The sequence below is a fragment of the Arvicola amphibius genome, chromosome 6 (genome assembly GCF_903992535.2).
Source record: "Arvicola amphibius chromosome 6, mArvAmp1.2, whole genome shotgun sequence".
NCBI lineage: Eukaryota > Metazoa > Chordata > Mammalia > Rodentia > Cricetidae > Arvicola > Arvicola amphibius.
This window is the reverse complement of record NC_052052.2, coordinates 41847851-41992029: the sequence shown is the minus strand read 5'-3', so window position 1 is coordinate 41992029 and position 144179 is coordinate 41847851. Positions and strand designations below refer to the sequence as shown.

Genomic DNA, 144179 nt, shown 5'->3' with positions numbered 1-144179 from the left:
AACCTCTGCTAAGCTAAAAATGAAAGCTAAGGGAGCCTCTTCTGCAATCTCTCTGGGCAAGGACAGGTACCCTGACTATGAATGCAATATAATCAATTGTCCCTTGTCCCTGACACCAGGACTTCTTTGCTGTGATGGGCAGTGATGGCACCCTTGAACTGTGTGAGCCAGAATAATCTTCCCCTTTCTCATCAAGCTGCCTTTGCCAGGCATTTTGTCACAGCCAGAAAAAAAACTAACACAACAACCAAGTCAACCAGCCAGGACAGGAACTATGAAGCCATGGTCCAAGAAACAGCTCCCTCTTTTAAGTTGCCTGCCCTGGGCATTTCATCATAGCAAAGGAAATCTAACACGAAGGCTTTCCCACAATTTAGTCATGGTGTCCTAAGAAGAAAATGAGAGAGACAGAGAGAGAGAGAGAGAGAGAGAGAGAGAGAGAGAGAGAGAGAGAGAGAGAGAGAGAGAGAGAGAGAGAGAGAGAGATTGGGAGAAATAAAGACAAAATGAATTGCGGGCGGTGGGGTGGGGGGGTTCTCTGAACCAGTCCAGAGCCAGATGCCAAAAGTGAGGCGTTGGGGTTGGAGGAACATAGCAAGCAGCAGCCACCTTGGGACTTCACTGCGGCCAAAACAGCGCCCAGAAAAATGCTTGCCTTGGGCCAGTCTGACTCAGCAACTCAAACCAATAACATAAAACAATGAAGAAACCAGTAGAGGTAGCAAAGATGACGTTTTCTGTTGTTTTCCTGGCTGCTTGGTATGCACCATAATATGGTATTCTGGCAGGCCTTTTTAGTGCATGTGCTATGTAGGAAAGTTGTAGATCCTGCATCTTACAGACCCTTCCTACCAGGCCCCAGAATCCCAGCAGGAGCGGCAGCTGCCTTTGTCACTGCTGCCGGAGAGGTCTCAAAAGAGTGGAAGGGCCTGTCACCCTGGAGTCAGACTGCCGTGGGTCAGTCAAATGCTGCCTCAGTTCTGCACCAATGGAGTGGCTTTGGGGACAGCCACGTGCCTTCTCTGTGCCTCATTTTTTTAATGGGCAAAATGGAAATGATGGTGGTACCTCATGACATCACTGGGAGACATAAAAAATTGCTACTTTTCAAAGGACTCGGTCACTGATGCTTCCCAACATCAGTATGGCATTGGCGACTACGGCTTCCATGTGTCTTCTGCAATGCCGTGCAGGACAGGCAGCATCTGACTGTTAAGTCTCAAACCCAGGACAAATGGCCAACTGAGGTAGTCATTAACATATCAAAGCAGACGCTGGCCCCTTCATCTCTCAGGGAACCTGTTACAGGGTACAGCTGGCATATCCCACCCCTACCCTAAACTTCTCTGGCCTAGGGGCTGGGCTTCCCATACCCTATTCCTCCGGCCCCTAGTTATATAAGGCGTATAGGGGCCTTTCTGCCTATGCCAGTCTCTTGGCCCAGCTACCCCCCTTGGTTAGCACCTCTTCTCTTTCCCCTTCCTCCCCACACTCCTCATGTGGCCCAGTTCAGTCTGGTCATGTTCACTCTGGACTTTCCCAGATGTCCCTGTCTCTGGTTGTGTTCTCCCTTTTATCCACAGCAAATCCTCTCCTCTGCCATACCTAGAACAGCTGTATTCTTCCTATTTATAATTTATTTTATTCATTTACTGACTAGTTATCGAAACTCCAAACGGTGAATGCCTGGAAAACCTTTTTCTTTGAGGCATTAGTTGAAAGATAGTCCATGAGCTTCCAAAGGCTGAATCCGTCCTGTAATAGACACCAGGAGTCGGCTAGGGTAGGAAGATTATTATGAAAGTGCATTTCGTCTTCAGCACAACCCCAGGACGTCACTGTGATGTCGACCACCCTTTCTGGATAAAGAAACTGAAAGCAGCGGGCAGTAGAGCCAGGCTCACACCTCTGTTGACCTTGGACCCACAATGCCCAGCATAGGACTGGTTGTGGCAAAGGTTCAGTGATCAAGCTGATGAATGGAATATGATTTTGGGAAGAGTCTTGTGGTGTGATACGGTCTCTCTAGAACATATGGTTTGCGGGCCAGAAGGATCCTTTCCCACCGCTCCATACTTCCGTAGTAAACGGCTCTATAAGATTTTGGCTTCCTGGAATTTTGCCTACACTTTCCTTATAATTGCAGTCCCCTTGTTTCCTATTTGTTTGACACCTCATAATCCCCTTCCTTCTTTCTTGACTAATAATTACAGGCTGTTACCCCTGATCCCTGTTGTCAGATGAGTCGGGCCCAGATCTGCTTCCTCTGAGCAGACAGGACCCAGGACCAATACCTGCAGTTTGGGACAGGATACGCTTGGCCCCAGGCTGTGGGTTCTGTCTTACATTTGCTCAAGGATCCTATTTCTCAACTTTCCAAAACCATTGTTTCTCTGTCTGCAAACTAAAAACATTCACACCTTCTGTAGGATGCCGCGGATTCAGTGAGTGATAAGTGAGGGACTGGAATACAGCAGGTGCTCAATAAAGGCGCTAGCCTTTCCTTCCCCCCGCAGGTAAGATCTATTGATCTTCGCTCCTGTGATATAACAATAAATGCATTGTTCATAGACGTACATGGGAAACCTCACTGTGCACAGCTACAGAAAGCAAAGTATCTGGAAGCTGCTCAAGGACTGTTGGATGCATCCCCTTGCAGTCTTTCCCCTATCACATCTTTAAGCAGAAACCCACAATGCAGCTCATATTTCCCTCAGACCACCCTGCACTGCACCTCCTCCTGTTACACAGAAGCACACAGTATCAGCAAGCGCTATGGGAACGAGTGTGGAGAAAGAGGGAAGGGCGTTCTAGAGGAAGCAGCGAGGAAGGCCCCGGGGGCTGACACTAGCAGGGAGAAACTGGTGGGGAACAGGCAGCATTGCAGGGTAAGAGAGGAGGCAAGTGGAGACTCAAAACCCAGCCCTGTCTAGAGAGAGTAAATCTATGACAATAGAGAGAGAACTTGGAGGTCAGAAAACCAAGGGTCTGGCCTGGCAGAGCTGCTGTCTAGCTGATCCACCTTGGGTGAATTTCTGAGCCTTTTTCTCATCTGGATAATGGGTTGGAAAATTCGGGTCATCCAGCAGCAGAACTCTGCCTATGGGCATAAAATTGACAGCACAACATGGCATGCCGTGGGAAGGGACTTTTATACTCATAAACTTGCAAGTTCGTTTCAGTCTCCAAATGTCGGGCTTCTCTGTCAAACCACTTTGCCAAGGGTCCCTTGAGATGTCATCTTAAATGCTTTGCCCAACTCCACAATTCCAGAAGGCTTTGAAAAGATTGGCAAAATTTGCTCATGCTCACCAGGAGAATTTAATCCTTAGCCACCTTGGCTATTCCTTCCGAAGGGCTGTGCATGCATGGTCAAAAGGAGAAAGCAATAAAATAATTAATGTGCTTCCTAATTAACATTCATTATCATGAATTCTCACCACTTCAAGCTAAACTATTGTCAAAGTACTATTGCCGCATCCAGAGGGCTGATAACGTGTTTTCCTCATGTGGATGCGGCTCCGGACAGGTGGGGTCAAGAGCAAACAAAATTGCTCTGGAACATGCACACATGTTGCATGCAGAACCTTGGATCGGTGCCCAGGCGAGTCTTTCATGTGCTGCCATCTGAGAGGAGGCCTCATTTGAACACTCACCACTGATACTCCTTCACTGTCCAAACGTAAACAGAGCTGGGATCCGAGAATTCACCAATGCACACATCTCTGGTGGGCATTAACTGGTGCTGAATAATTCATGAGTGGTGGTCGTAGTGCTAGAAACACTCCTTCTCCTGTCCCCAGACCCTCACAGGAAGAGCAGACTTGTGATAAATGAAATCAACAGCGATAGTATACACTTTGCCAATGTGTTCCCTACTCTCACAGCGCCACAGAATAGGTGTCTTCCCTGCTTTACCGTCTAGCCTGGCTACGGGAAACTTGAAATCTTTCCTAAGTATCTACCATGTGAAAGCCACACTTCCTTAAGATTCTTCAATCTCTTAACTTCATAGAAGGATGAGAAAGATAGGTTCAGTCATTACCCTGTGGAGCTCACAGCTTAGAGAGAATAGAGTCATCAGAATTACAGTCACTGTGTCCACAATGTGAGACAAAGGACGTCTGTGAGGCAGCACAGGGTTGGAGGATTTGATCTGGTTTGGGGAGGGTGAGGGGAGGAGTGGTAAGCAATGGATGTTCTCAAAGGAATCTGTGAATGGCCTGAACCTTCAGAGAAAAGACTAGACAGTTTGGGGCCAGTCAGAGAAAAAGAGTCTTCAGGCAAGAGAAGCAGAAAGACCACATTGGCAGCAAGGGAGGCAGTACCAGAAGCAGGTGGGGGCAGGTCTTGGTGAAGCAGAGGCAGGCCAAAATGCACAGGGGCTTAGACACCACCCTGAGGCTAAGATGGGCCTCCCTGAGGTCTGACATGGAAAAGGATGCCAGGTTTGTATGCCCCTGCTTGCTTCCTGCCTCCACCCATTCTGTCTGCTGCAGCCCCAACAGACACATGGTGGGTGATTCGTGACAAAGAGGCTCATGGTCCAGGAGAAGGATGCTGGTGGCAGGGATGCTGGTGACTGGGACACAGGGTGTGATAATAGAGATGGGGAAGTGTTAACGCCTGAGGAGGCCTCAGGACTCTGGAGCCAGGTAAATCCCAGCTGGCTACAGTAGGGGTATCATGAAAATAAAGAATGCAAAGAAAGGGGCCAGGGGCTTCCCCAGAGAAGGTGTGAGACCCTATTGTTTGCTAGTGAGTTCCTTTTCTGTTTCTTTTCCAATCGTATGCATGAAGATATAAACTGAGGCATTCTCTTTTAAAAGCTTATATGGGATCATAACCCTGTTTTATATACGGGAAAAGGCTGGCTCCCCGTGGGTTTTCTGTATTTTCATATTGCCATAATTTAAACAACGTGATGAATCTACTTGCTGTAAATTCTGAAGCTGGACTCAGAGAAGCTGAGTTTTATGGGGACTTTATTGAACTGTGCCCCCAGGGCTGGATGGCAGTTTGTGGAGGAAAATGGTATTTGGGGGCGGAGCAGAAGAAGGAGCGAAGATTTATGGGGTACTCGCTGTGTACCAGGCCATTCACCCCTTGGGAAATTAAAGTGAGTGGTGTTTGGTGCTTGACGGGAGCTTAGAGGTTAAGTGAGTCGCCCACAGCAGTTAAGTGGCAGCCAAGCTAACTGCTATCTTCTGCTAACAGCATCCCCATCCCTTTCAGGTAAAAGACACATCTCAGCAGGACAGGCTACGAGGGAAGAGGCTTCCTGGTTATTCCTGTCTGTTCGGCTTTTCCAGATTACACTATGTGACTTGAACAGGGAGCAAACAGGCATTTTCGTGTTCCGTCTCAAACTCCCCAAGGTGGCAAAGACTGCGCATGCCTTTCGGCCTCAAGCCCAGGCCCAGTACTCAATCTCCTACCTCCACTCTCTGGTGAAAATCCCACAGACGAATAAAAGCATTGTAGTTTTGTTCACAGCTCAGCAGGAGAGAGCATCCTTGAATCAGATTCGCAGAGGCAGCTAGTCAAGGCATTTGATCGTCCTTCTCTGGAGCAGGCCAGATCCACTTTACATACAATGAAACTGAGCTAAATTAGCAAATTTGAGCAAACTATCCAGGGTATTTTGTGGCAGTCAGATTTGAACCCCAATTTCAAGTGCTCATGCCTAGTGTGATCTTCAGCAATGGTGGGCTCAAATATGCTTGTTTCTTGCTGGCTCCCAACCTCTCAGCATGGCCTAGCCCCTTGATCTGAAAAGTGGATACCCACTGTACTCCCCTGGGCATCGACACGCACATAACTAAGGTGTGACCCTTCAAGGAATTAGCAGGACCGTGTGCAGTACAGAACCAGTAGCCTCCGCAAGGAGTCCAAAGACTTTTCAAAGAACTACATGGGAGTGATCCCTCAATAGGAAAGGGATGGAGGGCGTGGGGTATATAAAAAACATCTTGGGGAAGGAAGGGGAGCTCAGAAAAAGTCACAGACTCATAGAGGGTGTGAGGCCCATCTGGGTCTTCTGACATGCTGGGACCATACAAGAGTTTCCCACCTCCTGGGGATGGTCTGCCCACTCGTGACTCTGGGGATCTGAAATCTTCTAAAAACAAAATGACAGTGTTGGGATGGGCAAGGAGGACAAGGAGCATGGCTTCCCTCAGCTCCTCTCCCAACAGTCTTCTCTCTGCTGAGCACTGCGACTGGACCCTCTTGTGTCCTCGCTGTCCACGTCCACGCAATAGGAATGTGAAAATCAACTAGAAAATTTGGAAGCCATATTTTTAGGCTCAAAGTTCCATCCCCTCCTCTATGAAGTCCTCCCTGTCCCCCCTCTCTCGCATCCACTCACCCTTGGTCATGGCATCCATACCTTTGTGTTTTTGCGGCATGTGACTTATCCAAAAGATGGCATTGTGACATTGTCAAGATCGTAGCCATACTAGTGCAAGTGGGACAAAGCTTCTGTGCAAGGTTCTCTCTCTCTCTCTCTCTCTCTCTCTCTCTCTCTCTCTCTCTCTCTCTCTCTCTCTCTCTCCCTCTCCCTCTCTCCCTCTCTCTCTCCCTCTCCCTCTCTCTCTCCCTCCCTCCCTCCCCCCCCCTCTCTGCAATTCTGTCCCTCTTTCTCTGTCTTTCTGTGTGTCTCTCTCTTTGTCTCTCTCTGTGTACGTGTGTGTGTGTGTGTCTGTCTGTCTGTCTGTCTGTCTTCTCTTCCTCCTTTTCTCTCCTCTATCTTGATGGTTATTTTTAAATTTTTACAAATTATGTCATTTCTATTTTATCACTACGCCAAAAGTTCAGTACTTTAAAAATGAGAAAGGGGGATAGAGAACTGGTTCAGTGGGTGAAGGCAGGCAACTTACTGTCAAGTCCAACTACCTAAGTTCAGTCCTGGACCCATATAGTGAAAGGGGAAAACTGATTGTCTCAAGTTGTTCTCTGACCCACATAGGAACGCTGATTTACTCCTGCATGCACACACACACACACTCACACACACACACACACACACACACACACACACACATAGAGTGTAAAAATAAATAATTTTTTATGAAGCAATTGAGGCTTCAAGAGGAAGGGAGCTCTTACTGCTATGTAAGTCCTGGGTCCCTCATAGTCCCCAGCAATGGAAGATATTGAATGCAATAGTAAGCACTGCCATTCACACTGACTGAAGAGGTGAAGAAGGCTCACGTGCCAGGAAAAGCTTAAAATGATAGCTTCATTTTGCTGCAACTATCTCAGACAATCCCTGCACAAGTACATAAGCAGACCCTAAGGATTCTGAGAGTTAATCACAGGGGCATAAAGACCCAGAAGAAGTATGGATTTGGCCTTTGGTGCCCACATGGGTACATTTCCCTGAGCCTGGTAGGTATCCCTCCCTATATCCCTACTGATTCTGGTGACTAGCCCATTTTCTACCCTGCCACAGATGCCTCTCTGTGCCTGTCCTCAGAGACAGACAAGCACCAAACCTCCGCGTTTCTGTTGCTTTCTCCCAATTAAGCAAAGAAGCCAACCGCAGCCTCCTTGAGTCAAACTAATTGCATCCTGGAAGGCTGCTGCCTGCCAGCTTTCGCCTAGAGTACGGTTTTATAGGCACTGAGCCCCACGCCCAGGTTTATGGTGGAAACACTGACAAAGCTTCGCTGATAAGGCGACAAAGAGCCCCGGAGATCAGAAACCTAGTTGTTTTCCAGATTCCAAACCCAGGCAGGATCCTGAGATGTAAGCCAGCAAGGCTCTGGCCAGGACCGTTTGTTTCCCTTCCAACATGCTCTGGAAATGCGCCATGATACCTTGCCGGCTGGGGTTTCAACCACAAGTTTCTCCATCAGCATCCCCTGGTACCCACTTAGCTTGACCATTCTTTGCACTGTCCAAAATTCTTTCATTTGTCCAATCAGTCATTGAATTGTGAGCTCCTGTGTGATTCTGCTGAATGCTGAGGAGAAAGACTAACGTATTCCATTACTGCTAGCTCAGTTCTTCCACCAGGAGAAAGACTAACCTATTTGATTACTGCTAGCTCAGTTCATCCACCAGAAGAAAGACTAACCTATTCGATAACTGCTAGCTCAGCTCATCCACCAGGAGAAAGACTAACCTATTCGATTACTGCTAACTCAGTTCATCCACCAGGAGAAAGACTAACCTATTTGATTACTGCTAGCTCAGTTCATCCACCAGGTAGGTATTCACTGAGTGACCTGGTCCCATTGAGCAAGTCTCACATTGTCCACAACTCTGGGGGGCCGTTCACATAGACTGCAATCATATCAAGGGCCCACTTGTAGTGGAACAGGGAGGGATAAAAATCAAAGAGAAGAGCTGGGGAGATGGTTGGGCAGTTCAGAACACTTGCTGCTCTTCCAGAACCTGTGTCGGGTGATTGAGAACCGCCTGTAACTCCAGCTCCAGGAGATCCGCAGCTTCTTCTGATGTCCCCAGTGCCCACATACATATGGCATACATTCACACAGATGCACTCAACCTCTTGGGAAAGCATCTCTCTCCAAAGACATTTACATGATAATTCATAACGGCAGCAAAATTTCAGTTACGAAGGAGCGACAGAAATAATTTTATGGTTGGGGGTGCACCACAACATGAGGAACTGCTATGTTAAAGGGTCACAGCGTTAGGAAGGTTGAAAACCAGTGTTCTAAACTAAATCACAATACTGATTTCCACCCTATCGCTCCCAACTCCTTTACTTCACCCCTTCACCCATACACCTTCTCTGCAGACATCACCTCAGCCCCACCTCCCATCTCGCCTCAAGTTTCACTTGGAGATCTTGACTGACTCACCTCAACACAAGCAATCGAGGCAGCACCTTCAAATGAAAGCTTACTACAGAAGCCTGCTGCTGTGTTTGCCCTACAGACTATCCAATCCTCAATCCTATCTGAGAGGACTCTACCCCATAATAAACTGGAAAGACGCTCTCTCAGCACATGTCCTGGAAGCCAAAGGTAGACATGTAACCTATGGTCTAGAGAGTATAATTCTGCAGTAGAGTGCCTACTTGGCATTCTCTAGGCCATGAGTTCAATCCCCAGCATGACCAATAAAATATAAAACATGTAATCTAACCTCCAGTCAGGTACACAAGCAAGGAATACAAAGTTTAAGGAGTGGTCGGCACCGACACAAACAGGAAGAAACGTTAGCCGCTTAAGTTTGTTCCTTAATGGAGTAAATCACGAATGTCTGCCTTAATAATGCAGTGACTGACTTTTCCATAATAATATCAGCAGATACCAGAAGACCTTTGCTTTCATCTGGAAGAAGTAACAATATGTGTACTGTCTCAGGAAAACATCAGAACTCCTAGTCTGTGTCACACTTTAAGCTGCAGAAGCCTTGAGCATTTCCCCATCTCTGGCTCCTTCCTCATTCTCTGATAGCAGAATGTTGGTCCACACATTAACTGTACTGTAATAACAGAACCAAACACAGGCAGCAACAAGTCCTATAGATGCTGGGGTGTGGGATTCCCCTCTGTATGCTGTGAATACCATTGTTAATAAAGAAACTATCTTGTGCCTGCACAGGGAATAGAGGTAGGTGGGGAAAACTAAATTGAATGCTGGGAGAAGGAAGGTGGAGTCAGAGAGAAGCAATGTAGCCCTGCTGGAGACAGATACCAGAACTTTACACGGTAAGTCACTGCCACGTGGCGATACACAGATTAATAGAAATGAGTTAAATTAATATGTAAGAGTTAGCCAATAAGAAGCTAGAGCTAATGGGCCAAGCAGTGTTTTAAATAATATAGTTTCTGTGTGATTATTTTGGGGCTGAGCAGCTGGGAACTAACTAGCCTCCTTACAACACTGGGGTAAGGCATGTGGAAGCCAGTTGCAGGAGAAGAGCCCTACAGATGTGGACTGGATTTCTGGGAATCTCATGAGGACCAGTACTTCACTGCATATTTTGACAGTTTCTCAAAAGCTGAATAGCATAGAGCTAGGAATGCAGTCCCATGATAGAGTCCTTGCCTTGCATGCATGAGGCCCTGAGTTCAACCCTTGGCGCCACTGAAAACTAGACATGCAAATAACTTGTTGCACTTTGTGCTTCTTACCACTTAGAAAGGACGATTGGCAGGCCTCAGCACTTTGGAGGCAGCATACACTACACTTTAACATACCACATTAGCTCATTTTGGCTCAAACAACCATCTCTGAGTAGAAGACATGGGGGTAGTCTAAGTCTAAAGTGTAAGTTCAAAATGTCCCCCCAAAAGCCCATATTCTGTAGGTGTAACCTCTGGTCTATGGTGCTGTTGGTTGCCGAAACCTTTGGGAGGTGGAGCCTAATGGAAGGAAGTTAGCTCACTGTGGTCCATCTGAGAAGGGACACTGGGATTCCTGGCATCCTCCTCAGCTGCCGTGATGGAAACATCTTGATCCAGAACACACTCCTCTTCATGAATTTTGGCCTGCCTCAGGCCCAGAGGAAAGAGAGCAAGGGACTTTGAACTGAAACTTGTAACGCCATGGACCAAAGTAAGCTCTTCCCCTTTAAAGATTACTTTTCCTCTCTCTGGTATTTAGTACAACAATTAGAAGACGATCACCTCAGACAATGGAGTGCGGACTCTGTCAATCAAACCATGCTGTAGTCACTTCTACGGCTTGGCTTCTCCGTGATGACCCAGTGGAGCCAGGAATATTTATGGTGCCTAAGCCAGACTGGAACAATGGGCGGCACACTAGCAAACCTCTACATGAAAATCACAGTAATAAAATCTTGAAGTCTAGGGGCAAATCTGGGCCCTATGGGTCAAGTCATTACATTCTCCTAAAAGGCACCTACTGGGCCCTGTTGGAGACCGAATGACTGAAAATCAGACTCCAACATAAGCTCTGCCCCAAGCTGAGCCTCCCAGACTGTTAGCATAATCCAGCCCATAAAGCTTGCCATGCCCAACAAAGTTCAGTCACCCAGCAAAAGTAAGCTCATGGGGATTGAACGCATAGTATGAGTGGCTGGGCTAAGAAGCCTGCACCCCTCAATTGCCATTCCCACAATCCAGCACCTATAACTTTCATGCCAACAGGATGAACCCTCACAAGATGGTATACTCTCCTGAACACAGGGATAAACATTTTGAATAGGGAGGTAATTTGTCCTGGCCAGAACAAGATGTCCAGAGCCCAGCTGTAAAGGACTGTGTGTCTCATGCCGCACCTGAGTTCCCTCCCCATCCACACAGCTCTGAGTTCTGCTGGTTTGGGGATTGGGACAGGGTGACGTTTGGGGGAGGATGGCTCCAATGAGCTGGCAAAGTGGTTGTCACAGTGAACTGGGATTTCATAAGCCATCTGCACATTCAGACTGCTTGCGCTATTGGAAACTCAGACCAAGAAAGAGGCAGTCTCCGAACCGACCAGGTTGTCATAGAAAAACAGGACCTCTATTTTTGGGAGAAGATGGAATATAAGGATTCCTCAGGAGGCTCCTTCTTAGTATCTCACAGTAAAAGTCAGTAGGAATTTTCTACAAGTTTCTATCAAGGGCTCATATCCCTCAAACCTAAACATGTGGGCCACCCACTACGGGACAGCAAAGGGGTGATCGAGGATGAAGAGCAGCAAAAGCAGAACGAAATCATCAAAAAGAATCTACAAGCAGCAGCCATCCGAATCGAGGCCCTGCCTCCCATCTGCGCTGCTCTCTCTGGCTCCGAGGCATTGGTGTGTTTCACTGAGACAGCCATGGCTTCCCTCTACGTCACTCTGCTAAGCCGTTTGGTGAGAGGAACTGAAGTTTCAGTCAGCCCGTTGGTTTCCAAAATTACTGGAGGGGTGGTCTAGATGCAGCAAAGAATTAGGCTTTGGTTTTATTCTTTTTAGGAAAAGCCATTCTCAGTCATAAAGGGGTGTGTGTGTGTGTGTGTGTGTGTGTGTGTGTGTGTGTATTTTGAATAGAGAAAGGCAGACAGAGACAGGTACAAGGAACATTTGTTAGTTCCCAATAGCCACCAGCAAGGTCTCACCTTATTCAGAGGGAAGCCACAGTGAAGAGCAGCCCACCTCTACTAGAAGCCTCTCTGAGCAGAGGGGAACCCACATTTTGTCGCCTGGGTAAATGAGGATGAGGGTCATTTCTAGTGATCCAGCATCCATAGTAAGGCACTCATGATGGTCTAACTTGGCATCTTCCAAAAGGCAAAGGTTTTCTTTTTGGTGTACGTCTCTCTGACACTCAGGGTTCCCCTGACTCTATGTGTTTTTAAAGTCTGGGCCCCTGTCTCCGTTTAGTCTGGGGCATCTAATGCCTTTTGTCTAATTCTGTGGAGAAGCAAGTTCCACAGCTGATCTTCATTGCTTGGTGTCAAGAGTGGAGCTGATGGGATTGCTCTGAGTAGCTGAGGTCCTTTAACATCCCTTCAGTCAAGAAGTGATAAGAACTTTCAGGAAATAACATCATATTCCCACCTCTGTGAGGAGGGCTCATCTCTTTGTATAGATGTAACACCTCATTTTACTCTCTCCACGACTCTTTGAGGTCAATACTAATCTGTGGCCATTTTAAAGATGAGAAAGCTTGCCTGGGGGTATGCAGTTCGGTGATGGAGCGTTGGGGCATCAAGGAGACCATGAAGGGCTCTAGACTGCCATCCTAGTGTCTCATCTGACCTGCGCTCTCTTTCCCTTCCTCTTAAGCATGCTTGCTCCCAGCAGCAGTTTCCATGGGAACATGAGTGTAAGGACAAGTGATAGGACTCAGCCCAACAGCCCTAGGGGCTGGAATGTGAGTTCTTTCATGTTCACAGGTGTCAGGCACTCACCATGGCTGAACACCTGACCTGACTGCGAGTTCAGAGCATTCCCCATGAAATGGAACCCACCATCTCCATATGGACTCTCCAGCCCCTAAAACCCCCACCACCTTCTCCCCAGCAGACCAATGGGGTAGCCTCCTTCAGTATCCTCATGACTAGAGGAAGTTAATTACCCTCTCTGAGTCATGGCGGTCTCGCCTTTATCACTTACTTTCTACTTATTTGCAATCCTAGGAATTGAAGCCAGGCCCTACAGGAGAGAAGAAAGGCCATGTATGCAGCTCCATTGAGTGACTGGGCAAGGACATATGTGGGTCTTTAAGTCTACCTCTGGGGTGGCAGTCCTCTGTCCCTATGTGTCAGGAAGCCTGCCCAGGGTTTTACAGCCCAGAACTGAGGCTGAGCCTCGAGGCTTCCCTAACTCTTCACCATGAATAGAGGCCAAGAACTTCAAAGCAGCTTTCTTGTCGCTAATCTAACAGACTGGAAACATTTGGAACACCCATGCTGAGCCACCAGATCTGCGATACATCTGGAACTTTCCAGCACTTCACAGCTTTCCTGGATGTTTCCTCTCCACAAGTTCGCCCAAGGACTTGCTAAGTCAAGAGAACAGGCTCTGTCTGCATGCTCCTTACCCTTCGGCACCCTCCCCTGAGCCATCAGGTCTCCAGGAAGCCTCCCTTATACAATTTGAATAGGTGTTTCCCAAAGGCCTACATGGCACTATTGGGAGGAGGTGGAGCATCTTTAAGGAAGTTAAGGTCATTAGAATGTACCTTTAAAGATGACATTGGGATGAGGCCCCTCTTGTCTCTCCTTATTCCTGTCTACCATGAGGAAGGCAGTTTTGTTCCAATACTATGATGTACTGTTTCTCCACAAGCCCAAAAAGAACAGGCCAGCCTCTCCTGGACTGTGAGCCTCCAAGCCAGAGTAAACATTGTATATGTACAAGGCATTTATTTCAAGTATTTTGTTACAGTGGCAGAAAGCTACCATCTCCCACTTTGTTCTCACCTCTAACAGAGCACAGGAAACTCAAGGATCTACCCTGAGTACCCGAAGTCTTCCAAGTCAGTGGTTCTCATCAGGGGAAGCATGCAATCCTCTTCCCCCTGATGTGGGATTCCCCTCTGTATACTATGAATATGTTCTGTATCTGGAGGAAGGCTCCAAAGCACCTGGGGCGCAAAGGTTCTAGGCAGCTGTAAGACTTAAAACTGTAGCCAGAAGATAGAGTTTCACGTTGTGTCTTGGCAGTACTGGGGACAATCACAGAGGCCTCCATTGTACAATGTCAAGGCCACAGTTCCGAAAGTACAGAAAATGGAGTCATAGCTCTTACGTTATTTAAAAACCTCTTAGGACATCTGAGAAGGATTTTTTGGGAGGCCCTTTTAAGCTGGTGGGGATGGAGACCCTGTAATTCCAGATGGAAGGGAAATCCAGTAAAATACAAATTAGCTATTAATATCACACCTAGTTTTTCATGCCCTCCTGTGTAAAAGCCAGGTAGCATGACTTTAATACATGAATGCTGTGTGTCTAGGAATGGATGTAAACATCCACCAAAATTGTGCTTACCAAAAAAAAAAAATGACTGGGAGAAACCTCTCAAAGTTCTAACATTGTCTCTTATCTGTGATGTCAAGTATGCTTGAAAGCAGGGTAATGTTTTTAATTTTTCAAAGGTCATTTCCTGTATGCTCTCAATTTTTCTATTCGAAATATATTATATATACGATTACAAATAAGTACATTTTTAAAAGGGAAGCACACATCTCATCTTTTTTTTTTGGTTTTCGAGACAGGGTTTCTCTGCGGCTTTGGAGCCTGTCCTGGAACTAGCTCTTGTAGACCAGGCTGGTCTCGAACTCACAGAGATCCGCCTGCCTCTGCCTCCCGAGTGCTGGGATTAAAGGCGTGCGCCACCACCGCCCGGCTACACATCTCATCTTTAAGAACAGTATTTAGTCAATGAGATCACAGGAAAAGGAGACCCTCACTGGCTAAGCTGATAGTCTAGCACACCTCCCAGGACTTCACCTTCAGAGGCACCCAGGGGAGTCATGAGCTTACCGGTTTGGGAGTCACAGGGTAAGGATGTCCAGAGGGGACTCCAGGAGAATACCTACTGTGCCTGCCACCCCCAGGTCTCCTTCCACAATCCCTCAGAAGTTGTTTTGTTTCCATGCCTTGCCTACTATCTTTCATTCCAGTACCTGTCTCAAACTCCGTGCCCGGGAGGCTACACAGGAAGTTAGGTTCGGTCCTACCCTCGCTGTAGACAGCATCCCGACTGCCCTCCAATCTGAGAGTGTTTCTTTTATCCATGACTCTCTCTGCATCTCCACTCAGTTCTGATGACTTCCCCACACCTGGGAAGTCAGCACCTGCGTCTTTGCTGCCTACCATTGAAACCCCTCTCCCATCTCCCTCCCCAGATAACCCAGCCCCGGTTCCTCAAATGACCTTCAATGAGCCCCTGCCCCCTGAGCCGGTTTAAGCACCCCTTCCTCAGGACATTGTTCTCACTACATCCTCATGGTCTCATTTGTTACCAATCAGTGCGAAAGCCTTATTGATCCATCCCACGCTCCTGGCCCCAGAGCTATGTGCTCACTTGCTTCCATCTCTCTGCAATCCCTGCTTCTTGCTTAGATTCAGATGAGAAGGGAGTGTGTGTGTTTATGGAGCTGTGAGCTGCTGAGCAAGATCACAAATTACCAAGAAAACTACAATGAGCCACAGACTGGGAAGTGGCTGTTGGAGAACAGCCTCCAAGAACCCCGCTCCCCGACACACACACCTCCCAGGAAGTTTCTAGAGAGACAGGAGTTTGCAAGGGGTGTTTGTATACAATGTCTCCAATGGTATCTGATAGCCTCAACTGGGGCTCCAAAAGTAAGGAGAGTAGGGGAGTGGACAGCAATCAAAACAGATTAGGACTGACTGCCCTGGGGACCTATGCCTGTCCCTCTACTCACAGGAGGATGGAGCTGTCCCTGGAACACTTCTGTGGGCTCCAGAAAGACCTTACATTGCCCACATGGGAGAGGTATAGGGAAGGAGGTTCTGGTTCTAAAGCACCTGGACCGACTCCTTTGATTTTGTTTGCTATCATGCCTCCTGCAGACTGAACTATGCCTCTCCCAAGTTCATGTGTGAGACCACAGACCTCATGGTTACATCTAGAAACTGGGCTTTGAAAAGATACTGCAAGTTAAATAAGGCCACAAAGGGACCCTAACTCAATGGGACTGCTATTGTGTAAGAGGAAGAGGCGCCAGGTAGCTCTTAGCTAACCCTAACACTCCCTTCCCTCCATACACATCACACACACACACACACACACACGCACACGCACATGCACATGCATGCACACACATTCACATGCATGCACACACACACACACACACACACACATGCACACGCACACACATACTGGGGCACGGGCATGACACCACTTTGTAAGGACAACAGAAAGAAAGAAGGAAGCCATCTATTCAGTCCTGGGCCTTTTCCTTGGCGGACACATTAAGATGAGGGAGAAGAGAGAGGCCTAGGGCATCTCTGTTGAGTACACCTACCTTCCTGCACCAGGCTGTGGGCACTTAACACATTCCAGACATTCCATTTTACCATTCTTGCATCTCCAGGGCCACCTGTGAGAAATAAACACCACCATGCTTCCCTAGGAGACAGGCTGAGGAATGTTTGAGGGTTTAGACTCTATCAGACCAACCTGGGATTAGATCTTGAGCCTGCTACTCCTTGTCTTTTTACTTACATCCGCAGAGGGGAGCCTGGATGTAGAGCCCATTTCCTTGGGTGCTGTCAAAATCAAATGAAGTGATTCACAGAAAGACAAGAGCAAATTCCTGCTTGATAACACTGCCATTATATGATCCTATTTATTAGCAATCATCGTGATGCAAATAGCAGTTCTCAGAGAAGGAAGCAGGGGTTAGTTATCTCTAAAGAGTCCGTGGGCTAGAGTCTAAGTTAGAAAGATGAGTAGGTCCTCCAGGGAGGAGGGCAGCATGGGCAGACAGGGAAGCAGGAAGGAGCCTGACTATTAGGTAACTGGTCCATACTTCACTGTGGTTGGTATACAAATAGGATGAAACCCTGAGAGAGAGGAGCTAGCTAGCATAGGATGGGGCCAGAGAAATAACCAAAGGCCTTTCAACAAACCCACCCTGTCTTTTAAAACTCCAGGTAACAACATCTCACGGTACCATCCCCACACTCTCTGAATCTCAATGACGCCTCTAAACCCTACACCCTTCTAGCTATTTTTAATAGTGTGTTAATCTCAGGATTATTTCTTCGGTGTTTCTCTGTCAAAGCTCTTTTTGTCTCTATGTTAATACGTAGCTTTTTGGCTTTGATGCATTACTTTGGCAGATACTGTCCACTCTCTGTGTGGCATAATGAATTACCCTACAGCTGTGGCGAATGATAATCTAGCTTTCAAAGTGGCCCTTGTAGCTCCAGGCTCCCAGTGACCAAGCTTGAGTCTTAGCCAGACTGACTCTGCCGCTGCCTGTACCCTTCACTGCCCGTGTCTTCACAGAGACACAGGGGCTGGGTGTGTAGTTTAGCGGTGGTGTAGTGAGTCCTCCTCATTCTGCACCAGCCCTTAGGTTCAATCCCCAGCATCTGATTTAAAGACAGAGGAAAAAAAAGAAAAAGTAGGACTCCTCATTAGACTGACACACCATAACAATAACCAATAATATTTCGTTTTTAAAAAATGTTTCTACATATATGTGTCTATGTGAGTATATTCTTCATGTGTGCAGGTGCCTATGGAAGCCAGAAGAGGGCGCTGGATACCCTAGAGTCACAAGCAGTTGTGAGCCTTCCGAAATGGGTGCTGGAAACCAAATTCAGCTTCTCTGGAAGAGCAACAAGTGCTCTTAAACACTGTGCCAGCTCTCTAGCTCCAATATTTTAATTTTTACTAACAACTGCTTCACTTTTGGTCCTCAAGCTTCAATCAGTTCCCCCAACAGCATCTCCTGACCTCATCTCTGTGGTCACTTTTCAATATCTTTTCACTAAGGTGAAAAGGTATTGGAGCTGTAGATCCCTTTCCTTCTAACGAGGAAAAAGCAAAAGCTCGAGGCTGTGGAGATGGCTCATTTTGTAAACTGCCTACCTTGCAAGCATGAGGACCTGAGTTCAGATCCCCGGCTCCCACCTAGAAATCTGGTGCAATAGCTAGCAGCTGTAACTGGTGAGAAAGACGGTGGCGACATGAAGATCCTTGGGCTCGTCAGTTGGCTGGTCAGGCTAGCCAATGGTGAGCTCTAGTTCAGTGAAGATGCAGTCTCGAAAACCTAGGGCGGGGAGTGATTAAAGAAGATGCTTAGTGTTGACCACCAGCCTCCACCTGAAGCCTGACCATCACTGTAGTCCAGTCCACACCAGCTTCAGGTCAGTGAGTGAGCACCAGGGAGAGGAGCTAGCTCTTTAACTGAAAATAGCTCCTGCCACCCAAAGGCCAGTTGTCTTGCCTTAAATACTTGTTACAGTCAGAAGCTATGGGTCTCCCCTCCCCCCCCCCGGAGAAAGTGCGGGTGCTGGGAAAGAACAAGTTGGAATTAGAACATCTGCAACCTAATGTCACCATTCACAAAAGCCCACAGCCCAGGTCAACTGCCTACTGAAGGTTGGGAAACAAGAGTTCCAAGATGGATGGTAGTGAATATTCTTCACGGGATGTAAGAAAGTATCTACTCAGCTATTCACTCATTCATCAATTCATATAATGTGTAGGAGATTCTGACAGGAATGTTCTGGGTTTCTCACTCATAAAACCAAAGTCCAGATTGTAGTCACGTACTCTCTGACTAACCAGAGGGCTCAGAGGTCTGGCCAGTAGCCCTCTCTGGGACACCAGCTTCCTCTCTCCAAGATCCAATCTTAGTCTTTTTGGCATTTGGTGTGACAACACCTGCCTCGCCTGTTACCCCCGGTCAGGCAGCAAGCTCTAGAAATACTAAAGTTTTTGTGGCTCACTGTGGACCTGCATGGTATGATGCACATATTAGTTAAGTAATAAACATTTGTCAAATGATCAGATGAAAGAGCTGTACAGTGCAGACTCGTCCATGCCTTGCTTCATTCAGCCTCTTGAAACACCGGGAAGAGACCACTATCTGGAATTTTTATGAGGAAACTAGAATTAATCAGCAGAGAGTTTCTGATTTCATGCATGAGGAATGAGGATAGGATTTGGCATTGCCAAGTCGACTTGAAGAACCCGGTAAATCCTTATGTGTGAGAGATGACGTCTAGAAGAATGGTCACGGGAATGGACAGACTACAAAGACATAACAGAACGATTTCCTGCCTCAGACTGGTAGAATTATCTCATCCTGCTGTGTGTGTGTGTGTGTGTGTGTGTGTGTGTGTGTGTGTGTGTGTGTAGGTCAGAGGATATCATATGTACCTCCTCAGATACCATCCCTCCACCTTTTTGTTGTTATTTGAGGTAGGTTCTCTCACTGGCCTGAAACTCATGATATAGGTGGGGCTGGCTGGTCAGTGAGCCCCAAGGAAACCTTATGTCTCCATCAATCAGTGCTGGAATTAGTTATTTTTGTCTTGTTTTTCGGTGTAAGTCTCTTGATCAAACTCAGGTCTTTGCACTTGCAGGGTCAGTGCCAGCTGAGCTGCCCCTCTGCTCTGGTTTTGATTCTCCATTGTCTTAGGGCAGAACCACCTCTTCTGGTGAGGTCTCCTCCAGCCAGTGCATCTGTCTTCACTCACTAAGCTGTCTGCATTCAGATCCGCTCTCCATCTCATGTCTTCAGCCTTTCCCCTCTTTGTTCACTGCAATCCCATTAACCTTGGCCCACACTCCCGGATGCTATTTGGCTTGATTCCGCCTTCCCAGAGAGGTGCACGTTAAATCTCCCTTTCCTTCATACCCAAGATTCCTATGAAATCACCTTCACTTGCCGCATTCACTTCAATTATTTATTTAAAAAAAAAAAACATTAAAATGGAGCTTCTATGTCCAGAGACTCAGAGAAATAGGTCTCGACAATGCATCTTACTAAAACTTATAGATACACCTGAGTCCTTGTTTTCCATAAACTCCACAGCTTCTTCTACCTCTGCTGAGCAAAACTCTGTAAGGCTCTCCCCTAGGATCCAATGAGGGCCTTGGGATTTTTCTCCCTCTCTTTTGAATTCCTCTTCTCAGGTCTTTTCCTTAAACTGCTGAGGTTCCTTTCAAGTCCCAGATTCTCTCTCTCTCTCTTCAGTCTTTAGTTTGGTTCATTTAATTGACGTCTGTGATAATCATCACGACACTTGTTTAAAAAACAAACAAACAAAAAAAAAACTCTACCTGAAAGCTTAGTGTGGCTATGTGTATGTTTCAAAGCCTGGTGGGGCACTGTGTTAGGATTCAGGCATTATGCTGGCCTGCCCTTGTCATCTGGTAGGATGTACCCAGGCAGGAACAAAGGTTCCTTTGAGACAAGCTCCTACCACTCCCAGTCTCTCTCTCTCTCTCTCTCTCTCTCTCTCTCTCTCTCTCTCTCTCTCTCTCTCTCTCTCTCTCTCTCTCTCTCCTTGCTCATCTCTGTGTCAATGTAAAATGTGTACATGTTACTATGTGTGCACATGTATGTGGGTGTGCTTGTGGTGGTTAGAATTTGTCACCAGATATCTTGCTGGTTTGCTCTCTGATTTATTTTCAGAGACAAGGTTTCTCACTGAATCTGGAACTCATCAATTCAGTTAGTCCAGGGAACTCCCAGGCATCCACCTGTCTCCATCCTCAAAGCACTAAGGTAAGCCACATGCATGTCACTTGGCCTGGCTTTCTGTGTAAGCACTAGAGACTCAAACTTGGGTCTTGGTTCTTGTGTGGCGTGCATCATACCAACTGATCTATCTCCCCAGTACCACCCAGTATGTGCTTCTAAGTCTTTTGTACAGGAACTATCATAAGCTAGATGTACTTTTAGGTTCCTAATATGGTAACTCAACTCATACAGCTGCTATGTGAGGCAATTCTATGTTACCTTCAGCCTACATGTGGGAAAAACTGAAGCACAAGGAGGTCAAGTAGACCTCCCAGGGACACAAGAATAGTAAGTGACGCAGATTTTGTGAAGGTTCAGAAGCACAACAAGGCCTCTTTGGAAAAGCAAAATCAACCAAGAGCAAGGAGAGCAGAGGCAGTGTGAAGGAAGAGTGGGGCAGGCCAAACAGCCTGGCTGCCACTGAGTCCTTCAGAAGCAACCTCAGGCATCCATGTCTGGCTCTGGAATGGGAGTGGCCACCAGGGTTCAGTCCACAGACTCAGTGCTCAGAGTGTGGTAGAGGAATCAGGCAAACGTGTATACGTCATGGAAAGAACCAGAAGGGACAAGTCTATGGCACTATCAACCTGAATAGTAGCAGAGAGCTAAAATCAGGTTCAGGAAGTGTCCTTTGTGCCGGAACAAAAGGATGCATTAGCTAAAAGAAAGGATAAGAGAAAAGAGTCCAAGATGAGGCACTGCAGTATGGGCAAATCTTGGGATGGGATGGAGTTGGGCCAGTGTGGAGGAAGACTCTAAAGTCCTGCTGGCAAGATAGTCATAAGCCGAATCGCCTAGACTTTGAAGCAATGCCTGTGGGGAGGAAAATGATAGGAGGGGGAAATAGGTCTGATGAAGATCTTTAACGAAGCATTTCAACTTCTTTGCTCTATCTTTGCAATTCAGCGGAGTCAAGGCAGGGCCTTGTGAGTATCACTTCAGAGACGCAAAATAAAAGCAACCGAAACTGTACGTGTTGGATGGTGGGAGGTTAGGAAGACAGGGTGAAATGTTCAGAAGGAGAACAACAGCAGCCAAATGGGCTCAGCCAAGAAGCAGTTAACCCCTTCCTATCCTTGATATGTTCATCAGCCCAGACACTTGCAAAATAATAAGGCGTCGTTTATCGGCCTTCTGCAAGGTAGCACTTACAACTGAACTTGGGCAATAAATCAGGCACATATAATTTGAGCCCTGAAGTATAGTAATTCTTCTTTTAATGCAACATCTGGTATAGATAATGGAGTTTGCAGAGGAGAGGGAGCAGGGAACGCTGTGCCCAACTCTTGTGACCATGCATGCTGAGTTTGAAGCCCCATTTCCCTCCCACCTTCTCGGCAACCCCGCAGACTTGAAAAGGAATGTTGGTTCTATTACTCCCTCAGCTGGCCAAGAGAGGGGTGAGTTAATTATAGACTTGTTTTTTGGTTATTAATTACACTCAGCTAAACATGAAATCTCAGGGGGTAGGGGGGTGGAGAGGGGAGTGCCATTTCCCTGCTCCCTGCCTTCAGCCTCAGGGAGCCCCAGAGTTGCCCCTCCTGTCTCTGCTGCCCACCAGGTCCATCCCGCTTCCTGCTTCCTCTGCAAATTTCCTCAGGAGGGTCCCAGAGCCTTTGCTCTGTGGGCAAACAAAATCTTCTGTTTATCTGGGGAGGAGCACTTGGTTGAACACTCTGGGCAGCAGGAAACAATGGGAGGAAACTTGCAGACACCAACTGCTCAGAAACAGCAGGGCTGGCAGGGTACTACCCCCTCCTATTCCTGGGCTCCCAAGTCCTCAGTAGGATGTCCCCGCTTCTCTTCACACTTCCTAATGTTTCTAAATAATAGTTTCTTTGTCCTCAGTCTTCCACAACTGCAAAGACAGACTTCACGAGCATATCTTTCAATTGGACATCCCATTCTAGGGCGCCTGGAACTTTGGTGCATCTCAGAATGTTTTATAGATGCAGTTTTTTACAGTTTTAAAAGGAGAAACCAGAGACCACCGAGGAAGATTGGGTGGGCAATGAAATGAGCAGTGAATTCATAAATGTCAGTGGCTGAATTCTCTGGAAATTCTCAGTGTGGCTCCAGAAGGGATTATGGGAGATAGTAAAGTACCTGATCAAGGGGCTGAAGAGATAGTTCTGAGGTTAAGAGCACTGGCCGCTCTTGCAGAGGACCCGGGTTCTATTCTCAGCACCCACATGATGGTTCACAGCTGTCTATAACTCTATTCCCAGGAGTCTGATGCCCTCTTTGGACCTCCATGGACACTACATGAACATGGCATACAGACACATGTGCAGGCAAAATACCGACTACGCACAAGAAGGAAGAAAGGAAGGAGAGAGACAGAGAGCAAGAGCGCATCCCATATGAAGGTCATACAGGCATACCAGATTTCTTGGCAAAATCTAGCTAGACTCAATTTAGCCTCCTCTAAAGTTTCCAGTGTACAGGTTCTGTCTTAGTTGAGAAAGAGCAGTGGTCACTCCTGTCTGATTAGCATTAACCAGACCGGGACTTGAACAAGAAGAACCAGTGGCAGAATTCTGATGAGTGATTCCCTTCAAAAAGCCATGAGGATTTTTCGGCAGTGCTAGTTGCATGGAGGAAATAGGAATTCAGACAAGGAAATGTAAATACAACTTGAGAGAATCATGCATGTACCTAGCTTACGACTCCCAAGCGTGATATTCTTTCACACATCCTTGTACCGAAAATTAAATACTTGAGACGGTGTGAAGATGTCTCAGTTGGCCATTAGAGCAGGCCTGTTAAAGCCTAAACCTTGCAACTCAACTTTGTAACGATTGATTCCATTCAGCTGGTCTCCCTTCTTATTGTTTTTGATATATTGTTTCCACTTCCACTCATCTCCCAGCCACTCTCGGATTGAGTGGGAGCTATCCCACTAAAATCCCTGTGACACAGAGATACTCTCCTGAGGAAGAGCTGACCCACACCCACAGGGGAGACAGCCGCTGAACATAGAATGACACAAATACTTTATTGCAATTTCACTGAGCACTGGATCCTAAAAAGAATCTACAGCCAAGGAGCCCTCATGTCTTGGTCTCCTCCAATTCTGCTCCAGAGTAATTAAACTGTTGCACCCATTTTGAAAGGGAAGGGGACTAAACAACAAACCCCAAAATGCAGACAGTATAGAAGAGAAGAAAAAAAGAGGAGGAAGGGAACGAAGACATGCAGGGTGTAAAGTGCTAGATCCAAACGCTACGGCAAGTTTCATTGTTGTAGCCTGGGGTACCAAGCTTCATCCCGCTTTGAGGATCAGCAGACTGTGATGCTAGTGTTTCCTTCTTGTTTGCCTTTGTCTTGCCTTCTGTAAGACGGGAAGTGGGAAGGAGTGAGAGGTAGGTGTCTGTGTCCTTTTGCTGGCCAAGAAAAAGTCTTCATACACCAACAAGTAACTTGAAAACATTAACCATTCTAGTTTGCAGTGTGGAAATAAGAACAGTGAAAAATGCATTAAATGAAAGAACCCTGCATTTACATGTATGCATATGCATGCAGGTATGCATACACACACACCATACCAAGTGCTTGGTAAATAGCAAGTTCCCCCGCTTCTTTCTCCTCCCTTTCCTTTTCCTTGCAGTCCCTTGTTTTCCCTCCCTTCTTTTCCCTCCCTCTAGAGAGCTCTTCATTTCATAAGAAGATGAATCAGCATTCTAGTATCCTTGGCAGGAGGTTGCTGTCAGGGGCGTACCCTGTCCTGTCAGTCTGTGGCTTTAGCTTTGGCTCTAGGGACTTAAATCTTTTTTTAAGGCAAAATAACTAGCATACCCCCCCACTCCTAATTTTCCACTTGTTGTTCATGCTTTACCCATTGTATGCAGAGTGGAGTGCATCTAAGCAAGAGGAAGTGGAGGAGTGGGGGGAAAGACGAGCATGGGAGGGAGTCATGGTTTTTATTTGCAGTGCTGAGAGCTTTTAACTTGTTTAATAAGAACATACCTTCTCCCCATTCTCTGGGAGTTGAGCAGCAGGGCCTTTGCAGTCCTCCTTCAACACAGAGAAGTGTGGGGCAAGCGTCCAAAGTGGGACTTGACTGTGGCATGCCAACATTCTAAAGATCCAAAGTCTACAGAACCGCTTGCATCTCCAGGGACCTCCTCATGCAGAACAGCTTGTGAGATTTACTCTAGAAGCTTTGTTTCCCTCTGAAGACCTGGGATGCTTCCTCCTGTTGATGAGAAAACCATGGCCAATCCCTACCCTGGACTCAGGTTTATGTTACACGCCTTGAGACTGAGGACAGAGCAAATAAGGCAGAGGCAAGATTGTCCATGTGGCTCAGAGAAGACCCTCTGAAGACTAGGTCTGCAGGCCAAACTGTAGAAAATCTATAGAGCGAGAAGCAAACCCACTCACTGGGAGGCAGTTACGTGTCCTGAGAGGCAAGGTTCACAGTAATGCATCTCCCCTTTCATTGTGTATCTCGTCTTTCCAATGATGGTAGGGGACTGGACTTTCCAGACAATCAGTGGCAGCTCACTTGGACTCACACTACACAGAAGACACTGGAGCCCAGTGGCCATAAGAGTAGAACTAGAATATATGCACGTAGCTCTGACATCAGGGTCCATTCCTGGCTATCTATCATACAATACCCAAAAAGCATGAAGAAATGAGGGGGTGAATATAATTATTAAAGAAGGCAGAAGAACTCAAAACCCAAAGCACAGATGGGGAAAGTCATTATTGGTGCAAATAGCGCCTTATTTTTCTTAATTTATAGCCTGGTGAATTAATGGTTCCTGTGTCCTCAAGGAAAGGTTAGAGAACGAGCGGCCTCCCCCACTGCAATAGGCAAGGAGCATGTAATTAGTTTTAGAAGGCCTTCCATCCAAAATGATTAAATCAAGTTTTGGCACATGAAAGGGTAAGCTTCAGTTATTGGAAAATGTACTTAGGTGACACAGCTCATTTCCTGATGAAGCCAGATTAATGGGACATTACCGAACCTAATTCCTCTAGAAGTAAATGACTCACCTCTTCTCCTGCTGGGCTGCCTGGAGCTTGCCATGTGTTTGGCTTCCTTTCATGAAAACCCAAGAGCTGGGATGGGAAATTCAGCTGTGGGGAGAAGTAAACAAATCAATCCCTCCTTGGATTCATGATTCTCTACTAATTAGGCCTTAAACTTGATGCATTTGAAGAGCCAGGCTAGCAACCTACCCACCAGGTTCCAGAGAGAGAGAGAGAGAGAGAGAGAGAGAGAGAGAGAGAGAGAGCTGCTTAGTGAGGTCTAGCGTGATCTCAATGGCCATATGAGCAGGGCTTCGGAAAGAACAAGACTGAAGGACAAACTCTATGGAAGAGACGTGGTTGAGGACCTTTCAGAAAGGTAGATGTAGAACACAAAGCTATTTGTGTTTGTGCAGAAGTTCACAAACAAATTACCTACTACAACATGACACCAGAGGATCAGCGCATCCTACTTCCTCTTCCTCCCTCAGCCACCATCATGCTTGCTCAACAGGGCCATGAACGGAGTGGTCACAGGTAGGTATACAGACATAGGTTAACAGTGTTGCAGCAGATAAGCTTGGGTGAGATTGAACACATATCTGAGTGTTGCCCAACTCACACCAACAAAGACCGGAGCTGACCCCACAGGACACACCACTTAAAGGAAGCATAATCAGTCACTGGTCTAATCAGAACCATGAATCCTTTAGGGGCAAATAATCACTACCCCACCCACTGGATCGATTTCATCACGTATTTTGGGTTGACTTCTTTGCCTCCAATGTTTCTGACAATTCCACTGCCTTAGTTTGCTTCCTGTTGTTGAAATAAAGGCCATGACCAAAAGAAACTTGGGGAAGAAAGGGTTTAGTTGCCTTGTCCATCCCTATGACAGACCATCACTGGGGGAAGCCAAGGCAGGAACTGAAAGAGGAGAAGAACCTGGAAGCAGGAACTGAAGCAGAGATTGTGGAGGAGTGCTTCTTGTTGACTTGCTCTCCATGGCTCCCACAGCTGGCCCAGAATTACCTGCCTGCCTGAGGGGTGGCATCACACATAATTATTAAGGAAGAAAATGTCACACTGGTTTGTCTACGGGCTAATCTGTTGGAGACATTTTTTTCAATTGATGCTGCCTCTCCCTCAATGACTCTAGGTTGTATCAAGTTGATGTAAAACTAGTCAGCACACACACCAGCTATAGATAAAACAATACCACATTCCCCATGGTTCCTTCACACTCTGCCTTTGATAAAGGAACCCATTTGACAAGAAAGGAATAGGACAATGAGCTCATGACCAAGCATGATGTCTCATCATTCAGAAGCAGTCTACTAGAGTCACGGGTGGGACGAGCTAATGAATACATGGGCTTGCAAGATGGCAGTACTTGCTAGGTTGGGGTCCTATGCTACACAATGCAAGTAGGCATTCTGAATTATCAGTTCACATTTGATGCTGAGATGTGAGACCAACATATGAGAGGACCCTCATCCATCATACCCTGTAGCAAACGGTTCACAAAAATTTTACTCCTACCCTGAAAAATGTAGCTGTAATGATTGACAGGTCCTTGCTTCCAAGAACACACACACATACACACACACATACAACTGTCATTTGACTTCTGGATGCCCATTTGAACCAACATAGCCAGGTGTAAAAATTTATGGAAGACCGTAGGGACCCAACACATTCAGACCTCCTATGAGTCAGGTGCTGTGTGAGTAGAGATCAGAGTCACACAACCAGGCAAAGAACTAAGACCAGTGGAGGGCCCTGAGTGAGATCAGAGAACAACCAAATGTCACCAGGAATAGTGAAGGCCTTAGTCCGACTGTGCCTTTGCAGTCAGTTGTTGAAACGAGCAAGGCTGTAGCTATGTAAGCCGCCATCTTCAGCTGCCCCAACTCCTGCTAGCTTCCGAATAAAGCACGCACGCTCTCTCCTAGAGATTTTCTTTCTAGCTTTTCTGGTGGGAGACAACTCTGCTTTCCACTAAGATTTATGAGCTATGCTGTAAGGGAGTTAAGGCTCTGAGTATCTAGGAAAAATAGTAACTGTGTCCTACAAAGAAGTACATGAGCTCCAGGTACTCTCGTTACTGCCCAGCCCACAGCCCTTCGCATTATACTAAATGAGCCTATTTTCTTCAAACACTGGTCTGAAGGGGAATACATTTGCCACCCGCCAATCCCCTTCTTGCCCAAAGGTGAGCAGCTAACCACAGTAAATCAAACAAAGAAATAAATACATTGGACACTGCCCATAAAACAGATGGCATCTGATGTGAGATCTAAAGTTTGGATGAGGAGATATGCAGTTGATAGGAGGAAAATGTCATATTCCACAGAGTACCCGTGCCATGGCTCACAATCATCTTGAGAGGACCAGTCCTTCCCTGAAATTGAGATGGGTGTTCAGAACAAATATTTGTCCATGGAAAAGTTAAGTAGCTTGTTGAACGTCAAGTTAGTTGGAAGGGCTACAAAAGATGTGTCCCTCTGGGGGCCACCTGTGAGGATCTCTGCAACCACCAAGGCTGACAGAGTAATGATCCATATGCGATAAGAAGGTAGTCCCATTCAACAGGACTCAGTAGCCGGTGTTGGTTCAAACTTCGAGAGTCTGACACCAAGGAGTTTATTGTAGGCATGTTTAAGCCCAACACAACTTGGTGAAAAAAGTTTCTGATGATAATGAATAGTGTACACACAATTTCATGTGTACAATAAAGCTTAAGACTCTTTGTAAAGTACTCTTTGTGAAGTACATGTGACATCTTCCAGAAAGATGGGTTCTATAGATTGGTGACATGTTACATCTTGAGGGTCTGGGAGAGGACTTAGCGTGGTCGCCATCCCACAAATAGCACAAAAGTCATCAGGCTATTAACTACCTCTGCTCCCAGTCTTCTGGGAAGAAAACAGGCTATACATCTCCCTTTGAAGAGACAACCCTGTGGGTCTAACATTCCTGTTTTCCCCAGAGCTTATCTCTGAGTACAGGGTCTGTGCTTCTCTGTGCCTCCTACAGCTATACTCAAGGTTACCACCAGCCACCTCCCCTTCCTCCTTGCCAAAGGACCCTGAAACACTCAACCAGCGAGCAAAAGCTGAACTTCCTAGGCCCACACCACTGTCAATCACAGTCATCTGTGCTCATCAGTCCAGACTCAATGCCATGGCTTTTCATGAGATGGCAGAGTAGAGCCTACCGAATCCCCACTTGCTCACCAGGCGGGGAGACTCAGTCTACTTGGCAGCCCGCCTTGATGGTTCTTCAGTCCCACTTATAGATGAGCCCCTGCCACATCCCTATTCTAAGCCCCAACCCAAACTTTAATTTCCTTTGTGGGAATCAGGAATGGTCCACATAAGAATCAAACTGCTACTGACCACAGGGAAGGGGAAGAAAATAATCCGGGGAGAAAAGTCCACAGCTGCCTCCCCGGGAAGTGCTAGTAATGAAGACAATGGCTGAATTGTTCTCCCTGCACAAAGAAACCTTGCAGTCCCCAACCTGGAAGCCACTCACCATCTTTTTCTATTTCTTTCCTTGAAACACGATTTATTGGACGCTCCGCCAGATCTCTTGGGAAAGGGGAGGGGACAACAGGCTGGCAGTAAAATGAAACACCTCATTAATGGAAAAGGTTATTCTTCCTGGTGGCCAGAGAGCTTTCTGCACGACCCAGGGAGCCAGGGAAGGAGCCTCCAGGAGCTTGGAGCACCTGCAGCTGTCACACTTGGGAAGGCTGTGGCCAAGGCTGGATGTGGTAGCTAACCCAGCTGCCTGGCGAAGAATGCATGGAGTCGCGTAAGCCTCAGCTATGGGCATATGCCAGTCAGGGCACTGTGATTCACTTCTACCCATGTCTTCCTCGCCACGACTCTAGGTTAGGGATCACCACACCCCGTCTGCAGATGGAAACACTAGGACACCAGCCACCAGCCCACATCTACGTAGTTGAGCACAGTGGGACAAGGACTAAGATGCACACAGGTCTGATATTTTAAACCCGAGATGGAAGGGCGCTCTCATAATGATGTCTACTTGCAACTGTTAACAGTCCAGAACCAAAGGAAGGTATTCCAAAGGCACATGTGCTCCTTCCTTTGGTTATCAGACTATTGAAGCCATAGTGTATTAGACCATTGACGCTAGTCCAGGAAGTTGGAATTTACCCAGGATTCTCATGCTGGGAGAAGGCAAAAGCTGGAAGCCTGTTTCCAGCCAGAGCTCATTGCTCAGAAAGAAATCAGTACTGAACCCTTGATAATCACCTTGTAGAAAGGGCTAAAACCAAGACAATAATGGTGGGCGGGACCATACCCTGACAGCAGCTACCTAGTTTTACATACCTTTTGCCCTCTATTTAAACCCAGCTTCACATCAGGCTCCCAGATGTGGACTTGGGGTAGTGGGGGTCACTGGTCCTCCTTGTTCCTCTTCCTCCCTCTGCTTCCCACTGTTACTTGTCTTTTTATTTTGTCTGGGTCTTTTTTTTTTTTTGGTTGATTGTTTGTTTGTTTGTTTGGTTGGTTTTTTTTTTTTTTTTTTTTTTTTTTTGGTTTTTCGAGACAGCGTTTCTCTGCAGCTTTTTTTTTTTTAGAGCCTGTCCTGGAACTAGCTCTTGTAGACCAGGCTGGCCTCGAACTCACAGAGATCCGCCTGCCTCTGCCTCCCGAGTGCTGGGATTAAAGGCGTGCGCCACCACCGCCCGGCTTGTTTGTTTTTCTTAAGTGGCCTATTGAGGACAGATAGATGGACTTAGCTTATTAGGGTTTCTGGCCCCATTCTCTGATGCTTATAGCCTCAGATTCTCCATCATCTTCCATGGTTTCCCCAAGGGTCCATGGTCTTCTGCCTCTGTGCTAGCCAACAGATAGAGGTCGGTGAGGGGAAAGGATGGGTCAGTGTCGCAGGACAAGAAAACCTTTGCATAGACCTTAGGATCACTGTATCAATCAAGAGATAAGGGGGAGAGAGCTAGGAAGAGAGAGATACAGGCAGAAAAGGGTGCCAGAGAAAGAAAGCCCCTGCTTGCGGTTTATCTGTTTGTTTAGACATTTGTTCCACCCTTCCAGAGGACTCAGGAAGATAACCGTGCATCCTGTTTGAAGCCACAAGTTTCCAAGGAGTCTTCCTTAAGCCTCACCCCTGTGACTTTTTCAACTTCAATTTGTCTTTTATTTTGGAAGAGTGTGAGTCCTTGGCAACCAGCCTAGTCCTTCCTCCAGCACCTGGCCCTTAAGAAAGCCGTGGGGGAAAGCATCCAGCAAAGAGTTTCGTGCATAGTAGGGTGGTCAGAATTGTAAGACTGCTGCCAGCATGCCACCTCAGCCGGTTCCTGGAGGGTTTATTAAACTTCCAGAAATAGCTGCCAGTCAGAGGTCTGAGAAACACACTATACCGCCCCCTTCCCTTCCTTGATTTCCTTGGTGACTGGGAAACCCATTCCTACCCAGGAGCTAACAGTGCTGGCACAAGGAAGATGGTCTGAAGGGGCACTTCCTTTGGCGCTCAGGCTGTTGAAACCACAGTCCCCAAGGCACCAGAGAGCTTGTGTCATTTGCATGCGTTTGAGAGCCTTTGTGTGACTTCCCCAGGGGAGGCCAGCACGTGAATTCTCGCCACTCCACTCGCGCGGGTCAGCCCCAAATTGAAACAAGCTGGCTGCAATTGTGAGCGAGCCCAGCTTGGAGTTGGGCTCTGCTCTCTGCTTCAGAGAACACTGCCTCGCGTTCAGATGCAAATGACTGTTTCCTCTCCAGAGCTCAGCCTGTACTGTGTTCTGAGCTGAACGGGGATGGGTGGGGGGGGCCCTCAGGGCTCTGTAGAAACATTGAGCCCTGCTGTCAGGATGAATTATGCAGCCCTAAAGCCTTCCCTGGAAGCAGAGGCTGGCCAGCGCTCAATGAGAAGGGGATGTTCCCCAAACCCCAAGCAGCTGTTCTGTGCTCTGTCCCCCCTGGCAATTCCCAAGGACCATCATCCATGATCTGATCCTATGAGATTGTCACAGCCTCTTGTCTCCAGAGGTGACATCTCTAATCCATCCTAGATGCCTGCCGTTAGGGATGGGACTGTCATTTGATAGTGGGATCATTATCCTGCCCTGTGCCCAATCCTCTTTGGGGCCTGGGAGTAGAGCAGGATGCACCAGGATACAGAATGCCTGTCCTCCAGAGGTTTCCAACCTAATGATCTCATTCTGCCGCTCCGCTGCTGTCACACGGAAGTCCTCAGGTTCCCTATGGTCAGCTGAATACAACAGGCCAGGCTCTCCAGGCTCAGAGCCACATCTGCTCGTCCAGCCTTAAGGTTTATTCTTCACTTCTTATGATCCAGTCATAAGACCATTAAAAACCGACTTTTCCTGCAAAGCCCATCTCCCTGCCTCCTCTTTGGAGCTGCCCAGGCCTCCTTCCTCCCTTATGTCCTCATGGTGAGGGAAAGTGGCAAAAGTTACCAAAATTCCTAACTCATCTGTTTTCACTCCTCCTGTACCCAACACTGTGCCATGACACACGTGGTGACAATGATGAGTCAGGTCATTCATGGGATGTAACTTAACCAGTTGAAGACCTAAAACGTCCTAAGTGCTGCCGTCTGTGCTTGTAGACACTAAATCTCACATTCACAGATAAGGAAAGCAAACTCAGAAAGGGGAAGTAACTTACCCAAAGTAACACAGCTCGGAGGTAAGGGCCTCCCAACTCAAAGCCGACCTAACAGCTAGTTGGACTCCTTCCGCACCTGAGACGTGAACCCTCAAGTCCGCAGTCGTAGCTCGAAGGCGCTGGCATGAAGTTGAAAGGTAATCGCTGGAGCATCTACCTGGGGCGTCGTTTTCTCTCACTGGTAAGCCAGTTAAATACGAGGTGATGTCAAGAGTATCCACATTCAAACGACCCAGATGTTGCACAGTATGAAGCAGAATTTCAAAATTGCATACATTTTAAAGATGAATGCAGGTCATCCAGCAGCTCCTTGTGTGCCAGGGGGAGGGCTGTTTTGGGCAACATGCCAAACTTCCCAGCTGGTACCCATTCAGTCTCCAGTGCCATACAGTCCTCTCATATGGAAAGGGCTTCTTAATATTCCAACCTCTATTGAACTGTCTGTGCATCCCCCTAAGGGCTGGGCCCTGGATTGGCAGGTGACTGATTGATGCTGATGAACCATGTGCCAAGGATGAGCTGAACCCTTTTCTCTGGTAGCATCCTTCCTTCCATGGGACCTCAGCCGCCCTACCCTCCTACCCTAAAGAAGACTCAAGGGTAGAATGTCAACCACCGTGTCAGGTATGAAGAGGGTTTTGTATTGTAGAGTACTCAAGGCGGAAAGACTCCAGGTCCATCAAATAACTGTCACCCGCATAATGCGGACCTGATTCTAGCTAGTACTGATCGATTCTAGCTAGGCGCAAACGGGCTCTGGAGAGCATGTGGTTTTGTTTGTGTTTGTTCGTTTTGTTTTCAGTATCTGGCAGGAATCACTCGAATATAATATGTAGCACATGAACCACTACCCCCACTCTCTGCCTCCCATGTTCCGGGCAAATTTGATTAATTAGTCACAAATCTCAGATTCCAGCCGAATGGCCCTGAGGCAGCAGCTACCCATAAGTTCAAGTGGGCACGAAAGAACTCTAGTTGCCGTCCCTGAGCCAGCCAGGGACGAGGGGGCGATTGCAGATCTTTCCGAGGTGGGGGCAAGGAAGAGAGCCATTGATTGCCCAGAGCACAGCGTGAAGAGAAGTCAGAGCACGCGACTTCTATAAAACCTTTCAGTGGCTTCAAATCCCTACAGAATAATGTCACATGATTTCACAGTCTCCAGGACTCTGCCGTCTCTGCCACAGCCAGATGTCTAGGCTGCTCTTACAGCCCACAGATACTGTGAGCCTGCATACCAGTCAGACACTGAGGTCTATCTGGCCATCTTCCTCCCTGTCCTTCCCATTGTCCCTGCATCCTTTGGGAACTGCCCCCTCCCCCAGGTCAGTGGTACTCAAACTTAAGGAAACATGAAAGGACTTGCTAAAACTAGATTTCTGGGCCCCATACCCGCAGCTGGAGCAGATCTGGGTGGGACCCCAAGAATTTGTACTTCTTGGAAATTCCTTGTGTTGCTGGTGTTGTTGGTCCGGAGGCCATGCTCTGAGAACTACGCCTCTGCAAGGACTCCACATGTCAAATTCAACTCAGGCATCACTTCCTCCAGGAAGCCCACTCGTGTGACTAGGTGCTTCCTCTGGGTGCCCCCTTCTTTCGTACACACACACACACACACACACACACAAATTCCTTCAGGTCTTCTTGGGGACTGTGGACCACCAGATCCTGAATCTCTTGTAAACAACTTGTTTTCCTCTGCTCTGAGCAGCCTGCTCCCACTCAGCTGGACCTTATCACTTCTCTTCCCAGAGCGTCCTGAGGGTCTTCAGCACAATACAGCTTGCCCCATGTCACTCTGTGAACGTGAAACCTCTCATAAGCACAGGGGCAGTGGTTCTCAAGCTGTGGGTCACGACCATTTGGCAAACCTCCATCTCCAGAAATATTTTCATTATGGCTGATAACAGTAGCAAAATTAGTTATGATACAGCAATGAAAATAATGTTGTGGTTGGGGAAGGGGGGTCATAAAAGACTGACATAGGTAGGCCTTGTTATGAAGATACCATGCTGAGATGAGCGGTCCGTGGTAGGAAGTGATGCGTGTGTCCTGATCAGGTTTTTGTTAACTTGACACAAACTAGAGCCATCTGGGAAGAGGAAACCTCAAGGGAGAAAATGCCTCCATCAGTCCCTACTGTTTTAAAGGTGGCAGCATTAGGAAGGATGAGAAGCACTGCTTTATGGGAGGTCGTGGTGTAACTGGAGGAGCACATCCTTCACTCCCCCTCCTCCCTTGCTCCAGCACCACTGCAGCTCCTCCCCTGTCTCCAAAGGCTGAGCAGCTCCTTTTACTGACTGCTATACTCTCACATTCATACCCTCCCTCAGACCTCTTCCATAACTCATGTGGCCAATAGGAAAACAGTCAAGCTCCCAGTAGAATACTCAAGTGCCCAGGTTGCCACCCCAACATAACTCCCTGGCCACATTTCCATTGTGCTGCATGTTCTTGATCATCCCAAGCCAGGGTAAAAAGAAACTCAGAAGGTCTTTGCACCGCCCCCTCCACCACGACGCACACACAGTTTGCACACAGATGCACAGTCTAGAAGAGAGTAGGAAAGCTGGGGAGACTGACACAGCAATAGAGAGTCCAGCAAAAGAAACAGAGAGGAAACAAAAGCAAAAGACAGAACCATGAGTGAACAGAGAAAGAGAGTAAATTCAATAAGGGGTAAGGTAAGGTAGAAATAGAGAGAGAACATGATATCAAAGAAGGAGGAGGCAGGAGAGGGGAGGGAGAGGAAATAAGACAGGACAGACCATGAGAAATTAGAAAGAAGGACAATAGAGACTAACATAGGTAGGTCTTGTTGCTAGGATACTATCCTGGGATGAGTGGTCCATGGTAGGAAGAAATGCATGTGTCCTGATTAGGTTTTTGTCCACTTGACCCAAGCTAGTGTCATCTGGGAAAAGGAAACCTCAATTAAGAAATTGAGAAATCTGATACCTCCATCAGATTTCTGTAGTTTGTAGGGCATTTTCTTTACTAAAGACTGAGGTAGGAGGACCAGCACATTGTGGGTGGTGCCACCCCAGGAAGGTGGTCCTGGGTGCTATAAGAAAGCAGGCTGAATGCATCGTGAGAAGTGAGTCTGTTGGTAGTGTTATAGTCCATGGCTTCTGCTTTGGTTCCTGCCTCCAGGTTCCTGCCTTGAATTACTGCCCTGATTTTAATTCACGATGAAAGCTGTAAGGGAGAACAAATCCTTTTCTCCCCAGGCTGCCTTTGATCGTGGTATTCACCACGGCAACAGAAAGCAAACCAAGACAGCATGTCTTTGAGTGAATATAGAAGGAAGATGGCAGGGAGGAGATAACACAGTGGACAGGAGAGAGCTCACTTGGTGCCTACTATTATACCTTACCAAGTAATAAACAAGGGGAAAGTGTCTGGTCAGTCACAAGCCAGGACAACTCAAGGAGGAGGCTGGATGGATCACTGAACTCTGCTCTTGGATCAGTACAGAAAGAGCCTGTGTATGGTGTTACTATGGCCTCCACAGGCAAGAAAAGCACAATGCATGGCACGGGGGTCTGAGTGTTGGCTTTCTTTTTTTTTTTTTTTTTTTTTTGAATGTATAAGACTATTTTTATTATGGTGCATTTATACAAAGAACATAAAACCATATTAAAGGATAAATAAGAATAAACATAACAGAAATTAATTTGAAAAACAAAATATTCTACTAACAAAGAAATACTGATTGTGATAATTTTGGGTTCCATCTCAGCCATCACTGAGGCCACAAATACATGGTGGCAGGGTGTCAGAATCTGCATAGGTGCTACACTCCTCATAGTACTGCAGGTTACAAGAATTATCAAAAATCTGTTTGACCTCGATGATCTCTTCTTGAGTAAATTTTCTTGGTTCAACACACTTTTCAACATCTTGACAATTTGCGAATTTGACTTCCTTGGCTGCTTTACAGGTAAGATAATAAACATAAATTAACAGCATATACATAATAAACAGTAGACCGCCAGCAACGCCAAGAAGAATCTTCATTTTCATGTCTAACATCTTTCACACCTGGAAGAGAAGATCGGGCAGAGGAGTTGTCTTCACTCCCAAATTCAGCAGCCACTTGGCCATTGCTGCCCCATGTCCCATTCCCCAGTGAAGAAGAAAGGTCCCAAGCATGGATCTTCATGTGTGTAAGTAGAAGGAACTCTGGCCAGGGAGGTCCACGCTGACCTCAGGTGGGTAAGAGAGTTTATTTGTGGTTGAAAAGGGATTTGATCCAGGCATTAGTGGCCCAAGACTTTAATCCCAGCATCTGGGAGGCAGAAACTGGTGGATCTCTGAGTTTAAGGCCAGCCTGCACTACAGAGCTAGTTTCCGGGACAGTCTTCAAAGCTACACAGAGAAACCCTTCTTGAAAAACAAAAAAACAATCAACAAAATATCAAAAAAAAAAAAACAACAAAAAGAGACTTGATAGTAAAATCCAGATACCAGGAAAGGAGGATGACAGTAGAAAGTGATTAGTGTTCAGAGGCAGTGAAGGACCCTGAGCGAATGAAAAGTCTGCACTGGAGCTTCCCACACCTTCCCAACTGTGCTCCCTGAGTCAACTTCCTCCAGCAAGTACACTGGGGAGAGCTGTTTCAGGACTGAGGGAATGACACTTCAAAATGTTACTGCCCTACAACGCTGAGAAAAAATTATGTTAAAAGCAGGATTTTTGAGGGTTGGGAGACCCCCACAATTAAACAAAGTAGGACATGTTATCTCAGGGTTAAAAAGATTCTGAAGGTGTCCAGCCAACCCCTCGCTGAGGCTGAAACAGGATTGCTGAGACCATGAGCCAGCTTTCTCAGAAGTTTCTTGTGCCTCATTCTGTCTTCTAGCAGGCTATGTGTCTCCCTGCTAAACACTTAACCCTCCCACCAAGTCCTCCTTTCCTGGACTTAGTCTACTATCAGGAACTGGGGAGCAGCACGCCCAGAGACTACAGAAAACAATATGCCTACAAAGCATACTTACCAAAGTTAAGATGTCTAGCACTGAATTAACGACAATTACTTAAAGCACGCGCGTGCACGTGTGTGCACACACGTGTGCGCACACACCTCCAAATAGGAGGAAAGGGTTTCTGATATAGGCTGCTTCAGAAACCGGCAGTTTCTCAAACCTGTGATTTGAGAAAAGGATCTAAACAACTCTCTTTGAGCAGTTCAGAGATAGACCAATGTACTCCACCGAGGGAGGGATAAGGTCTGCCAGGGATGCTAGAGATTACCACCAGCTCTAAGCCAACCTCTGTGACATCAGCTTCAAGCCCCCTTCCTCACAATGCCGAATTCTGTCCCACCTCTAGGCATATTTTGGCTTCAAGAACTAGAGACTATTTTATATCATTTAAAGTCTAACAGTTGAGAGTCTGCCAATCAGAACCTGGTCAACTGTTTCAATTGTTTAAACACAATCATGGATTGAGGTTTTAAACACCCTCAACATCATAAGCTACATGTGTTTGGCTGTGTTCACTTGTACAGTGAAGTGAGGTGAAGCTGTTCACTAGGATTCAAGCGCACACTCAGCGACACTGGCAGGGTCTCACACCTCATGCTTGAATAGCTGCAAAACAAGAAAGTTAAAGAGAATCCCTATTTTAGTCAGGTTAATTGTGTGATTTTTTTCTTGTCAGTTTCTTTTCAGGCTCCATCTTTTTATAGTTTAAAATGTAGGGTCAGGTGGTGGTGGTGCATGCCTTTAATCCCAGCACTCGGGAGGCAGAGGCAGATGGATCTCTGAGTTCGAGGCCAGCCTGGTCTACAAGAGCTAGTTCCAGGACAGGCTCTAGAAACTACAGGGAACCCTGTCTCGAAAAAAACAAAAAAAAGCCAATAAAATGTAAGATAATCTAAGAGTAAGTTCCATCCCTCCTACTGAGATTACTCTTGTTTGAGGTTTTGTTCAGAACCCAGATTTCTTACCAGGAACATAAGTAATTCTCTGATGAGCAAGTTTAGTGTTTATCTGAATCAAGTTAACTGAGTCCCTTCCTTTTGGGCCTAATGTTACATCTGTCACCTAGAATCACAGATATCCAAGTATGCCTCTCGACTGGAAGTAAAAATTATGTACAGTTTAAGAAATATATATATAATATATAATTTAAAAATTATATTAAAAATTCTAATACTATGTCTGAGACTCAAGGGTATGTTTTATTTTTTTTAATTATATTTGTCAGCTATTTTTTTTCTTTTTCTCATTTTTTATTCAAGATTTCCATCTCCTCCCTTCCTCCTCCCTCTTCCCTCCCCTCCCTTCCACCCATACTCCCACTCCACCCCTCTCCAAAGATAAAGAGCCATCAGGGTTCCCTTCACTATGTTAAGTCCAAGGTCCTCCCAGCTCCCCCTAAGTCCAGGAAGGTGAGCAACCAAACTGACAAGGCTCACAGTGAGCCCGTCCATGCTGTAGAGTTCATGTTCATTGCCATTGTCCTTGGTTTCTCAGTCCTCCTCCACCGTCAGCCACATTCAGAGAGTCCGGTTTGGTCCCCTGTTCCATCAGTCCCATTCCGACTGGACTTGGTGGTCTCCCGTTAGATCTGTCCCACCGTCTCAAGGGGTAAAAGCACTTCTCGCGGTCCTGGCTTCCTTGCTCATGATCTCCCTCCTTTTGCTCCTCATCAGGACCTTGAGAGCTCAGTCTGGTGCTCCTATGTGGGGCTCTGTCATTTTCTCCATCCAATGCCAGGTGAAGGTTCTATGGTGATATGCAAGATATTCATGAGTATGACAATAGGATCTGGACATTTCTGGCACCCTCTCCTCAGCTGCCCAAGGAACTAGTTGGGGGCGTCTTCCTGGACACCTGGGAACCCCTCTAGAGTCAAGTCTCTGCCAACCCTAGAATGGCTCCCTTAACTAAGATATATAATTCCTTGTTCCCATATCCACCCTTCCTATATCCCAACCATCCTATTCCCCCAAGCTCTTCCCATCCTCCACTTCACACTTTTCTCTCCCCATCCCCCATCCCCCCATCCCACCCCACCCCCATGTTCCCAATTTTTTGTCCGGCAATCTTGTCTACTTCCAATATCCATGAGATTAACTATATGTTTTTCTTTGGGTTCACCTTCTTATATAGCTTCTCTAGGATTTTTTACGAATTATAGGCTCAATGTCCTTTATTTATGACTAGAAACCAATTATGAGTGAGTACATCCCATGATCATCTTTTTGGGCCTGGGTTACCTCGCTCAGGATGGTGTTTTCTATTTCCATCCATTTGCATGCAAAATTCAAAATGTCATTGTTTTTTACCGCCGAGTAGTACTCTAATATGTATATATTCCACACTTTCTTCATCCATTCTTCCACTGAAGGGCATCTAGGTTGTTTCCAGGTTCTGGCTATTACAAATAATGCTGCTATAAACATAGTTGAACAAATGCTTTTGTAATATGATTGGGCATCTCTTGGGTAAATTCCCAATAGTGGGATTGCTGGGTCCTGGGGTAGGTTGATCCCAAATTTCCTGAGAAACCTCCACACTGCTTTCCAAAGCGGTTGCACAAGTTTGCATTCCCACCAGCAATGGATGAGTGTACCCCTTACTCCACATCCTCTCCAGCAAAGGCTATCATTGGTGTTTTTGATTTTAGCCATTCTGACAGGTGTAAGATGGTATCTCAGCGTTGTTTTGATTTGCATTTCCCTGATTGCTAAGGAGGTTGAGCATGCCCTTAAGTGTCTTTTGGCCATTCGAACTTCTTCTGTTGAGAATTCTCTGTTCAGTTCAGTGCCCCATTTTTTAATTGGGTTAATTAGCATTTTAAAGTCTAGTCTCTTGAGTTCCTTATATATTTTGGAGATCAGGCCTTTGTCTGTTGCCGGGTTGGTGAATATCTTTTCCCAGTCAGTAGGCTGCCTTTTTGTCTTAGTGACAGTGTCCTTTGCTTTACAGAAGCTGCTCAGCTTTAGGAGGTCCCATTTATTCAATGTTGCCCTTAATGTCTGTGCTGCTGGGGCTATACGTAGGAAGCAGTCTCCTGTGCCCAAATGTTGTAGAGTACTTCCCACTTTCTCCTCTAACAGGTTCAGTGTGTTCAGATTGATATTGAGGTCTTTAATCCATTTGGACTTGAGTTTTGTGCATGGTGATAGACACGGATCTACTTTCATTCTTCTACAGGTTGACATCCAATTATGCCAGCACCATTTGTTGAAGATGCTTTCTTTCTTCCATTATGTGCTTTTAGCTCCTTTATCAAAAATCAGGTGTTCATAGATTTGTGGGTTAAGATCTGGATCTTCTATTCGATTCCATTGGTCGACTTCTCTATTTTTATGCCAATACCAAGCTGTTTTCAATACTGTAGCTCTGTAATAGAGTTTGAAGTCAGGGATGGTAATGCCTCCAGAAGTTCCTTTATTGTATAAGGTTGTTTTGGCTATCCTGGGTTTCTTGTTCTTCCATATAAAGTTGATTATTGTCCTCTCAAGATCTGTGAAGAATTTTGATGGGATATTTAAGGGGATTGCATTAAATCTATAGATTGCCTTTGGTAGTATTGCCATTTTTACTATGTTGATCCTCCCAATCCAAGAGCAAGGGAGATCCTTCCATTTTCTGGTGTCCTCTTCAATTTCTTTCTTCAAAGACTTAAAGTTCTTGTCAAATAGGTCTTTCACTTCCTTGGTTAGAGTTACCCCAAGATATTTTATGCTATTTGTGGCTATCGTGAAAGGTGACGCTTCTCTGATTTCTTTCTCTGCTTCCTTATCCTTTGTATATAGGAGGGCAACTGATTTTTTGGAGTTGATCTTGTAACCTGCCACGATACTAAAGGAGTTTATCAGCTGTAGGAGTTCTTTGGTGGAGTTTTTCGGGTCGCTTATGTACACTATCATATCATCAGCAAATAATGAAAGTTTAACTTCTTCCTTTCCAATTCGAATCCCCTTGATCCCCTTGTTTTGTCTTATTGCTATTGCTAGAACTTCAAGTACTATATTGAAGAGATAAGGAGAGAGTGGACAGCCTTGTCGCATTCCTGAATTTAGTGGGATGGCCTTGAGTTTCTCTCCATTTAATTTGATGTTAGCTGTCGGCTTGCTGTAAATAGCCTTTATTATATTTAGGAATGACCCCTGTATCTCTAATCTCTCCAAGACCTTTATCATAAAGGGGTGCTGAATTTTGTCAAATGCTTTTTCTGCATCTAATGAGATGATCATATGGTTTTTATCCTTCAGTTTATTTATATGATGGATTACATTGATAGATTTTCGTATGTTGAACCAGCCCTGCATCTCTGGGATGAAGCCTACTTGATCATAGTGGATAATTTTTCTAATGTGTTCTTGGATTCTGTTTGCCAGTATTTTATTGAGAATTTTTGCATCGATGTTCATAAGTGAGATTGGCCTGTAATTCTCTTTCTTGGTTGAGTCTTTGTGTGGTTTAGGTATCAGGGTAATTGAAGCTTCATAAAAGGAATTTGGCAATGACTGTTCTGTTTCTATATTATGAAATACCTTAAGGAGTATAGGTATTAGGTCTTCTTGGAAGTTCTGGTAGAATTCTGCATTGAACCCATCAGGTCCTGGGCTCTTTTTGGTAGGGAGGTTTCTGATAACAGTTTCTAATTCTTCGCGACTAACAGGACTATTTAGAGCATTCACCTGGTCCTGGTTTAACTTTGGTATATGGTACTTATCTAAAAAAGTGTCCATTTCTTTTGCATTTTCCAATTTTGTGGCATACAGGCTTTTGTAGTAAGATCTAATGATTCTCTGAATTTCCTCTGTGTCTGTGGTTATGTCCCCTTTTTCATTTCTGATCTTATTAATTTGTGTGTTCTCTCTCTGCCGTTTGATTAGTTTGGCTAGGGGTTTGTCAATCTTGTTGATTTTCTCCAAGAACCAGCTTCTTGTTTCATTGATTCTTTGGATTGTTTTCTGTGTTTCTATTTTGTTGATTTCTGCCCTCAGTTTGATAATTTCCAGCCTTCTACTCCTCCTAGGTGAGTCTGCTTCTTTCTTTTCTAAAGCTTTCAGGTGTGCTGTTAAGTCTCCAATGTGTGCTTTCTCCGTTTTTTTTTTTAAGTGGGCACTTAGTGCTATGAATTTTCCTCTTAGCACTGCTTTCATAGTGTCCCATAAGTTTGAGTATGTTGTGTCTTTATTTTCATTAAATTCAAGAAAGACTTTAATTTCTTTCTTTATTTCTTCCTTGACCCAGGTGTGGTTCAGTAGTTGACTGTTCAGTTTCCATGAGTTTGTAGGCTTTCTGGGGGTAGCATTGTTGTTGAATTCTAATTTTAATCCATGGTGATCCGATAAGATGCAGGTGGTTACTAATATGTTTTTGTAACTGTGGAAGTTTGCTTTGTTACCGAGTATGTGGTCAATTTTCGAAAAGGTTCCATGAGCCGCAGAGAAGAAGGTATATTCTTTCCTGTTTGGGTGGAATGTTCTATAGATGTCTGTTAAGTCCATTTGGTTCATTACCTCTATTAAGTCTCTTAATTCTCTGTTAGGTTTCTGTCGAATTGACCTGTCCATTGGTGAGAGAGAAGTGTTGAAGTCTCCCACTATCAGTGTGTTTGGTTTGATGGCTGCCTTGAGTTCTAGTAATGTTTCTTTTATGTAAGTGGGTGCTTTTGTATTAGGGGCATAGATATTCAGGATTGAGACTTCATTCTGATAGATTTTTCCTGTAATGAGTATAAAGTGTCCCTTTCCATCTCTTCTGATTGATTTTAGTTTGAAGTCAACTTTGTTAGAAATTAGTATGGCCACACCCGCTTGTTTCTTAGGTTCATTTGCTTGATAGACCTTTTCCCAACCCTTTACTCTGAGTAGATGTCTGTCTTTGTGGTTGAGGTGTGTTTCTTGTAAACAGCAGAATGTTGGATCCTGTTTTTGTATCCAATCTCTTAGCCTGTGCCTTTTTATAGGTGAATTGAGTCCATTGATATTAAGTGATATTAATGACCAGTGGATGTTAACTCCGGTTGTCATTTTTTATTTGGTAGTAGAGATTGTGTGTTTCCTTTCTTTGAGATGTGCTGGTGAAGGGTCACTAGATGTCTGAGTTATTTTGGGCAATGCTGGACTCCTTTGTTTGTGAATTTCCTTCTATTACTTTCTGTAAGGCTGGATTTGTGGCTATGTGTTGTTTAAATTTGTTTTTATCCTGGAATATTTTGTTTTCTCCATTTATAGTGAATGAAAGCTTGGCTGGGTATAGTAATCTGGGCTTGCATCCATGGTCTCTTAGTTTTTGCAAAACATCTATCCAGGACCTTCTGGCTTTCATGGTTTCCATAGAGAAGTCAGGTGTTAGTCTGATAGGTTTTCCTTTATATGTTAGTTGACCTTTTTCCTTTGCAGCTCTTAATATTCTTTCTTTATTCTGTATGTTTTGTGTTTTGATTATAATATGGCGGGGGGATGTTTTTTTGTTTTTTGTTTTTTGTTTTTGATCCAGTCTATTTGGTGTTCTGTAAGCTTCTTGAACCTTAATAGGAATATCTTTCTTTAGGTTTGGTAAGTTTTCTTCTATAATTTTATTAAATATATTTTCTGGGCCATTGAGCTGTAATTCTTCTCCTTCTTCTATGCCTATTATTCTTAGGTTTGGTCTTTTTATTGTGTCCCAGATTTTCTGAATGTTTTGTGATGAGAATTTGTTGGATTTGCTGTTTTCTTTGATCAGTGCGTTTATTTTCTCTATGGTATCTTCAGAATCTGAGATTCTTTCTTCTATCTCTTGTATTCTGTTGGTTATGCTTCTTTCTGTAGTCTCTGTTCGTTTACATAGATTTTCCATATCCAGCTGGCCCTCGGGTTGTATTTTCTTCCTTGCCTCCATTTCAGTTTTCAAGTCTTGCACTGTTTCCATTATCTGTTTGATTGTTTTTTCTTGGTTTCCTAGGATATCATTCACGGATTTACTCAATTCTTCAAACTTTTTGTTATTCTTCTCGTCCATTTCCTTAAGGGAGTTTTTCACCTCCTGTTTAAGGGACTCTATTACTTTCATAAAGTCAATTTTTCTACTTCTTCTTGATTAGTGTGTTCAAGTCCTCCTGTTATAACTTCGTTGGGTTCTGGTGCTTTCATGTTGTTATTCAAATTGTTGGAGGAACTCTTGCATTGGCGCCTGCCCATTTCTTCCTCTGAATAATCCCCTTTGGGTCTTCTTTTAGAAGTTCAATTTCCCCCTATGAATTCAATTCACTCACCCCAATGAATGATGGATCCTCTGGCAGGCTGTCAGGTCTCCTTGCAGGCCAAGCAGCTCGCTGACAAAGGGCCTACCTTGCTACACGCAGGCTAATGAAGGAGGGGACCTCCCACCGGCCTGGGTTCACTCAATTCCAGGTCCCCGGCACCCAAACAGGCTGAGCTGTGGGATTTTGTGGCCCCAAAGACGGGAGGATGAGGCGGGGTAGGGGGTTCTGGGTGCAAGCTGGGAAGGGACAAGAAGAGAGAAGCAGTATCCGGGGAGAATAACCCCTGCAGGAAGAGCAGGAAGTGTGCGGGTGGGGGGGGAGAATTGGGGAATGTCAGTGGTCCCTCTCTGGGCAGCTGCCCGGTTCAGGCACTCACTCCTCACTCACCCCAATGAATGTTGGATCCTCTGGCCGACTGTCAGGTCTCCTTGCAGGCCAAGCAGCTTGCTGACAAAGGGCCTGACTTGCTGGAGGCAGGCTAATGAAGGAGGGGACCTCCCACCGGCCTGGGTGCACTCAATTCCAGGACCCCGGCGCCCAAACAGGCTGAGCTGTGGGATTTTGTGGCCCCAAAGACGGGAGGATGAGGCGGGGTAGGGGGTTCTGGGTCGAGTGTTGGCTTTCTGACAGGGCCTCAGGATGGCTAACTGTCCTTTCAAGGACACAGTGTTCTTAGTGATAACAAGGCTCCAAGTAATCAGTGGCAACTGCATCAAACCTCATTTTCCATTCTATAATCAAATCTAATTTTGCTAATCCCTCCAGCAAAATAATGGCAGAAGTGCAATATATAAAATGGATTTTAAAATGTAAATATAATTTCTCTGGTTCAAATTAGATACCAGCTCAGAGTACATCCATGCCGTCTTTTCTGCCCATAAAGATAGCTTCCTTGGACCCCAAGGTGCAATGAAATAATGAGGAACCTAAGCCTAGCCTATGAAAGGAGCTCTGACCTTCACTGTGTTTCTTTAAGAGCTGGTTCTATCACGTCTAGACAAAAGAGGCCACCATGGTTTCTCTGCCCAGAATCACTCCTAGACCTGGAGAAGAAGGATGCCCTCAATGGGCTCATAGGTTAAAGAGCCCACATGTCATGAGCACATGTGAAATAAAAGATGCAGGCATCTCTCTTGAGTTGTGTAAAACACATACACACATACAAACATACACACATGTATACATACATGCATACATACATACGTACATGCATACATAGTGCAACTTGTAACCACAGCTTTGCTCTGAAGCAAGCTATCCAGCCCATGAAAGAGCCTGGAATTCCCTTCCACCTACTTCTGTGTATCCTTCAAAAGCAAATTTGCCCTAAGTACCCAACATCAGAGACCACACCAAGAATGGAAAGGCAGACGAGAGAGGGTAAGGAAACAGCAGAGGTAGATCAGTCGTGCTTAGCAAGAAGCCGCCTTCCAGTAGTGCTGGAGTCTGGCTTTGGCTCCTTTGATGTCATTCCAGTTCCTAATTCCAAAGGTATTACAAATGAGCGCAACATGCACAGCATCAAGAAACACTCTGGGATATGAAGCAATCCCACTGCCCGGCTGCATATATATAGGTCCAGATGAAGTCTGAGTGAAGGGAGACAACACCTCTGTGGGAGGATAACGAGACGGCCCCTGACAGCTGGGACGTTAGGGAGTTTTATTTTCCTAGAAGGATTTTTATATATTTAATTAAAATTCTTTCTAAATTAAGTAACATTCTGACTTTGTTTAAATCTTTGGAAGTTTTTATGCTCCGTCGAAAACAAATCTTAACAAATTATGCTTTTAGAGCATGAGGTCACATGATGACTTCAATTCCTGACTTCCTACTAAGTAGCAACGCCAGGCACCTGTTGGCCAGTGATGGGCCTTTTCTGCGATGACTATGCCGAGATGTCTCCGGGTTTCCATTGGGAAGTTTGATTTGCTATTAATTGCTGAAGATTGTTCGAGATGTCTCATAGCCAGTCTTGATTAGGTCAATGTGTCATCCATTGTCTTAATGCTTTATTGTAAAGAGCAAAGGCTTTGCATTTAATCAAGAGAACGTGTTGACTAGTTTCTTTGGTGGTTTATGGTCTTGTCCTGGTTTTAGTTCTTTTACTTTTTTTTTTTTTTTTTTTTTTTTTGGTTTTTCGAGACAGGGTTTCTCTGCAGCTTTTCAGGTTGGCCTCGAACTCACAGAGATCCGCCTGCCTCTGCCTCCCGAGTGCTGGGATTAAAGGCGTGCGCCACCACCGCCCGGCTTAGTTCTTTTACTTTTCACACACAGTGTTGACGTCCGCATGGAGGTAAAAGGTGACTTGAGGCTCGTGAACTTTCAATGTGTGCCCCCTCCCCCTACCCTGCCCACCAGCTAGGTTCACAGTGAACACCATCCTTTAACCACTCGACTAGGCAGCACCTTAGGAAAAGGCAACTGACCTTACACTCTCTGATCTCTTTGTGGGCTCTGCTATCTTGCATTAACCTAGACATCTGTCTTTACACGAAGCCACTGCCTTTTTGTTGTTGTTGTTGTTGTTGTTGTTGTTGTCGTTGTCGTTGTTTTTGTTTTTGGAGACAGGGTTTTTCTGTGTAAGAGTCCTATCTGTCCTAGAACTCACTCTGTAGACCAGGCTGACCTCAGACTCACAGAGATCCACCTGCCTCTGCCTCCTGAGCGCTGGGATTAAAGGTGTGCGCCCAGGGCCACTGTCTTTTCATCTGTAGTTTATCATAAACCTTGATATCAGAGACCAAGTGTGGCAGCTTAGGCCCTACCAGCATCTGCACCCTCGAAGTCTGAAACAAGAGGATCAAAAGTGGGGGTCCAGCCTGAGCTTCACAGTGAGGCCCTGGCTCAAAAACTCAGAGAGAAAGAACATGAAATTGGGTGGGAAGGATCTGGAGGAGAAGAAAGACTATGATCAAAAAAAAATTTGTATGAAAAAAATTTAAATAATCTAAAAAGAAAGAAGAGAAAAAAGGGAAGGAAAGCTTGGTATCAGGTTGTGTAAGTCCTGTAACTGTCCTTTGTCAAGGTAGTTTGACTTTTGGGTTTTATATGTTCGCATGTAAATTTGAGAGCTGTCTATCAATTTCTAAAAAGTCTTCTGGGAGTATCTTTTGAATTTCACTGCATCTATATAATAATTTAGAAGAGAAATGACATCTTTTATTTCACTTATTTATTGTTATAAGTTATTATACTTATTTATGGCATGGATGTCTGTGTGTGTACACGTGCATGAGTGTGTGTGTACATGTGTGTACGTGTGTGCATGTAAGCATGTGTGTATACATGTGGCTGCACATACCCTAGTGCATATGTGGAAGTCAGAGTACAGCTTTCAGAAGTCCGTCCACTCATCCCACCATGCAGATTGCAGGAATCTAACTCAAGCTGCCAGGCTCAGAAGTAAGTGCCTTTACCCACTGACCCATTCTGTCAACCTAAGATGGCATCTTAAATATATTGAGTCTTTTGATTCTAAAGTCTACTCTACCAGAGTAGTAATTCAAGCCATCTTTCACTAATGTTTTCTATAATTTACATCTTAATAACCTTAGCCTCTTCCATGTTTTTGATACTACCCTCACACTGCATTAACTACATTTTCTAACCAGCCCTTACCACATAGAAAATTACAACTGACTTTGGGACTTTGAACTTAGATTCAAAGACCTTGCTCCATTACTTAGGCCCAGAAGCCCCTTGTAGCTTCCTTGGGATTTCCTACACTACAGTCGTGCCACGTACAAATCAAGACAATGCCACTTCTTTTCCATCAGAGTACCTTTGTCCCATGTGCTACTGACTGCCCAGGAGCTCCTGTGTATCAAGGGACAGAACTGGCCATGTGGGCACCCATAGTTATGTGTGGGGCCAGTGAAAGGTACTATTGTAAATGACCCCCAGCCTCTTAGGGAGGTCCCCTGCACCTCCTTGTCTGCGGATTCTATTTTTGGGAACCATTCCTATAGCTTGTTACTATTCCTAGCTTGAGAGGAATTTTATGAGTGGCTGTGTCGTGATAATCAGCTGCTTTATCTCTGTCGATATGATCATATTGTTTTCTCCTTTCTTCTATTAATATTTTATTACATAACCGAGTTTCAGATGTTGAACCAAACTTACATTCCTGAGACAAGCACAGGATATTGCTGGATAAGACTTGCTAATGTTTTGCCAGTATTTTGTGTCTATATTCATGAGGGATTTTAATCTTGGCTTTCTTTTCTCTTAATATCTAGGATTGGGGTAATGTCAGGCTCATAAAATGGGAGAATATTCTCTTATCCAAAAAGATTTTATGTGATATTGGTATTATTTCTTAAATCTTAGGTAAAAGCCAGCTACATATTAAAATGTTTGGGGTTTATTTGGTGAGAAAATTATTTTTAGCTTTTTAATTTTGAAATAATTTTAAACTTACAGAACAATTACAAATATGGAACAAAGACTTCTCAGGCATCTTTATCAGCATCTCCTAAGGTTAACATCCCACATGACCTTAGTAAATGGTTGGATTTCTCTAAAGATGCTGGACTGATGCTGCTAAGTAGCCAGCAGACTTTATTAGGATTCGCTGGTACTTTTCAGGAATGTCCTAATGTCCTAATATCCTAGCTAGGCCCTAACATCTCTTCTTCATCATCATGTCTTCTTCATCATCACATCTTCTTCACCATCCTGTCTTCTTCATCATCCTGTCTGCCACAGCTCATCTAATGTGCCGCAGATTCTCAGATGAGTCTCACCTCTCATTGACCATGACCTTGAGACTCTGAAGGTACTGACCAGTTCCTTTATTGATTTGCAGATGCCAGGAGCTTCCTCTCTGTGTGCTAATCTCTTCCCTGGTGCTTTGGTCTGAATGCTCTGAGAGTCCACCTGCCAAATTCTAACTCCTTAACTCAACAAGATAACCACAGGCAGCTCACATCCTCTTCTCTATAGCATAGCGCCTAATGGTCTCAGGCTGGTAGAATCCACCTTCCAAACTGTTACTCCTCAACAAGATGGCCATACTCAAACTAGCATCCTCTTCTCTAGCACAGTGCCTAACAGTCTCAGGCTGGTAGAGTCCACCTTCCAAACTGTAACTCCTCAACTCAACAAGATGGCCATACTCAGACTAGCATCCTCCTCTCTATAGCATAGCACCTAACGGTCTCAGGCACAAAGCAAAGTGATTACTGATCTTGACTCACTTCTTTATTTCTGTAACTTCTATTTTGTCTATTTTTCTAATAATTTCAGAGAACGTCCAAGTTAGTCCATAAGCCTCAAAGCAGAAGTCAGAATTTGTGTTAACTTAATATAAACAAGACACAAGATTCAAAAAACTTGTGAAATACCAAAAATTGTGTGTGTGTGTGTGTGTGTGTGTGTGTGTGTGTGATGAGATAAAATCTAGAGTGTCACATGTGCTAGGCAAGTATTTTGCCTCTAGCTCTACCCCAAACCTTTTCTTACTTTTAACTTTGAGGTAATTCCCTAGACCAGTCTTTAACTCACTCTGTATCCCAGGCAGAGCCTCAGACTCAGCATCTAAAATATCCAAGAAGACATAGTTTAGAAGGCAGAGAAAAATCACATTATGATTGTGATTTGTATGATAAAATCATGTATTTTATGATATTTTGTAAAGATAATTCATCATATTAAATTTCATGTTTATGTTTATTTCAAATCCCAAAATACTGATTTAAAATTTGTATGGATAACTTTACAGCCCCTAACTACAATCTCAGCATTCATCCTTATGCTCACAGATAAGCGTAGTCCTCACCGTCATCAGCAGAGGCCATCCAGAAAACTACAATGGATCCCAGCGCAGAGCTGTGGAGCCCAGTCCTAACTCAAATGTCTACAGCACAACTCCTGCACCTAAGACTCAGGGACCATTAAGGAAGCAGGGAGGGGACCCACAAAGACTGGAGGAGACAGAAGAACAGGAAGTTTGCTGGGAGTTTGTGTCTCCTAGAAATGTCAGAGATGCTACACCCATGATGTTTTACCAGCATGACAGCCTGAACATGGGCTGAACAAGGACAACAGACATGTGCACATGAAACGGGGGAACCTCCTGAGGCTTCAACCTGAGACAAGGAACCCAGGCAACTAAGGGATGCTGAGAGCCGGAGAAAGTCTTCCCCAGGGAAGAGCACACTAACTGGTTAGCCAATATCAAATGCTCAGCCTGGAAAACACATGCACAGAAGTAACATTATACAGACTGAGCAGGTAGTGTATGCAGTGTGTGTGTGCACAGTACATGCAGGCACATATATGCATATATATGCACACTAACGTGTATATTTATGCAACAACAATTAAAGAAAAAGAAGCCTTGAATTTAAGAGAAAGCAAGATAGGGTGTCTATGGGAAGGAAGGACTGGAGGGAGGAAAGGAGAAGGGGCTAAATGATGTAATTATATTATAATCTCTATTTTTAAAATTATAATAAAAAACACAATAAAACTTATATGGATAATATTAAGCCTTGATCCAGGACAGCAAAGTTTCTCCAAGTTAGAATTAGTTTTTAAAGACATTTATTCTCTGTACTCAAATTATGACAATAAAAAAAAGACATTTATTCAATGTAATGACCAAGGCAATGCTACATTGTTTATAGTTCTGTCAAGAGATCATAAACTGTCTGGAAATATTAATAATAGCAGAAAAATTTCAAAAATGAATGAATTACATATATTTTTACTTCATCATTCTTTCAGATATTATTATCTCACCCACAGGATATGAATCATAATAGAATCATAATAACAGTCATATTTATATTTTGTAACCTTTATGCATCTACAAATTACACTGTAATTTTTTTAAATTTTAACAAAATACGTTATATAGCATTTTATTGGGTTTGTTGGTAACTTTGAAAGATATTTAGACTTCTGTCATACCGGTTCCATTTGAAAGCCTGCCCGGGGCTCGGCTGGGATCAGAGCTAGGCCTACTCTTGCCATTAGACAAATGCTCAGTGGCCGTGTTTTCCACTCCTCTGCCTCCGCACTGGGAACCTGCTGAGAGTCAGTGTCTAGCAGTCTCCCTGAATCATACCAATGTATGCAGACCGTGGCTCACCTGCTGGTCCAAGATGAGTCCTGGCGTCCTTCATCCCTGGCTGGTTACTCTGGACTCAGATTCTCTCCCTTGGGGCCCTTGGATATTGGCTAGTCCAGGTTCAGCACACTTTCTTGAGCTTCGTGAGCCAATGTTGCACCTGCCGTTGATGCCAGCAGCCAAATGAAAAGCTCAGGATGCGCAAATGTGTGTCCTGCCTCTGCAAAGCCAAGAGTATTTCGTCATCCTCTAAGCTCCGATAACTGATTCCCAGCAGCTGCTCCAGTATAGGTGCCACGAACATGGTGGCATAAAACCACCGCGATGGACCCTCTTACAGATCAGGAGGCCAGAACAGGACTTTGGTTTCCTCTGACTGAAATCAGGCTATTGGCAGCTACATTCCCTCTGGAGGTTCCCTAGAACTGACAATCTGCCCCTCATCCTTCCAGCTCCTCATGGCTGCTGGAGTTTCTTGGCTTGAGGCTGCATTATTCCAATATCTGCCTCGCTGGCCACGTTGCTTCCTCATTCTGCTGTGTGACATCAAATCTCCTGTGACTTCCTCTTCTGAATCTGTATTATTATGTTTAAATCCACCTATGTAGCCCAGGATCATAATCACAAGACCCTTGACTGAACTACAGCCACAACATCCCTTTTCCCACATAAGATCATAGCAACGGGATCCAGGAACGAGGACTTTGCTCATACTACCATTAGAATTGTCTCTTAACTCAAAGCCTAGAGCCAAAATTTTCTTGAGGAAGGTCAGAATGTCACTGATGTCCAAAACGTCCTCAGCTCCCAGAAAGACTTTTCCTCAAAAGAAAGTTCTACCCCGCTCCGTGATATATCTTTGTCTCTTTTTTAGTTCTAAAAACAAAATAACCAAATAGAATTATGGAACCAAACATTGGAACATGGGTGAGTCTTTGCTATCCTTACTTGGTTAGATGAATGTAATTTGATTTTTAAATTTCTCTTTCTCCTATAAACGCCACAGTGTGCATTATATTGAGTCATTCTGTAGACTGGTATGTTAGACTGCTGCCCTCTTCCATATTCAACACCCCACCCATCACAGACCTGAAGGGCTGCTTGTTAATAAAAAAAAAATGCACTACATAAATGGAGGTGTCTTTGGAAATGGAAGACAGAAATCCCTTCTTTCAGCCATTCATATATTTGTTTGCTCATTTGTTTTTTTTTAATTCACTGTCTAGCTATGAAGCCCAGACTACTCTTGAATTCATAATCCTTCTGCCTTAGCCTCCTAGATACTTTGGGTACAGAAGCCTAACCCACATAGCTGGAAATCCCCCTTTGGAACTGTGTTCCCCTGTGTTAAATGGTGGGTAACGATTACCCTTCAGAAGGGTAGGTTTAAGGGAGGAAGCCCCTGCTTTGTCATCAGCCAGTGATGCAGCCAGAGAGACAGAAGCTCATCTCCAGGTCTGCCATTCCTCACTGGCTCCTTGTGGACACAGACACCAATAGGTGACGTAGGACCGGTAGAGAAGTAGGTAACCAGCACATGAACACACGGTACGTGACACAGAGCCATGAACATTCTAGATGTTTTCATTACTAGCAGCCCTACAAGATTGGTACCATTACCACCAGCTTTAAAGGGAGACAAAGAGGCGTGCTGTCCCGAAGAACATTCTCCTAGGAAGCAGAACCACGATTCACACCCGAGTCCAGTTTAGATTTCAACCCTAGCAATGAAAGGTCACTATCAGCCATTCAGGGTGGGCGGCTAGAAACAAGCCCACTTTTCCCCTCAGAAGGGGATTCTGCTACTTCTGCCTACTTTGACTACCCAAGTATAAAGCATATTGTAGCTGTGTATGTGATTTTTTTAAAGGCTCTAAACAAGAGCCTAAAAGGACTTCATTTGCTTGAATTTGCTTTCTATTTACAGATTGTTTTTGGCTTATCCTCCAAGTTCTACATATTTATCCCAAAATATTTATGTGATAGTTAAGTGCTACCCATCACTATAACAATGATAGACATTCTTGTAAGTTATTGTTTCAACAATATCACTCTCTTGCGCTATTTAGACATTAACTGACAACTGAGGAGAGCAGGCCGTGGTTTGTCTGTTGTAATAGTGCCCAGGCTGTTGGACAGCTTCTTCATGTTACAGGGGTCCTTCCCACAGTCCTCTCGGCTCAGTCTCTATCCAACAACACAGAGCCCTTCCCACAGTCCTCTCTGCTCAGTCCATCAACAACACAGGGCCCTTCCATAGTCCTCTCAGCTCAGTCTAATCAACAACACAGGACCCTTCCCACAGTCCTCTCTGCTCAGCCTCTATCACAACAACAGGGCCCCTTCCTATAGTCCTCTCCGCTCAGTCTATCAACAGCACACCACACAAGAAGAGCATGAGTCCTAGTGATCCTGGGTTCACACAGGGCCACATATTTCCAGCATTTAACCTTCTTGTGGTTAAAAAAGAAGTAGGTTGGCTCATGGAAGACCTCCTGCACAGAAATTCTCCAGTAACAATAGTCTAAGAAAACACTAGCAAAACAAGTGTTAAAATAAGGCATTACCAAAGGAAAGAGGGACATAAGAAAATTCTGGAACGCCTAGCCTTCCATAGCCGGGTTTGATTCCCAAGGCTTAGACGTGCGGGGTTTCTGTCTGTTTTAAATTCCTTTCTGTCCTGTCAGACACTAACTTCATGAGGACAGGAGCCCTATTTTTCACGCTCACCACCAGATTCCCGACGTTCAATCCCGGTCTGTGGGATATGGTGCTCAAGCAAAGCCATTGCGGTTCCCTCCTGTGAACCACTGCTTTAACAGCTCGCGGACTGGGCCAAACGAGACTAAGTGGGAAGGATGCAAGGCTGGAAACTAAAGCGGAGATATTAGTTTCTCAGGAATGAGTGGCGCCATGCCCGTCTCCTCTTTGGCGGTGGCACCAGACCCTTCCCAGAGCACGCTGCCCCTGCACAGGCAGCCGCCAGTGCAGACAGGAAGGAGCGTTTGGCTGGTCCTGTCGTTTCCAAGCATCGTAGACACAGGATGACACGGAGATGAAATTAGCAATCGTTATTTTCCATGGCAATTGACTCTCAACCAGCATCTCTCATTTCTAAGATCTGAGTGTCCCTCCCATCCACATTGCTCCACTTAGAAGATGTGTTTTTAAAAAGAATAAACATCTCGGTTTGTTTAGCAAAAGAAAAAGGGGCTTAATAAATACACAGTCATTTGCATCTCATCAATGGAAGGTTCCCAGCTGACTGCTCTGGAAAGACATTATGAACAACAACAACAACAACAGCAAATACAGCACCCAGACCCTCCCTTGCCTGACTCCTCTTTATCTGTTCAGTGTAAAGACAAGGCCCATTGGACAGAAAGGGCCTTGTCTGCAAGATCAGGCAGCCCATGTACACAGTGCTCTGGCCACTCAGAGTGGAAGCTAAATTCCCAGGGCTCCCTATTTCTAAGCCTTTGGAGACATACTTGCAAAGCAGAGTCATTCTGGCACCCATGCCTCTGACAGATGTTGCCAACTGCCATGTGCACAAGAGAGGTCCTAATGGGGTACTGAAGGGGCAGGGCAAGACCTGGATGGGATGTGGGCTCTAAACACATCTGGTCATTCTGTGCACATGCTGAAAAGATCCTTCTCCCTGAGCCCCAGCTCACAGCAGAAGGACTTAGACACAGACTCCCAGAGCTAAAAGAAACCCTAGAGACCAGCTGATCCTATCCCTCAGGGATACAGATACACGGGCTAAGGGACCAGGGCAATGAGTCCTAGCATATCACAGCTAGAGTTTAGAGTATCCACTCTCTTCTTGCAGCCCTCTGTGGCCTTCACTAATTCATCCCCCCCCCCCCACCCAAGTCAGTGAAGATCTGCTGAACACCTACCGTGTTCAGGGGACCAGACTGAGAAAAAAGTGTCCATGCCATTTGAGCCATGAGAGGCTTTATCTTGTCTTCACAGAGCCCACCGCTAACCCTCATCCCAACTTTGCAAGGTGCACTCAGCTCCTGAAGACCAAGCAATCCAGCCTGCACACCACTCTTGCTTAAACTGCAAAGGATGGTCCTCTGTGCACGCAAGGCCTTAGTCACAGCCAGCACGAAGATACTGACATTTCTGAAGAGAAAACTGTATCCCTCTGAAGGAGGCAGAGCTGGGCTTAGAGGAGGCCAATAGCTAATACAGAGATACTTTCTTTATTAAAGTTTTGCATAGGAAACCCCAGCTCTCCTGTGATTTTCTTGAAGAAAATATAGAGGAAAAACCTGTTTTGCCTCACATTTGGGGGAAATTGGATTTTCTTTTGCAAACTGGTTCTCTGCCACTGGAAGGGTGCTAACTATCAGAAGGGTTGCATGTGTTCAGCCTGTACTAGGCCTAGCCTGTGACCCATACTGCCTTCCAGTTCAGGCAAGGGCTGTCCAACCAAAAGCCTCATACCATCCTCGTGAAAAGCATCTGCCAGTGGATTTCAGCCATGAGGAACAGGGCCACCGTGCTGAACAATCCATGCTCAAGTAGAGGTTCCACCAGGTGAGGCTCCGAGTCTTTTGCTAGCATGCTGCTTACTCAGATGGGGGGTCTTAGTTTCCGCGTTTATACAGCAAAAGTGATTGCAGTCCTTGCTGGGATTCTATGAGGCAGGAGGGATTTGTATTACAATTTGAAATGTTTAGTCGAGGGCCTTGCACAGAGTCAGCACTGATGAGTGCTCTGGTGGATAATATTACATGTGCTCAGCACTGAATGCTGTCTGGTCACATTAATAATGAGCTGTCACCTCACTGCTCAATCGCTTTGCAATAATAAAATTAGGACTTTTCCTGGACAGCATTGTTTCAAATTAACTTTAATTTTTTTTCTTAATCTTATAAAGAAATATACATTCTTCATTCCTTGGGACGGGAGACAGGCAGAAGAGTATAATTAAAAACACTCATAACCTCACAATCTGGAAATTACCATTGTTAACATAATGTGGTTCTCTCCAGAGTGTCCTTGTGTGTTTGTAAACAGGTAAGTTTTATATAATAAGATCATGCCTCACACCTATGACCATCTGTCAAAGAAAATGGTTTTATGCTAGTCTGTGTACCATAATTTGCAATAACGGTTCTCTTACAATAAGGTTTTAGAGGGATCCCCCACCCAAAATTTTTTCCACCATGACTCATTCTATCATGGGATTGGTTGTATAGAAGTATTCCCATGATTCTCACATGGACTTCCTAATGAGAAAATACTCCTATTGGAGGTTTTGGATCAAGGATATAAACCATGTTAAGCCTACAATATATTTGTCAAATTAATTTCCAATAGAACTTACTAAATTGCCCTGCCTTCAACATCATATGAATTCTCATTTTTAAGTCTTTCATCTCAAGAGTAAAAAGGTTTTAAAATATCTCCATTCTGTTATTCTGAGTAAGCTTGGTAGTCGTTTGGGGTGTTTTCTCTAGAAATTGCCCATGCATACCCTTTTCTCTGACATTTGGTGACTTTCTTATCATCGTGCATAGCTTATTTATAAATAAAGCCACTGTTTTACGTTTTATAGCTGACAAACAAAATTTCGTGGTTGATTAATTTGTCTTTTAGTTTTTTAATGATTTGTTGACATTGGGTTTTAATTGTATGTTAACTTGAGAGCAGAATATATTATAATTAATACTTCTTTATATACAAAGCGGACTCAAGCTACAATTTTTTCCTTTTATCAAAAATACATTTTTACATGCTATATGCTGATTATGGTTTCCCCTCCCTCCCTCTACTCTTCCCAGCCCCTCCTCAACTCCCCTCCCATCCAGATCCACCCCTGCCTCTCATTAAAAAAACAAGCAAGCTTCTAAGGGATAATAATAAAATATACGATAGTAAAGATAAAAACAGAATGAACACAGCAGAACTGACAAACAAACAATAGGGAAAAGAAACCAAGAGAAGGCACAAGAAACAACAAACCCACTTGCTGGCAACTCAGGAGTCCCCTACGGACACCAAACTGGAGTCATAATACAGACAACAAAACGGTCTTGTAGAGTAAAAAGAGAAGAAAATATTCATATATGAGTAAAGTAAAATAAAGATAGTAAGATAAATTTAAAAGAAAAGAAAAGAAAAACCCTAATACAACATTATGAGCAAAGGAACCTCCAAAGACACCATTTAGTTTATTTTCTGTGGTCGCCTACTGCTGGGCATACAGCCTACCCTAACTTTTAATGTGCAAGTCGTTATTAGTTGGAGACAGCTTCTGGGTTAGGGGTGGGGGCATGAGTCCACTTCTCTTTTAGGCTCTAGGACCCCAGCTCGTGCAGACCCATGCAGGCCCTTTGCCTGCTGCCTCAGTCATGGTGAGTTCCCGTTGTGACTTATTCTTGTTGGTTTACAGGACTTTGTTTTCTTCAGGTCCTCCAGCACTTCCGTTTAAATTTGGTTTTATCATGGAATATCTTATTTTCTCCTTCTATGGTGATTGTAAATTTTGCTGGGTATAGAAGTCTGGTCTTTTAGAGCCTGCAGTACATTTGTCCAGGCCCTTTAGGCTTTAAGAGTCTCCACTGAGAAATCAGGTGTAATTTTAATAGGTCTGCCTTTATATGTTGCTTGGTCTTTTTCCCTTGCAGATTTTAATATTATTTATTTGTTCTAGATGTTTAGTGTTTTGACTATTATGTTCCAAGAGGATTTTCTTTTCTTGGTCCAGTCTATTTGGGTTCTATATGCTTCTTGCATCTTGATAGGCACCTCCCTCTTTAGGTTAGGAAAATTTTCCTCTATGATTTTGTTGAAAATATTTTCTGTGCCTTTGACCTGTGTTTTCTCTCCTTTCTCTCTTTCTATTATTCTTCAATTTGGTCTTTTTATGGTGTCCCAGATTTCCTGGATGTTTTGTGCCAGGATTATTTTTTTCTTTTTGATGTAACATTTTCTTTGACTGAGGTATCCATTTCTGCTATCATGTCTTCAGTGCCTGAGATTCTTCCATGTCTTGTGTTCTGTTGCTGAGACTTGCCTCCAAGGTTCCTGTTTGAGTTCCTAAATTTTTCATTTCCAGTATTCCCTCAGTTTGTTGTCTTTATTGATTCTACTTCCACTTTCGGGTCTTGAACTGGTTTATTTGTTTCCATCCACTGTTTGTTTTTGTTTCCATGGATTCCCTTAAGGAATTTAATCATTTACTCTTTAAGGACCTCCATCATATCCCTAAGCGCCATTGCAAGGACTTTGTCTTGGGCTTCAGCTATGTTGCAATTCTCAGGGCCTCTGTGGTAGGGTTGCTGGACTCTAGTGGGGACATATCCCCCTGGCTGTTATTGGTTGTGTGTTTTTTACCATGGCATCTAGGCATCTGGGTTTGGGAGGATTGTAATTCTAGGTGTTGGTTCTTGGTCTTGTCTGTTGGGTAGGTGTTTTATTCCTTGGTTTCTGTTAGTCTCGCTGGTTCCTAAGAGGGTATGTCTGGTGGTTGTGTTTTGCCTGGGAGGAAATTCTTACAGGATCCTGATAGGTGTGGCCAATGAAGATTTTGGATAAGATGTGTTTCTAGGTACTGGAAGCTGACACTTAGGTATGAAGATGGATTAGGAGGTGTGGGGGCGGTGGCTGAGGAGTTCCACAGTGAGAACAGTAGAGTATTCCACCAGGATCTGTCTAGAACCCTGGTATGGGGATGAGACTGGGGCCTTGGACTTGTTAGCCCAACCATTTCCCTGGCTAGAGTGTATGGTGACTCACACCTATAATCCCAGCAATCCAAAAGTTGAGGCAGGAGGATCAAAGGCTAAAGGCTAGCCTAGGTGACCATATGAGACTCTGTCTCAATTTTTTTTTAATTTAAAAAGTAATTTTTACAAATAGAGGATTAAATTGTAGAGATCTGCCCCACCCTTGCCACTGATGCCTGCTCTTTTCTATCACTGAGAGAAACTGCCCTCTGGACCAGAGCATAGGCTATATCCTCGGGACAGACAGAACTCCAACTGGTGACCTGGTCCTGTGAATTAATTGTCAATAAACCACTTTGACATTCTTGAAGACCAGCGGCTGTGTGCCCAATCCTTTAGGAACTTGGGTTTCTCAGAGTCATTTCATAAGTACCTAATCTGCTCAAGTAATTTATTTAGAATGGAAATAGTTCCTCAATTAAATTGTCAGCCTTGAAATTTTAGGGCAAATTCTAGAGGCAAATCCCCTGGCGACATTGAAGCCGAGAAGCAGATTCCCATCTTGAGAAGGCTTTTCCCAGAATCACAGTCAAGCCGTGCCCTGACCCAGGAGACCACTGTCCTGTCAAACAGTCAGAACATTGGGTAGGAGAGCCCCCTAAAAGCCACTGAGTATAGAGTGGACAATTCCGGAACCGAATTCTGGAGCCTTACATTTAAACTCTGACAGTTCTGTAACCCAGGGCCCTGCAGTCCTGCTTGACTGAGGAGGACATGGGATTAAACAAAGATGTGACACCATGAACATTTATCTTCAAGCCTCAAGGAAAAAGGAGTATTCCTACACCTAACTGGGAACTCGCTGGTACACGGAGATCAAGAGAAAGGCTGGCTCTCTTCCCTATAACCATGCAGACCTGTCTTGAGGATGGAAGTAAGGAGATGTCACACAGTAGCGTTCAGTAGATGTGTGCTCCATCCACACTTCTAAATCATCCTGGAGTGAGTAGGTAAGTGTTAATGTAGACATTTTACCAACAGAGCAACTGGGCCTCAAAGAGGTTCAACCATATGGTAATGGGAACACAGCTAGGGGCAGAAAGGAACAGCTGTGTTGGGAACTGATCTCAACCCTTCTGGCTCCAACCGAGATGAACTGGGGCTCACTACTTCCTGAGACAACTCAGCCTCAGTCTGGTTGTACTCACCCCCGCGTACTGACATTTCACACAGTCTGAGTCATGGCTCCCCCCTCGCATGCCACCCTTTGGCTGTGTCAGCACCACGGCTCTCTCTCTCTCTCTCTCTCTCTCTCTCTCTCTCTCTCTCTCTCTCTCTCTCTCTCTCTCTCGGGCTTGGCACACCCACCCTCTTCCACATCCCCTTATGGGAAAGCACAAGGCTAAGACTGCCAGGAACAGAGAAAGTAGGTAAGATGTGTTTGCTGATCTAGTCAGCTTACAGCAAATGACCCAGCCCCAGCGAGCCAGAGGGATCTATGATGCTGCCAAGGATCACATCAGAAAGATAATATTTGAAGAGTGAAAGGGTCTCCGAAGAATGCCAAGCCCTCGGAGTGAGCAAGTGCCTTGCATGCCTGAGGCGTGACTTGGGCTGGGTGGACCGGGGGATGAGTTGTAGATATGGAGAAAATAGGTAGCAGGGTGGCAGAGATGGGTAGACTCTCAGATGAACTTTTCCTTTAGGGGTGAAGAAGCTGTGGTGCTGGGAAGGCAGTGCTCTTTGAAAAGCACAGCTAAGAAGGACAAGAGTGGGCTTGAACTTGGGGGTCATTATCCTTCATGCAGTCTTTGTTGAATACTTACTATGGTTCTGCCAGGAAACCAAGTGCTCAGGACACAGCAATAAACACAGCAGAACCTTCCTCTTCCCAGAGCTGACTTTCTAATGGGAAGGAGAGATAATTAAACAAACAATTCTGGAAGTTGACGGAAAATGCTATGGAGTGGTGGGGGGAGGGGTGATGGAGTGGTGGGGGAGGGAGTGGGGTGAGGAAGCTCATCCAGTTCAGCAAGTCAGAAAACGAGTCCTGGATAAAGTCGTGATTTAAGTGAGAGCTGAAGGCTGATGGGGTTTTTTGTTTGTTTGGCTGGTTGGTTGGTTTGGTTTGGTTTGGTTTTTTTTAACCAGGTACAAGGGAACTGAGTGGAAGAACATTCCAGGTCAGAGGAATCTCTATACACAAGACACAGCTTTAGGTCCTTGTTCTGAAAGTCTATATGAAGTTTGGCTGATGCCAGACTTGAGAATCCTAGAAGGTGCTGGGGAGGGACAGTCCCTCTACCAAGAGGAAGTGACAAAATCTCATCTGGATCCTGCAAAATGAATAGGACCCCAAAATAGGCAGAAAGGGGGCCACAGCCAAGGCCAAGGAGACAGTGTGGGGGCAAAGCACAGGAAAAAAAGCCTGGCACAGTCAGATTCTGGAATAGACACTTACCTTCCTAGAGGGGGTCAATCAGTGTTTATCAAAACCAGTTCTTAAGATTAACAGGGATTGGTGAGATCCAAGAGCTACAGAGTCTTGGGGTTTCTAGCAGCTAGGCCTGAATTTTCATGGCTGCAGACTCTGAACAGCCACTGACCCGGACCCTGCCCTACTTACTGCCGCAGTCTATCCTGGGGCCAACAGAGCCACAGTGGCCCAGCAGTCCACATCTGAAAAATCCAGGTGGGCCAGAGAACAGAAGAAATATAACCTTTCAATGGACAGACTTGCACTGATTATGGGACAAACAGGCAGGCAGACCAATGTATGCTAGAAGGGCGAGAATTCCTAACATCCCACCCTGGCTTACAGGTACCAAATACATTTTCAAAGCAAGGGTAAAGCCCAGCACAGGAATGGCCAAGTGTGCAGTACCAGGGACACACAGAGAGAGCCCAGCACAGGGAACAGCCAAGTGTGCAGTACCAGGGATGCATAGAGAGCCCCCAGCACAGGGAATGGCCAAGTGTGCAGTACCAGGGATGCATAGAGAGCCCAGCACAGGGAACGGCCAAGTGTGCAGTACCAAGGGCGCATAGAGGCTTGCTTACAACTCACAGTCCCACTTGTTTCCAAGAGACTGAGCTGAAGCCTGGAGCCATATGTCCTACTCCAGAGAATTCACAACTGAGCCACGGCATCACCGAGCTGTCTACATGGCCCCAAAGATCTTTGAGAGACTCCTAGGAGAAGAAGCTGCAGAGTTTTGTAGCAATATTTTGTTGGTGTTTTAACAAATAAAGCTTGTCTGAAGATCAGAGTGCCGAGCTAAGCCACTAGAGGCAGGGAGTGGTGACATATATCTTTAATCCCAGGATGCAAGGCCACCTTGGGCTACACGAGATTGAATCTGTCCAAAAAGGGAAATAGAACTCACAAATATCTCAGCACTTGGGATTCCACACTTTTAATCCCAGAACTAAGGAGGAGGAGACAAGAGCTCAGTGGAGCCTGTGGTTTGGTGGAGACACAGTGCAGTCTAGACAGTCGGAGGATCACATTTGGTCTGAGCATTGGTAGAGGTAAAATGTCTCTCTCATGGCTTACTGCTCTGCCTCTTTGATCTGCAGCTTTAACCTCTATAATTGTCTCTGGACTTTTATTATTTGTGCTACAGAGTTTGCCAATCCTATGCATGCCCGACTGTCAGAACTTCTATGTTATAGTCTGTGCTTGGTAGAAAATCTTGGGTTCAACCATGGTAGTGATAGAATGCCGACCCTCAGACTTGTAATACGCCTCTTCTAGATTCATCTATTAATGTTACAAGTTTAGTGTCAGCTTATGATACTGAAAGGATTTCATTTTAAATAAAGATTTGTATTTTACGGAAGACTTTTTTTTTTTTTTTTTTTTTACTGAAAGTCCTTATTTTGCCGAGGGTTAGTTGTATTCAGATACTGTGTTGCACGTACCCTGCAATGTGAATTCTCTGTGTTACAGGTGAAGCCTAGCAAGGTTCTCTCTAGTCCTGAAGACCAAACCCTTCCCATCAAGCAGTACAGGACAAGAACATGGATGAGTAGGCTGCTGCCTGCGACACAGGGTATTGTCAGCTTAGATGACACACACGTATGTAAGAAGGATTGGGAGGCCTATCCAAACCACAAAGGTAGACACAGGACCTGACCCCAAAGAGCCACAAGACTCAAACAGAAAGATGAGGTACCCAATACCTACTTCCCAGCTGCAACTACGCAAGTCTTCATGGGAAAGGCACATAGATCCCTCTCCTGAGGTCAGTCCTGCAGGGACAGTTCATGCCATGATGGGTGGGCTGGGCCTCCCCAGCTCTGAGTTTCCCACCTTATTTCCAGCCTGAGACTTCCCCAGAATCCTAAGTAGCTCTTGCCCCATGAGCCATGCTTCTTCCACCTGTTCCTCTCTGTGTCATAGACAGCCAACACCAGGTGTGTGACCCTGTAGCCTCAGCCACCTCTTCTGTGTCAGATGACAGGCTGGGTTCTAGCATGTTCTTCCAGCTGTGCCCCCTTTGGCTTACGCATGTACATCTCTTGATGTGCATGAACTGAGGGAGCATACCTTTCTGTTTGGGAGGCGGGAGAAAAGAGGGAGTAGCAACTAATCAGCACCTGCTACATTGTGGAAAATGACTGCAACATTGTATCCTTCAGGATCCGCCCCAGCACTGACAGGAGGGACCCCACGTGAGAACCGCGGTGCTCTGCATGGAGTTGCCCCTGTCTCTTCTGTATCATTTGTGGTGCTTTACCTTCTGCTGGACACATGGGCACAGGGCAAGCATCAGCAATAGTCAAGGCTGACCCAGTTCCACTCTTCCCAGCAAACCAAGTTCCACACCCAGAGTCCACAACCCCAGGGCTTTCCCACCTTGAAACGCCAGCAGCTGCACAGCACCATCTCTGCTGACCTTGATTGAGTTACCATGTGTGTAAGCACAGGTTAGCAAATGTGACATGCATGTAAGAGATAAGTACATAAAATGAGCATGTAAGCACGTTTATGTATTTGTGAGCACATGTAATATACATATTATATGGAGGCACAAGAGATTACATGCACCATGCATGGGAGCCCTAGAGGTGCACATAATAGGCTTTTAAGTGCTATGTAGACCAGTCTAGCCTTGGGCTTACCACATCCTCCTGCCTCTGCCTCCGCCTCTAGAGTACTGGGATTACGGATGTGGCCCACCATACCCGGCTCCGATATTTGTGATGGAGCTGGGCTGCTGCTCTAGTTTCCTCCTCAGCTGGTTCTCACTGCCTTCAAAACACATTGCTAAAGGGGCTTCTGGGCCTATTAGGCAACGCAGTAAAGCACACCCTGATTCATCTAGTGCTTCCTCAAGTATATAGGGTAGTGTATGGGAGGGGGATGTTCCAGAATTTTACATCCTGGCCTGGTAGAATTCCAAACAACCAATTGGCTGTTGAGCCACGGCATAGCCACCACCAGTATAAAGGAAGCTGCTCCCCAAGCTGTCTGCCCACCATGGTCCCCTAGTAGAGCCTCCAAGGCTCACACTGGCTCCTCTTGCCACATCAGCTGCCATTGTAGGCCATGACTCTCAAAGGGCCTAAACCTCTGCCTATTTCTGCATCCTCGGTTTCCAATTCTAGGCCTACACTAAGGGGATACCTAAGAAACGTGTGCGCAGTGGAATGGAATATTTACTCCAATCATCAACCAAAATCAGCTTCTCTGAAACCTGTACTTTTTTTGACCACATAAGAAAGCCCTTCCACATGTCAGCCATTGTCGGCAGAGGGAAAGAAGGGTGGAATTAAATATATATTGAGCACTTACTAAGTGTCAGGCTTCTGGCTTCCAAATGCTCTTTTATTTAATCCTCCGAGCAGCTCCATGAAGTCGTTCTTGTTCCCCCTTTTATGGATGCAGGAATAAATCCCAACCAGCCCCTGTTGGGACTCGGGCTCTGCCATTCATTAACTGTGCGCCTTTGGGGTCGCTCCGTTTCTGTCCCTTCAGTTATTTTAGTTTGTCCCTCTGCCTCCCAGGGATTTGAGGACAGCAGCTGCGTCTCATGAATCCTTATTCCTCATCTCAAAGAGAAAGCATCTCCAGATATAAGCAATTCAAACATCTCCAAGGTCCCAGTCTGGCGTGGTTCAGATCTGAAACGTTCCCTGCAAGCCAATGCACTGGGCACTTAGCTCCTGGCCGGTGGTGTTGTTTTGGGTACTTAGTTCCTGGCCAGTGGTGCTGTTGTTTTGGAGGCTGGAGACTCTTCAAGAGGTGTGGCCTGCCTGATAGAAGTCAGGGTAGGCTTTGAAGGTTAAAACCTGGCCCTGGTGCTGGTAATTCTCTGCTTCCAGTTGACCATGAGATGAGGGGGTCTCTGTCATATGTTCATGCCACCGTGGACTCTGCCCTACCTTCCTCACCATGGCGGTAACTCTCAGAAGCTGTGAGCCCAATTCTTCCCTCCTAGAAACTGTCCCTGTCACACGTTTGTCACAGCAGCAATAACTAACCATGGTACAAGACCAAAGGCTCAGCAGCTCCTTCAGAATCCAAAGGACCCTAGCTCAAGCTAAACCTCAGCCTCATAACTACAGGAGAAAAACTCCACCCACAGCGGTACTAGGAACTCCTGAGGCTCAATGGGAAGCTTCTACACCACTGGTGGCCTCCTCTGGTCTTTGCACCCATGCATGTTGGCCCTGCCTTCATTTTCCAAAGTATGGGTGATATCAAAGCATGCTGTTTAAGCAGTTCTCACTAAGTTCTGAGGCTACTACAAGGGTACTACCGTCTAGAAAGCCAAAATAAAACTTAGAGACGGATAGCATTTAGAACTGATCTGGAAGAGCAAGAGGCTTTGTACCTGCATCTTCAGCCCCAGCGAGGAGTCATTCTGCTCAGCCCTTGCTGCCTTCACCCCAGACATCTACTCCTCACCTCTTCTTCCCCATCCATTTAAAGCCCTTAATCCCCAGAGCTCTCCTGAGGGAGCCCAGGATCTGGTATTCTGTTAATTATTCTAACAATAACTGCTGTAAGAGACAAACTATGAAATCTCAAAAGCTCGTTGGAAAGTTTTGTTCATATAAAGTCTAGTCGGCAGGAGAGCAGGGGCCCATGAAGCAGTACTCCACATGGACACTCATGGGCCCAGAGCTCACGGCGGATCTGCTCTCACTTTGTGCTTCCCAGCTTACCCTGGGTATTGTTATGGTCTGTGCCTGGAGCTTGTATGTTTGAATACTTGTTCCTCCCAGGTGATGGCGCTGTTTGGAGATCTTAGGGCCACTGGGGCAAGTGGGTTGTTGGGGGTCTGGTGTTGAGGAGTATGATCCAGCTTCACTTCCAGCCCAGGGCCTTTCTGCCACCTGCCCGCCTCTGATGTGTGACCAGCTGCCTCGTACTCTCTCCATCCTGACAAGAACTGGTCCCACCTCCGTGTCCTGCCCACTATGAAGAACTACATCCCCTAAAGGAGGCAAAACAAGACCCTCCTCTCGAAGGTTGAGTCTGTCAGGTGTTTAGTCATAATGATGGGGAGGCAATGAACCCAAGTGCCAGCATACAGCAGACAAGAGGGTCACAGAGGTGATCATAAGTGGCACTTGAAGTTCCAACCTACAGGGCATGCTGGGACATATGGCTGAGCCTGACTTTGTACAAGCTAAGAAAAGACAATGGTTCATGCCCGAGTAAGCGGAAGCAGACTGGTAAGGAGCCAGCCCCTCTCTGCCACAGGCAGCTCATGACTTACTAGTACCCAGGGACACAGCACCTTTTTCAGCTGATCGTGCACAACAGTTTAGTATCCCACTCTTTGCCTCAACCTCTCCTTCTGAAACAGCTTCTGGCCATGGATTCCTGAAGCCAAGATCCCATTTCAATAATTTTCTTAAATGATAAAGAAGTCTCCCTCAAATTTAAAAAAAGAAAATCAGTTCTACTGCTAACTGTAGAATTTACAATGTTTCTGGGGGGGCGGGGGGGAAGAAGAGGTTGTGTGTATTTTTGTTCTCCTGTGTAGAAGAAATACTTAAATAAGCCATTCGTAATCTGTGACTTCACTCATTGTGGCCTGTTCCTTCCATGTTCAGATGCTCTCCCATCTTGTGCAAATCTTGCCTAAGGTCACATTTCTGAACATAGTAGAGGGAGATTTCTAACCATGACATAACCCCAGAAACCAAGACCCTCATCAATACCAGCCTGCCTCCCTGAAGCCCTGCCATTACTCCTGGCCTCTTGCACCTGTGCTGTGCAACAATCCATATCCAGAAGGCAAAGTGGCAATCCACGGTGTGTCTTATCTTCCTCATGAAACATCAGTTCCCACATGTGTCGGGAGCCGTATGCAACTCATCATTGCTTCAATAGAACCAGGGCCATACTCCCTGTCTAAGCAAGCATTGGCTGGGTCATGAAATTGGCCGAGGCCTGCAGGGCTTCTGGTCTAAACCACGGCCCAAGACTCAGTGCCTCTTCCTATTTCACCAGTGACCAAAGCAGAACTTTGAGGCCTAAGTCCCACGTCTCCTCCATCACTACGGAGCTTGGGACAACTTACTGAGCATCTCCTGTGAGACGTGAGTTCGCATGCTACGTTCATGAGCAGCGTTGATTTTATCCAGATTGTCGCCCTTATGGCTTCTCCAAAGTGTCCATCATGGGAATGAGCAAAACCTCTAAGGCCTGGGAATGACCAGGAAGTGGGATTTTATGTGGCTTCTCATGACCGTCAGAGAGCTGAGTGGGGTAAGCAGTGTTTAGGGGAATTTTTGACCCTTCTAAAAATCCCATTAAAGCTAAGCACACATCTGTTAGCACACGCTGAGCATGCGGTCTCGGCTTGCAGCAGAATGGAGCGGGGCAAGGAGGAATATTATACCCAGTAACTCATATGGAACTGTTTATCCCCAATCACTTCATGCCTCCCCTTGAACTTTTCCAGAGTCTTTAGTTTCAAAGGCCATTTTGGACCAACTGAATTTCCTTGCAAACTAAGCCCCACCCCACCCCCATTAAAAAAAAAGGGATTGTTTTAGGAAAATATCCTCTGGGCATAGAGACTATGAGTTTCCAAACCTGCTTTTACCCTCTCTTCCCTTTTTCTTTTAATAAAAATTGCTAGAAACCAAGATTCATTAACAGTGATAGAGGAAAAAAAATACCACCGAGTTGAAAGGAGCTTGAGGCTTATGAGTTAACAGGGAATATATGGGGGGGTCTTTTAGGGAATCCATAGCTCCAGAGAGCATGAACACTGAAAGGCCTAAGCAATCACATTTCTCAACTCCTAGTTCGGAGGTGGGAAAACTGAGACCCAGATGAAAATAAATTAATAATCTAAAGCAACACAGGAATTCAACTGAAAAAACTGGGGACTTGAGCTTGGGTGACAAATACTCCTTGCTGGATTAGCCAATCTTCTCAAAAGTGGAGCCAAGGAAGACACAGGATGTAGGAGCCCAGGCTGGAAGAGTGGAGAGCATGGCCCGTGAGGGGGAAAGTGGCGGGACAAGCATCTTCACCTGCTGCCTCTTCGCAGATTCGCCCCCACCAGCAACCTGGCTTAACCTAGAGCCCAGGGCTTCTCAGGAGCTCCGAGAGAAAACTGGATCTCAATAACTGTGTCACCTTTAATCAAAGATGGGGAGCTGGTGGACCATTCAGTTTCCCCTCGGCAAGTCCCCGCTGAGACAGATTGAGGCATACACTTTACATTAACTACCGTGCATCCCACTTTGCCAGGGCCTTCCCTGTTTTCCACCCCCACAAAACCCCTCAGTTCTAGGAAAACTGGCAGAGTTGGTCAGTCTACCCCCAAGACCTCACCATGACTTGCTGGGTAGCATACTTGAAATCGCATGCCATGGAGACTTCCTTCTCTTTTCCGTGCCACTTCCCGAGGGCATCTCCTGGGGACATGACCCTATTCAATGACTAATACGGCCACCTGGCTCTCTGAGTCTACTTAAGAGGAATCTAAGTGCCTAGTGCATAGCCTGTCAGGCAATTGCTGTGAATGTTACGTCAGCGTCTTCTCCCCCATAATTCCCGTCACTCTGGAAAGTTGATCACAGAGTTGTATAATCTCACTCTGTCTCCAAGACACCTCTGTCAGAGAGCAATTTAAAGAAGTCCAACCTGGTTGTCCTGCCCTGGGCAGCAGAATGATGCCCAAGGTTTGAATTGGGTTTGAGCATATTTCCTAGACTCTGTATGTCAGAAACTTGGTTCTCAGTGCGACAATGTGGGGAAACGAAGAGCTATTGAGAGGTAAGGCCTTATAGAACCAACTGAGTCATTGGGACACTACCCTTGGGAGAGGGTGACGGAGCTCTCATGGGCCCCAGTTAATTTTTGTAAGAGTAATTTTATAAAGAGCATATCGGTCCCTCTTCCGCTTTGGGGCTTTCGGGACCCACTGTGCAACTCTCCCTTCGCACATGTACCTTGCTCTGATGCCATCTGCAATGAGTCCCTTCATTAGAAGCCAAGCAAATAGCTTCCCTGATCTTAGACTTTCCATCTACGCTAAATAAACCTCTTAACTTTATACAGGACCTAGCCTCGAGCATCTTTTATAGCAACAGAAAACAGTCTAAGATAAACGGTAACGAAGCTACTGAGGCTGACCTACCTGGTTCAAGAGTATGTGTGTAAAATTGTTTTCATAGCTGCTTTGACTAACCTATATAAATGGATTAGCTGAGGACGACTTAACCTATTCACAGCCTAAGAAGCTACGAGCAATTCATCAAAGTTCATTTAAATTCTGGTTTGGGTATTTTTGAGACAGGTCAGAGCACTGACAAAAAGAGGCCGTTTCTCTGCTCAGTAGATTCTCTGAGTGACTCAGGCACATTCCACTCGGGAACCAAACAAAGCCTTATGCCACTGACGGAAGGGCTACACTGGGCCCCATCCCCTCCTCAATGAACCAGGTAGAGTTTCTAAAATTCAGTTTGACCAGCTGAAGTCTTCCCTTGCACCTGTTGGTGCTTTGCCAGTCTCCTCTGGCCTTTGTCTCTGGGCCCAGTTGTCCTGGGGTGCAGAGAAAGGTTAGAACACAAGGCCTCGAGTTCAGGTTCCCGTGCTATGATCTCTCAGATGATGAGAGACGCTTGTCCCAAGAGTCAAAAGTGGAAATCAGTTTTTGCTGGTGGACAGAGGCTGGTGGCTCCTGAGCATATTGCCAGGAATCCGTCCCACCTCTGTGCTCAGCTGAGCAGCTCCAGCATTCCTGATTAACCACGGGGCTCTGACTGTGGGGTCTCCTCCAGTATTTCCTGTGTGCATACGGTTTACTCTACCATCCTGCCACTGTCCCATGGCAAGATGAAGATCTGCTGGACGTTTGATCCCCAGTAATCAACACAAATCCTGGCTCAAATATTGTTGTTCCAACAATATTTGCTGTGAGCTCAGTTCCTCTGCTGTTGTCTTCATTTTATTTTCTTCCCAGAACCAGCCATTATTGGAAATTATCAGATTTGTTTGTATAGGAATTTATTGCATGCATGCACACACACACACACACACACACACACAAACCCCTTATTAATATTAAGAGATGACTTAAAATCCTTATGCCCAAGTCCTAACCCCTAGCACCCCTAACCGCAACTACATTTGGAAATCAAGTTTGTGTTTTTTGTTTAGTCTTTTCTATTTACTGATTGGCTGACTGGTTCGTTCTGGAGGATGAATACATGTCCTTATGCATGCTGAGCAAGCTCTACCTCCAGCCCCAAGAGACAGAATTTAGAAAGAGATAATTATATAAATTATATAAACTGGTCTCCTTGTAAGAAGAAAAACCATGTCACAGCAAGGTACATTCACGGGCCCAAACATGCGACCTGTTAAGCCTTTCCTAGACTGACCCCGGAGCACACCAAGACTCTGAAGACAGCAACCACAAAGCCCTTTCCCACCCAGGGTGACCCAACCTGGGAGGACAACCACTGGGCCCCCAGGGTTCAGGGCAAGCAATCCTGGGTATCCACAGCCCACATTTTGCTTTAAGAAACAAAAATCTGCAAGTAAAAACCCCTGACTGGAACCATCTGCCCTCCCCCAAAGCTTGAAAGAAGCTGCATGTGGACTCCCTAAGCCTCTGCACTCCCTTCTGCCACGAAGGAATTTCATTTGGAGGCAAAATCAGGGGGCTGGCAGGGACGGGAAGCAGAGAGGTAGGCCAGGCACATCTGGACCACTTTCCTTTGTAAATTCAGAAGACTGCGGGGAATCACTTTCTCCCCCTGACAAAGGAAATGGCCCATGGTCAGAAACTGATGACTTGCAAACCTCACACAGGCAGAGAGGTTATTGTGTTGGAGGTCCATGGGGCTTGGAAAAAATAAAGAGCAAATTGGTTAACGGAGTTGTGACAGCTGCTGGCGGGACCAGAATCCCCAGCAGAGACAGCTTGCATGAGGCATCTGTATGGTTCAGGGTCCCTAAGGCCTCTTTACCTATTCAGGTACTTAGTATTCAGTGCCAATGTCATGCGTGTGTGTGTGTGTTTCTGTGTGTGTGCATGGGTATTTGTACATGAGCTGTGTGCATGAGTGTATATACATGAACTATGTGCATGGGTGTATGAACATGAGCTATGTGCATGAGTATATGTTTATGAACTATGTGCATGGGTGTATGTACATGAGTAGGCACATGTTTGCACATACCTGTGAAAGCTGGAGATCAGTGTCAAGCTCTCCACCTAGTGTTTTGAGAGCAGGTCTTTCAAGGAACCCAGAGCTCCATGGTAGCTAGACTGGCTGGCCAATGAGCCCTTAAGGCCCATCTGTCTCTGGCCACCCATTAATAGGGTCTCAGGCACTCAACCCCCCCCCCCCCGACACAGCTTCGATGTGGGTTCTAAGAGTCACAACTCAGGCTTTTATGCTTGCACAGCACATAGTCTACCCACCAAGCCCCACTATCAACCTCGAGAGGAATGGTGATAAAGAGTTCCCTTGCCCACGCTATGGCCGGCCTCCTCTCCAAGGTCATCTCTGCTAGGGTCTTTGTGTTTACGCTTTCCGAGCCTGGACATGCCGAGGGTCCTGCTAAGAGCCTCCCTGTTGACATTTGGTCACCCTCAATCGCTTGACAAATTTCTAATCTGCCTTCCCTCACTCTCGGCCCCAGACAAAGCTGGCCTGCCTTAAGCTACAATGCTGTCGGGCTAGCCACACCGCTGCCCTCTCCCCGCACTCCTGGGCTCTGCATTCTCAGTTCTCATTATTCTATCCTCCGATCTCTCTTCTCCTCTTCTAATAGTTCCTGAATAACATAGGTTTTTACCATTTTTAGTTCCTGTTTATCATTTAGCCGTGGTGTTAAAAGATAAGCTTAAATTCTTCGATGTCTTTCTCCAATGCCTTAATGTCTCTCACTTGCATGGTCAGAGTTATCCCAGGACATTTTGAAAGGTGCTGTTTCCCTAATTCCATTCTCAGTATGTTTGCCATTTGTCTGTAGAAAAGCTGCTCGTTTTAATTTTTGTGCTGTTTGTACCCATAGATCAGCGCCCCACTCAACCCGCATCAGCAAAGCTGCTTCTTACAGTAGAAGGTAAACAACACAGAGGCCCTCAGCTGGACAGTGTGCGGAGTGTGAGAAACTTGGGGTCACTCAGTCCTTAAAGGTATGTCTTCATCAAACCCCTCCCCCCAAGGCTTAGAAAGCCATGAGGAAGAGGAGACAGAAATATTGTAAGAGGTGACAGGCGATTCCATGAGAACAGTGTCTTCCAGACACAACAGGACTGAGAGTCATATGAACTCCCAGAGACTATGGCAGCACGCACAGGGCCTGCACAGGTTCAGGTCAGATGAGGTGTCAGCACCAAGAGAGGGAGGTGGACACAGGTCCCACCCCTAACCAAGAAACTATTTGCAATTGATACCAGCTGCAAAGGGCAAAGCAGTTTTCTGCAACAGAGAGTCACCTGATATAATAACCACACACCAGGCCAGGCCCCCTGTTGAAGAGCAGTTGGCCACACAAAACAAACTCCATGGTTTTGGTTTTAGTTGTTTATTTGGGGTTTTTTGGGTTTTTTGCAAGCTTTTTGTTTTGTTTTGATATTTTTTCAACTTCTTGGGGTTTTCTTTGTTTTGATTTTGTATGTGTGTGCGTGCATGCATGTGTATGTGTCTGTGTGTATATGTGGCATGTTTAAGAGAGAGAATATAAAGTTAGGTGGGGAAGGGGTAGGGAGGATCGGGGAAGAGTCGGGAAGGAGAAGAACATGATCAAAATATATCTTATGAAAACAAATTCAGAGATAAGCTTAGGTGACTTGAAACTTTTAAAGAATTAATTGGAGATTCAATGCCCATGAGTTGGGAAGGAGTTTCTTTTTACTGTCTCCATGGGGATGGACTCTAATTTGCTTATGTGGGAACCCATAACACTAGGAGTGTCCCAGACTAATGAATGCCCAGCTAAGTGCTTTTCCAGGTATATGAAGCAAAGCCTGGAGAAGAAGGCACAAGGACTGTCATTCTTCTTAAAGGTCAAAGCTTCTAGCTAGGCACGGTGTGCACACCTGCAATTTTAGCACTCGGGAAGGAAGCTGAGACAGTGGGGTTATTATGAGTTCAAAGCTTTCCTGGGACACATAGTAAGACCTTGCCAAAGAAAATGGGGGAGGAGGAGAAGGGGAAGGAGGAGGCAAGTGAAGGAGGAAAGAAATAGCTCCTAACAGGGAGCACAAAGGCACAGCAGAGTGACTGTCTGTGGCATATTGGGGGAAGAAAACAACTAGGTGACTGGGTGGCATCTAAACTTAGGAAATACAATAGAGAGCAGCAAGTGAGGCCTATAGAGGCCAAGGCCAAGCCCTGGACTGCGCAATACACATGAGACCACATGTCAGCACTCAACTGTCTTCTGCGTGTGTGTTTCCGGTGAGAACTAGTATGGACATAGGCTGCAAGGAAATGGGGGAGGATTTCATCTCAGAAAATGAATTGGAAAGTTCATGTTTTTGGCTTATAAAAAAAAATCATGATCAAGTTGCATCTGCTTCATAAAGCAATCTTGTCTTTACTATTAAAAAAATGTTATTTTTCACAAGCTCTCAAGTAGAACCAGTGCCCAGCAGCTGACCATATGTCCTCCACCACATGGCCCCACAGCCAGAGCAAGAGGGAAGCCCAGCCTAGAAAGCCGAGCTTACTGGTGAGGAGAAGGATATGTGAAGCTACAAAGATGTTGATCTTGGCTCTGCCCTGCTCAATCCCTGACACCTTCCTCCAATATGCAAGATAACATGATTTCCTTTTCTCCCGAGGGACGTAGATTCGCAGAGGTGACAGTATGTGACAACGGACATTCAGTTACTGGGATACATAGCTCTACTCTTTGTCCATGCATAATCATCATAGGCCTACTTTAGCGAAAGGGCTGGACAGTTCACTTCCTTTGTGGACCCAACCCTACAAGGGTCCACATAACAGTTTTCTGTAAGCCTTAAAACAGAAAGCCGCAATGTGATTAAACCAGGGTAGAACGGGGACTCCATCCAAATTGTTCTCTACACCTTCTTTCTTCAGGTCACACTAACTAACCCTGCTTGCTTGGCTTCTGGAGCCCAAGTGGACAAGGAGTCACCATGACTTCCAGTTTACCCTAATTTCTATCTCCTGCAGGAGGATCACTCCTGCCTGGGTACTTCCTAGGGTTACACAGTTTCTACCTCCTGCTATAGGATCATTCCCACCTGGGTACTTCCTGGGGTTACACAGTTTCTACTTCCCACAATAGGATCATTCCTGCCTGGGTACTTCCTAGGGTTACAGATACACAGAGCGACAACTCAGGTAGAAACATCCTAAGCAGAGACTGGAAGTGCAGTCACAAGAGGCAGGATCCAACTTCTACCTCTTGATTCCACTGTCCATTGGCCCCAATTCAGAAATCACATGAATGACTGAAGAAAACACCCCAAACCTACACCTGGTCACCTATTTATCCAGCGACATTCCTTTGTCCTTCAAGGTCAGCTACAAATGCAGATTATGGTACAGTGAGTAGCTGCCATGGTGACCAACCTACTGCCTTTGTATTGCATTCTATATGCCACAGACTTAGAACTGGCCAGTCAAGCTGATAGCTGAGTGTCAGCAGAAAGACTAACCTTAAAGGGGAAAGTTCATAAGGGCCATGCTATGCAGTGTGTTGTCGCCTCTTCTGGTTATCTAAGCTCAACCCTTTCTATCTTCAACTCCACTTGCTACTGAGACAATGATTCTACAAGGTTTAGCCTTCTGAATTACTCAACCACACTTCCTATAGTTGACTTTCTGAACTGGGACTTCTCTGACACCGTGATGTGACCTTCGGGAGGCCATATGGTAAAATCAGACAAATCTAGAAATAAGAGGGAACAGCCTCCCATGAGGTGATGAACAGGCAATGGGCAATGGTTCCCATTTCCATCACCTGGGTGAGCTGTTTGGAAGCTTTCAGACTACCTAGTCCACCTGCTGTTGCTGGAACAGAACACCCGAGGCTGAGTGTTTCATTAAGATATCCTTTAGTTCACAATTTTGATGGCTGGAGAATCCAGACAGCATGGTTCCAACCCTGCGGCTTAATTACAGCATGACAGAGAAATGGAAATAAAACTAGCTACGTGCAGGAAGGTGCCAAGCCTCAGGGGTAGGTAGCTTTGTTTATAATAACCTGTTCTCAAGAACTTAGCCCATGAGAGCAGCATCAGTCCTTCCGTGGGCAGTGTCTTAGACAACCTAACCCCTTCTCGTTAGGCCCCGCCTCCTTAAGGTTTCACCACCTCTCAACATCCCCTTCTTGTAACACTTCTGACACAAAACATACTGTAACAGTCCCAACATGATGAGACCCCACCCCTTCCCCCAGAACAGTGGCCAGCTCAAGACAGATGAGTTACATTGGCTTGACTTCCCTCTGCCTCCCTTTTCCCATATCTCTAGCGTTTTCCCAGGACTCACATGCCCGCATCGGTAAGCTCTTGTCAGTGCCCCACCATGGTGGAGAATCTAGGGTAGCTCTAAAGCTAGGTCAAGGGAACTGCTCCTCGACATAGACTTCTGGGACCACCACAGCCTCTGGACGGAGGAGAAGACGGAAGCCATACGGTTGACAGAAAGAGCAGAGATGATCAGTGCTCCTCTCTGGCAGTTTTTCTGCCTCCCCTCATTTACACCAGACAATTTATATCTCAGCTTCGGAGGCCCACCCTAGCTACACAAAGGCCCCTAAATGTTTAGAGATTGTGAGGTGAGAGCTGACTCACTGAGCTGGCGTTATTCTTTGTCGGAGCCTCTAAAACCTTTCATCGTGGCTAGCCAAATCTGCAATCCTGGTAAATCCCACCATGCTCATGGCACTCAGTGCTGCCACACCCTCTTAGGCTGGGCAGTGCTGATGGCCAGCTGGGATCAGATGGGAAGGTGAGGTGGTGTCTGTGGAGGTCAGGGTGAGAAATGCCCCTCATGATTTCATGTATTGGAACACTTGGGCCCCGGTTGGTGGTACTGTTTGGAAAGATTATGGAACCCTTAGAAGGTGGAGTCTTCCTAGAGGAAGTATGTCACTGCGGGTGGCCTCCCTTCCTGTTCTAGCTGCTTCCTGCATGTGGATAAAATGTGATCTGTTTACTTCCTGACTGCCAAGTCAGCCTCATGCTCCAGCTGCTACATCCTTGCCGCCATGATGGACTCTAGCCTTTTGGAACGTGAAGCCAAAATAAGCCTGAGGCGGCTGTTGTCAGGGTGTTTTATCGCAACAACAAGAAGTGAGTAGCACGGTGTCTCCACAGCACACCACCCAGCCTCTTAGTTTACGCAAATGCATTAGTTCAAAGGAGCCCAATGAAGAGCAACCTGGACTGTGGATTGGAAGATCCAAAAGTCCTTCACCTGGGAATTTTATAAAATATAATGCTGCCTGTTTCTCAGGTCCCTGGCACACATGTGACAACAGTATGGCTAAGTGTGACATCAACAGACCTGGACTTTCTGAAAATCCCGCTATCGTGGACTGTTTGCATTGCTCCTAAATTCACATGGTGAAGTCCTAGGCCTCCCGAGGAGATGACATTAGAGGGTGGGGCCTTAGGAACTAACTAGAGGCACTGGGGTAGATAAAGCCGCCACACCTGAGGTTGCTGCCCTTCTGAAAGGCCCTGCAGCTCTCAACCTTTCCTCCTACTGTGGGAGCAGGGGATGAAAAGGCACAGCCATTGGCCTGGAAGAGGACCCTCATCCAAATCCAAACATGCTGGCACCCTGCTCCCTGACCTACAGCCTCTTCATTTATGAAAACTCAATGTTAACTGTATAATAATATGGTTTATAGCAACTGGAGACAACACCCCATCTAAGACCCTGTCACTTTGTTCGTGGGTAGAAACACAGAAAAGACGACTTGGCCATCTTTAGAGGAAATGTTTGACATTTTCCAGATCAGGGGTCTGCAAACTAAGAACTGCCCAAAGTCCTTTTGGATAATAAAATTTTATTGGAACACAGCCACGCTCACTGGTTGACATTTTGTCTATGGCTGCGTTTTCTCTATAGCTGCAGAGCTGAGCACTGGCAGATGAGACCATGTTAAAATTATCCCCTCTGTGGCCTTTTACGGGAAAAGTTGGCCAGGCCTGCTCTAGATCACCCAAACTAGATAATCAGTCTCACGGTGTGTGAAGCTTGCCTTTTGCATGTAGACATCTTGACGAATTTTTAGGAAACCTGGCATTTCCAGGTCTCGCTTATATAACATCCTCAATCTACCAGGTAAGTGTGCCACCTAAGAAGACAGCAAGGCCACCAACATCCCATAGAACAGATTGTAGCACAAGTTAGGAGAACTTACAGATTCTAAATGAGGGTGGTAGAGGTCACTTCTCCCTCTGTCTCTCATGTTTGTTACAACTGAGGGTGGTATAAAAGGGCCTTTGTCTGCCCTACTGCTGTGTGTCCAGAGCCGCAGGCTGCATTGTTTAGATCAAGTCCCACGAGAGACCACCTGACACCATCGCCGCTGTAGGAGTCTCTACCTAGCCAGGCTCATAATAAGCCTTATGGAATGAAGAATCCTCTTATGCTGACAAATGTATGGGATTAAAGGGAGCTGAGCTCTGGAACTCTCTGACTATATCCTTTAAGTTTCTGTCAGAAATAACAATGCCCTGCTGTCCATCCAATGTGGCACTGGTTCCTGTAGGTGACTTCCCAAGATGCTTTCCCCTGGCCGGTCCCCATCATGGGTCAGGAAGTTGTGTAAGAACTCAGTTGCCAAAGAAATTTTCACCCCCTACACATGTGACTCAGGTCATGGCAAGGCCATTGGTGCCTCTTTGTCCTTCTCTTAAGGGAAATCACGTGAGAGCTCTATGAATCTCCTGGTCTGTGAAGGTCTCCCTCGTTCCTCATCTTATCTGACGAACAAGAGTGTGATTCCCTGTCCTCACTTCAGGGCCAGTATCAGATGGAATTCCAGAAGGCTAGCCATACATTCTTCCTTGGGTTTTATTCAGTAGCTGGGTCCCCTGGGGAAGACTGAAGGCCTTCACAGAGGTGCATAGATGTACCTAGCCAGCAGGGCCTTTGTCACAGGCTTTGACTGCACTCTGGGGGTCAGAGACATGGACTGGAGGGAAGTGATGGCAGTATTGGGTACAAGCAGCCATTGCCCCAACCTTACAGTTACAGCCAAGCAGGAAATGAAAGAGTAAAGCACGGACCATGTTGTAACATCCGAGTGCATGAGGGACACACTCAGGTACGAATACCAGACACACTGAGAACACATCCCAGGGGATCCAGCTTTGCTCCTTCCAAGAATGCATATGTGAAATAAGAAGGACAAATGGCCAAAAAAAAATCAGAGTACAAAAGGTATGACATTACACTCTTAATTTTAGTTTAAATTTTTTAAATTCTCCTGTGTAAGTAAAGTCTCCCTCTACTGAATTCAGGTTACAACATTTACGTTCTCAAACTTGCCAGGGTCTGATGCAACTGTTTATAGGTAACATGTGCGTAGCCATGCACAGGACACTAGCTGGAAGGATAAAAAATTATGGTTAATTGTCCAAGGTGGGTATACTAGTTAGTAATGAACACAAGCGTAGGCATGCCTGGGAAGAGGGAATCTCAGCCGAGGAATTATCTCCATCCCATGGGCATACCTATGGAGCATTTGCTTAAATTGCTCATTGATGGAGGAGTGTCTGGCCCCCTGTGGGCAGTGTGGCCCCTGTGCAGATGGTTCTAGTTTGTGTAAGGAAGGTAGTGGAGTGAACCAGAAGGAAGTAGCCAATCAGCAGCATTCTTCTGTGGTCTCTGTTTCCGTTTCAGCCTCCAGGATACGGCTTTAGTTCCCGCCATGACTTCCCTTGGTAATGGGCAGTGGCCTGAAAGTGTAAGGCAAACAAACTTCCTCCCCAGTTTGGTTTTAGTCAGTGTTTTATCTTAGTAACAGAAAAGCAAATTGAAACAGTGTATAAGTAGATTTTTTTTCCCTTATAACTAGCCTCCCTGATATTAATTCCCACATTCACCTAAAGGAGGCACTATTTGGACCCCACTGCTGACTGTCTCAACAGCTCCTCCAGCTCAGCCCTTGCCAGGAAACAGCCATTAAGTGGAAAGTCGATGCCACCACCCTACACCTACTGGCCTCCTGGCTCCTGGTTCCCAACTAGCCCTCCTGCAGGTCTTGAGCCAACTGCAGCTTGGCTTCCCCCCATACAAAGAGAAAGTGGTTACCCTATCAAAATCCCATGAAAAGACTTGTCTGGCTCTCAGCAACAGCAGCGGGGCTCTAAAAATGGGAAGCTGTTAAAACACTACAATGGCATTTTGAAAAATGTAGTGATTTGTAAGGGAATGGCCCACATGGGCTCTTTAAATGCTTGGTCATTAGGGAGTGGCACTACTTGGCAGGGATTAGGAGGTGTAGTCTTGTTGAAATAGGTGTGGCCTTGTTAGAGGAAGTCTCTCTCTGGGGGTGGGCTTTGAGGTTTCAAAATCTCAAGCCAAGCCCAGTGTCTCTCTCTTCCTACTGCCTTTAGGTTCGGATGTAGAACTCTTGGCTACCTCTCCAGCACCATGTGTGCCCATGCACCACCATGCTTCCTGCCATGATGATAATGGACTAAACCTCTGAACTGTAAGCCACCCAACTAAATGTTTCCCTTGATGAGAGTTGCTATGGCCATGGTGTCTCTTCCCAGCAGTAGAAACTCCCTAAGACAAGGGAGTTACTCTCTAAGAAGCATGTTGCCCATGCCTTTTTATAAACCAGTGACTGCTTCTGTCTTGGCCCTTCATGATTACCATGTCATGACTAGGTACCCAATGGACCTACGCAATGTCAAGATACCATGGGGTGTTCAGGCAGTGATTGGAGCCTAGGGATCAATAAAGCAATATCCACGTCTCAGAAAATAAAGCAGGCATTGATTTTCATATAAGAAGCATGAAATTCACTTATTTTTTTCTCAAGGACACAGAAGTCCGGGCATTGAAGAATAAGACCTTTGACCTCTATATTCTCAGAATCTAACTGTACAAAAAGCTCCGTATGCCTCAGGTAGTTAACAACTTACAGGGGCTACAGCACTTAAGTCAGCTCTGGGACCAAGGACATCAAGGTAAGCTTGGCAGACACTAGATCCCTATCTATCTCCCATCCAGCACAGGTTTCTTCCTGGGCAATGCAAACCCTGAGATAAATCCAAGCAGGTGTCCCAGTAGAGTGCAGTTGCCAAAGTCCCTGTACCCAAAAGCAATCCTTTCTTAGCCCAATGCTGACTGTGTTTCTCAGAGCCCTAATTTTACCCAGAGCAAATGTGTGGACCAACAGCTTGACTACCTTTGCCCTGAAGATCATCAAAACATCTTGAATGTTTTTCTCAATACTTTGGGTTTGTCAAAACTCTCAGTCATGCTTGGCTAGTTAATTCTAAAAGCACATGGCTTAAAAAGAAGCCGAGGGAGAGCAAATGAGATCCTTATGTTTCTGATTCGTTCACACCTAATTCTGCCATATGTGGGGGAAGGGGTGGAGGGGGGTAGCAGATGCCCTACATTTGACCATGATAATAGAGAATGCCATAAAGGCAGGAGACTGTCGAGGAACCAGGTGCCAACAGGGAGACAGACCCTCCTTCCATATTTATTAAGCACTGTACCTATGCCAGACCTAGACTGGGCACTACAGATACCCAGGTGGCCTGACTGATGCCAGTCCTTTAAGCCTTCCAAAGCCAGTGCCAAAGCCATCTCTAGACTCAAGTGTCAGGCTGGGACAGAAGCTGTGCTGGGTACAAGAGGACATCAGAGAGGAAGGAGTCAGCTTTGCCTGCAGAGCAAAGAGAGGCTTTGGAGCCAGTGGGTAGTGTCAGGGCCATCATGTGCTGAGTGTTGGCTTTCTAGGTGGCCTAAAACAACCAAATGCATCCTGCCATGGTTCACAGAGCCAGAGGTGAAATGTCACCAAAAGTTCTTCTTTCTGGAACAATTCATTCCACACTTCTAATATTCCAAGCCACATTGCCTAGATCTTGCCCCTTTGGTCCCATGGTCACCTTCTGACCTCTATGAGTCTCCCCTTCTGAGAACACAGTCTTTGATCTAAAGCCTGATCTGAATCCAGCATGGCTTGATCTCAAGGTCCTTTTTCTCAACATCCTCTACTGTTATATCCGCACATCCCAGCCTTAGATACTTCGATATAACAACACCAAGCTTTGGCTGCTTCCATACAGAATACAATTTCATTCTCCCAGCAAGCCTTTGAGACAGGTGCCATCGTGAGCCACGTTCTATGAATAAGGAAGCAGAGTGGAAGAAATGAATTAAACATCCATGCATAAGCTTCAAAGCCTTCGATTGTGATCAGGACAGTTTAGCTAAATCTAGTCTTACCGTGATGTGTCAGTTAGACACCTATGTATTCACCCAAACCAGCTGCAAACTACGCTCAGACCAAACATGCTCGTGGCCTCGTAGAGCAGCTGCCTTTAAGTACCAAACCTTGTGGGCAACCAAGATGCCCTTCAGTGGGTGAGTGGATAAACTGTGGTGTCCATATTACTCAGAGATGAGAAAAAAATGAACCTTGGACCATAAAACTAAGAAGAGACCTTAAATATACATTGATAATTGCAAGCTGGGCTGGAGAGATGGCTCAGTGGTTAAGAGCATTGCCTGCTCTTCCAAAGGTCCTGAGTTCAATTCCCGGCAACCACATGGTGGCTCACAGCCATCTGTAATGAAGTCTGGTGCCCTCTTCTGGCCTGCAGACATACACACAGACAGAAAACTGTATACATAATAAATAAATATTTAAAAAAAAAAAAAGAATGACTAGGGCTGAGGAGTGCTGCTGCCCAGAGATTCTTGACCAAAGTCATCTTACAAGGTACAGGATGGTCCTGCATAAGCACCATTCCATATGCTCTCTAAAACTCAAGTGACTTGCCAGTTATTCATGCAGATGAAAAAATAAAACAGAGCTGTTTGATAATTGCAAGAAGCCACTCTGAAAGGGTTGTGTGTTGTATGGCTCCAACTAAATAGCATTGGGGCAAGAGAAAAGTATGGAAATGATAAAAATATATAAATATCCAGTAGTTACCTGGGTTTTCACAGAGGGATAAATGGAACACATAGGATTCAAAGGACAATGAAACTCTTCTGTATACTGTCATAGTGCTAACAAGGCATTTTACATGCTGTGGTAGTTTGAATGTAATTGGACCCCATAAGCTTCTAGCTTATGGGGAGTGGCACTATTAAGAGGTGTTGCTTTGTTGGAGTAGGTGTGGCCTTGTTGGAGGAAGTGCATCATTGTGGGCATGGGCTTTGAGGTCTTATATATGCTCAAACCACCCCAGTGTCTTAATTCACTTCCTGTTGCCTTTAGTCAACATGGATAATTCTCAGCTCCTTCAGCTTCTTCTCCAGCACCATGTCCACCTGCACACCACCATGTCCCACTGATGATAATGGACTAAACCTCTGAACTGTAAACTACTCCAATTAAATGTTTTCCCTTAGAAGAGTTACCATAATCAAAGTGTCTCTTCATAAGAATCAAAACCTTAAGACACATGACCACACAGCCCTCAATGGACAGGCTATCTGCTCTTCCAGAGTCTGGTGACACCAGACACAGGGTTGTGATCTACAGGTGGTAGGATGCTGGCTTCCTTGGCCTCTTCTAAACCCATCTCCCAGGAGCGCCTGGTGTCTTGTCCCAGTAACTCCTTTTGAACCACTCTAGCATTCCTCTGGGTTGTTTCTCTTGCTGTTTCTTGTGCTAAAAGTGCCAGGAGAGAGTTAAATATTATTTCACGTCTGGGGTGTGAACACCTTCAGATCAGATGGGAACCATTCAGGAAACACATTCTCCCTCTCAAGCTCCGACTGTCTCCTACCTGGGTTTTATGTGCCAGTATCTCGTCTGGTGTTGAAACATCATCAAGATGAGCATAGTGGGCCTTCTGGAAACTCAGGAATGGTCTCTGGACCCGCCTGCCTGTGTGCTGTCCACTATTGATCTGATTTTCAAGTTCATCCATTTTGAGCTAAACTCAGCCTCATAGCCTGTGACATCCTTTCCAATAGAGATGATGGACACTAAACCCTAGTCATTCACTGGTCAACAATCAAAGGATCCTAGGGAACTCGACTCAACACACAAAGTTGAACCCCAAGATCTTCCCCTCAAAGAACTCCCACTCAAGTGGGAGCAAAAGACAAGAGAATAATATTGAAAATGAAGAGTTATCAAAAGAACTCTACCTGAAAGGAGCAGGGGAGGATGGGTACAAGTAGGAAGTCCTCAAAAAGGGGGATAGTGCCAGACTTAACATCTTCAAGGAAGGCTTCCTCACTGGGACAATACCTGAGCTTCAATTTTAAGCTTTTACAAAATATAGGGGTTGACAGCGATTTAGAATCAGACCCTTGAAGTCTCTGGGAAGTGTCAGAAAGTATGTAAGCTCTATAATCTCCCCCCACCACCTGCAATTTAATGCTTCTAGAGGCACAGAAGACCTTTCCAGAAAGTTCTTCAGTAGCTGCCTAGGGTTCTGCTGCCCCCAAGAAGGGTGTAACTTGAGTCCCACACTCGGAACCTCTTTTCTTGGTCATGTTTCTCATTTTTAGTTACTTCAAAAAGCTAGACCAGGATGTCGCTCAGTGATTGAGTTTTTTTTTTTGGTTTTTTTTTTTTTTTGTTTTTTTTTTTTTGCCTAGCTTGCATGAGGGTCCAAGATCTATTCCCAACACCGCAAAAGAATTTTGTAAAAGACTCAGGCACAGAGTCTTAGGCAGCCTCTACTCTACACTTGAGAATGAGTACCAGAGGAAGAACTATAGTTCAGTTCACTTGAAGGTGATAACCTTGGGGAAAACCCTTTGGGCTAGCCTCTGGATCGGGCCATGTAAAGAAGGGCAACAGTCAGAGCTTTGTTTTATGTTGTTCAGAATGAAGTAAGGTCACCTACATAAGCCTCATCATTTGAGCCTCTAGCAAATCTCATGCACCACATTCTGGTGTCTGTCTTGATATGTCACCACCCTCCTTTCCTAGACATTCCATCCAGTCTGTCTGAAAGTGTCACTCTTCAGAAAAAGCCTCCCTGGACACCTTAGACCCTTGTCCCTTGCTTATAAATGTTCCCTAGTATACAGAAATTAGTCATGTTTCATCTTTATTTTGGTAAAGAATTTCAGGGCTTCATTCTGCAATATATAGTGTAGATGGAGGCTGCTTGTTCATTCCCGGCTGCCCAGAGCAGAAATAATCACCAGAAAATTGTACTAATTACAATAGTGTTGGTCAATAGCTTAAGCATATTCTAGCTAGCTCTTACATTTTAAATTAACCCATTTCCATTATTTATAGTTTACCACAAGGCTTGTGGCTTATGGGTAAGGTTCCCGGGTGTCTATCTCCTTAGGCTAATACATGGTGTCTCCCCAAATCTTGCCTACTCTCTCTCTCTCTCCCTCTCTCTACGTCTCTGTTCGGATTTCCCACCTGCCTTTACTCTGTTAAGTCACTGGCCGAAAGCAGCTTCCTTATTAACCAATGGCAATAAAACATATTCACAGCACACAGAGGGAACTCCACATCAACGGAGGGCCACACACCTTTGCCTGCTCACTTCCCGGCTTTCCAGTTGTCATTGCACTGCCATCCCCCTTCGTTTCCTCCATGCCGTGCCTACTTTTGAAGACAACACAACCCAGAAATTTCTACATTTCCTTCTCCTAACACACTTATCATCACTTTTACACTTATAGTAAAAATTAAAACTAGAATTTATCACTTTATTAAGTATTTTTTCCTCTTAAATGATTTACTAAGTATCATATGCACCCAGTGACTTCTTCTGAAGTTCTTGGTGCAGGCAATACCTTTATCCTTCTCTGGGTTTTTGGCATTTCCTTGGTGCCTTGAGTTACCTATTTATACCAGACTGGATGCCTTGAACAAGAAGCTGTTACATCTGTGCCAGCCCACAATAAGGCCAGCACCTTATCTATCTTGTTTAATTCCTTCTCTTCAGTTTAACCCATGTGGCTGACACACAGCCGTGCTCAGCTACTCTGTGCAGTGAAACACAGAAAGCAAATACACACAGGGGCACTCTGGTAGTTATTCTTGATAAGTGGGGTTTTCTGGGTCTATCACTTACTGACTCTGAGCCTCTTTCCCTCACCTATAGAGTGGAATGAATATTCAAAATAACTTTCACAACATAAGTGCTTGACCCAAGGTCTCCCAAAAGAGACTCAGTACGTGACAGTGACCGCTCTCATCTAAAGACAAAGCAGATCCTGGGCCTCTGTTTATGAACCCACGAGACAGACCCAAAGTTGAGAAGTTAAGTGTTCCTCACCCAGTGTCACCTCGTACCTCCCAGGGATGTTCAACGGGCAAAAGTCTGGTCACAAGCTCGGCTAGGCCTGCCTGGACATGAGAATTTCCCCAGCATGGGCTTGCGTGGCTTGGCCCGACACAGGCCTGCTTCTGACGAGCCCAGAAAAGCCGAGGGAAGCATCGTCAGTGGCTTCTGCAGATTCATCGTTTGCATCTCCATTCTCCACATATGTTTTCGATCTCATGCAAAACATGGATTTCTGGTTTCCATTACCTTTGTTTCGTTTTAGAATATAATTTTTTTTATAGCCTGGGGGATGTGAGGGAGAAAGTAAGCAAGGCAGTGTGTGAGCTTAGAAGCTTTGTATTTTTCAAGCAGAAGAAAGGGAAATGAAAGAGCCAAGAAAGCAGGTACAGATAGCTGCCCCTGGACTCCTGCGGTCAACTTTTGATTCCCAAGCATTTATTGAGCACCTACAGTATGCACATGCAGGAGGTTAAAGCCAGGGTCCCTGCTTAGAAGCTTTTTTATTTTTCAATCAGAAGAAAGAGGGATGAGAAAGCCAAGAAAGCAGGCACAGATAACTGCCCCTGGACTCCTGCGGTCAATCTTTGATTCCCAAGCATTTACAGAGCACCTACAGTGTGCACATACAGCAGGTTAAAGCCAGGGTCCCTGCCTGGCCCTGCGGCTGAGGGAAGCAGAAAAGCTAGCCCACACCACATGGTTAAAACAGACTTCCCTTCTAGAAAGAAAGAGAGCAAGAGAGGAAAAATGAAAGAAAAAAAGAATAGCTAGCTCGGGATGTGAGTCAGGTGGTGAACACTTGCTGAGCAAGCGCGTGGCCCCGGGGTTCAGTCCTCAGCACTTCACAAACCGCGTGTGGTGGTGTGCACCTTTTGTCACAGCACATGGAAGATGGATACAGGATCAGAAGTTCAAGGTCACCCTCAGAGACAGCTGGTTAGCGCCCAGCCTGGAACACCATACCCTCTCTCAACAAAGCAGAAACAAGGAATGAAGGGAGCGTAGGCTGAAGGTGTCAAAGAAGCGAGGGAAGGAAGGAAGAAAATGCAGGCTCTTCGCTCCCCATGCTTTAAGGGCCTGGGGCTACTATTTGATTTGTTCTCGCCACAGCCATGAGAAAAGCCCGTCTGCCGCCATACAGTGAGAAACGGTGATTCAGGCCATACCTGAAATATCACAGCCCGCAAAGCATATGCCACCCCGATCCTGCCCTGGCCTCCTGGTGCAGACATGATGCCACCCAGGCTCTGCTCTACGGAAGGTTCCCTCCCAGCATGCCCAGAGCCCAAAGCTCAGCTACTCCATCACCTCTTCCATGGCCGTCCAGAACCAGATTCAGCGTCAAGCAGCCAAACCCATGGCGAAGATACGCTCACAAGCAGATGGAGGCCAGCCTGAGGTCTGTGGAGAGTGACTAGGGGATCCGGGGCCCAGTCCTTCCCCTCCGGAACCTCAGGGAAGTCGGCAACACCAACCACTAGGGTATTTAATTGCTTGCATACTGTGGAAGGTGCAGTCCACCCTCATCGCCCAGCCCCAGCCGGGCTGAACCTTCCCCAGGTCACAGAACAGGAAGGTTAGTTTGGGCAGGAAGCTGGGTGCAGTCCAGCTCAATAATCGCCCGTGTTAACACGCCATTACGCATGTCGTTAACGGACTTGGCGACCGGGGCGCAGCTTTCTACCCTCCCCTTGCATTTTCATTTTCTGAAAAGGGAAAGAAGAAAATGCAACTCGTGTGTGAAAGGAAAAAAAAACAAGATCCCAGCCACACAGGTGCTGCCCGAAGAAACAACTTTGCCGGAAGCACATTATGTCTGCCAGGAAGCACCATGGGCCTTTGTTCTTGAACTAGGATCATGGGATGTCCTTGGGTGGGGTTGGTGGCTCCTGACCAGGGCCCACACATCCAAGCTTTCCTCCTACCCCCCACTACACCAGCCGAAACAGTGAGATGGGAGAGGACTGGGATGTGAGTCACCCAGGCCCACCTCAACAGCTGGCTTTACCATCGAGTGACTTTGAAGACCGTCATCAGGAGCCACTCTGAACCTCAGTTTCCCCATCAGAAAGGGGGAATAATGAAGAGATAGTGTAAATTCTTCTCGCTGTGCATGTCGTGTGGGGGAGAGGGGGAGCTACTTGATGTTTTCAGGGCACACACCTGGGAAGGCCCCAGATTCTTTGTTCTTGCCTAGAGCCCTCCCGCCCAAATACTTGCGCACCCCTTTCTATCGAGTCTCCACTGCATTGTCCCCTCGCCAGAAGAAGCCTCTGCTCGGTGCCTGCGTGTGGGTGTGACCATTCACTGCTCCTTGCGTTTCTACATATTGCCACCACCTTCTAAACCAACATTCGTATCTCTAATTATTTTCAGCTTCTCTACACCAGAATGCCAAACTCCCGCGTTTCAGGTAACAATGTTCTTGCACATACCAGTGTGGTTCTGAAAGTATTCATTGGATGGGTGAAAATGCAGGAAATAACACGTGCAACATACCAGCTGAAACCAACTGGGCAGCCCAACGGCCCAATCTAAATGGGGAATTAAAGTGAGGAGGCCCTGGTTCAACTACGGAAGATCAAGATCGGGGAAGATTGGAGCGGAGCTGAGACGTCCTTCAGAAAGGAAAGTGCGTCCAAACTGAGTCCTTAAGAATGAACTGGAGGAATCAGGTACAGACAGGAATGCTGGGAGTGGGCAAGATGCATTCCAGACCCAGGAAACACTACTTAGAAAAGGCAAAGAGGGAGGAGACTTCCTGGTGTGGTTGTTTGGAAAATCACAACCATTCGGCTCTGATGGAACAGTAGGAGACATAGAATAATTAGAGAAAGATCCAAGACTTCTATGTCAGTCAAAAGAAGCAGATTTCCCCTTACATGCCTTGGGGAAAAAAAATCACTAAAGGAGCTAGGGCCAAGAACTTAGCTCGGTGATCGACAGCTTGCTTAGCATGCAGGAGGCCCTCGGTTCAAGCTTCAGCACTTCCAAAGGAGTGTAACCAGTTTGAAAAAATTACTCTGGCCACTGGCAGAGAATAGATTTGAGAGAGGTCTAGGTATGAGACATGAGTTCATCAATAACTCAACAATGACTTTAAACATTAAAAGAAGAAAAAGGCTTCCTATAACTGCAGCTGTCTTCCAAAGGGGGCAAGTCCTGCTAAACAGGAAAACAGGAAAGGGAGTTTCAGGTTTTTTTTTAAAAAAAAAAAAAAAAAAAAAAAAAAAAAAAAAAAAACATGACTTTTGCTATTGACATTTTAGACCAGATCTTCTATGTGATACAGGAAAAGAATTCAGGGGTCCCCAGAGAGGGAGGAAAGAAGGTGGGGAAGGGGAAGAGCTACCAGCAAAGCATTGCCGTGTGGCTACAGATTTTGGTGCTGGGGTGGACCCGGGACCTCACACGTGCTTGGCATGTGCTCTCCACTAAGCTGCAGTAACAGCCCTGCAAAGCACAAGTTCACAATTCTTTATTTTAAACTGTTTACCAATTAATTAGTGTTCTACTTCAGGCTACGGTGGATCACTGGTGAGAACTCCCAGCATTAAACAAAGCCCAGAACATGTGAAACTGAGCAAGATATAGCGGGCAGTAGTTTTCCAGTATTGGCCAGCAGGCAGCATAAGTCTAGATCCTTATTTCTTTTTATAAAATTTATTTTTATTTTATGCATATGGGTGTTCTGCCTTCATGTATGTCTGTGCACCACATGGATGCCTGGTGCCTCCAGAGGCCAAAAGAGGGCATTGGATCCCCCGTGAGCCACCATGTGGATTCTGTGATGGGGGGGGGGGGTCCTCTGGAAAAAAAACAACCAGAGCTCTTAACCCCTTAGCCATCTTTCCATCCCCACCAATCTAGATCCTGACCAAAGCTGAGTCTCACAGTTGCCCAGTTCCTTGTTTGGGACTCACTTCCTGTGCTGCAGAAGGAGCAGATGTGGCACCCTGATGAGAGGCAGGGATACAGCTGAGAGAGCTGGGATCTTGGAGCACAGCCTCGGGGAGAACTGAATTATGCAGAGGGAGCCCCGGGTGTCTGTGCTGTGATGCCCAGTGTGGTCCTCGGGAAGAGCTCCATTATTCATGTTTAGAAGGACTACATAGAGTCTTGCCATGGAGCAACTGCAAGGAGAGAACAGTGTAGAAAGATCTGGAAGTCAAGCAATGCTAGAGGTCAGCAGGAACATGGACACAGACGCCACGGATAGCTCTTACTCGTATATTCCCAGGTCGTCAGCTGAGACACCAGGTAGTGACAATTTAGAGTAAGTTCCACACTCAGGAGTGAGACGCACGCTCCTGTTTTGTTTTCATTCTGCGTAGAATGGTTTGGTGTAGTTTGGTTTTAAGATTGGGTTTCGCATAGTCCAGACTAACTTCAAACTTAAATTAACTCACTCTGACCTTGAGCTCTTAATTCTCTTAATTCTCTTGTCTACCTCTCAAATGCTAAGATTATAGGCATATACTACTACCCCTCTGTGGGAGAAGCAAGGTCTCGCTGCAGAACTAAGACCATCCTGGAACTCACTTTGTAGGCCAATTCGGTCTCAGATTTGTAACAATCCTCCTACTTCTGCCTGCCAGGGGCTGGAATTACAGGCATGTGCCACGAAGTCCAGCACAAGGCATTCTGCTGATAAGCGCCATCCAATATAACTCTTTACAATGATATTAAGGTCATTGGCACTGTCCAAAGTGACAAGCATGTGTGACTGTTGAGCCCTTGAATTATGGCTAATGCAACTAAGGAAATGACTTGTTAATTTACCTCATTTTACACAATATAAATTCAAATTTTAATGGTTACATATGGCTACCATATTGTACAGCGCAGCTTTAGATCACCCTGAACAAACGCTTCATAAGATCCACATGGAACACAGAGTGGGATGAACTCGTTAAGTTAGAAGGACACAGAAAGACATGGGGCACTCCACAGATCCTGCCTATGAACACATAAAAGTGAGCCTAAAACCTCAAGTTGATTGTCTCATAATTATCTATTTCTATTATACAATGAAATTAACATATTTTCAAAAGAAGATAACAGAATTCAAAGTCTCTCTATATAAAAACAGCAATATCTAGTTCATAATAAAAAGGTTTTAGATATGCAAAAAGTAGCAAATGCAATACTTGCATAATCAAAAAACCAATCCCAAGACATTCAAAATACCAGATGTAGCAATTACTTTAAAGTAATGCTTACATTTTTCAAATAATTAAGGGGCGGTGTTTTTAATTAGTGAATAAAGGTATCTGGTCAATGGCTCAGACAGTAAAGAGCTTGTTACAAAAGCACGAGGAAAGGGGAGTTTGGACCCCTAGTACTTGCGTAAAAGGCATGGTGGCATGTACCTGTAACTCCAGCACTCTCAGAAGTTAAAAACATAAGGATCCCTGGGGCTTGCTGAGTAATCTAGCTGAATCAGTGAGCTCCAGGTCCACTGAGAGACACTGTCTCAAAAGAAAAGTCAGTAAACGGAAGAGCTCAGTGGAGATATTGAAACCATTTTCAAAGAAGAAATAAAAGCTAGGTCTGAAAAGTACAAGAAAAAACCCAGAAATTAAGTTAAATGATAGATTTGGAGTCATAATTATAACGATAGTTTTCAATTAATTTATTTATTTATTTTATGTGTATAGTTGTTTTGCCTGCATGAATGTCTGTGCACCCTCTGCATGGAGTACCCTCAAAGGCTAGAAGAGAGACTTTGTAGTTACAGATGGTTATGAGCCACCATGTGGGAGCTGAGAACTGAACCAGGTCCTCTGGAAGAGCAACAAGTGCTCTCAACCCCTGAGTCATCTCTCTAGCCCAAAGATTATTTATAATGATTTTCAAGATAAAACAATAGAAAGCTGAAGGAAAAAAGTAAAAAGGTTAAAGAAAATTAAGAAACATTCAAAAATCTTTAGAGCAGTATCAGTCAAATTGCATGTGCCAGGAATTTCAAAAGGAAAAATAATGAAATTAAATAAGAAAAGTATTAAAAATCATAATAGCTGAAATATTTCCATATTTAGAAAGTCATAAATTTATAAATTTAAAATACTCAATGAATGCTACATGGAATAAACACAAAGAAAGCACATCTGCCTATGAAAATCAGAAACTCTTATAAGTAATCAGAAAGAAAAAATATAATATACAGATGCCCCTGGGCTTACTGTGAGGTCACATCTTTAAACACTCACTATAGGTTAAAAATATTGCTGACTGCTGTTGCCCAGCTTCACAAGGAAATATTGCACCACACACTGCTAGACCAGGAAAAGATCAACGTTCAAAATGCAAAATCAATCTCTACTTGAATGCATAGTATCTTTGTACCATCGCAAGTTTGGCAGGACAATCAGCAGACACCTGGGAAGCTGAGCCAGGAGGATCACAAGTTCAATGTCAGCTTGTGTCGCATAGGAAGGTCCTGTCTCAAAGAAGAGTCTTGAAAACTTGTAGATAAAACTATCGTGTGGGGGCCATCTGCATAAGGAAGCCACGACAAGAATCACTAGTGACTTCTCATGAGAAATACTGGAGTCACAGAGACAATGGAAAAACATTTCAGTGTGCTAGAAAAAAAAATGTCACACTGATAAAGGATTCTTTATCAGACAATAATATTCTTCAAAAACCAGCATGAAATAAAGATTTTTTTTGTTAAACTTTTTGCTAAACACGAGCTGAAAGGCTGTTACATCAATAGATCTACTACAAGAACTGCTAGACATTCTTTAGGCTGAGGGGTATTGACATCCGTGAACCCTGGAGTCTGTAGGCGGGAGGGAAAAGATACAGAAAAAAAAAAAAAAACCAATGAAACATAAAAGAACTTCTGTAGAGAGTTTCCTCAAAAGGCAAGTGACCAGGATTGCACTGGGCATGTGGCGGCCACATATTTCAGAGTAGGTCGGAGCCACGGAGGGCACCCTCATTGCAACCACAAGCCTCAAGCCACCTGCCTATGTCAATGCTGTCCCCCCCCCCCAACACCCCAGCTAGTGCCCGGTTAGGAAGACAAGATAAAAAGTGGGTTCTAAATCCTAGGAGTTCTGCACAGCTTCTCACAGGGACCACTCAGCCGCTCCGCTTCCATCAGTCACAAAACGGCTTCCAATATGGTTATCTCCAGTAGTCATTGATATAAACACTGCCAATAACTCTAGGATCTTTGCAATGCTTGGATAGGCTCTGCCACAGATCATTCTGGGAACCTGGAGAGGGAGGGGCCATAGAGGGACAAGGGACTGTATAGGCTAGGGATGGGGTGTTGAAGTGAGGGAAAGATGCTGTCTGCCCCTGCTGAGGAACTGTGTCGTCCCCGTTTTGTCTCACAGTACTCAGAGGCATATTTTTAGTCTTCATTTTTACCAGTGGTCCCATTAAAAATTAGAACGTTAAAGGGTTTGCCTTCACTTACATGGGCATTAGATTGCATGGCTAGATCAGACCCAGGTGCCTTGCATCCAAAATGTACTCATTCATTACTCATTGTTCATTCAGAAAAAGTATACTGAAGGCCTACTATGTTCCAGGCACTGTATCAGATACAGAAATTGTTCAGGACCCCACCACCTTGTTAATGAATGGACAAGTCAACTTCAGATGATGATAAATTACAAAGCAGAAATGGCAGGGTGAGCCAATCAGAGGAAGGGATTTTAAGGTTAATCCTGGAGTCCACATTCTGTCCATAGTCTGTCTGCATGGAGCTGCAACCTGGAATGTGCTTTGAGATTTGTAAAAGACAAGAAGAATGTGCAGCAGTCTGTGTCCCACAAAGTCTAAAATTGCCACTCTCTGCGGTCCCCTACCCCAGAGAAGCATGGAGGAGCATACTTGCTAGTGCCCAGGATGAGTGTTGTTGGAGGCCTGCTCATTTGTTCCCAGCTAATTAGAGCTGAAATAATCACTCAGAAACTATATTATTTGAGTCACTGCTTGGCCAATTGCTTAAGCGTATTTCTGACTAATTCTTATATCTTACATTAACCCATTTCTATTAATCTGTGTATCACCACATGGCTGTGGCTTAGGGGCAAGATTCTGGTGCATCTGTCTCCTATGGGCATCTACATGGCTTCTCATTGACTCCTCCTTCTTTCTCTCAGCATTCAGTTTAGTTTTCCTGCCTAGCTCTATATGGAGTCGACTTTCAACTGAGGTTTTAGCAATGGAGAAGAAAAGCCACCTACCACCCCCAACACACCCCATACACACCCCAGAAAAGAGACCAGGACAAGACTGTCACAGAGGAAACGGCAAATGAATGGCCCAGGGGAAAAAAAATGAGCTGAGCATGTTGGGAAACCAAAAGACCCATGTTGCTGAGTAGGAAATAAGAGGAAATGAATTAAAGATGAGGCAAAGTAAGAGACAGATGCAAGATGGTTTTCTGGAACAAACAAAGGGAGTCCTTTAATCTGGAACCTGCTTTGTCAGGGTCTTGTTAGAATCTGCAAGATGTCAGTACTGGGGCACCAAGACTCATCACTGCACATAGAACACCAAGACCATGATCACGTGACTTTTGCCAGCCTCCCAATATTCTTAATTCTCCCTGCAGATCAGGCCAAACTCAGGAAATAAGAAGGGCCACTTGTTGAGATCAGTAAAGAAGCTTGTGAGGGCGCTGGCAAGACGGCGTGAAAGCAAGTCTGTGTGGTCAGCAGTCACCGCACAGGGCATCAAGCAAGCTGGCACAAAGATCAAGCCAGGGGTCCAAACAGGGACAGAAGAGACTAATACCCAATCTCCTGTAACATTTTGTACTTTGGTGACCATTAATTGTAAATTGGCTGTTCTCCTAAGCATGTTTCCAGGCAACATGTACCCTGTAATTTGAATTTTTGAAAAACATCTTTTATTGGCTTTTGTTGTTATTATGAGAGCAACATATGTTCCTTCTGGAGAAATCAGAAAACACAGAGCAACCAAAAAGAAGAAACTAGAAACCACTCACCTACCACCCAGGGCTGTCACAGCTGGTTGCTCTCTGTCTGTTTTTCCAGTTTGTGCATCTGTCATTGTTTGGCTCAAGTTTACTGTGTCACCTCTTGGTTGTTCTGCATGGGTGTTGCCTCATTGTAGGAGGCACAGACGTTTTTATGCTCACAGATAAGCGCTAGGGAAGCTGGGAATGTTAAACATGCAGGGTTGTCTCTTCAGAAGGAGACAAAAAAACTGCTTTCTGCCCAGAAGCTGGGAGTGGAAGTGGTTAATAGCCTGGTGACCTTTGTGCTCTCTGTATGATGGAGACCGTACCAAATCCTCCCCCAGACCCTTAAGATGTCACGTGTAGCCAATCTATAGAGCCCATCTTTATGGAAGATGTCATATATATTTTATGAAGAGTTTTGATGTAGTCATGCCTTAAGCTTTATTGTGCACATGGAACTGAGTTAATAATCACCAGGCAACTTTTTCCCAATTGTTACTTGTTTAAATATGCATAAAATAAACTGCCCATTGTCAGACTCTTGAAGTTTGAACCAACAGTAGCCACTGAATTGTGTTGAATCGCATTTCCTGCTTGCCTCCCTGGATCAACACTCTGCTGGCCATGATGTTTGCACACACACACACACACCACACCACACACACACACCTACCTCACGGTGTTTCTCCATACCCACCATCCAGCTCCCATGTCCTCCCACTGCTCATGACCAGTACCTGAACTACCCTTGCTGCCATGGATGTGACTGCTTTGTCACTCTGACACCTAACCACTGATACTTCCTTAGGCCATGTGGGATGTTCTAGTCACCTCATAGGAAAAAACCCATCCCTGCCTTCCTCTTCAGTGAGTCCCAGGGTGTGATATAGCATTCTCATCCTGGGACTGAAAGGATCTCTAGGGTCTGTATTAGGTCCGTGGGAACTCTGGGAACATTCTTCACTAAATCTTTCAAATGAAGTCAGAGTGGAGGGATTTTATAATCTCCTTTGTAACCTCCCATTCCTCCTGAATTAGCCCTGGCCCTGGATGTGGCCCTCCAGATATGCCTAGATACTACCAAATTACCTGAAGAAAAGGGAACTAACCCTTCAATTATTTATCAGTGTATTCAGCAATATATCACCCAATAGAAGGAATATATCGTACATGCAAAATATTATTTTATTTTTATTTTATTTTATTTTGTGTGTATGGGTGTTTTGCCTGCATGTATGTGAATTACCACTGTAGAGGGCAAAAAGTCTTTGGGTACAGAGATAAGCACTGGAGAAGTCAGGAATGTTAAACTCGCAGGCATTCTTCAAAGGGAGGAGATGTTTAACCTGTCCTCCTCCTGGAATGCTGGGAATGGATGGTGTTTGCAACCTGGCAATCCTTTGCTGTCTGATGAGCCAGGCTCTGCCCATATCTTCCAGAATTTATGTTTTACTTACCCCAGACCCTTTCCCTCTAAACCCTGAACAGTACTTCCAGGCCAGAAGACTCATCCCTGTGAGAGATGCCATTTGTACAACAGCCTAAGTGACCTGTGGCATCCTGGGGCCAGGCCAAACACTGGCTCCCATGGGGGTTATGTTTACCTTAGTCACTCTCCCTTATCTCGAGCATTGTTTATAAATCAACAAGAACCCATCTTACAGATGAAGCCCTAGGTACTCTGCCAAGAGCTTCAATGCAAACATGTCTTAAGCTTTGTTGCACTCACGGGGTTAATTGTTATCTGAATTTTTTTTTCCCCAAACTGTGCTGTGTTTAAATATGGCAAAAAAAAAAAAAAAAAAAATACACGAGCTGATGTCTGACTCTAGAAGTCCTGGTCCAGCACTAGTACCAAAATCAGGCTGAACCCAGCTTCTTTCTTGTCTTTTCTCAGACGGCCCACAGGGACATTGCACACACCACTTACATGCCTGATGCCCGAAAAGGCCAGAGGAGAGTGTTGGGCCTCCCGGAATTATGGTTGCCAATGATCGCGAGCCACCACCACATGGGTGGTCGAGATAAAGCCTGGGTCCTCTGGAAGAGCAGCTAGTGCTTTTAACCACTCAGCCATCTCTCCAGTCCTGGAAACTTCTTTTTAATTGTTATTAAATGATTTTAATTATTTATTTACTTTAAATCTTGGGGGGGCAACTAGGGTATAGTAAATTCATGCCACTGTGTGCACATATTGTGGGGGGAGGGTCATAACAACTTTCAGAAGTCAGTCCTATTCTTCCACCAGGGGTTCTAGGGGTCCCATTCAGATCATCGGGCTCCCACAGCAAGTGCCCTTACCTGCTGAGCTGCTTCCTTGACGGCGGGCCTTGTCACCTTCTTTTTCCCTTGTCAGTAAATTGTAAACATGGTTTTTAGAAAAAAAAAACTGTGCTTCTGCAGCAAGCCTAACAGTTGCATAGTATTCCACTACATTTGTCTGGCTAACTTTATATAAACAATCTAGACTTGCAGACTGTAGCCAGCATGTTTAATCCTAACGCATCAAGCATTTCCAGTTTCAGGTGAAAAATCATTTCTCGGCAGCAATTTCTCACCAACTCTAGAACTTGGAGGTTCTCCTGAATTCAGTTGGCATTAAATTCATACTAAATGTAACGTACAACACAGTGGGACCCACGCTGATGCAACACAGCATGACCCATGCTACAGTATGGCTCAAAAGTGGAAACAAAGACTCAAATGTATGCAGCCCATGTCCTAAGGAATGGGCTTGGGACACAGGGTGGGCTTTGAGGACAAGGCTGGTGGCTACTGGTGTACTCAACAGGAAGGAGAAAGACAAACAGGCAACACAGGCACTCCATCAGAGCAAACGTGGGAGTGAGAGGAGGCGCGGAGCTGGGAGGAGCAGGCAGGAGCCTGATTATGGGGAGGGATAGAGTGGACAAGAGAAAACAGCAGAAAACATCCGGAAAGATAAACTGAGACCAGGCCAGGAAGCATGCAGAGCTACCGAAGGTCTCAGGACCAGCAGGGCCGGGATACAGACTTGAGGAGAAAAGCTTGGCTCTGGTGGTGCAGCCCCGATCGTTGCTTCTGAAAAGGCAGATGTATACAGCACCCTTTCTCTTTATGTCACGTATCATCAATACAGGAGCGTGAAAAGTCCATTAGACACATGATGACCCCAAAGCTGGCTTTCCAGGATCCTCCAGACACAGTTTGGGTCTCCTTGTTTGTGCTCTTAGGAGAGCCAGTCCTTAATCAGCACGCATCGTAACTGAAGTGAAGTGACCAGTGCGCATGCTCACGCAGTCAAGACTAAGGACTTCTGGTAGACAGCCCTCATAAGGATGGGCTTTCTGTGCCTAAAGAGCCTTCACCCCCAGGTGTAACCGTTCATAAAGTGAACAGAAATCACTCTGTCTAATCACAATCTAGGAAGCTTCCGGTTTGTTTTTTGTTTGGTTGGTTTTGGTTTTTTGTTTTTTGTTTTGGTTTGGTTTTGGTTTTTTTGAGGCAGGGTTTCTCTGTGTTGCTTTGGAGCCAGTCCTGGAACTAGCTCTTGTAGACCAGGCTGGCCTTGAACTCACAGAGATTCACCTGCCTCTGCCCCCGAGTGCTGGCATTAAAGGCGAGCGCCACCACCACCCAACCTCGGTTATTTTTTTTTAAGATAAAATGTTTTCTCATAACTTTCAAGCAAAATTACACATCATTCTTATTGTTCTGTATTTCTGCTGCTTCATAGCCCGAGTCTGGAATGGCTTTGGAGGAAATTCACATAAAACACAACAGGCTAGAGACGAACTCAAGTTTAGCTAGATGTACAAAGTGAGGGATGTTCCTGAGTTGGGATTATTATCCCCAAGTGAATAAGGAAAGCAAAGTCGCAAAAGTGAATGAGCTCACCCAAATCACAAACCAAAGCAGCTGCCTTAGGTAGGTTTCTATTACTATGATAAACACCATGTCCAAAAGCAACGTGGGGGGGAAATGGGTGTATTGTGTCTTATAGCCTGTAAACCTATCACTGAGGGAAACCAGGACAGGAACTCAAGGCAGGAACGGCAATGGATGCCCTGAGAAACCTACTCACTGGCTTTCTCTTCAGGGCTTATTCAGCCTGCTTTCTCCTAGCTCTCAGGACCACTGGCCCAAGGTTGGCCCTGCCCCTGCTAAGCTGGGCCCACCTCCATCAATCATTAATCAAGAAAATACACCACCAGGGTGCCCACAGGCCAATGTGGGGGTAGTTCTCCGTTGAAGTTCCCTCTTTCCAAACGGTTCTCGTTTGTGTCAAACTGACAAAATACTAGCCAGTGCGTGGATGAGCCCTGGGCCTTGCTGGAGATTCAAGGCCAGACAGATGCTGCTCTCTGCTGCCGTCTGTTGGTGAGAAGAGGAAAGAGCAGCTTCTCTGCCCCATCCAGCAGGCCTGCCCCCACAGACGTTCCATCTGCTCCACCAGAGTCTCGTGACTTCTAGGTACTCTGACAGATTGGCAACCAGAACCCAGGAACGGGAGCCATGGACCCAGAGTCACAGAGGCAGCTGAGCTCACTGGGCCTGCTGTGTGGGTTCGGCTCGTCTATCTGGTTTATCACCCACTTCGAGGTTCCAGGTGCAGCCCTGGAATGTAAACTGAGGCAGCTGAGATTCAGAACTAGCCATGGTTTCTGCAAGCTGTGCATCTTCAAGCAAGAGCCTCCCTCCCTTCCCACACGTTTCCTTCCTTTCAGCAGGTTGGCTCTATGTGGCTTCACTCAGACACTGTGAGACTGAAATGGGATTCTGCATTAGGCACTCAGAAAATGTCCACGTCCTCTGCTCCTTTGTGTTTTGCTGGCAGGCGCAGCAGCAATTGCTCTCCTGACCTGATCCTTGGCCCGGGACTGGAGCTGATTGTCCAGCAGTGAAGTCACTCAGGGCTGAGCCAGGAGGACACAGAACTGCCACTCTCTTAGGTTGAACTTTACCCTACACAGGTGTCCAGGGTAGCGGGGCCAGAACCTCCGCTGTTTGGTCCCAGGCTGGGCCGCTGTGTGCAGCACGTGCAATGAGACAACACAGCAATGGCACCAATCATGGCTCGAAACCAGGGCGCTGACGGCATCTCTGCATCCCTCTAAACTCCAGTAACCCCAAACCCCGTGAACTGGAAAAGACAAACGGCAATTGTTGCTTACTCGTGACACCCACGTTCTTCAGAGGAATAGGACAGGACCCAGATGTCACCCAGCAAACCTCGGCTGCTAGGGAAGGGTTGCCGTGGGTAAAAATCTAATCAAATCTGCTATTGATGGGATAAAAGTCAAGGCAAGGATGAAGGGGCGTGTGGGAACAAAACTTGGCTAGCAGGACCAACACAGAGACTTTTTTTTTTCTCCCTGCACTGTTGGCAGATGAGAGGCTCTGGGGTAGATATTCAGACTGGACCACCTATAGGTGACATAAGGAAGGGATGGGGCTGTAGAATGCCTGACCCAGGAAGTTAAAAAGCAAAGAGGTGGAACCTTGGGGATAGCTCACTCACAGTGACGACAGAGAAAGCAAAGCTGTCCATCTAGTAAACCCGAGGGCCAGGACAGGAGCAGGCTGGGGCTGCAGGGGACTCTCTTCACATCCACTGGCTGGTGGGTGGTTGAGCAATTTGACTCAAGAACGACCTCCAGATAGGCAGAGACAGAAGGAATTCTGCTTCTAAAGCATGGCTGTGCTGTCATAGCGATGAGAAAAGTGACTGACATAAATGGCAGCCAAGGGCAAGTACCCAAAATTCTCCATCCTCTTAAGAGCATCTGTTTCCCTGAATCCTTGACTCAGTCTCATTCTCTGTGAACAGCAGTAGTGTGATGTTTTGGATGTTTGAAACAGTAAATGGGATGCCGTATGAAAAACACGTCCCACTGTTCCTGATTGTTCTGGCTTGCTTACTGTTCCTGTGAAAACACACTGACCAAAACCAACTTGGGGAAGAAAGGGTTTATTTGACTTACAAGTTACTGTCTACTTTTGAGGCCAGGATAGGAATTCGAGGCAAGAGCCTAGAGGCAGAAACTGAAACAAAGGTCATAGAGGAACCTGGCACGCTCATCCTTGCTTGCTCAGCCTGCTTTATAATGCCACATGGGATAACCTACACAGGAATGGCACTATCCACAGTAGACGAGACCTGCCAACATCAGTCACCAATCAAGAAAATGACCCACATTCTTACCTATAGGCCATTCTGATGGAGACAATTCCTCAAGAGAAGGTTCCTCTTCCAGGGTGACCTTGGTTTGTGTCGAACTCACAAAAACTACCCAGCACACTGGTGGAGAACACGTGCCCATCAAACAGGAGCTGTCCTTGCTGGGGTGGTCACACGGTGTTCAGATTTACAGATCTGGAATGGCTCTCGCCCATTTATGTCTTTCATTTGCCAATCTTTTTTCAACTGGCACATTTTTTTTGCATATATTGTCAGTCTGCTTTCCAAATATGGAATTGTGTATCCGTACCCACATTTTGACTTATACTCAAGCTCGGAAGACAGAGTCCTTCTCTAAGTTTCAAAGCCTTTGTTTGTGGGCACCTCTTCAACAAATCCACAGAGCTGCCTACAAGTCTCAGGAGAAGAAACCCCACAGCTTCTCCACCCAATCCCAGAGAAACTAGTTCCACATGGCTTCCTTACAGCTGACCATGAGGCACTGCGCTAGGTTTGATTGTGCTACACATGCGTGTGTGTGCTTGCTTATGCGCTTGCGCACACACACACACACACACACACACACACACACACAAGGGCTGACTATGGCAAGGTGTGCTGCTTTCGCCAAAGCCAGACTGAAAGTAGTGCTCTTACTTGCTGCGCATCCGAATAGCCACAGCTCATAGAGTACAGAGCCGCCACAGCAGCAGCAGCTCAAGCCCTACGTGTTTTAATTCCGATATCTGTTTTCTGGGACATGAGCTCAGAAGCCTTTCGATGTGGCACAACACTGCAGGTTGTCCCATCTCCACCCTCACATGTGCAGATGAAAACTTAAAAGAGTCACGAGCCCAGCCAGCCAAGTTAGGGAGGTTGCCCTGAAGGCAACAGGGTGATGCTGGCGAACATGGGATGTCTGACCTTGCCTCTCACTGACGACAAGCAGAAAGCTGAAGAAGTGGCACAGAGAAACCACACAGCTAGGTGATGCTAACCTGAAACGCTTTCTGACTCAGAGTGCCTAGAAGACACTGGCAAGGCTGCAAAAGAATTATTTACCCTCTTTCTTGAGCTCATGTCAAATGTCCAGTCACCATAGCACCTGTACCACATTATGAAACAATGTCTTTATAAGCCTACGTATTGTCTTTAAACATTTAAATCACTGGAATATCACTATGTATCACTCAACCAATTTAATTGGTCAATATTATTTAAACTTTTATTTAAACTTTTAAACATTTTGTATATGCACACAAAGTCTAAAACTTTCCCTCAACCCAAATACTTGGATCATTATACATTTTCTAGACTGAGATGCTAACAAACTATTGAACTATGACTTGACCATTAAAGATGCTAATTGGCCACATGAAACCATTTAAAACAGATACACCATAAATCTCAAAACACAAAAGGAGTCTACTTTCTCCTCCGCCGCTGAGGGTCCTTGGGAAGAAGTGTTCCCTACAGGTGATGGTGGAAACGGAGAAGGCAAGCTTGGGGTAGGACTGAAACAGACTGGGGAATTATTGTGTTTTAGTTCTAGAGTTATATAAAGACATTAACTACATTATAATAGGGTGCTGTGATGGCAAACACTCGTTGTCAAACTTGACTGGATTTGGAATCACCTGGAAGACACACCCCTGGGCTTGCCTGGGCACTTCCAGGCAGGTTTTCCTGAGAAGAGATGACTCACAGTGACTCTGGGTGGCATCGTCCCATGAACTGAGGTCTCAGAGTGTGTGAACGGGGTAAACCAAAGGGCAAGCTGAGCACCAGCGTTCATCCTGACTGCAGACACAGTATGGCCGCCCAGCTGCCTCACACTGCTGCCACCACCGTCTGAAGCCGTGCCTGCTGTCACAGCTTCTCTGCCATGACGGACTATACCTCCAAAATATGAGCCAGACTAAGTTTTTTCTCCCTTAACTTGATTTTTTTTTTTTGGTCAGGTGTTTTTCCACAGACATGAGGAAAGGAAGTGAGGTACGAGGAGTGAGTCGCCATGGTTAGCCTGGCCCTGCAGTCTATCAGCCTTTGGAACTGCTTTGTGGCAGTGATGGAAGGGAGTTTGCAGTGTAGACTAGAGAAGCCCTGGACTGTTATAAGCTGGGTTTACTGGGCCGTTTCAATGCAGACGGCCAGAATGCCAGCAGAAAGGCAAGCAGGAAAGACTGCCATGAACTGGATTGGAGGCTAGTCATGTCACATTCTGACATAAAAGTAAAAGGAAGAAAAGGAAAGAAAAGAAAAGAAAAGAAGAGAAGAGAAGGGGAGGGGAGGGGAGGGGAGGAGGAGGGGAGGAGAGGAGAGGAGAGGGGAGGGGAGGGGAGGGGAGAGGAGGGGAGGAAAGGAGAGGAGAGGAGAGGAGAGGAGAGGAGAAGAGAAGAGAAGAGAAGAGAAGAAAAAGAAAAGAGTTACATTTTGCTCATGTCCTAAAGATTTGAGTGAAACTTACTTCGTTTGGCAGATGAAATTTCAGGACAATATAACATCCAAGCTGTGACACTGTTATTGCGTACTTATCTCAGGTTTACAGGGAAAGAGCACAGAAATAAATGGAAAATGTGCACTTTAGGAAGGAAAGAGAGTGTGAGCAAGTGTCTTAGTTACTCTTCTATTGTGGTTAAGAGACACCGTGACCTGATGTTCGGGCCTGATCTGCTGCCAAGGGCATGTCTGAGGCTGCGTTCCTGCTGCAGCTGGGGTCCGTGATGATGTCCATGTCCCGTGTTTCCACAGAGGTAATAGGAACCAATGTGGGTTGAAATCAGAGGGCTGTGCTGAGCCAGCCCTGCCTCTCACTGGCCCTGGGACAGATGGTCCTGCCTTTCGCTAGACACTGCAAGGAGAGCTGGTCCCCCATCCCATGCACACAGGAGAGATGGCCCCACCTCTCACTACAGGTATATGAGAGCTGGCCCCGATGGCATAGACCTAGGAGAGCTGGCTCTGCCCGTTACCCCAGGGGGCAATCCCAGTGGGTCAAATTGACCAGCTCAGCTATGACCCAGACCCACACCCAGGGCTTTGGGCTGGCCCACCCTAACATCTCCCTCCTCTGTGACCTGCTGGTGCATATGAAGGGGCTGGTACTGCTAAACAATAGCCATAGGATCTCTATAACGCAGGACAAGTGCAGATATCTGAGAGGAGTTTCAGTGAGGATCCATTGATGATGATGTGTCAGAGGCCTTGACCAGACCTGTGACTCGCTACAATGTTGTTTGCGGTGGTACTGATTAGACAAAAGGGTACACTGTGTGACACACTGTAGTTCCCAATGCCACCAGGATGAATGAAGAGGTGTTGGAAAGGTGGAGTAGCAAGGTGGGGTTTTGTGGTTGTAGTTGTTGTTGTTGTTTTAATTAATTTGGAGGGGCATCCTCCAGGGGTAAGGGGTATGGATATGGAGAGACTGGGAGGTGAGTGGGATTCAGGTACATGATGTAAAATTCCCAAAGAATCAATAAAGAATTATGGTTTTAGAGAGAGAGAGAGAGAGATCATGACCAAGGCAACTAATAAAAGAACTTACTGGGACTCACAATTACAGAGGGTTAGAGCCCATGACAGCAGGCAGGCTGACATGGTTTTGGAGCAGTGGTTGAGAGTTTACATCTGATCTATAGGCTTGAGACAGAGAGCATTAATAGAGAATGCCATGGGCCCACTCCCGGTGACATACCTCTTCCAATAAAGCCACACCTGCTAATCCTTCCCAAACAGTGCCACCAACTAGAGACCAAACATTCAAATATATGAGTCTGTGGGGGCCATTCTTATTCTAAGCACCATAGCAAGTTTTGAGTTACAAAGTGAGTGCAGAGATGGCTGCTGTGCCTATTAAAAAGACTAGCACCACTCAAGAGAAACCTTCTGCTCTGTGCTGGAACAATAAGAAAGGTGCCCAGAAAGCAAGACCCCACCTTTAAAAGCCTCTCTGTTTCAACAAAGCACATTCATTTGAAAGGAAAGAGGCTGAACTGAGATTGCCCCCAAAGGGGATTCCTTACCCCCAAGTAATCTCAGATTCAGCCACCAAAGCACACAGAGCCATGACAGGAAGGAGACAAGACTGTGTCCCAAGCTGACAGCAGAAGTTGGGAGCATCACTGACAGTTTAAAAGCGTGAAAAAGATGAGAATTACAGCATCATGGAATCCTGCACTGAAGTTCCAGGACATCCCTAAAGCCAGGCCATGTGGAGCAGGATCTGATTCCCAGCAAGAACGCCTGAGCAGACCTTTACACAATGTTGTAAGGTTTGTTACCATACAGACCTCAGATGCTGGAGATGCTAAGAACATAGAATGGTCACTGCAGAGAGCTGCAGGAATAGACAAGCGTCGTTCCAGAAGAAGCTACATATGCTACCAGCAAGCGGGACTAGGAGAGTAGAGCTACCCAAGGTTACTGTAGCCCAGACCATGCCTCCAAGAGCCACCAGTGCTGGGCATGGGGCCACAGGAGCTAATATTTGTCATGCTAGGCTCTGGTCTTGCTTTAACCCCACTCTTTCTTTGCTGTGCACCATTCCTCCCCATTGACATGTGAATTCTCATTCCATACTAGTGTCGACTTAATTGGATTTGGAAGTCCATCTCTGGGCAGGTCAGTAAAGACATTTTCTGAGAGGTTTGGCAGAACAGAAGACTCGCTCTGAATGTGGGTAATACTATCCCTTGAGCTGGAATCCTGCCTAAAAAGGTAAAAAAAAAAAAAAAAAGAATGCTGGAGAGGTGGTTTAGAGGTTAAGAGTCCTTGCTGCTCAAGCGTGAGGCCCAAAGTTCATACCAGCACCAATGTAACAAGCCAGGCACCCTGCACATGCCTGTAAACCCCAGCTCTGAGCGGGACAGAGGGCCATTCCTACAGCTTCAGATATTGAAACCTAACTTAGCATTTGCTCCCAGACAACTGTTTCTGTTTCTAAACTGTTTTTCCCCTGAGCCTGTTTATCAAACGGATGGAAAAAGAGAAGCACAGGCAGGTAGTAGAAAGAATTTGAAGTGACCTGTTTATCTAGAAAAATAACCAAAGCAACAGGAAACACAATATTCTGCTATGCAAGCGGTTCTTGTTTTTTAGGTCAATGGCACTCATTTCTTAATCCTATCCCATCAGCTCTGTGGCAGGAGAAGTTCCTCCTAAAGACCTGCAAACTATTCACGAGAAGCCATTCCTTCCAGATTGTTCACATCTTCACCTCTTTTTTTTATATCATGGGGATCATTTCAGTGGGAGGGAGGGAGGGAGGTTAAACACAGCGGGAAAGCCACCATCACAATCCAAAACCCAATCCTCAACCATTTAAACCTCTACCAGGCCTTTTCCTGGCTTGAATTTGGGTGGTACTCTGGAGCTGGCATGTCAGCTCAGGCAGCCTGATGTCAAAAGCTTTCATGAGAATTTTGTATTTCGCCACCAACTCTCTTCCAAACCAGACACAGAAGTGACTTTGAGACTTTTTCCAGTCATGCGATTTCACCAGAACTCATCCATTCAGTCGGCAAATCTTGGTTTAAAAAAAAAAAAAAAAAAAAAAACCTACCACATCCCAGACCCTGGGCTGGCACTGAGAGTTGAAAATAATTAGACAAACCCTCTACATTTCTCCTAATGCCGTGTCCTGTTTATGGCCTGCATCTTGTTCAGCCTTCTAATGATGAACACCTGCTCGGCACCATCCAGATGACAATTCGTCATTCGGTTCTCCTGTTTCGTTCAAAAGTCTGTCCCTAGATGATCCTCAAGGATGAATTTCTTTTGGCATTCAATCCAATATCCAGATGTGTGAGTGCGCGTAGAAGGGTCGCGAGACCCTTGGAACCAAACTTGCTCTAACTTGATTTAACTACAAAGCCCTTTCTCTGACTCTGCGCAGGTTTAATATTGCTTTCCTGAGGCCCATCTGTTCTCTTAGTGCCTCTTATCGTGGGTGTGTCCAAGCCACCTGCTCCAGAGGGCCCAGTTTCACTGCCTCAGGACCCGAGAGTCATTTCCTGTTTCCAGCGCTGGATGATTTTTTAACAAGATGACAAGAGGCAGCTGTTTTCTCAAGCCACAGAGGGTGGAAGAAAAGGAAGTGCATTGGCCAAGAATGAAGAGTCTTGGGTTCTTGTCCGTCCAGGCCCCACAGTGCTGAGTGGCTGTGGAAAGTCTCTTGGGTCCAGATCCATTGTAATCCCCTTCAGAGCTGCTTACAAGTCTTCCATCCTATTCTCTCTCTCCCCTCTCTCTTCCAAGGTCATATAAAGGATAACAGAAACATCTTCACACTGAGATGAGATTTGGTGACCATGGGAACCATTACTAGACACCTAGCAGTGCTGGGGAGGACTAGGTGGAACTTGGTTTGCACTCTCTTTTGTTCTAGTAGTGTTCCGTTTCCCCAATGCCTCTGCTGACCCATATGATGCCAAGGACTGGAAAGACAAAGATTAAACTGTTCGGGGCTTCGATATTCAAGTGATGTTCAGAGGGAAAGCTGACTCATCCTCAGGGGAGACAGCACTGTCATACACAGCAGGAGCTGGCAAGAATGCGGTCAGCCAACGCGGGGCTAAGATGCCCAAGCATAGAGAACTGAGAACAATTGTGCACTTGGAGGTGTGAAATAGTGTGAGATGACTAGATGGGTATCAGAACTGTGAAGTTACTAGGAGAAAAACCCTAAAGTTAAGACAGGCAGATGAAGATGGGGAAGGAGAAGAGCCAAGTCCCCAAAGTCTTTGCAAGTCAAAATGAAATGTCTCAGTTACAAATTTAGATGACTTCCTCCTCACCCAAATTAAGTTCTGTATTCCATTTAAAACTGTGTGTGTCAGGCTCATTCTTAAAAGGGGCCAGGTATTTACATGGGTGCCTTTATCTCAGAAGCTCCTCATAGAAGCACAACTTTGCAGGGCTGGAAAGATGCCCCAGAGGTTAAGAGGGCTGTCTGCTCTTGCAGAGAACATAGGTTTGGTTCCCAGCACCACACAGTGGCTCACAACTGACCAGTTCCTATAAACCCATGCTCTGTTCCGGCTTCCCCCAGCATCAGGCACACACGTGGGTGCACATACACACAAGTTGACAAAATGCTCATACATATAAAATAAAAATAAATCATTTATAAAAGAGAGAGAAGCAGAACTTTTTCTAACTAGGGGTGGGAAGAACGTTCCTCTGTTAAACTCCAAACAAATGATATGCTAGTACATTGTTTATTATTTCAAACATATAAATATTGATGATATGGGCTAGAGAGATACTCAGTGATCAAGAGCACTGGCTCCTATTCCAGAGGACCCGGGTTCAATTCCCAGCACCCACACAACAGCTCAAAACTGTAACTCTAGTTTCAGGGGATCTGACACTCACATAGCCGTGCATGCAGGCTTGACACCAATGCACATAAAAACTTTAAAAAAAAGAAAGAAAAGAAAAACCAGATCCATAGTCACAAAAAAATAAATCTCTAATCACAAAAAATGATAATGTTATAACTAACACATGAATACCCCTCATTTATATTGAGAATTAAAATATTAGGGAGTTGAAATGTCTTTCTCAGTATCATTCCTCCCCCACCCTGAATTCCAGAGGAAACCACAGCCCGAGAGCTTTCACAGTTTTCCACTTGTAGACGGGTTCCTGTAAGGCAGCACTCTTGGTTTTGCTTGTTTGGAAACTTTTAACAAGTTGCATTTAAGCTTCTACAACTTGATCCTTTCTCTCAACACGGTTCTTCAGATGTATCCAACACTAGTTCATCTGAATGACACGGTTCTTCAGATGTATCCAACACTACTTCATCTGAATGCTACAGAGTATCCACTTATGTTAATGTTATTAGGAGTGCAAGGATACAAAAATCCACGACAGTATATTTTGGCACTCCTCCGGGAATGGACATTAGAGTTATTCCCAGCGCTCGCTATCACTGACCAGCTGCCGTGAACGAACATGTCCGCACTTTATCATAACCTAAGAACAAGAAGAGGTAGCATGCATGTTAGAGGTTTTTCTGGGGCGTGTTTTCGAAAGAAGAGTAAGCGTCTGGCTGTAGGATACACATATCTCTGACTTTATCAGCTGTTTTTGTTTGGAATGTCACTTAAATTACCATGGACTGGGTGGCTGAAACAATAAATGCTCATTTCTCACAGGTCTGGCGCCTAGATATCCAAGATCAGAGATCCAGCCTGGTCAGGTTCTGGCAAGGACCCTGCTTCAGGCAGCAAACAGCCAACGTCTTACAGCTGCACCTTCCAAAAAGAAAATGAGCTAGCTGCCAAGGCTATTCCTATAAAGTCATTAGTGGCATTCATGAGGGCTCCATTCTTGTGGCCTAGTCACGTACCTCCAAAAGAAAAAAAAAAGATTCCATGGTGCTAAATTAAATAAGTAATTTAAAGGGACTCAGATACTCACTCCGTTGCTCTACTGAATTTCTCTTCCTAGTCATTCTATCAATGACTGCTCCAATAAGTAACATGTGTGAGCTCCCATGACTCCATGTTTGTTACTACATGTAATTAGCAGACCTGCAAATATTTACAAATTTTACCTGGTGCATGTGAGGTGGTTCCATTGTCATTTTCACTTACAGTTCTTGGAGTGCTAAGAAATGAGCATCTTTTTGCTTTATTGGATATTAGTGAGGCATGTGTTTAACACTGTTCCAATTTTCCATGGAATTGGCTGTCTCTTTCTTAGGTTTGTAATGGGATTCTATATAGCTCGTGAGAAAAATCCTTTCAGATTGTGTATATTTTATGGAGCTTTGTCTTCCCTTTTTTTGTTTATGGTGCTGGAGACCAAACCCCAGGGTCTTGTCCCTGCTGGGTGAACATGCCATCTCTCACATCTCCAGCTCTGTGCATTTATAAAAATATATTTATTGTATTTTTAATCATGTGTGAATGTAGCTGTGTATCGGTGTGTATACATGTGAGTGCAGTACCCACAGATTCCAGAAGAGGGCAGCAGATTCCCTGAAGCTAGAGCTACAGCTGGTTCTGAGCCACCCAACATGGGAGCTAGGAACTGAACTTGGGTCCTCTAAGAGCAGACATGCTCTGAGTCATGGAGCCATCACTCCAATGCCATGTGTTGTTTGTTTGTTTGTTTGTTTATTAATGTAATAGGAAATTTTGTCAGAAGCTAGAAATAGACAAAAAGAGTACTGGGAATTCTTTCAATTCTGAGCTGCCACTACTTCCAAGGTTGTCAGGTTTCAATCTTTGATTGACCAAGCTATTTTAATACTCAGTGAAAGACAGAATTTAATTTGTAGAAATTTAGCGACAATACAAATCTCCCTGCCCATAGCGATACAAATGACTCTGGCTCACAGCAATAGTGATGAATTTTTGTAATGGAGAATATAAGACTGAGCCAAACTCTCACTTAACCTTTCTAGTCGTTCCTTTGTTTCTAAGTTAAAATTAAACCTTTGACACAAATGTATGACATATTTTCATGATAATTTTGTTTTGGTCACACTGAAGAGATTTAGCAAAGGAGATATTTTCAAAAGTAATAAAATACAATCAGAGAAAGCTGGCCTTTCCAGACACCACGAACCTGTCGGATGGGGCTGACTTTAAGGCTTCAGCAGACTTACTGAAAGAAAGTTGCTAACAAAAAGTCCTGAGGAACGACGCAAAACCAGGACTATTTTGCAGGCTAGTTACACTTTTATTATCATTTAGATGGTTTGAACAATGTGTTAAACTTCTTTGAACTTCACACTCCATTAATTAATCTGGATTAAGAACAGAGCTGGCAAGATAGCTCAATGCATAGAAATGCTTGCCACCAAACCCAATGACCTGAGTTCAATCCCTGGGATCCACACGATGGCAGAAAAGATTATGCATCTCCCACAAGAAGTTCTCCGATCTTCACACGCATGTGGACCGTGCACACATGCACATGTGTATGTGCATGTACACACATGCACACACACACACACACACACACATGCTAGATAAACAAACGACTTTTTAAAGAAAAGAATATTTTGCCTCAAGGACTATCATGAACATTAAGTGAGATAGCATGTGTAAGTCACCTAATATAAAAGATGATACAGGCTGGAAATGAGACTCAATAGTAAAGGTGCTTGCTGATTAGCTTGAAGGCCTAAATTCCATCCCCAGGACCCACCTGGTAAAAGGAGACAAGTGACACCTGCATGCTGTCCTTTGACTTCCATATGCACACAATGGCATTTGTAAACACACACACACACACACATACACATAATAAATAACATTCAATTTTTTAAATAAAGAACATGTGGGTGTTGGGTGTCTCTGACTCTTTTGCCTGCTCTTGGGACACTTTTCCTCCTACTGGGTTGCCTTATTCCACCTTGAGATGAGGGTTTGTGCCTAGTCTTAGCGTACTTGCTATGCCGAGTTTGGTTGGTGTCCCCGGAAGGGCTGCTCTTTAAGAGGAGTGGATCTGAGAGAGAGGTTAGGAACTGGGGACAGAGGAGTGGAGTAAGGGGAAACTTCAGTCAGGGGAATGTACTGTATGAGAGAAGAACTTTCAAAAAGGAGGGGAAAGAACATTATATTAAATCATAGAAATAACAGTAGACACCTAGTAGACTTTGTTACTGGACTAGATTTAAAAACTACAGAAGCAGCGAAAGTCTGCAGCCTCTGTGAACTGGGAAGCTCAGGGGTCACTAACATGATTGTTCTGGTGGATCAAAGAGCTGGCAAAACATCCAGATGGTTTCTAGCATGGACTCCCTCTGGCTCCCCGTAGGACCCTATGCAACTCACATCCCTGTCATTCACACACCCACTCCTTTGATGAAGACTCTACCGTCGCCCATCCCTGCACTAAATACCACTGCAATAGGATGAGAATTCTCAGGAGATATTTACTCGTAGGACAGAAGTGAGAGGTCTATTCATGTCTAGAGCTACCACAAACCAAGTGCTTAAAGCGACAAAAAACGTCCCACAGTTCAGATTCTGAAATAGGTCTTGCTGGTAGCCCTGCACTCCCTACAAAATCTGTAGAGTAGCCTTCACCTTTTCCTAGCTTCCAGAGGAAGCCTGGCTTATAGCTACAGCTATTAAAGCCTATGTCATCACCTGGCTTTTCCCCTGGAGGGACCCATATTCATATATGTGTTTATAAGAACATCAGTCATTTTAGATAAGACCAATCCTATGCCAGTACGACCCCATCTTGATGCATGACTACTTCTAAGTAAGATCACTCTGCGGTACCTGAGATTAGGACTTCAGCCTATCTTTTGAGGACACAATTTAGTCCAAAATAACACCCCACATGGGAAACATCATAGCAGGGTAGGCGTTTCAACTGGGGTCAACCTAGCATGATCACGTCTGGCACCACAGAAGCGTCCATCACTACAGAAAATATCCCCAGGACAAAGCTCACCACACTGCCCTTGCAGTGTTCATTGGTGCAGCCCCATGACTGGAATCCACATGCAATAGCATATGGTTGAGAAAATGTGAGGAAAAGCTAGGAGCTCTCTCCATCTATAAAGTGCTTGCTGCACACGCGTGGGTCTGGAGCTTCACTCCCAGAACCACCTAGAAAAGCCTGGCTAGCTGGTGCACTCTTATAATCCCAGTACTGGGGAGGTAGAGACAGGGGGATTCCTGGAGTTTTCTGGCCAGCCAGTCTGGACAAATCAGTGAAGTCCAGGTTCAATGAGCGACACTGTCTCAAGAAACACAAGATGAACAACTTCCGGGAAACAACAGTCAAGGTTGACATCTGACCTCTACACACATGTATGTACACACCTCCATGTGCATGCACACGTGCACACACACACACACACACACACACACACACACACACTTTTTCCAGTTAAATAAAATGAAATAGTAGAGAAAGAGGCCATGAGACCTTTGATCTCTGAGGAGCTGTGCTTCTCTCTCAGAAAATGCAGTCCAACTCTCGAAACGTTTAAGGCAATATTTGCCTCTTCAAAATATTCCTAGAGGATCCCAAAAGGGAAGGGAGCCAGCATTTTTGTTTAGAGTTTCCTCTGTGTGAAGCCATATGTGAAGGAACTTCAAAACACCATCTCTTTCAAGCCTCATGACAACGCTTGCTTTAGGAACTCCGTTTGATGGATGAGTCTCTGAGAAGGTAACTGGATGTTTCCCAAGTCCATAGTTAAAGAATGGTACCATGACTTCAGCTTAGGTTTATCTGAGACAACCAAGTATATAATCTTTGTACTGCACTGTTATCTCCTATCAGGTAATAGATGGGAAAACTCGAAGCATTATATCTGGCCAACAGAGGGGGTCATTATGTGTGTAAATCCTTCCTTCTTCCTCAGAATGCTTCCAGATTGAATGATATAGTATGTAAAGATACAACACCATTTGATTCTTCCTCCCTCGTGTAAGCTTGAACATATGGGGTTTTATTCTCCCATCTCAAGTGGGACTTTTTCCCTTCCTTATTTTCCTTATCCCGTAGCTTGCCCCTGAGAGAAAGAGTAGGGTCTATTTCAGCTTCCAGTCCCTCTACCCTGCCTCTGATACTGGTCTGGTTCAAAGTAGATGCTCAATATTAATCTACAGAGTGCATAACCTGAAACTCCAATACAGCAGCATTGGCTAGAGATCAATGTGACCTACCAGTCTCCCCAGGAAATACACAAAGGATTCCGAGCTGGACAGGCAGGCTCCGGGGCTGGTGCTGACACTAACCTCTTAGCAAACTGGGTCTTCATGCCGTTCCTCTCTAACTGAGTTCGTGAACGACATACACTGTTGAGTGCTCTTCTAACATAGCAGATTTGGTCACAGTGCCCTTCAACGTGAAGAGGACTCCCAGATGCCACAGGTGCAGGGACGGACAGTGCTTTCTCAGATTCCAGTGTGCAGCATTTGGGCATACTGAAAATGTCCTCTTGATAGTGCCAGGTAAAATCTCTCCAAAGACAGCTAGAAAAAAGAACCAAGTTCTTGTAACCAGAGGTTCCTTGTCCAATAACAGTGCCCCTGGGCCACGGAAAAAAAAAAAAAAAAAAAAAAAAAAAAACGCTAAGTGCTTAATCCAAGGGCTTAAGGGCTTGTCCTTGAGATGTACAGAACCGATGGCCCTTCTAGCAAGGAGCGCTAATGATGACAGTTAGTGCTGGCTGTACACAAACGGTTTGCCCCGTGCTCTGCAAGCCGCTCATGGGCTCTCCGTGCATTTGGTCCTCATGTGCAGCATGTCCAGTTCATAACTGACACGCAATGATATAAACCTCTAGCCAAGCAAGTCCTCTCTTTTCCGCTCAGTGTATATGCCCACCCACTTCAGAGCTGACCGTGTATTTAGCTTTTTTTTTTCTCATTATCATGGCAAAAGACCTCCAAGAGGCAAACTTACGGAAGGAAAGATGTGTTTTGGCTTACTGTTCCAGGACTGCAATCCACCAAAGGGGAAGGACCCCCTCAGTCCATGGCAGCAGGAGCATCCATAGAGATGTTCTCATGTCAGAGGAACAAGAAGCAGGGAGCACAAACAGCACCAGGAACAGGTGTAACATTAAAAGCTCACCCCTAGTGACCTCCTCCCAGCAGCCAGGCCTACTTCCTGCACCCAAACTGGGAACCAAATATTCAAAGCATAAGCCTGTGGGGCACGCTCTACATTCAAACCATAACATTCTACCTCTATGTGCCATGAAGGGAAAAGCCTGTGAGGCCTCCAAGCACAATGCCTGCTGCCTTAGGTGTAAATGAATCAGGGGCATGTGGTCCCATCACCTTTCTCACACGCATGGATTTTTAAAAGTAATGTGTGCCACAACAGAGGAAGAAGGAATAAGAGAGAAGTGAGCTCTCACAATAACCCTCCATTCATTCCACTCAAAGGAGCTTTCATAGCCAGTTCTGGGTTCTTGTGTGAACTAGAACTTCCTGCATTTACTAGGTACCTTGCTGAGTGTTTCATGCCCTGTGCATGCTCTGCCCACGCCCTTTGCATGCTCCTTCCACACCCCTGTGCATGCTCCCCCCATGCCCTGTGCATGTTCCCCCAATGCCCTGTGCATGTCCGCCCAATGCCCTGTGCATGTCCGCCCATGGCCTGTGCATGCTCCGCCCATGTCTTGTGCATGCTCCGCCCACACCCATGCCCTGTACATGCTCCACCCATGCCCTGTGCCTGCTTCCCCCACACCCTGTGCCTGCTCTGCCCATGCCCTCTGCATGCTCCCCACATGCCCTGTGTATACTCCTTACATGCCTTGTATATGCTCCCCCATGCCCTGTGTATGCTCCCTCCACACCCTGTGAGTGCTACCTCCACGCCCTGTGTGTGCTCCCTCCACACCCTGTCTATGTCTGCAGCAGCCCCTGGCACTCTCACACTCGAGGAATTAGAAGAATTGGAATTCCTGCTCAGTACAGCACAGCAAATAAGTGGCAGATCTGGAGTTAGATACCATAATTATTGGCTGTTGTGCTCAGGATCTGTACCCAAGAACACACAGTACCCCTCACAGCGCTGTCAATATAAAATACACAGATAGAATTCTAAGTCCCACGGGACCTATTCGGTTTAATTAGACTACTCAAATGACCAATTCCATTAACTTATTTTTTCCTCAATTTTTGAACTGGGTACTTACATAACCATAGTCTGTCAGAGATTAAGTGATTCCATAGTTAAACCTCTCTATTGTACAGAGGACCAAAAAGCACAGGCTCCTTGCCCAGCATCACACAGCCAGCCAATACCCTGGTTGGGAGTTGAACAGTGTATGGGGATTGAAAACTCCAGTTATTTCCGCACCCCTGTGTTCAGTGTCTACTCTGAGCCTTGGATATTTTGTATTCTTTTTTTTGTTTATTATGTATACAATATTCTGTCTGCGTGTATTCCTGCAGGCCAGAAGAGGGCACCAGAACTCATTACAGATGGTTGTGAGCCACCATGTAGTTGCCGGGAATTGAACTCAGGACCTTTGGAAGAGCAGGTAATGCTCTTAACCGCTGAGCCATCTCTCCAGCCCAAAATTTTGTATTCTTGAATACCAGTGTCTGCCTGATGCAGGGTACCAGTTGTAGGCAGTTCATGCTTATGTTTCCAATGTCTGGTAGACAAAATAATTCCTTTGATGAATGTGTGACGGTTTTATGAAAAAATAAACAGTAACTATTCCCAATATACAGAAGAAGGAACTGGCATTCAGATGTATGAGATTACCAACCCAAGGTTCTATGTGGCTCCAGGGTAGCCAAGTTAAGATTCAACCCAGGACTTCCTGGCTTTGGGAGCCATACTCACTCACCAGCTCCACAAGGTACCCAGCCCACGGAGGTATTTGAGCCCCAAACAGGCACCCTGCTGCTTCCATCTAGGTTGGAAAGAGTCCTAGATGCAGGGATCTTGTGTGAGAATGGGAGCGGGGCTTGGCTAGAACCCTTAGGTGCGTGCAGTAGGGACAGGAAGGCCCTTCCCTGCAAGGCCCATCGCACAGAGTGGGCCAAACCAGCACACATGTTTGGAAGTCAGTAAGCGACTTTGCTGGGGGCCAGGAGAAAGATCCATTCTGGGGGTTCTGCCAGACCTGGAGCTGAGTCTGCCAGAGGGAGGTCAGGCCAGGGGGGAGGACAGATGTGACCGTGGCTCTGCCAAAGGCCATGCTGGCCCCAGTGAGACCGTCGTCTTCCAACCAAGGCCATAACTCCACTCCAAGCTCACCACGTTCAGCTTCCCAGATCAGAACATGGAAAAGTGGTTCCATGTGGAGCTTGCAGCCTGTTGCTTACCCCCCCCCCCACACACACACACCCTGCGTGGCCACCTCCCACCTCCAGTTCAGAATCCCAGGGCATCCATTTCGTGTCAGCACAAGGATGCTGCTCCCTATTCCCTTCCCTGCCTTCTTGAGCAGATAAAAATAATTCCGTCCGACTCAAATATCCTTGTGAGCACTCAAGAAGTTGGGCTTAAACATGTTTGCATGTCAGAATGAAAGCAATCCCACATGTGGCCTCTGGGATGAGGTGTCCTCCACGTGGCAAGTGGCTGCTTTGTTAGGCTCGGAGATGCCGAGGGAAGGCGCATCCTAATACAGACGCTGCCTCCTCCTGAGATAGCCTACACGGGACTTCTCATCTAATTCACCACTTTCAATTTGCAGGTGAAGAATCTCAGGCTCTGAGAAATGCAACCGTTCCAAAGCCTTTCGTTCAGCAAATGTTTCCTGAAGTGCCTGACATAGTCTTCTATAAAAAAAACAATCCAGTGTCTAAGAGGATTTGCTGATAGAGTCCCTTGGGATTCTGTGTAAAGCTTCTCAGGGGCAGGAAAAAAAAAGATAACTGAGAGCCGAGGAGACATCTGGGGGACAAAAAAAAAAAAAAGCTCTATGCACAGATTATCCTGGAAACTACTGCCTAAACCATGGTTGCCGAGGAAATCACTGATGAAAGGAACTAAACAATATAGGATTTTTTTTTCTGGAACACGGGAGTTTTCAGAGCTCATAATGACTAAAACATATTTGACTGTCCCCGAAGAGCAGCGTGTATGAGGCATTCTCCCAGTTAGGAGCCAGAGTTCTCGGAAAACCATTTTTGGAAGCCCTTCCCTGATGAATTATTAGGCTGAATCACATGGAATTGGCAGCATTTGGCAGGTTTTCCTACAAAACAGCAATTCCGTATGGTTCAACTTAATGTGAACAATCGTGGGGTGTTTTTTTTTCATGTTTTGTTCCTCCTTTATTATATTCCAGAGTGCGGGGCGGCTACTGTGGAACCTTGAAAGGGTTCTTGGGATGTACCGATTGTCAGGACAGGAACTTGACTGCGGTAAAGGTGGCCTGGTTAGCCATGTTTGCCCTTATAGAACACAGAACTGTCATAGAGAGCAGCCTTCCCACTAGAGGCCATACCCCCTGGCCCTCTTAGGTCTCCGTGGGTCTGTAGCACGAGTGTCCCTTGTGAAATATAAGTATAAGTGACATATGTCATTGGTAGGTAACACAGCAAAGCTGTGCCTCATCCATTGCTTTCCTGTCTTTTTGTCTAAATGCTGAGGACCCAACACCCGGAGGTGGCAGATGCACAAGGCAGAAGGGGATGCAGTCCCAGACTCCCCCACGTGGCAGAAAGCTACTCACCCACCAGAAAAACCCACTCTGAACCGTAAGGTGAAAATATTAAGAGAGAAACTGCTTACCTCATGCCTCTGAAACTGGGGGTTTTGTTGTTAGTGTTTTCATTAACACTGTCATAGAAGAAATCGTTTCCCTAAAAGCTATGGCAAAGCTGGGAGCAGCAGTGACATGATTCCCTAGCCCTGAACGTATGACAATATAGAGCTAACAAAAGGATCGGGGTTCAGGGTGGCCTTACCAGGTCATTGTGTTAGGAAGTCAATGTCATTTGTATGTAGGGAGCTGTGAAAGCCACGCTGGTTATAAGGATGTCAATGAAACCCTCAGTCATTTTGGTGGGGGATCCTTGGCACCTCCTTCACCCCACTGTCTAATCAATCCTCATTGGGTGCTCTTCATTCTGGGCTCCTGATCCACTGCTTTTATCTCTGGGCAGTTCTGTCCTGACCACATCATCTCCATCTTCCCCAATATGAGACTCACACCAATCCTTACCTGGAATCCACCAATGAGGATTTTAAAGGGACTTGCTTAAGGCCTGGAGAGTTATTACCTCTGCCTGTCTAAAACTGTACGTCTATCAGGATGCCGGTCTAAAACTGTGTGTCTATCAGCTTCTACTGAAAATTTAAACCCAGAAGGTTCTCACTAGAGACGTGGAGACACGAGCACTTGTCCTCTGAGCTGAGAATGTTTTAGCAAAGTGAAGAAGAGGAAGCACTGCAGAGGATGACATGGGTATTAGTGCCGATTTCCCACCTGTGGCTGTGATTACGGGTGAATATGAGCCACACATGTTCACCTTCCACTTCTCTACAAATGGAACAGGAACAATGCAATGACTTGCCCAAGACCATGCTCGGTAGGAGTCCTCCTCATAATTACCAGTCAAAGGGACCTGAACGGGGAGACATGAGTCTGCGTCTTCTACCAGGCTAACACTGAGCATCGTGCTGGACCGAGTGGGAGCTCCATGGATGGCAGTTGACGAGGAACACCAGCATCTGCTTCTGGTCAGGTGCTCACTCTGTTGTCATCAAAATGCTCGGCTCCACGCCGGGTGTGAGCAGGCAGTCGTTGTAAAGAGAGCTGGCTGCAGGTTGCTGTCCCGCACTAAGTCATGATAACGGAGCTTTCATTGGGAGTAGAAGATACTCTCCCCTACACCCTACCAGATCCCTAAGAGGGAGACTTTGCTCATCAGAGAGAAAGGTAGGAGCTACTGTTGTGTAGCAATTCCCTCTAAGATAAAATGTCCCAAAAGGTTCAGGATTTTCCAAAGGGATGGTCATTAAGACTCAGGAAGCAAACGACTCCAACGATTCCTCCCCGAAACTGACCAAAATGCACTAGGTGCCTACTTCCCCAAGCTTATATAAGCAATAACTGCAAAGAGACACTTGCAGATAGACAAACTGCCTAGAAGAGACTAACACCAGCCAAGCTGCCTGGAAGACAGATCATTTGAGTTGCCTAGAAGAGCCAGAGACTAGCCACAATGCCTAAGAAAGGCTGAGACACTCTCCAACATTCCAAACTGTGCTGAAGGCTGTGCAGCAGGCTCCATGACGTCATCTTCTGAGTCCCATCACCCATGCTGGGGTGGGCTTTGGTGACCTAACTGTCTTCGAGTCATCTCTGCTCCCATAACTGTTCACCCATACTCCTGTAAGTAACCCCAACAAAATTCATGGTTCCCCAAGGTAGACTTCAGTGGTATCCTTACCTTTGGACCATTATTTGGTTCCCTATATAAGGTCAGTAGACATTTGTGGGCCACGGGAACTATTCAAGTCATACCTGTGTCCTTTCTAAGATGTCACCCTCTAGTCTCCAAGTCTGGCCTTCTTTGAGTTGTCTTCCTGTTATCTGCTTTGAAAAGAGCAGTTGCCGTTCATTTGTGCAGTGTGACACAGCAGCCCACCAGCAAACTGGCTCCAGATCCAGCAAGCAACACGGCTGACCTTACGGGCCTGGCTGCTGATCTTTGAAACGAGGGCAGGAGGGGAAACATTTCACTCCTCAAAGCAAACATCTGAGTTCATTTCTGAGAATGAGCACACAGAGAGAGCACAGAACCTCCACCTGGGATCCCAGGAGACACCAACAGTACATGAAGACCCTTCCCAGGAAGGAAAGGCTGACTTCCTAGGTTGTCCCCAGCCACCTCTCCTGGACCCACTTTGCACACCTGCTTCTTCCTGCCTTGGCCCTAGGAAAAGGCTGGTCTCATTGTTGAAAATGAGTCTCGTTTCATTTATTTCAGTCTGAGTTCTAGAACTACCTCACGGTAACCCTTTATCCTCTCTTCAGCTAAAAGTGTAAGATAAGGGGAAGGGCAAGATATGATATTCACACACTCATCCACTGATGGGAAGATATGGTACTCACACACTCATTCACTGATGGGAAGATATGGTACTCACACACTCGTTCACTGATGGGAAGATACGGTACTCACACATTCATCCACTGATGGGAAGATACGGTACTCACACACTCGTTCACTGACGGGAAGATATGGTACTCACATACTCATCCACTGATGGGAAGATATGGTACTCACATACTCATCCACTGATGGGAAGATATGGTACTCACACACTCGTCCACTGATGGGAAGATATGGTACTCACACACTCATCCACTGATGGGAAGATATGGTACTCACACACTCGTCCACTGATGGGAAGATATGGTACTCACACACTCGTCCACTGATGGGAAGATATGGTACTCACACACTCGTCCACTGATGGGAAGATATGGTACTCACACACTCATCCACTGATTGAAGATATGGTACTCACACACTCATCCACTGATGGGAAGATATGGTACTCACACACTCATCCACTGATGGGAAGATATGGTACTCACATACTCATCCACTGATGGGAAGATATGGTACTCACACACTCATCCACTGATGGGAAGATATGGTACTCACACACTCATCCACTGATGGGAAGATATGGTACTCACATACTCATCCACTGATGGGAAGATATGGTACTCACACACTCATCCACTGATGGGAAGATACGGTACTCACACACTCATCCACTGATGGGAAGATACGGTACTCACACACTCATCCACTGATGGGAAGATATGGTACTCACACACTCGTCCACTGATGGGAAGATATGGTACTCACACACTCATCCACTGATGGGAAGATATGGTACTCACACACTCATCCACTGATGGGAAGATATGGTACTCACACACTCATCCACTGATGGGAAGATACGGTACTCACACACTCATCCACTGATGGGAAGATACGGTACTCACACACTCATCCACTGATGGGAAGATACGGTACTCACACACTCATCCACTGATGGGAAGATATGGTACTCACACACTCATCCACTGATGGGAAGTGCACCGTGCGTATTCATTCAAATCACAAAATCGTGACCTCTCTGTGGTCAAAGTAACCATGTTTAGCTCATCACCTTCTTCCATTTAATCCAACAGACTTTCTGAGCCTTTGGGAGAATTAAATAAATGGCATCCCAGATTACCCACAGAAGAGCACATCAAGAGAAAATCACCCACTGACAATCTACCATGCGTGGCAGAAGCTGTTAGGTCACTGCCCATTAGCATCATGGGGACAGCTAGTGAGGTGGGGAGAGAGAGCTGAAAATGCAAGGTTCGTGTTTTCTGAGCCTCCCTTCCAACCAGAAGTTTCCATGTGACCTGGTTTAAGTCCATGATCTGTACTGCAGGGCCTCTGGGGAAAGAACTCACCCATAATAAAGAGAGAGACACAACAATGAGGCTTGAGCATCTCTCATCTCCCCTTAGATTCCGGCTTTTGAGGATAGCAATCTGAGCCTAAAACTGAGGTCCGTCTATTCAAACCACCAGCCTGCAGGCAAGAGCCAGTATACTGAGAAAGACAAGGGGAAAGGCAGGAGCCTAGGTAATGGTTGTTGTTGAAATACTGAACCAGCCTGCTTCCTAAGCCACTGTTATCCTAGTGCTCTACTGGAGCCAAAAACCATCTTAGCGGATAGCCGATGCTTTATCAAACCATCACATGGTAACATCTTGGGACATGAAGACCTGTCCAGAATGCTAGTGAGTCAAGGGTTAAACATGAAAAATAAACCTTTACAAAACCTGGAAAATATGTAAGTGACTATTTAATATTATCAATCTATTCCCTCATGAATACATCTGTTTATAAAGTAGAAATGATGCTAATATGTACCTCAAGGGATTTTTCTAAGGATTAGATGAGTTAATAAGTGAAGAGAGAAGTTACCATTGCCAGGCACAAAGCAAGCGTGACCTAATTATAGCTATCATACTAATCGGTAAAAAAAAAAAAAATGACATTCTTTGACAAAGAATATGTGTTGGACAGGGCACTGGGCTCAAAATGGGAAAACCTGGCTTCTAGACAAACACATCTCCTCTTTGATCGCATATCAACTGTTGTAGCTGATTTGGGACATTGAAAACCTCAGCACAATATATACCCCGTGTCAAAGGGCGCTGAAAGTTTGATGACTCGGATGAATTCTGAATGACTGTATGTTGCCAACTCTGTAATGAAATAAGCGTATCACTGAGCATCTAAACGGACTTTTAAAAAAGAAAAAGAAACTCTGCTTGTAAATAAAATGGAACATTTCGGTTGTGCAATTGAGAGCCTGGATGTTTTTCAAGCTTTTCATATGAAATTAGTTTTCCTTTCTTAAAACAATAGTCGTACGGCAAAGCAGTGTGGACAGCAAGACAGGACGCAGGAGGACTGTGCAGTTTGGGTCCTACACTGACCTCCCGTGTGCCTCTGAAAAAGTCTTCTCTGGTCTCTGGGCCTCAGTTTTATCATTTGCACGCAGAGAGGAAGAATCCAGAATTAATAAAAGACAACAACTCCACTCCTCCCTCTCCCGTGTCGTGAAGAAAAGAAAGCATTTCTCTTCTTCATCGCCAAATGCACCACTTCTAAATGTATAAGGAGTACACAACACAAAAGCAAAACAAAATTACAATGTCACACACCAAGACACTGTAAGTCACAGTGCCATTGGAAGAGCTGGTAAAGAAGCCAGGCCTGGTCAGAGGAGGCTGAATGGGAAGGATGGAAAGTGCAGCCTTTGAATTGTCAAATAACCAGCTCCACCCACCTCTGACGAGTGGCTAGGAGTCTGAGAATCTCTCAACACCACATACAAAAGCAGAAGGTTATGACTGCGTTTCTTTTAAGAATTGTTTCCACTTGGCAGGACAACGCACGCCTTCAATCCCAGTACTTGGGAGGCAGAGGCAAGTGGATCTCTATGAGTTTGGGACTAGCCTATTCTACATAGTGAGTTCCAGGCCAGTCAGAGCTACATAGTGAGATTTTGTCTCAAAAAATAAAATAAAGGGCTGGAGAGATGGCGCAGTGGTTAAGAGCAATGCCTGCTCTTCCAAAGGTCCTGAGTTCAATTCCCAGCAACCACATGGTGGATTACAACCATCTGAAATGAGATCTGATGCCCTCTTCTGGCCTGCAGGCAGACACACAGACAGAATACTGTATACATAATTAATTAATTAATTAATTAATATTTTAAAAAATAAAATAAATTAAAAGTGGTTTCCTACCCATGGGTACAAGGGGGCATTTTTTTGAACCTAGTAAAAGAACAGTCTCCCACAGAAGCTCAACTGTGTGCAAGTACTCTAAAAAAATATAACTTTGTGGTATTCATGAATATCCAATGTCTGTACATGGCCTACAGAGTGAGAACCCTGTTAGGGATTGACCTAGATTCTGCTGTGCCTAAGGAAAAGATTGCTTTCATTTTAGGTGCTCAAAAATGTCATGTATTCATTTTTAAAGTGCCTCCTTCATATCTCCAATGTGCCAGAGCCTGCCCTTACTTAGGTGGTAGCTGTAGCAATGCTAGATTCTATACATCCACTCCCGGCTTGGTAACTTTGTAGTGTCCTTCACTCCGGCCCTGGGCGTGGTCACGTCACATACTCTGGCCAATGAGGCCACAGAAAACAGAAGGCGGGACTGGTGAAAATTTTTGCGTATTTCCCTTCTCTGAGACACTTCACCTCCCTGGAACTATATACCACCTGTACCACCAAGCCACCGGGCCCCCTCAGCTAACTTAGCCAATCAAGTCTTCCTAGCTGGTCTGTCAATCTTCAGACTTGTGGCACGTGACCGCTATAGAAGCTGATCCAGTCAAAATCACTCACGGCTGTCCCAGACTGACAGGTTCACCCAGCCGACTGGGGGGGGGGGGGGGGGGGTGGTCCAGGAAAAGGAACAAATGGCTATTGTCTTAAGCACTGGGTATTTGGAGAGAGGTTTTGACAGAGCCATAAATAATTAATAGATAAGCAATGTGGCTAGAGCAGTGGAGGCAGCAAACGATATCCCAGCTCTCAAGAAGTGTGCTTTCTGGCAGACAGAAAGACGTGCAAAAGCGGAGAAAGGTAAGGCGAACCACGGACGCCAGGGAGATCTTACAAAAGACCTTGGCCGCACATCAAGAGGCAACGAGGGACATCTGAGAGGGCTTAGGCAGCACGGTAGTATAAACAAATTGTTATTCTAGAAAGGTCTTTGCACAGCTGTGTGTGAAGCAAGACCTGCGGCGTAGTTACCATTGGAAATGGGCTTTAGCAGCGTCCTTGGGAAACTCGGGAAGTCTAGCTCGTGAGGAGAGCAGAAAGGATGGAGAGAATGGGAGATTGGAGAAATCCATGGGATGCGGGCTTAAAGGAAATTGGTAGCCATTTTTGTTTAGAGGGTGAAAAGGAAGAGCTGTATCTGAACAAACCACTTGTTCATCCATTTAATGACTGTTTACGGAGTTGCCCATTACACACAAGCATACGGTGCAGGTATCAGGAGAACCCATGCTTCTGAAGTGTAGCTGTCATGGTTTGAAGGTGAAATGTCCTCTTACAGTCTTGTAATAATGGGGATGTTGTGTATGTACACAGTGGAGCTTGTTTTAACCAGAACACAGAACAAAGTCCTCACATTTGCAGGAAAGGGAAGGCAACTGGTGATATTCACCTAGGAAATTTAACCCAGTCTCAGAAAGACGAACATCATGTTTTCTCTAATTTGTGTTTCACATATATATATATATTTTCTAATTTATGTTTCATGTTCATATAAATAGATAGATATCTGTATATAAACTCATACACACACACACATATATATGTATATATATAGAGAGAGAGAGCATGGAAGTAGAAGTGAAGCTGGCAATGTGAACAAAGAAAATAACAGTGCAGGAGGGAAGGAGAGAGAGAGAGAGAGAGAGAGAGAGAGAGAGAGAGAGAGAGAGAGAGAGAGAGGAGGATGTGGTGGGAGGCCATGTTCAATTTGTATAAAATCTGTATTTCTATGAAAACGCCTTTATGTAACACAGTACCATGTGTCATTAATATTCTCAAAGAAAAAAGTTAATTAAAAAATAAATACCAGTGAAGATAGTCACATAGGCATCTAGATAAACATGCAATCACAACTTGGGGTGTGTGGCAAGAAAGAGTAATAGGAAAAATCCTAATTGCAGTAGTGCAGAAGTCTTTAGCAGGGGATCATCCCCTAAGACCCAAGAGATGAGGAAGTAGTAGCTAGACACAGAGCCGGAGAAGGAATATGTCAAAGGAAACAATCCATAAGATTTCAAAGATGTAAATGAAGATGTGAGATGAACAGAAGGAAGAGTGGGAAAAGATGAGAGAGAGAGAGAGAGAGAGGGCAGCGTGAACCAAGCCAGGCAGCACTGCATCCAGACAGGCAGCGCCCGTGGTCCGCATCGGAGACTCTGAATAAAAACACAAAGTGTATTTGAAAAGTGGCAAAAGATGTTCAAGTGACTTTTCTGCCTGACCCTTTCATGGACGGAGGTACCACTTCAGATGTCTGTCACCAGGAACCGCAGATCTGGAAGATGTCAACTCCCTGTGGGACAGAGCGGTAGGATGAAGGTCTCTGAAGATCATCCCGTGGGCCTGTCCAGGAAACCCTGGAACTGGAAGTCTAAAGGTGGCCAGAGAGAGCTGACCTGGACACAGAGGTTTGGCAACTGCCAGTTTGGAAGTTCCAGCTGAAACCAGCCTTACGGATCCAATTCCCCAGGGAGGACACGAAAATGAGAAGAGAAACCCACAAATGGAAAGTCCTGCAAGAGCTGAAAGAAAGCCCAATTGACTCAGACCGGAATGACACGCCAGATCCCCAGGGTGGGGAACACACGAGGAAGCCGTGGATGGACAGGAGTCCAAGAGAACACTTTATAGCAGTGGGATATTTATGTCCGTGCCCTCTCTTTGTCAGGAGATGAATATTGTCCATAAACTTGACTTGTCACAAATTGCAAAGTCAGTAATAAAGAAAAACACTAACTGGTCCTCTAAGGGAAATTTTGAACTGGTCAAAATAACCTTTTCTTCTGGTAAACAGAACCAAATCCTAGGACTGCGCAACCAAGAGTGGCCAGCCAGCAGTAAATGATTTCACATGGTCCCCACCATGAGTGGCCAGCCAGCGGTAAATGATTTCACATGGTCCCCACCGCTGCAACTTCTACAAAGATATCAAACAGTAGAGTGATGTGTGAAATAGGAATTGGTGGTCTAGGCCTAATTATTTCTCCCACTATGACAGTCGGTGTGGGGGCCTTAGCCACCCATCTCCATAACTTGACTTTTTCACCTGCAAAATTAGAAATAGAGTCCCTTGGATTTATTTACTAACATTTGTTTTATTGAAAATAAATTTTTTCATACTGTAGATCCTGATCACAATTTCCCCTCCCCCAACTCCCCCCGGGAATCCCTACCTTCTTACTCACCTTTTCTTTCTCTCTTTAGAAAACAAACAGGCTGCTTGCCAGGCGTGCAAATGCACACTTTTTATCCCAACATTTGAGAGGCAGAGGCAGGTGGATCTTAGTGAGTTCAAGGCCAGCATGGTCCACAAGGTGAGTTCTAGGGCAGCCAGAACTGCTACACAGAGAAACACTGTCTTAAAAAAAAAGGAAGGAAGGAAGGAAGGAAGGAAGGAAGGAAGGAAGGAAGGAAGGAAGGAAGGAAGGAAGGAAGAAAGGAAGGAAGAAAGAAACAAAGAAACAGGCAAGCAGAATAAAACCAAAAATAACAAAGAACTCCAGAATAAATAAAAATAAAAAATAAAGAAAAACACAAGAAACACAGAGAGGTCATAAAAACGCAATAGACAAGCAGAAGATCAGTAAGATTTTTAAAAAAAATCTCCAACATAGACAAGCTGTATAAGACAAAATGCCTACAAAAATACCATCAAGTTTATTTTGTGGTGATCATCTCCTCCTGGCCATGGGATCGGCCCTTAAGTATGGATTGTATACCCAGTCAGTCTCAGTTGGAGAAAACTTATTTTTCCTTTACAAGTAGTTATGAATTGGAGATAGTTTTGGAGTTAGGGATGGAGGTTTATGTCTACTTCCCTCCCAGCCCTGGGGCCACAGCTGGCTTAGACCTGTGCAGGGCCAATGCATGCTGGCACAGTCACCGTGAGTTCCTATGTGTGGCAGTCCTGTTGTGTCTGGAAGAGACTGTTCCCTGCTGTCTCCCATCCCCTCTGACTCTTGTCCTCCCACCTCCTTTTTTGAATAGCTCCTAGCCCTGTCCCTTGGATCTCTTGGGTTGGTTGGCTGACAGCTGGTTGATGAACAGCTAATTCTTAGGACTCTTCTGTAATGTCTCAAATACACACACACACACACACACACACACACATTATCTTATTTAATACACACAGAAAGCTACTTCCCTTGGAAAGTATCATTGCCATTTTAGAGACAGGAAAACCAAAGTTCAAACATTTGTTATTGCAATAGAATTGATTTGGTACTTTGCCACCTAAACCTGGTTTCAGCGTGCCCATCAATCAACTCATTGTCTCAGCTGGGTCATCTTGTGCTGTTCTGCTTTGGATGCTGGAGCTGAACCCCTGGATAGTTCTTCCCCAGCACACGTGATGTTGATCTCTGTTGACAGAGGACCCTTTATTCATTGTATGTATGTGTGAGTGTACATATGTGTGAATGTGTGTGATACATGTGCACATGTGTGAGGGTGCACATGCCGATGTGTAAGCGCAGAAGCCAGATGAGGCTGTCAGATGTCCTGCTAATATCACTGCTTATCAATGCGTCAGGGGTTGTGATAAAGGCTGGATGTATGTGCATTCATTTCATTCTTCCAGTGTCCGTGCCAGAATAATCATTCTTCCTCCATCTGGATTAGATGAAGCTTTAGAAACTTGCCCAAGATCACCAACAGGCAAGCAAAGTGGTACTAACCAACCATATGACTCTCAGGCCCACGGGCAGCAGGGTCGCCTGCCTTTACCATTTCACGTGCCCCTTGCTTTTGGATTCCAGTCCTGGCCCCACCACTGGCTGCCTGCGAGACTCTAGGCGAGTTCTTGTATTTCTCTGGCCTCCTGAAATGAAGAGAACACATCTGTCTGGCAGGGCTGCTGTAAAGATGACAAAGAGTTTACCTAAAGCACTTAGCACATTGCCCGCCCCCCGAGAGGTCGTTAATACATGTCTTCTCTTTGGCTCCTTATACAATCATGGGGGTGCCTTCAAAGGCCAAACCGAGTCCACAGGTAACAGCGCAAGCCAGGACAGCAGATTTGGCAAAGGCCGGCCAGGGGTGAAGCTTTTTCTAATGTACTGGGGAATTTTTCTTGTGTTTCTTTAGGGGGGAGGGGCATAAAAAAATCAAAAGATAATAGTCTTCGTTCTACCTCGGGGCTCAGGCACATGGAACTCATTTGTCTGTGAAGCAGTGCAGACTAAAGCTTGAAGCAGTTTGAAGCAGAGGTGAGATGCTCTGATGGATGAGAGCCAGGGCCCATCACCAAGCCGCAACGCCACCCCCTCTCATATGTCTTGGGTGCTACAATTTTCAAAAGCACATCCACCATCATCTTGTTTGGTCCTTACACCATATCGTGGATGGGTGCTATGGTCAAGGGTGTCAGGATGAGGTCATCTCCATTTGACAAATGAAAGAATAAAGGCCCAGAAAGGGAGCAGGCTTTGCCCACTATGAGACTAGGGCTCGGGGAGACCAAGGCCAGTCAACAACGGCCCCCAGAAACTTGTCTATGAGGAGGAATTTCCTAGACAGAGAAGGAGACTTCCCTTAAATGGTGGCAGAGCTGGATCAGGGAAGATGGCTTCGTGGTTATAGGGCTTGCTGCAGAAGTACAGGGGCCGGAGTTTGGATCCCCAGAGCCCATGTGCCAGGTAAGCATGACAGTCCAGCTGTAATCCCAGCCTCAGAAAGCAGAGACGAGGGTCCTGGAGCAAGCTGCTTAGTGAGACTAGCTGTGTTAGCAAGCTCTGGGTTTGGCTGAGAGACTCTGCCTCAAAGAACCCACAGAAGAGGATTTGAGGATGATTTCCAACATCAGCTTTGGACCTCATATGCACACACACACACATTCAAAAAGACACATCAGAGAGAGAGAGAGAGAGAGAGAGAGAGAGAGAGAATAAGGGTGAAACAATTAGTGCTCATTTGCCATCAGGAACAAGACAAGGGTGACCCAGGGAAGACACAGACTTCAAGGAGCCATACAAGACAGGGCAATGTCCCCATACACACTGCGCCTCAGGACCTCACTGCAGCATTGACTCTGTTTTACAGACTGTGTTCTCAGCATCAGTACACATTAACTTAACTAAGCCTCAGCATAAATCATCAGTTAGGTACCACGTCATCACTTTTTACAGACGTGGACAACAGAGGCACCCCTTGTAGACACAGGAAAGGAAAGCAGGAAGGAGATGGGTCAGGTCTCATAGGGAAAGCCCACAGTTATATATTTTACTACAGGCCTGCTCTTCCTTCCCACTGCCTCTGACCCTGGCCCTGCTCACTGGGGCTCATCAGGAAAGGCCAGTGAGAAAGGACCTGGCATCCAACCTGGCATCTGCAATCAGTTGGTTCCTGTTATCTGCAGCACTAATGTTAAATAAAGCCACCACAAGCGCTGACTCTGTCACTCCTGAACCACTTCTTCCAGGGGAAGTGCAGGGCTTAATGTCTTCAGGAGCCTCTGGTCACAGCATTTTCATCGACTGGTCAATGTGCACCCTTGTTTTGCACGTTTCTGTTCAAAGGCCCCATGTTTCACACTACCAGTTGATCGTGAGCAGTGAATTCACCCCCAGCAGCCCTGTGAGTCCATGCATGCACAAAGCTCGTATGTCGGTTTTTCCAGAAGACCTGCCTTGCACTTAGGTGCACCAGCATTATGTTCGGTAGTTCTTTAAACAGCCAAATGACATCAACAAGCACAACATGCAAATTTTAAACTATAAATTCATGAAAAGGACACTTGTTCCCGGGATAAGTACAGAAGCAACAAGGCAAGGTGGCACCTTGTTCAACCTCAGGTGGGAACAGGGGTACGAAGTGACCTCCCTTCCCAGGTCCACCAATGGTCGCCTGCTAAGGCATCCTGTGGGTTGAGGCAGTGGCGCACATGAAACCCTGATTTTGATCTTCAAAAAGAAAAAAAAAAGCCACCAAAAACTAAACCGAAAAAACAGTACACGTGTTGATTTGGGAGTTACAAAGAAGTTTTGGTGAGAAATTGTGCTAGTTGGTTTTGGTTTGTTTGTTTGTTTTATTGTGTTTTTTGTTGTTTTCTGTTTGTTTTGTTTTTGTCTATTTGACAAGATGAAGTCAACAGGGAAGAGGGATCCTCAACTGAGAAAATGGCTCCATCAGATTGGCCTGTGGACAAGTCTGTGGGGCATTTTCTTGACTGATGATTGGTTTGGGGTGGGGGTATCCATCCCACTGTGGACAGTGACACCACTGGGCGAGTGGTCCATGGTTGGATGGAAAACCAAGCCGAGCAAACCATAGAGAGCAAGCCAGTAGTAAGCAGTGCTCTTCCACGACCTCTGCTTTGGTTCTTGGCTCCAGATTTCTGCCTTGACTTCCTACTCCAACTTCCTTTGAAGATGAACTGTGATCAGGACATGTAAATCATATAACCTCTCCCTGCCCAAGTAGATTTTGATCACGGTCTTTATTATAGCAATAGAAGACAAACTAGAACAACCAGCATATTCACTAACAGGGAATCTACAAATCCATCGTTGATATAAATTTGTTCACAAACACATACTACTGCACCTGTCACATAGACACTGGTGCCCAGTAGTCTGCTCACAACCAAACGGCTCTTAAGTTAGAAATGAACCAAGGGATACTTGACCAGATTCCCTCCATCAGAAACATGTTTGGACCTTTCCCAGACCCTCCTCTATGGAGCCCAAAAAACTCAGTGTTTTATCGTGTGGGGTCCAGAAGGAGTAGGTTTGGAAACTAGGCTGGCCCTCTGGTTCCCAACTGCACAGAGCAGACTGGCCCTGCCTCACGGGAAGGGGTCAAATGCACTGATGGCCTGCAAGTACTTGAGTTGCAAGCTATTGTCTTTGCTTCCCTCTGCACACAGGCCTTTCCCATTAAGGCTAATGTTTCCATTCCATTGGTGCCCCACTGAGCACAGGGGGACCTGCCAGGTCCTCCCCCAGCTGGAACGGAGAGCCCTTTGCTGCAGGCCCAGGGCCTGGAAGGGAGCAAGCCAGCACAGCACGTTCCGGAAAAGGACATCCTCTCCAGCGGCCAGTCATCCCTGGTGACCCTTTCTACAGAGCCAGCACACAGCCCGAGGCCGGCTTTCAGAAACAGAGCTCATTCTCTCTTTCTCTGCTTTCGAGTCCAGAGGTGAGGAGGCACCCCTTGAAAGAAGCCCTTTGGCAAGTTGTGGCACTTTAAGAAGGTCCTGCATTTTGGAATTAGGCACATCAAGTACAAATAGCCAAAGCGACTAAATGTGTGACTCTCACCCACCTGCCGGGAGCCTGATTTCATATCCCAGATGCAGCCTGCCCACCTGGCACGACTCCAGAATTAATGCTCACACTCCTTTGCGCTTTGCTCTTCCAAGACTTCCCTGGGACCAGCAGCCTAGGTACGACCTTGGAAAAAATGCAGCAACTTATCCCACACCCAGGCCTACTCTAAATCTGTCCAAGAAAGGGCGCTCAACCTGCTCTGGCACCTGCCCAGCGTGTGGGAAGCGGCTGATGAACAGCAGTTATGAGCAGTCCCATCATCTGGAGCCAACCCTCAGATCAGATATAAATAACTGATAACTAATGGAGAGCTGGGGGCATTTTAGAAAGGCAAGCAAAACACTCAGGGAGCTAGTGGGAGAGAGCCCAAAGGTGGAGGAGACTTGGACTGGGTATTTGGCCCCAGCTTCCTTTGTTAGCTTGTTGCTTTTAGCACCACCACCTCCCCCCAACACACACACACACACACACACACACACACACACACACACACACACGCATACTCATCAATCCTACACTACACTAAGCTCCTGGCTGTTCTTCTCTGGGCCCTGGGGAAAGAAAGCTAAATAAAGGTATTAGCCCCTCACTCCTCATGCAAAGACACATATGCCAACGCTCCTCCCACAAAGCCCTGGGAATGGGATGGAAGCCAGCGGAGCAGGGAAAGTGTTAGTAAATACAGCCCAGCCGGGGGATGGGGTGGTCAGAAGATGAGGCAGCCTGCAGGCCTTCCTTTCTGGGGAAAAGGAAAACTCTGACTGGTCTACACTTCCCTACCACACTCTCTTCTTCTCCCACTACCACTCCGTGCGTGTGGTATGTGTGTGTATGTGAAATGTGTGAATATGTATGTGTGGTGTATAGTGTGTGGGCTGCATGTGGTAAGTGTATATGTGTGTGTATGTGTATATATATGTGTGTGGTGTAGTGTATGGTCTATGTATGATATGTGGCACGTATATGTGGTATGTATGTATGTATGTCTGTGAGTGGTATATGTGGTGTGTGTGGTGTGTATAGTTTGTATGTGTGATATTGTTACATATGTGTGGTGTGTGTATGTCTGTGAGTGGTATATATGGTGTGTGTGTGTGTGTGTGTGATGTGTGGCATGTTTGTTTTTATATAGATGTATGTTATTATATAAATCCTGGTGTTGTTTTGCAGCTAATATTATTAGAGAAAAATTGTCCTGCGTGTGACAAGCATGACAGACAGCACTCACAGGATCTAGGCCTTTATTTTAAACGTTTTTATTGCATTTTACTGTGTGGGGCATGCATGCTCCAATGTGCATATGGAGGGCAGGATGAGAACAGGAGGTAGACACTAATTAGGTGAGTTTGGAGAAGGGCCCCTGTACTAGTTTGAATGTAATTGGCCCCCATAAGCTCATAATGAGTGACAACATTAGGATGTGTGGCTTTGTTGCCATAGGTGTGACCTTGTTGGAGGAAGTGTGTCACTGTGGAGGTGGGCTTTGAGGTCTCATATATGCTCAAACCACGCCCAGCATCCCAGCATCCCAGTTCACCTCCTGTTGCTTTCAGAGACCTCTCAGCTCCTTCTCCAGCACCGTGTCTACCTGCATGCCGCTAAGTCCCACCATGATGATAGTGGACTGAACCTCTGAACTGTAAGTGAGCCCCACCATTAAATATTTTCCTAAGAGCTGCTGCGGTCATGGCGTCTCTTCACAGCGACAGAAGTCCTAACTAAGACAGACCCTGAGCTGGATAACTCACCCTTCAGCCAAGAAGCAAGAACTGTCCTTGGTTCTATCCTAGCCAGGCCTGAATGCCCGGAAAGAGCTCCTTATTTCTTGCTATCTCCAGTCCCCAGCAAGCACCCTGCTTAGAGGCCAGCATGAGGTGTGACTGGTACTCCAGTCCAAACGCTCATCCCTCCTTCTGACGGCGTTGGAGTTGGATGTCTGAATTTTCATGGTGGAAACGGGTTATACCTATTTCCCACTCTCGAGCAGTCTTCCAATGATTTGAGGGTCTCAATTCTTGAAGGAGGATGTTACAGCAGTCTTAGAGGCCACTAAGGGTGGACCCCTACCTCAGACTAGGCTTGGGACCCCCATCTCATTTCCCTGGCAATACTAAAAAGGTCAAATCAGCTTGCCCACTCCTTAGGCTTTAAAATACCAGAGGAAATGGTAGAGACGTTGGGGTTTTGTGGAGGCCCTTATTAAGGGAAAACTCATGGTCAGAAGAAATATGGCATTCTGATCCACTCCGAAGTTTAAGAACACCGCATGCTATTGCTGCCTTAAGAGTTAATCAGGCTGGGCCTGTCAATCGATTGTGGAACCCACCCCACTGGAAAACTGATAAACAAGAAAACATGCTAAGGATGCGGGAGAAATAATTATCCCCTTAATAAGCATGATACTTACCCTTCCCAAAACCCCCTCCACAGTACTGCGATTCTCAGAGTTCCTTCAGGTAGCACTGCAGAGCCTAACTAGAAAACTGTAACTTTTCCTTTTCTTCTTTTTTTTTTTTTCAGATACTTGCCAAAATCCCAAGTATGCTTTCCTAAGCACCTGGGTCTTCCCACCTGTTCTCTAAAGCTTCTCCCCTGTTCTAAGCAACTGCTTGTCTGACATGTGACTGCTGGCTGATTGCCTTTGCTAACCGCCATGCCTAATTCAAAGGGCGTGGCTTTCTCTTTCTCTTCTCCATCTCCCTTCTCCTGGCAGCTGCTGAGATTTATGGTGTGCCCGCCCTATTGTTTCCCTTCAAACTCTAATATTCTTGATCTTAAGCTTCCTTCCTAGTCTTTATTATTATTATCATCATCATCATCATTATAATTTGAAGGGGCGTGGTCGATGGGCAGTTATGATTAACCAGACTAGCTTTAATATATAATATTCAGCTTTAATAAAGGAAAGAAAAGGGAACTTACAAAAGCCAAGGTTCCAGCGAGGAGCACAGGAAAACAAAGAGAAGGTGGGCCGCACACCCGCAAGATTTTATAAGTCAATATTAGCCTAAGGGGGACACGCCTTACAAAAAAGGTGATTGGCTGGGCTTCCCCTTCAGTAATTTTCAATGAAATTTTAAAAGAGAACTTCCCAAGTTCCGGAGGACCGAGAGGACACCCTGAAAGTGTCAGTTCTCTCCTTCTATGTGGGCCCTGAAGATCAAACTCAGGTTTACCTTTACCTCCTGAGCCACCATGCCACCCTTCAGCCTTTTATCTTTGTCACCTGATAGTCTTTGAAACATATTCAGTAGAGAGACCCTTCCAGTTTCTACGAAAAAAAAAAAGTCCTCTGACTTCACGCTCATGTAGGTTAAGAAAAATTTGCACCTTCTACCTTTGAAATCATCAATGCAATCTTAAGCCAATCCTTAAAACTTCCATGGACTGCTCAGAGCTCTAATCTCTTTCTCTCTCTCTCTCTCTCTCTCTCTCTCTCCCTCCCTCCCTCCCTCCCTCCCTCCCTCCCTCGCTCCCTCCCTCCCTCCCTCCCTCCCTCCCTCTCTCTCTCTCTCTCTCTCTCTCTCTCTCTCTCTCTCTCTCTCTCTCTCTCTCTCTCTCCTGCCCCCACCTCAGAAGGTCAGATTTCTCCTGACTCCTCCATCTTCCAATCCACTTCTTAGATATGACTTCCAGAATCTTTTTCTCCATCACTACAAGTCCACACACTGCTTCAGACTGCACTCTTGAAAGCTAAGGGACAGTAGACACCTTTGAAGGTGACGCCTGGGTTATGAGGGACGTGAGAGGGTGCTCGATTCATTAATTCTTTTCTTTGTTTCCTAATCTTTCTTTTTCCCTCCCTTCTGTGAGAAACCCTGGTCTTCTCCGTAGGATCGCTGAATCAAGCTACGAAGGGCAAAGGTCACAAAAGGAAGAAAGCAAAATAGGAAAATGCATTCACAGGTTGAAAACATTGCTTCCATTAAGCCATTGTGATTGGCCCTAATTTTGCCAACCTTTCCTTCCTTACTGGAATCCTAATCCTGAGAAACCAACTGTAAATGATACAGTTTGGACAGTAAAGGTAAGCGGGTGTTCACAGCATCAATAAGTTACTGTCAGTTCCGTTAGGTGTGCTAATGGCACTGAGCCCTTCACCTTTGCCTTTTTAACATACAGTTGAAAATTTAGAGCATAATGGCTTGTCTGTGACTTGCTTTAAAGTATTTCAACAAAATAAAAGTGGGGATTTTAAAATAGCTGACCCTTCCTGAGGGTCACTTCCCATGTCTTTCCCTAGTAGTCTCAATTCTAAAGAAAGGTCATGGATAAATAATTAAGATACTAACTAAATCATCTTTCCCTAAGTTTATAAAACTCAGAACCTAGTGACACTGAGACAACATCAGAGCATTTGACTTCCTCCCCCTTTATTCTATCCCTGTGCTCAAGCTAACACAAAGCAAGCACATCGCTGGGAGGCTTAATTTGCAGAAAATTGGTGTGTTTGTCTAAAGAATTACAGGGACTGCGTGTGTTGCTGCATGCCTGTGATCCCAGCATCTGGGACGATGCAGCAAGGGATTCATGGGTCTCAGGCCAGCCTGAGCTACATAGCAAGACCCTGTCTCCAAAAAGTATGAGAGCTAGCTCTAGCAGGGTAAGGTCAGGTATGATGTTTCCACCTGAAAGCAATTGTAAGGTAGATAAAGACAGGAAGCCTGGATGATAAAGACCCACATTCATCACAGAGCCTTCCTACCCATTTACTCTATTGCAGCTTCCCCAAAATAGGAGTTTCCATATGTGAGTTCCCTAAGATGCCTTTTCTCGGGAGAGAGGGACACACACACACACACACATACACACACACACACACACGCATGCACAAATGTACACAACTTCCCAAGGTGCTAGACATTGAAAAAGCTTTATTTCCCTCCCACTGTTTCTCAGCTCTATGACTTTTGAGCACACAGTATATGAACCTGGGTTTGGTAACAGGGAAGCTGGCTGATGGATGAGCCAAGCAAGACAAATGTTAATGGTGTCAGGAGCTGTTTGAGGACTACGGGGAGATTTTTCCACACATAATTTATTTGTCTCTGTGAGAAATTTTTTCCAAAAATATTTTTAAACCAGTATGAGGAATTATAAAGCACAAAACTGCATGTGTTGTGTGAGCACTGTGCTTTGTAAAGCATCAGTGAGTACTCGCTAAAGAGAATAGCATATATACATACACACACTTTACAGGACCGCTCCCCTTGCCTCCATTCGCTTGCTAAGGAAATGAAATCAATAGGCTATAATCACACACATATGTAAATGCAGCTCTAGAGGGTGTGGGTTACACCTCCATATAAGGAACAGGAACCAATATTAAAGATGCAGCCATTGTATACCCACTGATATGCTGAGGTCTCAGTCTGAAGTTTTCGTTCATTTTCTATTTGCTCTTCATTACAAAGTACCTGGTAATGATGGTCAGCCAAGAGGTAGAGAAACTGAGGTTTAGGGAAGGAAATGACTTGCCCGAGGTCTTGAGATATAACTAATCCTGATCCTAAAGCTGGACTTCATTCCTAAGTCTGTGTCGTTCGTTCGTTCATTCATTCATTCATTCATTTAAAATACATGCCTAGCACACAGTGTGTGTTCCTGTCTCGTCCCACATCAGGGCTTCCAGAAATCTCAAAGATGCAGAGGCAGAAAACTGAAGAGCACAGGACAGAGAGGGGGCAGTCAGTTCTCCCCATTCCCAAAGCCTGGCTCAGACCTAAGGGGGAAAAAACTAATTTCAAATTAGAAGCAAGATTCAGGTTTTGAAAGACTAGTTGGCCAGAAAATGTTCAGATCTTCCATAAAAGAATACTCCATCCCACACATGTGAAGGTAATGATTAAAGGCAAAAGAATATGGTTTCATGCTTATATCTCACCCAGACCAACCGAGTCAATGTACCAATTATAACAGCATGGGCCCGTTATAATGAGAGAAGCAGGGGGTCTAGGGAGGAATCAGCAAAGATGAAAGGCTAACCCTGTGGGGTCACAGACGACCTCCCAGATGGGACCCACAGAATGAACAATCTTCCAGACAGAGACCTTGAATAAAACCCAGAGACATCCAGTGTGGAACAGCAGAAAAGTGCACCTGAAAAGGCGGAGGGAGGCCGAGCAGCTAGGTGAGGATCACAAAGGCCTTTGTTGTTCAAGGGCAGGCCTTTGACTAAAGACAAGGAAAGCCTTGGCAGGGTTTCGTGCACGAGAATAGCCATCTGGTGTGCATTAAATCGATCTGGTCATGATATGGAATAGAGATTGGAGAAGCGAGAATGCCGATTTAAAAAGCCTCGAACCAAGGTGTAGGCATCGAAGCCTGAAACCCCAGCGCACAGGAAGCTGAAGCAAGGGGACAGTGAGTTCAAGACTAACCTACATAGCTGAAGTGTAAGAAGAAATCCAAGAGATGCTCATGGCTCGGGCCAGCAGCAGTGGACATGAGAGGCATGTGAGTGTCCAGCTGTGGCCTGCGATTAAAGGTCTGTCATCTTAACTTCTCAGAGGAAATTCAGGCCTTTAAGATGAACTTGGAGAATCCTTTACTGGCAGGCCTGTCCTTCTCCCAAGCCAGCAATGCTAGTGGCTTTAGAATGTAGAGCCAGAGGAAGAGGAAGTGGTTCACTGACTGAGCCAGTAGGCTGGCAGAAGCCAAACCGAGTGACAAATGTATAAAAAATGTAAAGCAAAATGTACTGTAAGCCTTGATTAGCCACAGCCCTCATTTTCCCACTGCGGATGCTGGAGCGAGAGCTGAGGCATGGTCTCTCCCAGCAGACGTGAATACTACCCTAACTCTGCCAAGCCATTGAGAGCCCAGATATTTCCATCTAGAAAATGGGTCTGATCGCAGTCTCTCCCTTGAAAGTCTTACAAGGGTCTGAGAATGTTTCTTCTCACCATCACTTAAGTAAGTAAGCATGCTCCATTCACTTAGCAACAATGAAGAGACATTCAAAGATATCCAAGGATACCTGGAAGATACCAGAGAGTAGAGGTGAGGGTTTAGGTGGAGGGGTAAGGAGAAAGAGCAGAGGCCGGATCCGTGCCCAGATTTCCTTCCAAGCACTCAAGCAGAGGTCGGGATGTGCGACCCCATCTACAGGCACCCCACCCCGACCCTCGCGTGGCGGTCTCAAGTGAAAGAGCTAAGTAACATTCTACTCCTCCCTTCCTTGTGTCCAAGACATTCCCAGAACACCTAACTCCCATAAAAGAGAAAAAAAAATGAAGGAAAAAATTAAGCATTCATAAAGTAAGTCCTAAACGCCAGCTGAGAGGGGTGTATGCGTCATTTAAGCCTCCCAGCAAGCTGAGAGCCTGCAAGCACTGTTGGCCCACTTTGTGAGCGAGGAGACTGTTTCTGAGAGCAGAACTAACTAGCTCACCACAGTTGCGATGGATGAGTAGCAGCGGATCCTCACAGCAAACCCATTTTGTCTCTGTGACCCACCCACGCAGTCAGGACTGCGATGTTGCAGGTGCCTCTGCTGGGAGCCACTGCAGCCCAGTTACAGTGTGTTCCTTCACACCTGGAGGCTTAAGCCAGTTCCCTCAGATGACTGATTTAGTGGAGGGGCTGAGTCAGGAACAGCAGGGCTACCGAGTGAACTCATAAGCCCACAGTCAGCTGTTCCTGGTGCCTGACAGCAGCACGGGGATTACATGCAGCAGAGAGAAGCACAGGCCCTGGCCACTCAACCCCAGATAGCAACACCGTACTTTGACTCTCAGGTAGTTGCAACCCATAATCCTTTCCTCCTCAAAAGGTGGTCCATAGTCCTGGGGTAGCCCATTCAAACACCCAGAAACTCACTGGGAATGAAGAACCATGGCCCCACCAGGCACCTTCTGAGACATACCTACACTTGAAAAAGACCTCTCAGTGACTGGCGCTCACACGGCCACTCTACCAAGAATACTGGCCTGAGTCCAGACCTAGTAGAATACACTGAGTGACTCTGACTTTGGACAAGTCCCTCTCCTCTTGGAACCTTTGTCTTTGTGATTGGAAAATAAGATGCTTAGACCATATACTTACAGAGAAGGGCCATCAAACAGCCAAGCCAGCAGAGGGAACAAAGACCCGTGATGTCACATTCGTATCTCTGTTGACTACTTAGCTGGGTGGATTCATGGTATGGTTTCTTGAGACAAAGTCTCATTATGTAGCCCAGACTGGCCTCAAACCCCCAATTCTGTTCTTTTGACCTCCAAATGCTGGGATTATAGGTGTGTGCTACCATACCCAGATCCATAAGTGTTTTAGTGAAATCAATAACTCCTATTGGCTTTTCCAAAGCTTTTACAATGTGCTAGGCATTATAAGGACTGCAGTTAGAAGATCCTGCTCTCATGAAGTATAGATTAATGGATTCTCCTGCTAAGAAAAGGAGGCGATGCTGCACCTCTGCTTCCCAGCAGTTCTTTGGCTTTGCTGGCACAATCTGACTTCACCAATATCCACTCTCCCCACCTGTAAAATAATAACAGCAGGAGAAGCTAGCACTTACTGAGTATCTGCTAATGCCAGCATTATCTAGACTCGTAGAAGGGGGCTGGAGATTTAACTCAGTGGCAGGTCGTGCACAAAGCTCAGGTTTCTCTCCCCAGCACAGGAAAAATAATTCACCTGCAAAGGTTGGCAAGGTGGTTCAAAGAATAAGGGTGCTTGCCACCAAGCCTGATGACCCAAGTTCAATCCCCGGGACTCACATAGTGGTGGGAAAGGATCGACTCCTGCAAGTCGTCCTCTGACCTCCACATACGCACATGGCAAATATGCATACCAAATAAATAAATAAATAAGTGCAATATTCTAAGAGAGAAACTCACATAAAAGGATTCCCTATAAAACCACATGTGAATTTTCTTATATCCCATTCCTCCTGTCACCAACTCTCTTTCTCCCTCTTCTTTCCCCTCTTCCTCTCCCCTTGACCTCTCCCCTTGACCTCTCTATGCCTTCATTCCTGTGTTGATGCTGGGATGTACCCTCTGGTTCTCCTTCAGGAAGGAAAATCTTGTTGTCCCCGGTGGCTAGGAGTGCTGCTGCTAGGCAGTCACACTCAGATCACCCAAGTTCACACTCACATCTGAGGTCTGGGCAGCACAAAGTCTAGCCACTCACCCCCACCTGAACCCGTCGCAGGCCCAGCCGGATTCCAGAGCACCCTATGGAGTCAACTAAAATCTTGGCTGAGACCACATCATGACCCAACACCTCCCCGGGTCACTGCTCTGTCCCCATATGTCAGCCCCAGAATTCACTCCTGAGTAGCTGTAAACCCATCCCCCCACCCCCTATATTCACTATTGGTTCCTAGAATGGACTGCTCCAGCTTAGAGTCCTTGGATCTAGAATTTTCCCCATATTTATTATTCTTTTCTGAAGGGCATTCTTCTTTAGGCTATTTCTTTAGAACTCCAGCCTTTTGTGAGGCTTTCAATGCTCATATAAGATTAATGAAACCTGTATGTCTTTCTCCCACTAATTTGATTGTGACCCAGACAGGCCTCCTAATCTAAGATGGTATTAATAAAATTTACAGTAGGCCTTTTGGACTAAACTGACAGACCAGGCTGAAAGGTCAAAATGGAATCACAAAGGACTGTATCACAAAATTCATCTGGATTTCTGGGCAATTAAAGATACAACAGACAAATCCCCCCAAAGACTAGTTTCAGTAGGCATGATGGTGAGGCTCGTGCTGCTTTAATCCTGCACAGAAAGGAAAAGAGAAACTACTCCGCTGGAAATCTGAACCACGCTGCCTCCACCCTCAGCTGAACACAACACCTGATTAAGGAAGCCCGTCAGTGACCACACTCGACATCCTGCCCCCCCCCACACACACACACAGAGAGAAGGAGGGAGTCCTAGGGTTTGTACGGCTGTGATGCAAAACTACGACCAAAAGCAACCTGGGAAGGAAAGAGTTCGCTTCAGTTTATAGCTGCAGTCCGCCATGAAGGAAGATGAGGCAGGAACCCGGAGGCAGGAACTGAAGCAAGCCGTGGAGGAATGCTGTTTACTGGCTTACTCCTCCTGATTTGCTCAGATTGCTTTCTTAACTCCCCGGGGCCACCTACCCAAGGACAACACCATCCACATTGGCCTGAGCCCTTCCACATCAGTCATTAACCAAAACACTACCCCACAATGTGCCTACAGGAGGCCAGTCTGAGGGAGACATTTTCTCAGTTAAGACTCCCTCTCTCAGATGACTCAGTTTGTGTCACAAGGACAGAAAAAAATCAGAGAGGGGTTGGGAAGGACATTGGCCCCTCTCCTGAGCACCGGCCGCCCTTCACAGCTGACTGTTTGCCACTCTGCGCTTGCCGCATGTGGCCTCAGGAGTGGCCAGCGTATATCAGCTGGGAGATTAGGTGAAGGGAACTCCACCCGTGCAGCTACAGCAAAGCCCATTATCCATGCTGGGGGAGAACGCTCCAGTGCAGCACCTGTAAGGAAACCTAATAAAGCCATTTGCTCCCGGGGGTGGACCCCAGGCGGAATCAGACCTTGGTTTGTCACTGGGACCTTAGGAGAAGGAATAGACATCACTCAGGTCTCCTTCAGAGAAAGAATGTTGCCAATAAGCCAGGTGTTGACGAATCAGCTGTCCTGTTGTTTATCCTCTCCTCACCTCTTCGTGAAGAGAGGAACCGGAAATGACCAGTCCCGACTTTCTGTCACCAGGTTCATCAGTCTTCAGAGTTCTCTCTCTGAAACTAAGCTCTTCCACACAGCTCAATCAGAACACTTACTCTGTTACATAAACTTGAAAGTAAAGCCAGGTAAGACTGTCACACTAAACTGTTACTTTGTCCTGTGAAGGTGAGGGTGACGGCAGGGGTTGGCAGTCCACTGGCAGGAGCATAAATTAAGTGTAAATTGTTTTCAGGCACAAAACTGGGACTAGGGCAAGTGGCTGATGTTGAGCAAGCGCGGGCCCTGACACGGGAGCAGAACTGACTGCAGTTTGTGTTGCCAATGGGAAAGACTAGGGAGGCCTCAGAGATGGAAAGACCAGACGGAGACCTCCGCTCAATGTTTCTGTGTCCTTGCTACCATCAGAAAGGTAAAAGAGCATGTTTAGGGGAAAGGGAGGGACTTCTCAGAGTCACATCCGCGGGAGTTCAATAGCACATTCTATGGGTAAGCTTCAATGGAGAGGAAGTTGTTCATAAAAAGCTAAGAAGTTCCAAGAATACATTAAGATTTTCTCAAGGTGGGGTCTGTCTGAGCTTGTATTGGGTTGCTGAATGTCTGGCATCCGGTGAAGGGTGGAAACAGGCAATTCTGCGAGGCCAAGGATGTGGAGATCCTTTGCAACGAAGCAAAGGATGGTTGGGGAGTTGCGGACGGTCTGAGCAGTCACGTGAGGGCCAGCTGCAGTCTAGCTCTGCAGCTGCGTCAGCCGCTTATCACCCTGCAGTCTCCCTCGTCCCCTATCCCACAATGGAGAAATACCTTATCCCTTTGTCTGTCTTGCCCCCTCAATCGGGCAGAAATCTGTGCCTTCCGGGCCTGATAGAGGAGATAGCCCGCATCTGCCATTACCTGTCACCCCAGTGTCTGGGTAAAGGTCTTTCTGGTGAGATTTGAGAAATGATCAGATAACAGCTTTGGAAGAGAGGTGGAGAGGGTTCCAAAGTAGTGATGAAGACTTTCAGCTAGAGAATAGAAGCCTAATTGTTACAGTAGACTTGTTCTGGGTCCTATGGGGGCCCACTAGGGAAAGCTACTGCCC

At 45.8% G+C, this 144179-nt stretch overlaps 1 long non-coding RNA gene across 1 annotated transcript; it reads right to left on the bottom strand.

Moving 5' to 3' along the window:
- Window positions 1-35923: 35923 nt before the first annotated feature.
- Window positions 35924-120398, bottom strand: LOC119817688. The gene is made up of 3 exons (XR_005285931.1): window positions 120285-120398; window positions 51647-51845; window positions 35924-36371 (listed from the first exon to the last, which is right to left on the bottom strand). It is a non-coding gene; the product is annotated as an uncharacterized LOC119817688 (long non-coding RNA).
- Between the last annotated feature and the right edge of the window lie 23781 nt (window positions 120399-144179).